This window comes from Saimiri boliviensis, chromosome 2 (assembly GCF_048565385.1).
Source record: "Saimiri boliviensis isolate mSaiBol1 chromosome 2, mSaiBol1.pri, whole genome shotgun sequence".
NCBI lineage: Eukaryota > Metazoa > Chordata > Mammalia > Primates > Cebidae > Saimiri > Saimiri boliviensis.
In genome coordinates, this window is record NC_133450.1 from 152,297,331 (window position 1) to 152,404,032 (window position 106,702).

General features: G+C 36.7%; 1 protein-coding gene across 2 annotated transcripts; it reads right to left on the bottom strand.

The window, feature by feature from the left end:
* Positions 1–204: 204 nt before the first annotated feature.
* SMC5 (structural maintenance of chromosomes 5) lies at positions 205–92,093 on the bottom strand. 2 transcript variants are annotated; one of them, XM_003935630.4, is made up of 25 exons: positions 91,800–92,093; positions 86,796–86,937; positions 83,353–83,405; positions 74,306–74,468; positions 73,214–73,348; positions 70,867–71,007; positions 69,031–69,192; positions 65,315–65,386; positions 51,721–51,976; positions 49,505–49,659; positions 45,953–46,066; positions 41,150–41,244; positions 40,395–40,527; positions 36,979–37,152; positions 36,702–36,871; positions 25,280–25,403; positions 24,439–24,561; positions 11,788–11,913; positions 9,126–9,170; positions 8,615–8,710; positions 8,048–8,152; positions 7,725–7,844; positions 5,472–5,651; positions 5,294–5,389; positions 205–3,231 (listed from the first exon to the last, which is right to left on the bottom strand). In XM_003935630.4, the coding sequence occupies exons 1-25, from the start codon at positions 91,982–91,984 to the stop codon at positions 3,088–3,090; spliced, it is 3,309 nt and encodes a 1,102-aa protein (XP_003935679.2). In that variant the 5' UTR covers positions 91,985–92,093; the 3' UTR covers positions 205–3,087. The 2 variants fall into 2 exon arrangements, with proteins under 2 accessions (XP_003935679.2, XP_074250796.1); XM_074394695.1 differs by lacking the exon at positions 9,126–9,170.
* Positions 92,094–106,702: the final 14,609 nt, after the last annotated feature.

A 106,702-nucleotide genomic window follows, 5' to 3' on the forward strand; every position in this document is an offset into this window, starting at 1 on the left:
CTGAATTGTCAACATAGTCAAATCTCTCAAATGTGTTAACTCTATTAATTACAAATTTTCCAAAGTATGTATCAATATAAAATAATGAGATGGAATATCTTTAGGGAAGATCTATAAAAATAACTATCTGTACTGCTCAGTGCTCAAAGTCTGTAGGTATTTGCGTCCTTTGAACTGACACAATTTATCAAGACTACAAAATAGTTAATCTCTACATTCACTTTATTTAGAATTCTCAGATTTGAATGTATAAAATTCAGAGTACATTTTTCAAGATTTAAAATACAAGAAGGCATGTAAGCATTAATAATATGCTATCACGCTATGTGCCCACATAGGCCCCGATCCCATTTGCTCCTCTCAACCACCCTGTGGTTGGTATGATCCTCATTTCAGTGATGAGACTATCAAGCAACTTTTAAGTGAAAAAGATGGGCTGATTAAAAAATACATTCTAAAAAATTACTTTATATAGTAGCTTAACCATATAAGTAAACTTCTTGTGATTGATTAGTAAGTCAAAATTGGCTACTGGGCATGCTGTTAGCAAAGTTAGTGTTTAAACCCAAAAACAATTAACCTATGTTGCAACCTCTCTGATGAATACTTGGCCTTGTAACTTGGCTTCTTTAACTGGTGTAGGCCCTTTTTCTCCCTAAGTGTTTACTGCTTCTATTAGACTGTGATTTCATTGCAGGCAGACAAGGGACTAAATTTTCTAACCTTTTGAACATTAATAGACTGCTGAACACTATTTTATAAATGGAAGGTACTCAACAGACTTGTTTTTTTAGTAAATCTGAAAACCAAAATGACACTTATAGGTTCAGAGTATAAAAAATAGTTCTCACTTAAAATAACATACACCAAAATATGAAAATAGCGATTTATTACCAACAAAGTATGATTTCCCACAAAGTTTTTCAATTACATAATGCACATACAATAGCAGAATAAAATTACATTTTCACATCTAAAGGTTTATTATCCCAAAGAAAATAAGCATGTGTCCAAAAGACAATTAGAAAACAGCAAGAAATCTTTCCTTTTACTTTGAGTATGAAAAACCTTTTAACAGAGACTCTTCCCAAGCAAACCAATGAAGATTTGGCATCCAAAATGCCTGTCACCTTAAGGTTTTAAATATCACTGTATTTACCAAATCAAGTTTTTACAATTTTTATGTAATTAGAAATCAAGTTTTGCAGAAAATAAAGTTTTAGGTGGCTGAGACTATGTGCTACATAATGTATTCCTCACAGCTCAAAATTCAACGTAAAACCAATATTAATTTTGTCCAGTAGAGAAATTAAATGTTTACAAACAAAGTATGGCATAATTGTTGGCCTATGCAAATTGAAATGTAATTGACCATTTGATTTTCAAACATGCTTACTCTTCATACTTCTTTTTCACATTGATGCTCATTTTGCAGAAATAGGATGACTGGTACTAACTGAGACAATAAACTACACCAAGCACATTTTAGTAAAGATATTTTGGTGGAAAACAATTAACAAAAACATTTAGTAATATCCATTTACTAATATGTTACCAAGTTATTCAATGTTTACATGACTTGCTCAAATTAGTAAAAATGTCATTTTATCCTAGGTATTGTATTCTGTGGCAAAAAAAAAAAAAGGAAAAAAAAAGTCATTTAAAAGTCATTTTCATACTTCATGCATTGGAGTTAGTTTAAGGGAAGGCTCTTTTAACATTTTATAAAGAAGACAACACCTTTTTAAAGAAAAAATGTCTAACTGAGAGGACATAAACGTATGGTTCATTATTTTTTGACCTAATAAGACTATAAATTAAAATAGTTACTTAACAATGTGCAAAACTCAAAGTGAATGCAATTCTTCAATTTATTCAGGCAAGCAAGCCAAAAAAATAATTTTGTAATTACTGGCACAGTCCAATCCACTGTTCAAAGACATGACCTTGGACTGTCCATTTTCTTAAAAGATTTATTTTTTAAAAGAAGATAATTTGTTTGGCTCTATTAATTAGTATAACTTAGAGATAAATTATTTTCCCATTCAATTCTTTTGCACTGAAAGAAAACAGTTTAAACTAGAATTTCTAAGATAATGGGTATATCAACAATGTAAGAAAGGCCCTATAGGCTTAAGTTCTAAAAACATTATGATTTTAAAGAAATCAATGATACCTCACTCTTTACATAACACTAATAAATTTCAAATATAAATTGTAGAAACCAGTATATGAAATTTTAAGAAAAATCTTACTAAAAATAATTATAAAAATGCTTTTAGAAATTTAAGATGTAAAATACAATTGACTTTAAATAAAATTTTAAAAAAAAACCCCGCCCCAACACTTTACAAGGTTATTCTTTAAAAACTCTTGTCACTGGATTTTATTCTCTGTCAATCGTTTGGTTGCATTTTGCATCATCTAGTGGCCACCTTGTAGCATTTCAAAGCAGTCCTGCTACCATTTTTGAACTCCAGTGCTTCTTTCCCTTTGAAATACCAATACAATTACAGCATCAAGTTTCATAAAAGTTTCTTTTAAAGGCCCATAAAACTCCATTTCCTACTGGAGATAAGGTAATCTTTTTAACAGGAAGAAATGAATAGATCTGTCATAAATTATTACTATACATTAGACATTTTCCTATCAATTTTTAAAAATTAAATATAACACTGGGAGAAACTAGGGCTTAGGCTCTAGTGTCATCTTTAGGCTCTAAAAGTAATTAAAGTTACTCTGCAATTAAAGCTCAGGGATACCATATAAGTAAACTTCTTGTGATTGATTAAACCCTCTTCTACTGTACCCTTGATGTGTAATATTAAGTACCTTTTAACATGAGAACTCAATGACTGATGGTCAGAGTTGCTAAGGACTCAAGTTCAACCAAGACTGAAGAAGACTTAACTTTTACTACCAGATGATGTTTTAGAAAGGTCATTATGGTTTCCATTATCAACCTATTTGTATTTAAAAGCAGGTTTCCAAAAATAACTGCTTCCGTTTTAATCTCCTTTTATTCAGTTGAGCCATACTTATAAAGAGAATTTAAAAGAAAAATTCCCAAGTTTCCTCTCTTTACTTTTATTGAGAAGGTTGAGTGAATGTAATACGGCGCCGCCGTCTTTGGAAAGCCTTTAAATTCCATCTGTTTGGTTCCAGCATATGAGGGCCATTGTAGACAAACAATACTGTCATCTTTTCAGAATAAGGAAGATTCTGCAGGAGCTGTCAGTATTAAAACAGACAAACTGTCATATAAGCTCTGTACTGAGAAAAAGTTTTCCAACCTTATACGTATATAGTCAAATTTATTATTTTATTTGTAATATTAATAAAACTTTTTTTTTCCTCACACTCTGTTGCCCAGGATGAAGTACAGTGGTACGATCTTGGCTAGCTGCAACTTCCACCTCCCAGGTTCGAGATTCTCATGTCCCAGCCAGCCTCCACAGTAGCTGGGATTACAGACATGTGCCACCAGGCCCAGATAATTTTTGTAGTTTTAGTAGAGATGGCGTTTTCATCCTATTGGCCAGGCTGGTCTTGAACTCCTGACCTCAGGTGATCTGCCTGTCTCAGCCTCCTAAAGTGCTGGGAATACAGGTGCGAGCCATTATGCCCAGCCAGTAAGACTCTTATGGACCCCTTAAACACCTCAATATAAACCTTGCTGGACTGTAATCCTTACCTACGTTAGTATGCCTGCAGCCTGGCCTAAGGAATAATCGAAATAAGGAACAATTGAGTCCTCTAGATTCACAGGATAACTGGGATTATTTAACTTCCCAGGGAGACCTTGGAAAAGAGTATGTCCTCCATAATTTTCCTAAGACAGATACTTTCACTTTTTATTGACAAATACTTCTCAAGCAACTTTTTGACAGCCTACTATCCTGAAGAATGTGTAACAGGGACGTTTATAGGCTAAGGTATTTGGCAAGCAGTAGGGTATTAACAGATCTGACTGTTCCACAAGAATATCTGCTGAAAAAATAAGACAGATGACACTATTTAATAAAAATTTGAATGTAGGATGGGCAAAAGAAATTTTTTTTTTTTTTTTTTTTTTTTTTTTTTTTTTTAAAGACAAACTCTCATTCCGTCACCCAGGCTGTAGTGCAGTGATGTGATCTTGGCTCAATGAAATCTTCCCCTCCCGGTCTCAAGTGATCCTCCTGTCTCAGCCTCCTGAGTAGCTGGGACTATAGGTGCACGCTGCCACATCCAGCTAATTTTTGCGTATAGAGATGGGGTTTTGCCATGTGTCTCAAGCTGGTCTCAAACTCCTGGGCTCAAGTGATCTACTTGCCTTGGCCTCCCAAAGTACCAGGATTACAGATGTGACCCACTGTACCTGGCCAAAATTTTTCATGAGTACTTAATTAAAAAAGAAGAAATCTGATTACATTAAAACACATTTTGAATATATACACTTTGTAATTTACCCATAACACTAGATTTGACAGAAGAAAATTTCTCATTGCAATGGTTCTAGATTATGGAAAATTCTCTACAAAGATAATTCTGTTTTGATCAAAGTTTAACCTGTGAGTAGAAGATGTTAGGATACTTAAACTTCCCCTGGGCCAGCACAGTGGTAGTGGCAAATAAAGAGGAAGGGTAGTATATGACATGAGAGGCTTTTTTTTTTTTTTTGGGAAAATGAAAAGCCAGAGTTTTAGGGGTTGCATTCCCCAGTCATCTTTTAGTGCTGAAAGAGTGCCTTTTCCAGAAAAGGAATGAGAAAAATCTCAATTCTAGAACATAATGATATGCCTCCTACATTTCATCCTCTGATTAAGTAGGACACTAGAACTTAGCCCTTTAATAATGTAAATATTACTGTTACCTTTTAAATTCCTTTTTGGGAAGTGTTCCTGCTAATATGTACATATTAGGCCAAAAACTGTATGATTAAGCCACAGGGGATTTCTAAGTATATGACCACTTTTTTTTTTTTTTTTTTTTAAGACAACTTGCTCTGTCACCAGGCTGGAGTGCAGTGGTGCCATCTTGGCTCACTGCAACCTCTGCCTCTCTGCCTCACTGGTTCAAGTGATTGTTCTGCCTCAGCTTCCCAAGTAGCTGGGACTATAGGTACGCGCCACCATGCCCACCTAATTTTTGTATTTTTTACTAAAAGAGATGGGGTTTCACCATGTTGGCCAGGATGGTCTCGATCTCTTGACCTTGTGATCTGCCCACCTTAGCCTGCCAAAGTGCTGGAATTACAGGCATGAGCCACTGCGCCCAGCCTGTGACCACTTTGAGGTTACTTTTTACCTACCTTTGGTGTTATGAAAAAGTATTGAGATGTATTTTCTTTACAGGCAGTATTTACAACCATTTCAAACACTCTCCGTTCATTGATTGGGTCCATTCCCTAAACAATGACAATAATAATGATTATATTTATACCTGTTACAGGCTATAGGAAGATCCAAGTAACAGAATAATCACCATACCTGATTGATTTCATCCACTACTCTGAATGGACATCTATTTAGCTCCTGTAGTGCCATCAAGTATAACATGGTAGAAACACTTCTTTCACCTCCACTTTGATGATGAGGAGTTAATTCATGAAGTTGAGTACTACTGCGAAATTTGACTCTAATTCGAATTCCATACTTATCATAATCTTCCTATAAAACATTTAGAAAGTTGATGAAAAATGAGTTTCCTTTGGTAATGTCATTCTATTTGAAAATGGATGGACTTTACTCTTACTCAGTTAAGAACTCAAAATTTAGTGATACTAGTTTAAAAATAAAACAATATATATATTTTACAACACTAAATATTAGGCAAACAGTTACTATCTAAAAGCTTTAAGGGTCTCCGAGAATCTATTTAGATAAGGAAAATATTCAGATTCAATTAACATCTTCCTCCTCCATACCATTCTATTCAACTTTAGTAGGCTTCCCCAAGAGTTTTTAGAAATTTCTGAGTGAGGAACCCTGTCCTGGAAAGGCACTATTTATTCTAATTCCAAAGTGCTAGGTTTTTAAACTATAGGTGAAAGCAATTAGAACATAATGGAGTGTCATGCTCTCTTCTGCTGGAGGAATGGCTGTGTACGGTAACTGCAGAGGGCCAAGAATCCCCCCAACTTCAGTTGGTTAAGGAGAAAAACACAAGGTAGGAATTACACATATACTTTGCAAACTTAAGTCATACATACACACAATACTCACCAAAAAGCAAGTAACATAACAGGTGCTCAATAAATACTTGTTGTAATGAGTACATTAGTGTTTAACACATTGTGTCAAAACTGAGGATGCTCTAAGGTTTATTTACTATTCTCATTGATGGCATTTCTAGGTCAGTCAGGTTCAGATTTACCTTAAAAATGAGATACATAACTTACTAATTAGGCCAGAAGTGGTGGCTCATGCCTGTAACCCCAGCAATTTGGGAGGCCAATGGAGGGGGTGTGGATCATTTGAGGTCAGGAGTTCGAGACCAGCCTGGTCAACGTGGTGAAAGCCCATCTCTACTAAAAATACAAAAATTAGCCAGGTATGCTGGTTGGCATCTGTAATGCCACCTACTCGGGAGTCTGAAGCAGGATAATAGTTTGAACCCAGGAGGTGGAGGTTACAGTGAGCCAAAACCGTGCCACTGCACTGCAGCCTGGGTAACACAGTTTCAAAAGAAAAAAACTTAATAATTAAAGGTTTATCTATTAATTGAACAGAGCTTTAAGGTCTAAGACAGTACTGACCAAGAGAAAGATATAATGCAAGCCACATAGGTAATTTTCAATTTTCTAGTAGCTACTTTATTTTTTATTTATTTATTTATTTTTTGGTGAGACAGAGTGTCTCACTATGCTGCCCGTGCTGGTCTCAAACTCTTGAATTCAAGTGATCCTCGTGCCTTGTCCTCCCAAACTGGGATTAGGCATGAGCCACAGCAACTGGCCTTTGCATGTCCCAATGAAACGTTTATTCTAGCCCAAATTGCAACACACAAACCTATAGTTCAAGAAATTAGTAGAAAATTTCCCAATATTTTAATTCTCATGAATTCTTAAGTTCTTTTTTTTTTTTTTTCTTTTTTTTTCCAAGATAAGGTCTGGCTTTGTTGCTCAGGCTGGAATGCAGTGGCACCATTTTGGCTCACTGGTACCTCCCTACCTTTCAGGCTCAAGCCATCCTTCCATCTCAGCCTCCAGAGTAGCTGGGACCATAAGTACATACCACCACACCCAGCTACTTTTTGTATTTTTATAAAGATGGGGTTTTCTCATGTTTCCAAGGCTGATCTCAAACCCCTGAGCTTAAGCTATCCACCTGCCTTGGCCTCCCAAAGTGCGGGGATTACTGGCATGAGCCACCACACCCAACCATGAATTCTTAAATTCTTGATCAAAAATAAACCACTGATACATATTATATTTCAAACTAATCTGTTTACAAGTCTTCTAACTTCAGCTGTGGTAGCTTTATAAAGCAATATACTTATTCAACACAACTGAATAACCATTACTCAGACTGTATTAAAAGAGTAAGTTATCAGTCACTAATTCCAAACATCACCCAAAAAAAGTGACCCTAATGGAATCCCACAGGTGGTCTTTTCCTTTCAACATTTTGGTAAACAAAACTTTTCTCAGATACAACTCTAAAACAAATAAATCATTTGTATGTGCTTTAAGTATATGATTAAAATTACCTGCCAGAAATATATTTCAAATGCAATTTTACCTCATTTTCTGTATGGAGATCAACTTCACCAGCACACTGCATGGAACTAAAAAAATTGCTGAATTTTTCATTAATTTTTTCTACCAGCTCTTTTAAAGGATTAAGCCACCTTTCTTTTACCTACAAATAAAGGCAATATAAAAACACAATTTAAAAGCAATTTTACCATATTCTGACATAAAATTTTACAAAGGTTTTATATCAGTATCAGTCTGCTCATGATAAAACATTTTTCTTAGAAGCATGTCATTTCATTTTCCATTATTCTACATTCTCATGTCATTAATAAGCACATGATAGAAGATTAAAAACTAAAAAATTACCTGTGAAATGTTTTCCCTGTATTGATCTAGTTCAACTTTCTTTCCCTTTAGTTCCTCAGTTAACTGCTCTATTTCTTTTTCTCTTTTTGTATATTCCTGAACAATCTGGCAGGGGAAAAAAAAAACTTAAGATAAATCTACCAAAGGATAAAACCATATAAAATTTTCTACCAATTAAAACATTAACTGAAAATGCCAATTGTGCTATACTGTTTGTATACAAATAATTTATGTTCTTATTACATACTGAAAGTGATGTTTTTTATCCTTTAAAAAATAGACATTACAATATTTCAGGTTAGCCCAACTATTCTTTTTATAAAGAAAAGGCACAGAACATTGTGTTCCTTAGGAAGAATCTATTTAAAATTCTAATAGATTCAGAATCTGGCATTTAAAGCACATTGTTCCTGCTGTCTAGCTTATTATTACCAAGAGCTCTAGTACAGAGTGGGAGGAAAGTACTGGAGGGAAGTCTGTGTGTGTGTATGTGTGTGTATGGGGAGGGTGGTGGTGGTGGTGGTGGTGGTGGTTGGCTGCAGAATGGGAATAGAGAGAGAGGCATACTGTAGGATTCAGTCCCGTGAAGCAGGAAGCTCTTGATCTTTCTTCAATTAATAAAGCATCAATTTCATCCAAAGTGTTTGGAAGATCCTGGAAAACCTAAAGAAAAAAATTGCCCATCATTACAGATATAATGAAAACAGTTCCATTCAAATAGTTAAAAGAATAATCTGCTGAATAAGTATCTACTATCTGTTCAACAGCATGCTAGCACACAAGGATACAAAGGAATTATAAACGGGGTCATTTGCCTTCTGAAAGCTTGTACTTTAAAGAAAGCAATGCATGTACTGGATAACACCTTAAGGCAATGTATTGATGTAGAGTATTAAAATAAGCAGTACATATCATATAGGCTAAGGAATTTAGAGAAAGGAAGTATCATTTCATGCTATAGGAGAGTTAAGAGAATTCAAAACCTAGAATTCATCTCCCAGCCTTAAAGCAAATGGCTAGGGAGGAGCAAGGCAGAGGGAAGGTAGGAGGTTGGGAAAAAAGAATGAGTACTGCATACCATGGGGAGTGAGGAGTTGTGTCCATTTGGTATGGTGGGTACTTGCTGAATTGGTAGAATGGGTCCAGAATATGTGGGGCATTGAAAGAGAGCAAGAAGTTAGAACTTTATACTGTACTTATGAAGAACTAAAAAAGCATCCTAAGAATCTAATTACTTTGACAGTTGCTTCACCACAGTACTATTTTCCGAGTCCATGCCATGGGGACAAATTAGAACAGATACTTTTTTTTTTGAGGGGAGGCAAACAGTACATTGTTTGGCCCAGCACAACCTGCAAAGGCTATATACTGCACACTACAAAATGAATCCTGAAGCCCTGAAAAAGAGCTTGACATATTAATCTAATATCTTAAACTTATTTTAACCTCTCAGAAAGCAGTTCAACTTCTATAGAACTTCAGGTATTCATTTGTTGAATCTCTGACTTACTGAGATTTAAGCTCACGTGCCCAACATTTATTTACTTGATATCCTCACTTGACTCTAATAGGCATCTTAAATTTAAGATGGTGAAACGGCACCTTCCCTACCGCTTTAAGCAAAGCTGTTTCTCCTTCAATATTCTCCATCCCAGTATATGGCATTGTAATTTGTTCAGGTGAAAAATGTAGGGGTTCTCTCTCTTATCCTTCATGTCAAATCCATCAGCAAGTCTTGCTGGATGTGTCACCAAAAGGTATCTAGGATCTCTCAACTTCTTGTCTCATTCCAGTGCTACCACCCTAATTCATGCCATTATATATCACTTTCGTGGTCCAAAGCAATGACTTTCTAAATGGTCTCATTGATTCCTATCTTGTATCCCTACTTTAGCCTCCATCTAGAAGAACAGAAGTTAGAGTGCTCTTTCATAAATGTAGCAATGTCACTTTTCTGTTTAAGATCCTACACTGGAGTCCATCCCCAAAAGAATAAAACCTTAATTCCCTGTATAGTCTAAAAGTCCTATGTAATCTTGGTTTCTGCCTTCTTCTCTGCTTGGGTAATTTTTAACCCCAATAAGATTCTTATTCTGAAACATCCCAAATATACTTCTCTCTTGGGGCTTTTTCTGAACTGTTTTCTCCATCTGGAATAGTTTTCCCTCACTCACATCTTCACTTGACTGCTCTTTTCTCTTCATTCAGGACTGTTATAAAACGGTATTTTCAAAGGTTTCCCTGACCAAGTTCCCGTCCATGTTACTCCATCTCCTCAACCCCGTTTTCTTTCTTTTTATTTTTTTAAAGAGACAGGGTTTCACCTTGTTGGTCAGGGTGGTTTCAAATTCCTGACCTCAGGTGATACACCCACCTCCGCCTCCCAAAGTGCTGGGATTACAGGGGTGAGCCACCACGCCTGGCCCGTGTTTTTTTTTTTTTTTTTTAAAGCATCTCTTGCTCTCTGACATTATCTGATTTTTGATTTGTGTTTTCGTCTACCCAATCTTCCAGACTAGAAAATAAGTTTCAGCTGAGAAGGAAGTATGTCTATCTTGTTCAATGCCTGACATATAACAGGTAATTAATACATTTTAATGAATATATTAATCATCTTCTAATTTTGCTTCTTTCAAAAACAGTATGACTTATCAAGAATAGAATCATGTTATTTTTTTGAGAGAAAATTAGTACAAATTGTACTTATATTTGTATTTTGTAACAACACAATGTATTCTGAAGATATTCTAGTCTGTTTTTAGAAACAACCTTCTCAATTAGTTTTAAAAATATCTACAGTATTCCAACTATGGATCCAAACAGTCAAATCCATTCTCTGTGATTTCTGTGTCTGATATCATAAAATCATTTGAGGACTTGAAAATTATAATCCGTTATTTTTTTCCAGTTGTTTATATCTTTAGTAGATATTTCATTACTTATTTAAATAGGTAACATTTGAAATTAAGAATTTTAAAAAACACCACTACTGGATACTTTAAAATTCATTTCTAATTTCATTTTGACATTATTCTGAACAGGTATGTAGGCAAAGTATCATCCCCACTTGTCACAGAGACATGTAATTAATGGTAGAGTGTGACTAAAGGGCAGCATCTCCTAATTTTATTCACTGATGTGCCAGCATACAAAATATAATGGAAAAAGACCTCTTTTTTCCTTTCCTTATTGGCCGATGTTGGCCCTAAATATTCAGTTCTCACTGAACCCTAATTAAACACCCCGATTTCCAGGGACACTTAGGCTTTATTTTTAAAATATCCCATTATTTCTTTTCTTTTCTTTTTTTTTGGCCATGAGCAATGCTTACCTATATTATTTCTTATATACCAATTACTGGTACAATGTTTCCATGAAAAACTATATACCGTATGTTCCAATTGTAGCCATTAAAAGCAGTTTGGGGGGAAAAGCCCATTTGTATTGGAAGAATAATTTTACAGTACCAATAATTTTGCAAGGTGATACCCATGTTTTAACTTTAATAGGAAGCAGTAAGACTGGTGGCCAAATTTAAGTATAATAGAGAAAATCTGTTAAGCAAAATTTTATATATACATATGTGTGTGTGTATGTGTGTGTGTTCCACTTAAAAATGTGAAAAATTCCCTATTTTTTATGACACATCGTGTTTTTCATGGACTATTACAATGCCTAAGATCCTATAAGCTAATATGTTAAATATGGCAATTGTAGCATTATATACTTTTTATACTTACTGTCTGGTATTCTTGAGGAAGAGTCTGCTCTGCACCCAGGTTACATACTTGCCTAGCTCTCTTCATAAGTTCCTTGCATTTCTGCAATAATCTTTGTCTATTTTCATCCAATTCAATGAAATGTTGCTATTACCAAAAAAAAAGTTATTTTGAAAATATGAATGTTACTCTTAAGGCAGAGGGCTGTTTATTAAACTACCACATATTAAATATATTGTTGAATTCTGATTATGATAACCAAATTATCTGAAACCATATCTCAAATAAGAACTTTTATTATAAAGGTTAAATCCAAACTTTAAAATACATCAGCATATCAATAACCTGGCATTTCTCTAATCCATAAGAGGTATAAAATTGAAATTTTACTGCCTTTTTCTGAAAGTTTAACCTAGCTGTATGTGATTATATTTATTTATTTATTTATTTTGAGACAGAGTCTTGCTCTGTCACCCAGGCTGGAATGCAGTGACATGATCTCAGCTAACTGCAGCCTCCGCCTCCCAAATTCAAGTGATTCTCATTCCTCAGCCTCCTGAGTAGCCGAGACTACAGATGTGCATGACCATGCCCGGCTAATTTTTGTGTTTTTAGTAGAGACAGAGTTTCACCATGTTGGTCAGGCTGGTCTCGAACTCCTGGTCTCAAGTGATCCATCCACCCTGGCCTCCCAAACTGCTGGGATTATAGGCATGAGCCACCAAGCCTGGCCATGTAATTATATTATAATGAGATTTGAGATACACAGTACATAGGCTTCATAACAGAAAACTCAGTGCTCAAATATAGTCAGAACCTTTAAATCATGTTTCATAGTTTTCCAAGTGCCATCCATGTAATTATTTATTCATGATCTACTCATTCCTTCAACAAACAATTACTGAGAAACTATTAAATGCCTGTATTATAATCTGCATGGGTCACAGAAAGGTGAATAAGGAAAAGAAGACACAGGATTATTAGCCTAACAGAAACAGGTACTCTTTACTGAGTGCTTTTGTGCAAGGCCCTTGGCTAGGTGCTTCACATACACATTATTCCCTTTACTTGTCACAAACACTGCATAGTAATATTATCCTCATTTAGTGCATTAAAAAAAAAAGACTGACAGGAATCAAGTAACTTGCTCAAGCCCACACATTTAGTTAGAGACTGTCATGATTCAGATCCCTGTCTGCTTATAGGACACATGCTCTTTTCATGGCACCTCTCAGCGGGAGCAGAAGGGACAGAGTACGTATGCAGGGAAGGTCAGAGTGGCCACAGAAGCTGTGACAACTGAACAGCCTTAAATGACAAGAAATAAGAAACAGCAGCAGAAGACGTTCCAAAGATAGGTGATTATGACTTTTAAGGCATATACGTCTCAAAGACCTGCTTGTTTAAGAAATACGTAATCTAATGTGGTTGGAGAGGAATTTGTAAGGATGTAAAAGATCAGAGTTGGCAGACAAGAGCCAGACTGCAAACATTTCACATGTAATGGGGAAGGTATCTCATCTACTAAATGTCTTCTGTAGGTCAAGCACTGTTACAATCATTATCCTGTTAATTATCCTAATCCCCATTATAATCTTAAAGAAAAGTGTTATCTCTATTTGTAGATGTGGCTCAGACACATTAAGAAACTTGCCCAAGGTTACGGTACTAGCAGACTTCTAAGAAATAAAACAGTTTGCTCTATTCACTAACTCTCAAACTCTAGTTGGCACAAAAAGCACTTGAGGGTGGGGGCTCTGGAATGGCCTGGACACCTGTTGAATTAAAGGGGCCCTCAAATTATTTTTATGCACACGAGTTTGACAGCAAATAAACTAAACCAAGACAATAATTAAGAAAAGTAAAAGGATATATACTGGACCAAACTGAAAATACAACTAAGCCTTAACGACTTAGTACAATGGTTTCCTTGAATAAATTCCTCAGTCCCTATTGCTTGAGAGAAATAAAATAAAATGGTAAGGACTCCCAATCATGCCTACTCTGCTCTGTAAGGATCACTGTACTCAGGCAAAGGCAAAATAAGGAACAGCTGGATAGAAACTAAACACTCCTAATTTCTTCTATTCCTGATTCTTGTTCCTCTGGACTTTGCTAAAAAATATTAGAACATTTGGCAAAGAAATATCAATGAGTTGATAATATGAAGGTCTGGACTTTGGACACAATCTCATTTAATAGTTTCTTTCCATTTGGTGGCATATGTGTAATAAAATATTTATCTGAGAAAATATTCTTTCTGTACATATGTATGTGTTTGTGACATTAGATCTTCACGTGGCACCTGTTTTGCTTTTTGTTTTTAAAACTATATTGCTGAGCTTTTTACGGGGGTAGTGGGAAAGAATATATAATTATATCAGATAATGCTGTATATCTGAACTAGTGAAAAGGCTTTATCCACATTTCTGCTTAGAGTCTAGCCTTTAATAGTTAATAGAGAATAGAAAATATTCCATCTGTTTAAGATGTAAGAGTGATATAAGATGTAAATGGGTGAAATGTAAAAAATATCCCCCACTAATATCTCAAAAAAGATTACTTTGTAGTTATATATCCTAGAAAGAGTTAGTATTATTTTTTCTAAATTCTTTTTGTGAAAGTTCATTTGTCACAGAAATTGTACAGAAATACATCGGCATTAAACAAGAAAAAGCTTTTCTAAGAAGGCCCTCTTGTGGAAGAAGTACGAATTATTCACAGAAATCTTAGGAAAACTATGTATATATAAACACTGTTATTTTAATACAATTTTATTAGTTGATTTCAAATTCAAATGTTAACCATTTGTTTTAATTAGCAGACAGAATACGTATTTAAAAATATAAAAATCATTTTTTTAAAAAGTCAACTTTAAATTTTAATGTAATTCTTGAGATTCAGAAAATAATTTTAACTGACTTTTCATATACAAGTCCATAAATTCTACCTACATGAATTTAATCATCAACAATAAAATAAAGGGAATAATATTTGCTTGTTAAATGTTTTCTTCAAAATTATATACATCTCATTTGAGTATAAAATGTCTCCTCTGAAATTCTGTTCTTTTTTTGAGGAAGAGCGGCAAGCATGTAGGCAGAAGAGAGGTCACATGAAAAACACAGAACTCCTAAACTTAATGTAAGCAAATAAATTCAACAACTTCCCATTTTTATAACTGATTTTTCTATACTTTTAAAGGAAACACTGGCTTCATGCTAAGCAGCACTCTAGGCATCTTGATGTGTATTATTAAACCAAATATCATAATAACCCTGCAAATTAGGTAGGTATCATACTTACAGCTGCAGATAATGATTAAGCTTGGGGTAGTTAGAAACCTGAATATGGTCAAAAACAAAATAACAGAAATTTTTATCTGTCTACCTCTGTATTTGGATTCACACACAGCTTACTAACTTGTCCTAAACATAGTTCGTAAGTTAGTGGCATTACCAAAGAGAGGCTTCCAATCATTTGCCTTTCTCTGGGGATGTTTCATAAGAATTGTTGCCCTATTTACCTTCCAAAAATCTGAGAAAGTATCAAACTCCATAGTGGTTAGTTACCTCTAAGTCCCCTCATGAATACAATCTCTACTGAAATTTTGTGTCAATCTTCTTTTGTGAATTTATTTTATGACGGAAATGTGGACAAAACCAGAAGTGGTAGCAATAGTTCCTTAGAGCAACCTGTCATGTGTTCAAAGGGACAAGTAGGAAAAACAGTATTTCTCTTTGGTTCAAATGAAGCTGGATAGCAGGAACAACAGATAAGACAGATCAAATCATGTGCAGGTAAATGGCAGCAAACATGAGAAGAAAACGAGTATGTACAAGAGAAAGTGAACTACCATACACCTACTCTACTATATATTTTTACTCATTCTTGACCCTTTCAAATGTGTGGCTAATAACTATGATTAGACAGCAACAAACATTTACTAAGTATGCAGAACAAGAAGTGAAAGAACCTCACAAAAGGTCTAGTAAAGAATCTGTAAATGAAAACATTTAAAAATTTTATTTCTTTATTTTAGAGATAAGGTCTTACAATGTTGCCTCAGCTAGACTCGAACTCCTGGGCTCAAGGGATCCTCCTATCTCAGCCTCCCAAGTAGTTGGGACTATAGGTCCATTCAGATCATTTAAGAACTTTCAAATTAACATATTAATAAGGAAAACAACGTGGTATGAAATATTGCTGAGGAAATGCAAAATAAGGTTGGGTAGTCTTAAGTAAGGTTACTATGGAAAAACTTGCCAACGTGTGTCCATATATGTGTCAAGGAAGAGTTCTGGTTTTAAAAGCAGCAACGGACTCAGAATGACAAAGGTGAAGGAATAATACAGGAAAGATAGAGAGGTTATAAGCAATGGAAAGAACACTGGAACAGCCAAACAAGGTAAAAAAAAAAAAAAAAAAAAAAGGCTAGAAGTTGGAAGTAGACATTAGAAGACTACCGTAAAGCTTTGGATCATGTATAATAAACATTATAAAGCTGTATATTTCTGCAGCACAATATAAAAATGAGTATATTTTCTTTTGGCAGTCAAATAAATGCAAAATTAGTAAAATACAGCTATTAGGACTTAATGCCTAGACAGGGCAGTAAGCCACAGTAGCAGAGGTGAATCAGGAATGTGGTAATAGCAAAATTGGGCAAAGGGCAAGGAAAAGGAACAAGAACAAAAAGACAATCAAAATGTGCTAAGTAAAATTTTTCCAATTAATTTTAAAAGTAAGCAAACGGCCAGGCATGGTGGCACATGTCTGTAATCCAGGACTTTGGGAGGCCAAGGTGGGAGGATTGCTTAAGGTTAGGAGTCTGAGACCAGCCAGGGCAACACAGAACTATCTCTACAAATAAAAAATAGCCAGATGTGTGGCATGCACCTGTAGTCCTAGATACCTGGAAAGGCTGAGGCAGGAGGACTGCTTGAGCCCAGGATTTCCAGGCTGCAGCAAGCTGTTGACTGTGCTACTGCACTTCAGCTTTGGTGACAGAGTAAGACTCCGTTACCCCGTTCTCAAGGAGGAAAAAAAAGAAAAAAACAAATGTGTTGAGAAATTATGCATCATTAAAATATCAAAATAATACATAATGGGTTACTTTGGCTATTTGTGCCTTCTAAACAACCTAGATGCATTCAACTACAGGAATTGTAACTTTAAATTTGAAAGTGGCTTTCTTAAAAAAAAAAAAAAATTAGTAATTCACAGATTGAAAACAAAATGCCCTCCCCAAAAAACTTTTCTACTTTCCAGAAACACAGCAGTCAGCTCTACTCAAAACAGTATTCTTGGCCAGGCGGTGGCTCACACCTGTAATCCCAGCACTTTGGGAGGCCAAGGCAGGTGGATCATTTGACGTCAGGAGTTTGAGACCAGCTTGGCCAACACGATGAAATACCATCTCTACTAAAAATACAAAAATTAGTCAATTAGCCAGGCGTGATGATGGTTGCCTGTTGCCCAGTTCCTCAGGAGGCTGAGGCAGGAGAATTATCTTAACCCAGGAGGTGGAGGTTGCAGTGAGTTGAGATGGCACCACTGCACTTCAGCCTGGGTGACAGGGCAAGACTGTCCCCCCCATTCCCCCCACCAAAAAACCCCCAAAACTCAGTATTTCTCCTATTATTAACAAAATGGGTCAGCAGAGAACACCCTGTCAATCTGTACTAACCTCAAACCATCTATAAAGACTATTAGAGGAGCATCTCTGTGTCAACAGTGGGTTCAAGTTTAGGAGCGCCCAAAGCCACTGATATCATACTTATGTTAACATGACACAAACTCATTTTCTTAAGTTCTCATTAATACTGATTTAAAAGTAAAACTTCAGGCATCAGAATCAAATATTGCATTGCTGATATGGTTTGACTGTGTCCCCACCCAAATCTCCTCTTGAATTCTCATGTGTTGTGAGAGGGATCTGGTGGGAGGCAACTGAATCATGGAGGCAGGTCCTTCCCATGCTGTTCTCATAAATGACTGTAAGTCTACAAGATCTGATGGTTCTAAAAGGGGGAGTTTCCCTGTACAAGCTCTCTTTTTGCCTGCTACCATTTGTGTAAAACGTGGCTTGCTTCTCCTTGTCTTCTGCCATGACTATGAGGCCTCCCCAGCCACATGGAACTGTTACGTCCATTAAACCTCTTTCTTTTGTAAACTGACCAGTCTCAGGTATGTCTTCATCAAGAGCGTGAAAACTAATACAATTGTGTTATTGGATTTAAAGCTATACATATTAACAGTATCTGCCTGATGGGTCAACTTGATGAAATGTCTTTTATAACATTTCCTACTAGAACAACAACATTCATAAGCTCAATCAATGAAGTAACTTCAGCATGGGCTCTACAATTACTTAACAATAGAACAGATGAATAAGTAACAGAAGACCTTACCCACATGCCTAGGAAATAAGCCCTGATGAGGCTCTCCTCTGGTAGCCAGTTCAGTTTCTTCTCTCCCCACTCCCAATTAAGACTTACCTTTGGTTGCTTTTTGCCGGACCCTGACTACCTATTTAGAATGACTATTGCTATTCTTTCTGCCATCTTTCCTTCCTTTGTTCTTGGTGGGGGTGGGGAGTGGGGGAGAAGACTTTCCTGTCTTAGGAAAAGACACCCCTACATAGCTCACATTATGTTACATTTATGCAGTTAAGTGTACAGTGAATCATGTACATAACCCTGCCGGAGAGTGGCAGACTCTGGGGAAGTAGATGAATAGATGGGGAAGGGTATAAAGGGACTCTGAATACATGAAGAAGTCTAAAAATCTACAATATGGCAAGGGTTATCATTTGTTAAAGAGGGGCAGTGAACATATGGATATTATGTTACTCTTCATATTCCTGTATATGTTTAAAATGTCATAATAAAACTAGAAAAAAAGACAAGTGAAATAAATCTTAAATTTCTTTCTGTAATTTGTTTCAGCTTTCTTCTCTAACTTTTGGGGTATAACTAAGGAATCATAAACTGCAATACTTAAAGGAGACAACTTGATGGGTTCTGACAAATATACACACTTGTAAAGCTATTACCATCAAGATTTTATAAAGATATCTAACACCCTCAAAAGCTTTGTGCCAGCCAGGCGCAATGGCTTACGCCTGTAATCCCAGCACTTTTGGGAGGCTGAAGCGGGTGAATCACCTGAGTCGGGAGTCTGAGACTAGCCTGGCCAACAGAGAGAAACCTCATCTCTACTAAAAATACAAAATTAGCCAGGTGTGGTGGCACATGCCTGTAATCTCAGCTACTCTGGAGGCTGAGGCTGAAAATCACCTGAACCTGGGAGGTGGAGGTTGCAGTGAGCCAAGTAGCTGGGATTATAGGTGTGTACCACCATGCTTGGCTAATTTTTGTATCTTTAGTAGAGACAAAGTTTTGCCATGTTGGCCAGGCTAGTCTCGAACTCCTGACCTCTGATTATCTGCCTACCTCGGCCTCCCAAAGCCTGTCTTTTTAATGACAGGGTTTTGGTCTCTTGCCCAGGTTGAAGTGCAGTGGTGTGGTCACAGCTCATGGCAGCCTTGACCTTCCTGGCTCAAGCCATCCTCCAGCCTTGGCCTCCTAAAGTGCTAGGATTACAGGTATGAGCTACCATGCCCAGCCAAGTATGTCATTTTTGCTGCTATTGTAAATAGTACTGTTTTAAAATTGCAACTGCCCATTGTTCGCTTCTAGGGGGAGCCGCAATGAATTTCTATATACTGAATTTATCAGTCTTGCTAAATTTTCATTGATGGTTCTACTGGCATTTTTGCAGATTCCTTAATATTTTCCACAGATGATGGAAAATGATCATGTTTGTCTGAAATAGACAAGTTTTTTTTTTAAGTCGGTAAACATTTAATATTTTAAGCCTTACTGCACTGACTAGAACTTCTAGTACAACATGGACTAGAAGTGGTGAGTGTGGGCATTTTCCTTGTCCCCAGTCACAAGGGGTCAGTTTACAGTCTTTCACCAAGATTGATAGGAGCCATTGGTTTTCAGATATCCTTTATCAGAATGATGACGCCTCCTTTGATTCCTAGTTGCAAGTTTTTATAATGAAGGGATGCTGGATTTTGACAATTTTTTCTGTATATATTGAAGGGTTTTCAGTTTCAGTCTGTTAATATGGTGAATTACGTATGGTGTTGGTCCTGTGGGTGCAGAGAAGGCAAGAGTTGAAGTTTGGGGGAGACTCCGCCTAGGTTTCAAAGGATGTATGGCAATGCCTGGATGTCAAGGCAGAAGTCTGCTTCAAGGGCAGAGCCCTACTAGGGCAGTGTGGAAGGGAAATGTGGTGTTTGAGCCCCCACCTGGAGTCCCCACTGGAGTACTGCCTTGCGGAGCTGTGAGAAGAGGGCTACCGTCCTCCAGACCCCAGAATGGTAGACGCACTGACAGCTTGCACCGTGTGCCTGGAAAAGTTGCAGGCACTCAATGCTAGCCCATGAAAGCAGATGTGGGGGTTGTACCCTGCACCGCCACAGGGGTGGAGCTGCCCAAGACCTTAGGAGCTCACCCCTTGCATCAGTGTGGCCTTGATGTGAGACATGGAATCAAAGGAGATTTTTGGGGGGCATTAAGACTTAAATGATTTTCCCTGCTGGGTTTCAGACATGCATGGTGCCTGTAGCTCCTTTGTTAGGGCAGATTTCTCCGTTTTGGAAAGGAAGTATTTACCCAATGCCTATGCGCCCATTGTACCTTGAAAGTAACTTGCTTGTTTTTGATTTTTCAGGTTCATAGGTGAAAGGGACATGCTTTGTCTCAGATAAAACTTGTACTTGAAATTCTGAGTTAATGCTGGAATGAGTTAAGACTTTAAGGGACTGAGGGGAAGACATGATTGTGTTCTGAAATGTGAGAAGGACATGAGATTTGGGAAAGGCAAGGGGCAGAATGATATGGTTGGCTCTGTGTTCCTACCCAAATCACATGTTGAATTCTAAATCCTAATGTTGAGGGAGGCTCTTGGTCGGAGGTGATTGGATAATGGGGTGGATTTCCCCCTTGCTCTTTTCATGATAGTGAGTGAGTTCTCACAAGATCTGGTTGTTTAAAAGTGTGTAGTATTTCCCCCGATCCTCTCTCCTACTCTGCCATGGTAAGATGTGCCTGCTATTCCTTCACCTTACACCATGATTGTTAAGTTTTCTGAGGCCTCCCCAGCCACGCTTCCTATACAGCCTGTGGAACTGTGAGTCAACTAAACCTCTTTATAAATTACCTGGTCTCAGACAGTTCTTTATAGCAGTGTGAGAAGAGATACCCTATTCCATAGTGGTGATGTGTCCTTTCACTAGGATGCAAATAAATGTCTGGCTATCTTTTTGTGATGCTGGAAACTAATGTAATCCGATTCATCAGCAGCTGCAAAGTAGTAACAGTTGAATTCTTTCCTTGTTTATAGATTACTTCTTTAAAGAAGAACTTCTCATCACGTATTTGTTTATTCTCAGTAACAGTTCATATAGAAAAGGCAGTATAAATGCAAAATTTTCTATTTAAACACTGTTCAAAGTCATGAGCCAGTTCCCCAATATCCTCCAAAGTGACCAATATTATTTTAGCATCATTATAAACTTGTGGGTTTAGACCTTGTGGTAAGTTTCCACCTATTATCCCTTTATGTATGGTCAGTAAAAGATTCTTCATGTAGGCTCCCAGGTACTGTTGATAACCAAGTCATCTTTGATCATTTCTTTGATTTTTCTTATGACAAGACGATCATAGCTAATCTTATACAAATATTTCTTCCTGTGGACCTGAAATCAGCCATTTCTCTAATCGTCATTTTAGTGGAAAATAATATTTAGAATCCATAATGTAGGTCTTTTTAGTAGGCAAAGATAGGTTTCTTTTTTTGAGAAAATACATTGTGAGTTCATTCTGCTAATTACATTCAAATTAAAAGCTTTAAGTTTTTATTACTTCATTTATATCTTTTCTTTCATATCTGAATCCCTTTTCTCTTATGCTGAAAAACTGTATTAACGTAACTACTCATTTGCTTAACTCTATATTTTCAGAGTAACATTACAAATACTATAAACATTATGATTACTGAAAACAGTACAATATTTTTTTTGCAATTCTTTTTGCCCTTAGAATCATATTACAGTGTTTTATAGTCATTTGGAATAATTTTTCTCTTTTAGGCTATGTTGCTAACTCAAAATATAAGGTCTATTTAGATGAGTGTAACTTTTAACCTTGTCTTTTTCCACCTCAGTTTAATTAAAAAAAAAAAAAAAAAGATTCCAGTTTATCATTCTAATTTTTAAATAAGCCAACATAGAGGCACAAGTAATCACTTCCACTGATCCTTTCTTTGATAGTAACATACTATATATAGTTTTCTCTCCTTTCTTTTTTTGACCTAAGAATATATTTATCACTCCATAGCAGTATATTCAGATTTTAGAAATTTGATTTCCAATCGCCTGGTACACCTTTGCACATCCACGTATTTAAGTTTTCCTGAGGTATAATTTATATACCATAAAATTCACTCATTTGAAGTGTACAATGACTGTCAGTAAATTTACAGAGCTGTGTAAACATCACCACAGTCCAATTTTACATTTCTATCACCCAAAAAGATCCCTTGTACCCCAACCATCCTTTTATTTTAAAGCTTTCTCAATCTTTTTAAGATATATCTCTCATATTCTGCAAGTGTTGGAATTTACTTCCAAAAATATTTTAATAAGTAAATTATAGCCATTTACATTTAACTATATGACTGATGTTTGGCCTTAGCTCTGCCACTGTTTTGTGTCCTATTTGTTATGTCTCTTTTATCTGAAAATAAAATATCTAGTCTTTAGTTAACGTGATTTTCTTGCCCTGCCGGTCTCTTGTCTTTGTATATCTTTTTGATATTTAGGAAGGCTTCTATTTTTATTCTAAAGGTCATTATTATGCAAATATCTTATATAATATCCTTAGTAGTTTTGGAGGATACTATCTATTGGCTCCCTACTATAAATAATTTTGATATTCTCCCTTATTTTCCTCTCCCAAAACACCTAATTTGAAGTAGTAACTTTTTATTTCCTGAAAATACCTACAGGACAATCAGTAAATATATTCTATTTTACTTGCATTATTTCTGTTCTTGCATTTTCAAAGAATTGCGCTTTAGTTACACTGTCAGACTTATACCCATAGAATATTTTATTATCTCCTTTATTATGTAGCTCTAGTTCTCTTCAGTAAGAAGTTTTATTCTGCAAAGGAATTTTGCAGTTAGTTTGAGAGTTCACAGGGCGAGATCACTCCAGCACTATCCAACCTTTCTGAAATCTGTAAAGTTGCCTCCCAAGTTTTAGCTGTTCTCATATTGATCTCTAAGCATTCTAAAACTAATGGGACCTCTTCCCTTTAGAGAAAATCAGGATGCTGGCAACCTGATTTTTGGGTTCTCTGAGCCCTCCCTTGCTGATACCATGCTAGTCTTGATGTTGCTGCTGATTTATTTCACCCACTTGTATTTTGGAGTACACAGGTGTTGTATAATAAAGAATTTGGGTTTTGTTGCTGGTTCCTCTTAAGTTCTTGGAATTGAGCAACAGGAAAATCTTTGTTACTCATGAGCCCCTTGGATCCCTCCTGAGTTAATGCTAAGAATATGACTCGGGATGGGTGTACAAAATGCCACAAAGATCAACTGTATGATCTGAACAACATACATGTCTTTGACCCATATGACTTCAGCCCAATTTCCTAAACTCCAGCGAAGGGGGCTGAAGATCAAGCTTAACCACATGGCCAATGATTCAATCAACCATGTCCACATAATGAAACCTCAACAAGAAGCCTGAATACTGAAGCTTTGTAGAGCCTCCTGGTTAGTGAACATGTAGATAGTGTGAGGGGGGTGTGCACTAATTGCACAAGAAAAGAGTAAAGAAACTTTGAGTTTAGGACCCTCTGAGATGTTGCCCTGTGTCTCTTAATTTGGCTAGTCCTGATTGTATCTCTATAATAAAATTATAATCGTTAAGAATATTGTTTTCTTGAATTCTGAGTTGTTTCAGCACATTATAGAACCTGAGTGGGGGTCATAGGAACTCCTGAATTTGCAGCCAGTTGGTCAGAAATACAAGTGACCTGGGGACCCCTAAACATGAAGATAGTGTCTGAAGTAAAGGGGGTCTTCTTGGGAACTGTGCCTCCATGGTGTAAACTACAATAGTGATTCTGGCTGGTTAGTGTCAGAATGGTATGGCAGTACACCCATATGGGTACCCTGAAACTTAGTTTTGTTATACATGTTGTCTGTAGGTTTGTTGTTATATTATTCTAGCTGCCCTTCTATTTTTGGGAAGGGATTTTGGAGATTCAAAAACCAGGCCACTGTCACTACCATCTTGTTGCCAGCTCTCCTTCAGGTTTTAAGTTAATATGGTATATCTCATTTTTCTCCCCTCCACCCACTATTTCTGTGTTTATCATTTCATAGTCAGATATTAACAAAAGATTAAATTGCTGAAGTTATTCAGCCAGTCTTAAGTATCGCTTCATCAATATGATGCATTAGATTTGTAAGTTAAATAGCATAAAACAAACTATATATTGCAAGTGATGACACATGATAGATATTTTCAAAGTAGTTTGAGGTTAGAATCTCAAAAAGTATAGGCAAAATTTTTACCTCTGTAAGACGGAGTTGTGAAGATGCAGCCATATAATCTGATTCTAATTTGTTCTTCTCAGAGATTACTGTAGTATTTTGTAGAATTAAATCTACTTTTTGTATATGCAAAGAAGTACAAATCTAGGAACAAAAACCCCCAAGAGTTAATTTTTGTTACCTGTGTTTTAGAACTAAAAATAATATAGTTTTCTAAAATAAAATTCTAAACCGTGAAAAAATAATTTTGCTTTTCTTTTCTTGAGATAGAGTCTCACTCTGTCACCCAGGCTGGAGTGCAGTGTTGAGATCTTGGTTCACTGCAACTTCTGTTCTGGGGTTCAAGGTATTCTCCTGCCTCAGCATCCTGAGTAGCTGGGACTAAGGGGCGCGTACTACTATGCCCGACTAATTTTTATGCATTTTTTAGTAGAGACGGGGTTTCACCATATTGGTCAGGCTGGTCTTCAACTCCTGACCTCGTGATCCACCAGCCTCATCCTCCCACAGTGCTGGGGTTACAGATGTGAGCCACCACGCCTGGCCAGAAAAAATAATTTTCCTATTGACTGACATCTCTCTCAAACAGTTCTTAAAACAATTTTTTTTAGAAGGTGTCTTCCTTTGTTTTTAAGAAAGTCATCGGAATAAACACATTTAGCCTAATGAGTGCTTCTATCCTATTTATTATCTCTAAAAAAAAATGTCAAACAACTAAGCAAGCTGAAACCGATGATAAAGATCTCTTGCTTATATAATGTCTGAGACCTTAATCAAAACTTTTTCTCCCTCTAAAGATTTTACTATCTTATCTACCCACTATTTTTTTTAAAGAATGACTACAGTTAAGAAAATACCTTACCTTTATTAGGTTTGTTAATTCGGTAACAAGTTTTGCTTTTTGAACATTTATTTCTTTGATTTTGGTACTTGCTTTTCGCTCTTCCTCTTCAAGGTTGCAAGTATCTTGTTCCATGAGCTTTAAACTGTATGACACACATAATAATGAAGAAATCAGGGTTAAACACAAGAATTGAGCCCAAATTCTTAGGTCTCCTGCAGTTTTCTGGGATATATTTAGCAATGCTTTTTAGATATATAAACTGCTGGCTCCTAGATTAAACAATCATTTTATGTGATCAGTCAGGATTGAAAAATATTTGTTGAGATATAGTATGTGCCCCAGCATAGTCCAGGTAATACCTGTGTTAATGGTTTAGAATCAGGAGTCAGAAAGATGGCTTTGTTTCCTCTTTGCCATTCACTAATAAGCAGTTTAACTCTGGACAAGTTACTCTTCTGAGCCTGTTTCCTCATCTATAAATTACAGAAAATAACAGTACTTCCTCCATAGGGCTGTGGTGAGGCTTAGAAAAGGTAATGCATTGTTTCCTTACGGATGGGGGGAAGTAACACATGTAACACACTAAATATAGTGCCAGGCCCATAACTGATCCATCAATAAAGTTGTTTGTTGCTATTAATATAGTTTATAAAATAGTCCCTTCCCTTAAGAAGCTTAAGTGGAGATAGTTAATAGCTAAGAAACAGAAAAAAAAAAAGAACCACAACACAAGAATCCTAAAAGTTAATACTATGCTCTCAATTTTAAAAATGAAGGAACTAAGGCTCAGGGAAGTGAAGTAAAATTGCCTAAAATCACAGATATTAAGTATTAAGATGTGTCTGGTACCAAAGTCCATGTTCTTTCCACTACACCATGTTGCCACGAAGGAAAAAGAACAAATGATGGAAGCAATAATAAATAAGTTCAGTGGGTGCTGTGGAGAGTGGCCTGAATGGTACAAGGTAGGGTATGTTGGGGAGGGGAGGGAGATAAGTTGGAATGAGTAGAGCAAAACAATGTTTTGAATAATCATAAAGCTTGTCTAAAGGACAATAGTGTCTAATTAAATTTCATGTAGTAACTGTAGAAAGTCCTAATTTGTTTTTTTTCCTGTTGTTGTTGTTTTTTGAGATAGAAGTCTTACTCTTTCACCCAGGCTGGAGTGCAGTGGCATCTCAGCTCACTACAACTTCTGCTTCCCAACTCAAGTGACTGTCCTGCTTCAGTCTCTAGAGTAGCTTGGGATTACAGGCACCTGCCACCACGGCTGGCTAATTTTTGTATTTTTAGTAGAGACAGGGTTTCACCATGTTGGCCAGGCTGGTCTCAAACTCCTGACCTCAAGTGATCCACCTGCCTCGGCCTCCCAAAGTGCCGGGATTACAGGCATGAGCCACTGTACCTGGCCTCATAATGAATGGGGTGAGAATATGCAAACAAAATAAATTTTACAACAGTCTTGTGGATGAACTAAATGGAGAAGTGACTAGTCAAGCAGAGACCACTAACTAGGTCACCACTGCAGCAGTCCAAAGTGAACAGAAGTTGGACATAGTGGGCCAGAAACATGCATGAAAAGTCATCTCACTGTGAAAATCAACATTATGAGGAGAGTTTAGTTTTAGACAATGGGTTCAATACAGTAGTTGCACAGTAAAGGTTGAGTGTTTTGCAGATGACTGAATAGGAAATGAAGGAAAGGGTTACAAATTGAAAAAAAAGGTTTAAGGTTGAAACAAATTCTAGAAAGCAAAACTAAATAGATACATCTTGCTTTAAACAACCAAGGCACATTACCAATTTTAAAAACAGACGTTAATAGGCAATTGTTTGCTTTAAAAAAAGATAAACAAGGTAAACATACCTTATTCAAGACAAAGAGCTGTTACTTATTATTAAAGATTGATTATGTCACTCATCTCTAGTCTATAGACAAGAAGACAAAATAACAACAAAAAGCTGTGGGCTGTTACGGTAGGATATGGAAAAAACTTAACTGGAAACCGTGTGCCTTTTCCCCAGACTTGATACCCTAATAGCTTTTATCCTACCTTATATATACTGGTTTCTACAAAATACCTAAATTCAAAATAAAGGTTATAATCAGTTCTGAGAATAGCTGCCTGGGCTTTCACAATAAGCCAGTAGTTTTCCATTTAGAAAGGACTTTTGGCTGGGTGTGGTGGTCATGCCTGTAATCCCAGCACTTTGGGAGGCCAAGGCAGGAGGACTGATTGAGGCCAGGTGTTCAAGACCAGTCCCAGCAACACAGCAAGACCCCATCTCTACAAATAAGCTGGGCATAGTGGTGCACACCTGTGGTCCCAGCTACTCAGGAGGCTGAGGTGAGAGGATCACTTGAGCCCAAGAGTTCGAAGCTGCAGTGAGCCATGATGATGCCACTGCACTCCAGCCTGGGTAACAGAGCAAGACCCTATCTCAAAAAAAAAAAAAAAAAAAAAAAAAAAAACAGACAGACAGACAGAAAACGAAGGATGGAAGACTTTTGACAATATTATATTCATACAAAGTTCTATGGAATATATGACCCATTAAGGCCAAGCAAATATAATTCTAATTGTCACAAGGAAGACTGCAATTGAATGAGTGAGATAAACCCTCAGGTGCCCAATTTAATCTGTTCTGTAAAAATCAGTATAACTTCCTCCGTCCCTACTACTCTCTTTCAGAACTACAGAGAGAAAAGCCTAGTTTGACAATTTCTCTGCCTACACCTTCCCCTCCCCTCTCCTCTCATCATTCAGAACTCAGTGGACATATTGTTTTGGATCATCATGTAGGGCAGTGGTTCTCAAAGTATGGTCCACAGACTCCTGGGGATACCTGAAACCATTTCAGGAATCTGTGAGTTAGAAACTATTTCCATGGTAATAACAGGATATCATTTGCCTTTCTCACCATGCTGACATTTGCACTGATGGTGTAAAAGCAATGGAGAGTAAAAATGCTAGTGCTTTACAATAAATCAAGGTAACAAACCAACACTAGTACACCAAAGTATACTAGCAGTCCTTACATTCTTCACTGCCATGCACTTGAAATTTTTTAAAACGCCAAATTCCCCTAAGAATATGCTTGATGAAGCAGTAAAAATCGTAAACTTTATTAAATCTCAAAATCTTTAAAGAATATGCATTTTTAATATTCTATGTGATGAAATAGGAAGTACATAATATAATTGTCCCCCAGTATCCAACAGGGATTGGTTTTAGGACTCCTCAAGAATTCCAAAATCCACAGATGCTTAAGTCCCTTATATAAAATGGTGTAGTATTTGCATATGACCTATGCACATCCTCCCATGTATTTTATATTATCTCTAGATTACTTAAAATACCTAATACAATGTAAATACTATATAAATAGTTGTTGTATTGCTTAAGGAATAATGACCAAAAAAAAAAGTCTGTAAATGTTCCATACAGACACAACCATCCATTTTTGATCCCCCGAGTATTTTTCTTTCTTCTACCCTCCCCTGCTGTCTAAAGAGATGGGGTCTTGCCATATTGCCCAGACTGGTCTCGAACTCCTGGACTCAAGTGATCCCTCTGTCTTGGCCTTCCAAAGTGTTGGGGTTACAGGTATGAGACATTCTACCAGGCCTCTCAAATATTTTTGATCTGTGGTTGGTTGAATCCATGGATGTGGAACCCACAGATACGGAGGGCAGCCTGTACTTATTAAACACTTGCAGTATATTCAAAAGGATAAAGGTTGTGTCAAGGAAAAGCACTTGTGTGATTGCTTAAGTTTGGAGTTATACTAGACTTTTTTTCCATAGAATACCATTTTTACTTAATAGTTTTTTTTTTTTTTAATCGCACTTGGCTATTTGGCCATTTTTCTTTTTCCAAAAAGGAATAAAGCGACCTTGTCATTTCAAGGAAAATAACTGACAATATTTGTTCCAATGATAAAGTTCAAACTTTTTTTTTTTTTAAGATAGAGTTTCACTCTTTACTCTTGTTGCCCAGGCTGGAGTACAGTGGCATGATCTCAACTGACTGCAATCTCTGCCTCCTGGGTACAAGCGATTCTCCTGCCTCAGCCTCCCTAGTAGCTGGAATTACAGCCATCTGCCACGACGCCCAGCTAATTTTTTGTATTTTTAGTAGAGATAAGAGTTTCACTATGTTGTTCGGGTTGGTCTCGAACCCTTGACCTCAGGTGATCCACCCGCCTTGGCCTCCCAAAGTGCTGGGATTACAGGCATGAGCCACTGTGCCCAGCCAAGTTCAAACTTTCAAATGAAAATTAGAATTTTAAAAAATGTGTATCCACTGCCAAGCTTGACAGCTTCCCAATTCTTAATAGCTTTTCTGATGGAATCAGTGATCAATGTGATCTTTTAAAAATATTATATAGATGGGACTTTCAAGATGGCCGCCTAAGAACAGCTCAGGACTTCAGCTCCCAGTGAAAGTGCAGAGGGTGAGTGGACGCCGCATTTCCAGACGAACTCTTATTGCCCACAGACCAGGAGATACCCAGGCAGAGGGGTCGCCAGCGTCGCAGTCCCAGCCGGTGCGGCTGTTTTGGCCCCCGCGGGGCTGCTGTGACCACTCCCTGTTGCTGCGGTTCTCCGTACAAAAGCCACTGGTCTGGGAGCCCTCTTAGCTGGCGAGCAGAGCCTTGAGACGGCAGAATAGCCCATTCATCTGAAATAGCGAGCCAGGCCAGGAGATTCCTAGGCAAAAAATCCGCCAGGAGCCGGCGCCGCGGTTCGAGCCGACTCCGTGAGTCGCAGCACGGGAGATCCCGGCGCCTTTTCAACAAGCGACCGGAACGCGGGGTCGTTCAACTTAAAAGAAAAGACTCTGAGTCAGGGAGCCAGGTGATCAGGCTCGGTTGGTCCCACCCCTCCACCCCCAACAACAACGAAAACAAAAACAGTAATTGGAAACCCTCTGGGTTGAGCCCTTCAAACCAAGCACAGCTGAACCCGGACGGTCCAGCTCCGTGGGGGAGGGGCTTCCGCCATTACTGAGACTCTCCACCACTACAGCCGAGGCAACCCGCCGTTGCCGAGGCAACCTGCCACAACAGAGAGAGTCCGCCATAACAGAGGCGGGGCCACCATTGCCCAGACAGTTCTAACTACACCCATATAAAAAGGACTACAGGTAAGAGCTCAGGGCAGCTGGGCGGAGCCCACAGCAGCTCAGCAAAGCCCCTGCGGGCAGGCAGAGGCTAGGCGTGCTGCTAGCTGGGCGGGTCCGACCTGAAAAAAAAAAAAAAAAATCAAAAAAGGCAGTAGTGCAACGGAAACTCATAAAGCTCCAACTCCCTGGGACAGAGACAGACAACAGGTGGATAAACCCACAAAAATGGGTAGAAACCAGCGTAAAAAGGAGGAAAACTCCCGAAACCAGAACACCTCTCCTCCTAAAAGTGATCACAACTCCTCACCAGCAAGGGAACCAGACCGGATGGAGAAGGAGGGTGATGAAATGACAGAATCAGACTTCAGAAGATGGGTAGTAAGAAACTACAATGAGCTAAAAGAACATGTTCTAACCCATCGCAAAGAAAATAGGAACCTTGAAAAAAGATTGGACGAACTGCTGACGAGAATGGACAGCACAGAGAGGAGAATAAGTGAATTGATGGAGCTGAAAAACGCAACACGAGAACTTCGTGAAGCATGCACAAGCTTCAACAGCCGAATTGACCAAGCAGAAGAAAGGATATCAGAGGTCGAAGACCAACTCAATGAAATAAAAAGAGAAGGCAAGAACAGAGAAAAAAAGCGCAAAAAGGAGTGAACAAAATCTTCAAGAAATGTGGGACTATGTGAAAAGACCTAATCTACGTCTGATAGGTGTACCTGAATGTGATGAAGAGAATGAATCCAAGCTGGAAAATACTCTTCAGGATATTATCCAGGAAAACTTCCCCAACCTAGCAAGGCAGACCAATATTCAAATCCAGGAAATACAGAGAACACCACAGAGATATTCCTCAAGAAGAGCAACCCCAAGGCACATAATTGTCAGATTCACCAGGGTTGAAATGAAAGAGAAAATGCTAAGGGCAGCCAGAGAGAAAGGTCGGGTTACCCACAAAGGGAAGCCCATTAGACTCACAGCAGATCTCTCAGCAGAAACCCTACAAGCCAGAAGAGACTGGGGGCCAATATTCAACATCCTTAAAGAAAAGAACTTTCAACCCAGAATCTCCTATCCAGCCAAACTCAGCTTCATAAGTGAAGGAAAAATAAAATCCTTTGTGAACAAGCAAGCACTCAGAGATTTCATCACCACCAAACCTGCTCTACAAGAACTCCTGAAAGAGGCTCTACACATATAAAGGAACAACCAGTACCAGCCACTCCAAAAACACACCAAATGGTAAAAAAGCAGCAACACAATCAAGAATCTGCATCAACTAACCAACAAAACAGCCAGGTAGCATCAAAATGACAGCATCAAATTCACACATAACAATACTATCCCTAAATGTCAATGGACTAAATGCCCCAATCAAAAGACACAGACTGGCAAATTGGATAAAAAGCCAAAACCCATCAGTGTGCTGTATCCAGGAAACCCATCTTACATGCAAGGATACACAAAGGCTCAAAATAAAGGGATGGAGGAAGATCTACCAAGCAAATGGAGAGCAAAAAAAGGCAGGAGTTGCAATTCTCATCTCTGATAAAATAGACTTTAAAGCAACAAAGATCAAAAGAGACAAAGAAGGACATTACATAATGGTAAAAGGATCACTGCAACAAGAAGAGCTAACGATCCTAAATATATATGCACCCAATACAGGAGCACCCAGATACATAAGGCAAGTTCTTAATGACTTACAAAGAGACTTAGACTCCCACACAATAATAGCGGGAGACTTTAACACCCCATTGTCAATATTAGACAGATCAACCAGACAGAAAATCAACAAGGATATCCAGGACCTGAACAAAGACCTGGAACGAGCAAACCTAATAGACATTTACAGAACTCTCCACCCCAAATCCACAGAATATACATTCTTCTCAGCACCACATCACACCTACTCTAAAATTGACCACATAATTGGCAATAAATCACTCCTCAGCAAATGCAAAAGAACAGAAATCATAACAAACAGTCTCTCAGACCACAGTGCAATCGAGTTAGAACTCAGAATGCAGAAACTAACTCAGAACCGCACAGCTTCATGGAAACTGAACAACTTGCTCTTGAATGTTGACTGGATAAACAATGAAATGAAGGCACAAATAAAGATGTTCTTAGAAACCAATGAGAACGAAGACACAATATACCAGAATCTCTGGGACACATTTAAAGCAGTCTCTAGAGGAAAATATATAGCAATGAGTGCCCACATGAGAAGAAAGGAGAGATCTAAAACTGACACCCTATCATCAAAATTGAAAGAGCTAGAGGAGCAAGATCAAAAAAACTCAAAACCTAGCAGAAGACAGGAAATAACTAAGATCAGAGCAGAACTGAAGGAAATAGAGACACAAAAAACTCTTCAAAAAATCAATAAATCCAGGAGCTAGTTTTTTGAAAAGATCAACAAAATAGACAGACCACTAGCCAGATTAATGAAAAAGAAAAGAGAGAATAACCAAATTGATGCAATAAAAAACGATAAAGGGGATATCACCACAGATTCCACAGAAATCCAAACCATCATCAGAGATTATTACAAACAACTCTATGCACATAAACTAGTAAACCTGGAAGAAATGGATAAATTCCTGGACACCTGCAACCTCCCAAGCCTAAACCTGGAAGAAGCCGAAACCCTGAATAGACCAATAACATGGTCTGAAGTTGAGGCAGCAATAAAGAGCCTACCACCCAAAAAAAGCCCAGGTCCAGATGGGTTCACAGCTGAATTCTACCAGACATACAAGGAGGAGCTGATACCATTCCTTCTGAAACTATTCCAGACAATCCAAAAAGAGGGAATCCTTCCCAAATCATTTTACGAGACAAACATCATCCTGATACCAAAACCCGGCAGAGACTCAACAAGAAAAGAAAATTTCAGGCCAATATCCATGATGAACATAGATGCAAAAATCTTCAATAAAATACTGGCAAACCGATTGCAACAGCATATCAAAAAGCTCATCCACCATGATCAAGTAGGATTCATCCCGGGGATGCAAGGCTGGTTCAACATACGCAAGTCCATAAACGTAATTCACCACATAAACAGAACCAAAGACAAAAACCACATGATTATCTCGATTGATGCAGAGAAGGCTTTTGACAAAATTCAACAACCCTTTATGCTAAAAACCCTCAATAAACTAGGTATTGACGGAACGTATCTCAAAACAATAAAAGCTATTTACGACAAACCAACAGCCAATATCATACTGAATGGGCAAAAACTGGAAGCATTCCCTTTGAAATCTGGCACTAGACAAGGATGCCCTCTCTCACCACTCCTATTCAATATAGTACTGGAAGTTCTAGCCAGAGCAATCAGGCAAGAAAAATTAATAAAGGGTATCCAAATTGGAAAGGAGGAAATCAAATTGTCTCTATTTGCAGATGACATGATTGTATATCTGGAAGACCCCATCATCTCAGCCCAAAATCTCCTGAAACTGATAAACAACTTCAGCAAAGTCTCAGGATACAAAATCAACGTGCAAAAATCACAAGCATTCCTATACACCAGTAATAGACTTCAAGAGAGCCAAATCAAGAACGAACTGCCATTCACAATTGCTACAAAGAGAATAAAGTACCTAGGAATACAACTAACAAGGAACGTAAAGGACCTCTTCAAGGAGAACTACAAGCCATTGCTCAACGAAATAAGAGAGGATACAAACAGATGGAGAAACATTCCATGTTCATGGTTAGGAAGAATCAACATTGTGAAAATGGCCATACTGCCCAAAGTAATTTACAGATTCAATGCTATTCCCATCAAGCTACCAATGACCTTCTTCACAGAACTGGAAAAAAACACCTTAAACTTCATATGGAACCAAAAGAGAGCCTGCATAGCCAAGTCAATTCTAAGCAAAAAGAACAAAGCGGGAGGCATCACACTACCGGACTTCAAACTATACTACAAGGCTACAGTAATCAAAACAGCATGGTACTGGTACCAAAACAGAGATATAGACCAATGGAACAGAACAGAGGCCTCACAGGAAATACAACATACCCACAACCATCTGATCTTCGACAAACCTGACAAAAACAAGCAATGGGGAAAGGACTCCCTGTTTAATAAATGGTGTTGGGAAAACTGGCTAGCCATGTGCAGAAAGCAGAAACAGGACCCCTTCCTGACACCTTACACCAAAATTAACTCCAGATGGATTAAAGACTTAAACATCAGACCTAATACCATAAAAACCTTAGAAGAAAATCTAGGCAAAACCATTCAGGACATAGGTGTAGGCAAGGACTTCATGACCAAAACGCCAAAAGCAATGGCAACAAAAGACAAAATAGACAAATGGGACCTGATCAAACTCCACAGCTTCTGCACGGCAAAAGAAACAGTCAGTAGAGTGAATCGGCAACCAACAGAATGGGAAAAAATTTTTGCAGTCTACCCATCTGACAAGGGGCTGATATCCAGAATTTACAAAGAACTAAAGCAGATCTACAAGAAAAAAACAAACAAGCCCATTCAAAAATGGGCAAAGGATATGAACAGATACTTTACAAAAGAAGACATACAGGAGGCCAACAAACATATGAAAAAATGCTCATCATCACTGGTCATCAGAGAAATGCAAATCAAAACCACATTGAGATACCATCTCACACCAGTTAGAATGGCGATCATTAAAAAATCGGGAAACAACAGATGCTGGAGAGGATGTGGAGAAATAGGAACACTTTTACACTGTTGGTGGGAATGTAAATTAATTCAACCATTGTGGAAGACAGTGTGGCGATTCCTCAAGGACTTAAAAATAGAAATCCCATTTGACCCAGCAATCCCATTACTGGGTATATATCCAAAGGATTATAAATCATTCTACTACAAGGACACGTGCACACGAATGTTCATTGCAGCACTGTTTACAATAGCAAAGACCTGGAACCAACCCAAATGCCCAACGATGATAGGGAAATGTGGTACATATACACCATGGAATATTATGCAGCCATCAAAAACGATGAGTTCACGTCCTTTATAGGGACATGGATGAACCTGGAAACCATCATTCTCAGCAAACTGACACAAGAGCAGAAAATCAAACACCGTATATTCTCGCTCATAGGCGGGTGTTGAACAATGAGAACACATGGACACAGGGAGGGGAGCACTACACACTGGGGTCTGTTGGGGGGAAATGGGGGAGGGGCGGGGGGTGGGGAGGTGGGAAGAGATAGCATGGGGAGAAATGACAGATACAGGTGAGGGGACGGAAGGCAGCAAAGCACACTGCCATGTGTGTACCTATGCAACAATCTTGCATGTTCATCACATGTACCCCAAAACCTAAAATGCAATAAAAAAAAAAAAGAAAAAAAAAAAAAAAAAGAATATATTTATCTTGTGAAAAAAAAAAAATATTATATAATAAAGTATGTCAACATTTGAAATATCTATGTCACCCGATGAACCAGTATTTTCCAAATCACCAATGCACGCTATAACAACTAAATCATTCATGGGTAAAAGCGCCATCAACAGTGCAATGTATTTTAATGTAATAGAATATACAAGTTCACTGATACGGTTTCAGATTCCATATTGCAATTAATTAAACTTTAATAAACTATACTTTGGCAAGTTTTGATGTCGTATTAAGAACATCCACAATTATCTGAAAAGTCTAAAATATTCCTTTTCCAATTGTGTATTTATGAGAAGCCAGTTTTCTTCATATACTTCAACTCAAACATCTCACAACAAACTCAATACAGAATCAAACAGGAAAAAAAACTACTGATTTCAACTAAAGAAATCTACAGAAATGTAAAGCAATGCCACTCTTCTCACTAAATGTATTTTGTCTGTAAAGTAGTTATTTTTAATGTTTATGTTAACATATAATGAGTTTGTGTTATTTTTAAAATAAATTACTGCCCTATCTCTACCTAAAAAAATAAAAAATAAATCAATGAATACTGTAAACATTCTCAGTTTTAATTTCTAATGTGGTAAATATCAATAAATATAATCCATCTAAACAAAACCTCTTCAAGATCCTCATTAATTTTTAAGCATATAAAGGAGTCCAGAGACTGGAACAGCAGATCAAGGAACAGAACTTGTTAACAGTCAAGGTTCATCTCCTTTTGCCCTATAGACTAAAATTGTGTTTTATGTAGTAACGTTAAAGCTTTACAGAGAAATTACTACAAAGTGTGCTTGTGGAAAAGGTGTTGTTACAACAGTGTAAAATTAATATTCTCCCCTAGAGCACTTTGTGCTCTGTCCCCATGAATAGGCTAAAAGATACCTTCCTAGTTTGGAACTAATTTTTTGTTCCAGTTGTCTTTTCTTCGTTTTTCTCTCAAGAAGCTCCTTCTTCTTTTGTCTAAGTTCATTGTCTTTGTGCTCCAGGTGTTTGCTAGTTTCACGTAAGGCAATCAACCCTGATTCCACTGCTTGCAATTTTCTATTAATTTCCTACAAAATAATTCAAAATTGTTAACATATTTAAAAAAACTGTTCCAGTGAAAGTATTAGAAATCCAGTCAATACTCTTTTCTAACATTCAGATCAAATTAACCAACCTTTAGCTGTTCTTCTAAGTGTCTTCTTTGCTCTAGGTCCACAGTGACTGTGAGAAACTGGGCTACTTTTAGAGATGTGTTACTAGAAATAACTTTGTTTGAATAAAAAGAAGTTTTCACCACATACTTCTCTTCTGCTGTATAAATTTGTTTTAATCGGGTTTCTTGTATTACCTAAAATGTAAAATGTAAAACAAGTATTAGTGCACCTTTAATATTAATAAATTTTTAAAGTACTAAATAATTAGAAATGTAGACCAAGTGAACTTTGGAAGATCAAAATATACTAGATACACATTTTTATTTTTATTTTTGAGACAGGGTCTTGCTCTGTCACCCAGGCTGGAATGCAGTGGCATGATCTCAGCTTACTCTACCCTCAACCTCCCAGGCTCAAGTGATCCTCCCACTTCAGCCTCCTGAGTAGCTGGGACTACAGGCACGTGCCACCAGGCCTGGCTAATTAAAAAAAAATTTTGCAGAGATGGGGTTTTTCCATGCTTCCTATGGGGGCTGGTCTCGAATTCCTGCCTCTGAGATTCTCCCACTAAGGCTTTCCAAAATGCCAGGATTATAGGTGTGAGCCACTGTGTCCAGCAAATTTTTTTTAACCTATCCAACAAAATTTCCGAACAGGTGGCTCGTACAACTAGCTAAGTCAGCTATACTTCTATGCTACAACTCTCCCAAGTAGTTTTGGAGCCTTGTTACATCTAAAGAAGAGATACCAGGAGCAAGAGATACCAGGAGAGAAGGGTGCTCAGTACACTGAACTGTTATCTTGGGTAAGTCATTTACTCTCCCCTCCTCTCAGTTATACTGTTCAAAGATATATAATCTTATATTTAGTTCCTGTGTATTTGGGAAGAATAACCAAGTGAAACATTTTTTCGTAGATTTCAAAGCCTTTTCTTCATTTTTTTTAGAACTTGTCTCTCAAGAATTTATACACAAATTTCATAAACTAAAATATATTATAAATACCATAACCGGACCATTCTTTGATCTATTTTTGTATATTTATAGAGTAGGCTGCTGCAATGCAGAGCATTTTTAGATTAAAGATTTTAGATTTAGAGATTTGTTTCCAATCTCTAAAAACCTTTAGATACTATTATAATACTATTGTGGTTTGTTTCCTTTCAGAAGTTTATAGTCTAAGTGAAGAGGTAAGACATATTTAAGCACACTAGGTCAACAGGATATAAATCTTAAATCCTGACTAATCTGAAATAAGGGGAAAAACTGGATGACTTTAGCCTACTCAAGTTTCCTAAAAATGAGTTTTAAACTGGAGTTGAAATTACAGAGTTAGTGAAGGAAGGACACTTCCCACAAAAGTGACATCTCAAGCTAAAGAAGTCAGCAGACAATTTAACCAAAGGGAGACTCAGAAATTAATGAGAGAACAATTCCGTACATAGGGTATACTGTTAGAGAATCTAAGATGTTAAAACTTAATAATAAAAGCAAAACCTACATAAAGAATGCATTTTTATTCTGAGAAAGAGATACAGCCAATATTGCCGTTATCTAGCCATTACTGCCTTAAACAGAAGGACTGACGACATAAAGGTAGCAAATTTCCTCAATAAAGGTTTGTATCTTCTGAAAGATAGCTAAGATAATATCAAGGGCTTTACCAGGTGTTTGAAATACTTTATAATTTGGTTATCCTGCATATACATGTCTGAAAAGCATAGAATCAAATTATTTATATACAACACAGAACTGAGTTAGGCACTGGGACGACAAAGTATCTGATGTGTTTGAGAATTTAAAAAATGCAGCATATAAAACCAAAGAGATTAAGATTAGTGAAAACACCTGAAAAAGAAATGGGGATAATTAATTTCGCTTTTAATATCAATTATATGAATTCCAAAGCTATTTCTCTAGTACAAACAGCAGTGCCAAAGCTCCCTAAGTGACTTAAACATGTCAACAGTAAAAGTACATGGAAACAACTCAATTTGAAGCAATGTTCAAAAAGGAAAAGAAATTTCCAAGTAAAGAAATTGCTCCTTTCTGCCCCAAAGTTAAGTTTAAAAGTCCTTATCAACTTTTCTATTGTCTTTCTGCATTAGTAAAGAAGTCCCACTTACCTTACTTTCAGAGATAGGCCTGCCTACCCCTCCTCCACATGGAGAGGTCTACTTTTGGTTTTCGCAAATGAGTACCATAATAAGGTATAATTCCAATCAAAGGCAGGCAACTTATTATAAGTAACCTGTTTTTGCAAAACGGGTTGATAATGAGCTCTCAATTTTCTACTTTCTGTTACTGAAGTATAGAGCAGCCCCAAATGAATCATCTTAGGAATATTTATATACTGGTTGTTAGAAATTTAAAACATATTTTCTAATAAATTCAATGTTATAAGTAGCAGTTAGGTCTGTAATTAGTTACCAGATGTTTATAAGCAGTATTAATACAGAAATGTGGTATTTATACTGGAAAAACCTGTTCCAGGAGAGATTTCTTTTTTTTTTTTTTTTTTTTTTTTTTGAGACGGAGTTTCGCTCTTGTTACCCAGGCTGGAGTGCAATGGCGCGATCTCGGCTCACCGCAACCTCTGCCTCCTGGGCTCAGACAATTCTCCTGCCTCAGCCTCCTAAGTAGCTGGGATTACAGGCACGCACCACCATGCCCAGCTAACTTTTTGTATTTTTAGTAGAGACGGGGTTTCACCTTGTTGACCAGGATGGTCTCGATCTCTCGACCTCGTGATCCACCCGCCTCGGCCTCCCAAAGTGCTGGGATTACAGGCTTGAGCCACCGCGCCCGGCCTGAGAGATTTCTTTTCTGTTTCTGCCTGTGATAAAAGTGCATATGATTTGGAGTCATGAAAATTGCTTGTAAGAATAAAATTCCAAAGAGCGTTAGCAGAACAGGGAAACTAGGAGTTTCTGTGCCTGTATGTACTAGCCAAAAAAATCCTATGATGAGTGGTCATTCATAGGTGAGATAATCTTAAGTGCAAGTTTTAAGTAAAGGACAGTTGACAAAAAACAGTTTTATACCCCAGCCTAGCATTCTAAAGTACAATTTGTCTTAAAGATAATCTCACATATAATAATTTAAAAGACGAAACTATTATTAATACAATGTTTGAACATAGGCTTACCAAGTAAAGCAGAATTAGGTTAGGTTACCAAGTATTTCTTTTCAGGTTTTAACTTTACTAAATTACCTTAAATGTAATTATTATTTATTCTAGTTAATTCCACATCACTCCTCTCATAATGTATTAGTTAACAGTTACTGTTTTATGTCATATGGAAAATAAATACAAAGTTTCTCCATCGTTGAAAACAACAGACTTACTTAAATTCGGACACATTTTGCTTGCCTTAGCTAAGTTTTAACAAAACTGCATTTTTGGTACATGATTCAGTACATGATTCACTACTTACCCGTTCAATTCTTTCTCTGGTCTTTTCAGTTCCTACAGGAACTTCATGAATATGATACTGACAGCAAAGGTAACTCATTACAGGATCAGGTGCATCAAATAACTCTCTCAAATAAGAAAAAAATCCGTATTGTCTGAAAGGAAAAGTATTGATTAGATTTCCTTCTGAAAATATTGCTAAAAAAATCAGAGTTTATAAGTCATCAGTAAACAGTAAGTAAAACATACATTATTTCATCAATGACACAGCAACATTTTTTATTTTAAAATCACTTATGACTTACTCACTTGCCACAAAAGTTTAAGCTTTTTTATGATTACAAACTACTTTTTAAATTTCATCTATTATGTTTCGAATGTTTAGTTATATTCTGAATTAAGATATTTACTTATAATTACTTTATAGTGACAATTTTTACATTTAATCCTTCTGGAAATTATTTTCATATTATAAGTGATAGTTTATCATTTCATTTTCCCAATAACTAACCAACTAGTATCTTTTTTTTGTAAAAACTGTAAGACAAGGCATTAATAGTATCTTTTATTAAATAGTGCAATATTGTTCTACAGATTTGAAACATCATACCACATCACACTCACTGTATGCTAACTGTATCATAGTCCTGTGCCTAAATTTTTCCTAACATTTGACTTAAGTAGAGATCCTACAAGGAATACAGCTTGTAACAGCTTATTTATGTGACAATGAATGTTAATTCAATATTTAAATAAGTCAATATTTTCAAGACTTACTTAAGTTCATTCAAAGATCTTGACGGTGCTCTGTCTGCATATGAACTCTTGGGAGCAATAACAGCATTTACTCTTAATTTTTTATTGTCACGAACCTGAATATAGGGAAAAGAAAATATTATTTTAATTACCATATATTCTCTTTTAATTTATATATATATATATAAAGAGAATATATGGTCATTAAATATATTTTAATTACCATATATTTACAAAGTTACCATATTCCTACTGGCATTCATGGGATGGATAAAAAATTTGAACACTGCATATTAGATGTTACTTAGAATAAATTTTTTTACTGTGATATTAAAAACAGTCCACTTCTTATATAGATACATATCAAAATATTTTCAGGTGAAACAGACTATCTGGGAATTACTTCAAAATAATACAGAAGGGAGATAGTTATGCTTACTTTATTTGGCAGATTATCTTGTATTGAACTAACTTTTCTACTAACAGTGATTATAAACTCTGGCCAAAATTTTAGAAACAATTATTTTAAGGCACTGGAGATGGACAAAAGGAAGGAGCTGGAAGGGAGTTGACATCTGAAAGCTAAGAATAGCAGTAGGTGAGATTTTTGTTTATGTGGCTTGTGGCTTGGGGACATTCTCCAATTTGGAATATCAGAAGTGGAGACAGAATTCTGGTAGAAAGCTGCAGTCTTTGTGGCTGGAGAAATCATAAGATGGAAGGATGGAGTTTGGGGTGACTAGAATTACTGTAAACTGAGAGGGTAAATTCTTGGAAGAAGGAGACTGCAAAGTGAGAAGCCTCAAAATCTGCATAAAACACCCATCTAAATCCTTGGCTGCCCCACAAACTATGAATGCATGGGAAATTTCCAGGGAAATGGAGGAAAGCAGCAAGTGGAAGGCTAAAACAACAACAACAACAAAAACCCACTGAATGGAGACTTCAGTTGCTGTCCATTGCTCGAGAGACAGAGTTGCAGTTTAAGTTCAGCTAAGTTAACTGCCTTCTTCTAGTCTCTTTGGAAGACAACTGAATCCAGTCTCTACAGTATTACCCAGAATTCCAGAAGATAATAAAAAATTACTGGCTGGGTGTGATGGCTCATGCCTGTAATCCCAGCACTTTGGGAGACCGAGGTGGGGAGATCACCTGAGGTCAGGAGATCGAGACCAGACTGGCCAACATGGCAAAACCCTGTCTCTACTAAAAACACACAAAAAATTAGCTAGCTAGGTGTGGTGGTGGGTGCCTATAATCCCAGCTACTTGAGAGGCTGAGGCAGGAGATCACTTGAACCTAGGAGGCGGAGGTTACAATGAGTCGAGATTGTGCCACTGCACTCCAGCCTGGGTGATAAGAGTGAAATTCCATCTCAAAAAAAAAAAAAGATTTTAATTGCTTAATTAATTGCTTTAATCACAACACACTAACCCACAAGCTGAACAAGTCATCCAATGTCCACTTCCACAAGCCGACTTCAGGTCTTTTCAAAATAAAGCATCATACTTACTGTATTTATATATTACTTAACAATTTAACATGTAAAACCATGACATCATTTTTCATAGGTTTATCTTTCTGTGTGTGTGACTGATGAAATTGTTTTCTTTTGTTTGTTTTTTTAAGAGAGAGTCTCACTCTCTTGCCCAGGGTGAAATGCAGTGGCACGATTTCAGCTCACTGAAACTTCCATCTCCTGGGTTCAAGTGATTCTCATGCCTCAGGCCTCCGAGTAGCTGGGATTACAGGTGTGTGCCACCACGCCTGGCTAATTTTTGTATTTTTAGTAAAGATGGGGTTTCACCATGTTGGCCAGGCTGGTCTCGAACTCCAGGCCTCAAGTGATCCACTTCCCTAGGCCTCCCAAAGTGTTGTAATTACAGGCATTAACCAACATGCCCAGCCGAAAATTTTGTTTATTGTACTTTACCCTCATTTTCTTCTAAGTCTTGTGTGTTTTTATTGCACATATTTGCACAACACAGTGATTTTTAAGAATGCCTATGTTGTCTTATAGCAGAACTTACTTTGCAATGGAGAAACAATAGGCAAATAGGACTAAATGTAGATAATCAGTGACTCTGGGACATAGGATACAGAAGTTTCATGTATTACTCTTAAAACTTTTCTGTTAGTTTGAAACAGTATCAAAATAAGTTAAGAAAAAAATAGAGTGGTGGTATAGATGAAACAATATTGGCCATTAATCAATATATCACTCATATTAGTATATGGGGTACATTAAGTTATTAAAATTTATTGTTTGAAATAAAACAATTACATAGTGAGACAGTAATTTTCTCTTCAATTCCTTTTCAGTATTTCAAATTATACCAAGGAGAGAAGTTGCAGTATGAGGTTAGCATGTCCTCAACTCGTTATCTTTTTTTTACTGTTACCTGCTTTCAGTAAGCAATGATAAAGAATTTACTAACACTGCTTTTGTTGTCTTATTGTTATGTATATTATTTCTTTTCTTTCTTTTTTTTTTTTTTTGAGATGGAGTCTCGCTCTGTCCCCCAGGCTGCAGTGTAGTGGCACAATCTCGGTTCATGCCAGCCTCCACCTCCCAGGTTCAAGTAATTCTTTCCTGCCTCAGCCTCCCAAGTGGGTGGGACTACAGGTGCACACCTCACCTGGTTAGTTTTTGTATTTTTTTGTATTCATAGCAGAGATGGGGTTTTGTCACGTTGGCCAGGCTGGTCTCAAACTCCTGATCTCAAGTGATCCACCCACCTCAGCCACCCAAAGTGCTGGGATTAGAGGCATGAGCTACTGTACCTGGCCTATTACTCGTTTTCTAACTTTGTAATAATGTATTTCCTTTCAGAAGATTTTGTTTGAGTAACAAAAAGTTAGGTGACTGAAAGAGAAACAAGAAATAATACCACAGGTAGTACTCAGATTTGGCAAAAATTATGATGGTTGCACATGATAGTACGCAGAAATGGCAAAAATTGTGAAGATGATTTGTGAGTTACTGAAGGATGGGAAATGGTATTCTAATAGATATTACAGGAAAAGGTTATATAGAATAAATCTTAAAGCTTAAAATATACACACAAAAAGTCATAGATAAGAAAGTTCTGGTTCTATCTGATGAGCAGTTATGGAAAGTTGTTACAACACAAGAAAAAAAAATACAGGTCAAATTATTAGGAATCTATTTTGTATCATCAACATATGGTTTAAATCCTCAGTGCAGAGGCGCAGTGAGTTTCCGACACAAGGAAAAGTACTCCGTACAGGCTAGGCTGGCCATTTGCTAAATAGAAATCATTTAATTACACCTGGCTGCATGCCCTTTACCCCACATATCATGTCTTAAAGACATGTAACCCAAGCAAAGCAACTGAGCTCTGACATCAGATGGATGAATCACTGGTTAGGCTTAAATAGCTCTAACATACACAAATTTTTAACTTTCTGGGTCCATTTTATAATTTTATATATCCAACCTTTTTATCCAGTCACCTTTATGTTCATATACCTTGCCAACTCCCAAACCAGAAGTAGGGCAATATAAGAGCCAAAGCAAGTTAAGAATCCTTCCAGGCCGGGCGCGGTGGCTCAAGCCTGTAATCCCAGCACTTTGGGAGGCTGAGGCGGGTGGATCACGAGGTCAAGAGATCGAAACCATCCTGGTCAACATGGTGAAACCCCGTTTCTACTAAAAATACAAAAAATCAGCTGGGCATGGTGGTGCGTGCCTGTAATCCCAGCTACTCAGGAGGCTGAGGCAGGAGAATTGCCTGAACCCAGGAGGCGGAGGTTGCAGTGAGCCGAGATCGTGCCATTGCACTCCAGCCTGGGTAACAAGAGCGAAACTCCGTCTCAAAAAAAAAAAAAAAAAAAAAAAAAGAATCCTTCCAAGTACTTGTGCACCAGAGAAACAGAGGACCACTTGAGCTGATTCAGAATCCTCTCCTCACTTAGACCAATTAACAAAGTTGTTTAAATAAGGCATACACAAAACAAATCTAAACGTAACCTTTATAAGCTTTTTAAAGAAACAGAAGACATATGCAAAAGGAGTAAGAAGTCTTACAGACAATACAACATATAGCTAACCATATATTTAAGAATATCATATATAGCTAACAATATTATACTACATGTTATGTAGGTATATAACAATAATAATAGCTAATAAGCACTGTTATAAGCACCTTTACATTTATTAACTGACTTAATCCTTATAACCATCTTTTGAAGTAGATAATGCTACCCTCCATTTTATAGACAAAAAACACTTAGGCAACTTGCCCAAGTTAGAAATAAAGCCAGATTTCAAATCTTGGTAGCCCAGCTACAAAGTATACATTCTTAACTACTAAGTCATATTGTCTTTCAGTGGTTAGATTCTTGGACACTGGCTTTTCTCTGGCTAAATACAGGGTTCTCATTCTTTTTAAAGAATTTTTATTTGTATTAATAAGCAACATCGTACTGATTTTCCTTTCAAGGGAAAACTGAGTTCATTCCAATACATTTTCAAAATAAGGATGTCCAAGACCAAAGGTCCATCATTGTTTTTTTTTTTCCTTAAAACATGATAGAATTACTCTTCATATTAATTTCAAATGATAATTTCAAAATATGTTCCAAATGGAATATTATGGGCTGGTTTACTTTAACCAAGTAAGTAAATTGCCCCACAATGCCATAAATAGGAAATAAATGAACAAAACTGAGTGACTTTGCATGAGAGTGAACTGGCAGTAAAATTAGCTATCATTTTTTGCTCTCGTGAAGTTAAAACTTCAAGCACTAAAAGATAAGTGATAAGTAAATCAAAGCGTTACATTGTTTAGTACTTGCCTCTTTGAGGAAAACCTCCATATCTTCTTGACTTTCAAATACAAAGGCTCTCAAGTCATTTGATGGAATATGATTTTCAATATATTTGGCATTTTTATTATCTTTCATATTGATCTAAACAAACAAAAGCAGAATTTCATGAAACCCAACTGATTATTAAAACATGTTTATATTAAAATTGGATTTATTTAATTAGATTGTAATACTTGAGAAAAGGGAAGAACAACCTGGAATCAGAGTTACTTTAAAACATCTAATCCATTACCCAGAAACAACCAATACAGTACATAGTTTAAAAAAAAAGCTAAGATTTGAACAGTACTTGATGCGTACTGATTTTTATACTACCCTAAGAAATAACTTTAGTTCCTTTCTAGTCAATTCATTGAAAATATTTCAGTCTCAGATTGTGACTTGAGTATAAACATTTCTTATCTTTCCCTCAACTTTTCATATTTTTCTTAATCTTCCAGAGAATTTCATAGATGGAATAACTGATAGGTACCAAAACACAAAGAAGTGAATAAAACTTTAAAAACTAATGGAAAAAACCCACTATGGCTTAATTTCGCCTTCAAGAGAAATCTGAAGTTTGCATCAGCAGAACATAATCTTATTGATCTATTTTACTTAATTTTTTTATTTTTTATATTTTGAGACAGAGACTCTGTCACTGAGGCTGGAGTACAATGGCACGATCTCAGCTCACTGCAACCTCTGCCTCCTGGGTTCAAGCAATTCTCACGCCTCAGCCTCCCAAGTAGCTGCAACTACAGGCATCTGTCATCACACCCAGCTAATTTTCATATTTTTAGTAGAGACAGGGTTTCATCACGTTGGCCAGGCTGGTCTCGAACTCCTAACATCCAACGATCCACACACCATGGCCTCCCAAAGTGCCAGGATTACAGGTGTGAGCCACTGTTCCCAACTATTGATCTATTTTAAAAAAAAAACATTAACTGGGCCCAGCATGGTAGCACTGATAACCCCAACACTTTGGGAGGCCAAGACAGGACGGTAACGCTTGAAACCAGAAGTTCGAGAGCAGCCCGGGAAACAAAGTGTGACCCTGTCGCTACAAAAAACAAAAATAAAAAAAATTAGCCAGGTGTGATGGTGCTACTCAGGGAGATTGAGGTGGGAAGATTGCTTAAGCCCAGGAGTTTCAGGCTACAGTATGCTATGATTGTGACACTGCACTCCATCCTGGGTGACAAAGTGAAATTGTCTCTAAAAAGTAAGATAAAGTAAAAATATGAATTAGACAATCCTGCATGTGAGGCTCAACGTTATGGAAAATACTAAGATAGGTTAGGGAAAAAGCTACTTCAGGAAGTGTATAATCTATTATTTATTGTACATGAATAAGTATGTTCAAAGCAGAGCATGATAAAACTCCCACTAACAAAAGTGTATAAATATAAAAAGTACTATCTATGGAATTTTAGAGGAGAGACTGATAATTTCCAAAACATGGGAATCAGTTTTCTTGAAAAAATAATGAAAGGAGAGGTATTTATGTACTATAATCTATTACAAAGCAAACTAGCTAAGAGCTAGGGCTCTGAAGTCAGACAGATGTCCTTTCAAATCATATGCTTGATCTTGCTCATATACTACTTAAATCTCAGAAAGTTTTCATTACTTTAATCTGTAAGACAGAGTAAAACAGTTTATACCTCATAGAACTAAATGTGCATTAAGAGACAATACAATTAAAATAGCATAGTTCTTGTTACATAAATGTTGGCCAATATTCCTCTCTATTTTAAATTATAGAATATCAATCGGTATAGAAAAATGAGGAAACAGATACACACACACAAAAATTAAAACTACATGAAACCATCATCCAGGTATAAACACTATAAACACTGAGTCTAATGTTTCACAATTTTTTGGGGGTAGGGGGACAGATACTAAATTACATTATTGGAAGAAATGATAGGAATAAAAGAAAATGTATGTGGATATTTACTATAACTTACAGAAAAGGTAAAAGTAACCCCAAAATTACCACAGAAAGTCATCATTTAAAAAAATATATAGTTATATATAAGCCAGTCAAGGACTTAGCTCTCATGATCACATTCTCCCAGGGTGGTTTTTTGTTTGTTTTTTTTGAGACAGGTCTCACTCTGTGTTGCCCAGGCTGAGTGCAGTGGTGTTATCATGGTTCACTGCAGCCTCAACCTCCCAGGCTCAAGCAATCCTCTCACGTCAGCATCCTGAGTTGCTAGGACTACAGGTGCATGCCACCATGACCAGCTAATTAATTTTTTTTTTTTTTTTTTTTTGGTAGAAACAGGATTTCACTATGTTGCCTAGGCTGGTATCAAACCCCTGGACTCAAGTGATCCTCCTGCCTCGGCCTCCCAAAGTGTTGGAATTATAGACATAAGCCACCACTCCTGGCCCCAAGGTGTTTATATCAGAAATACTCTGCCATGTCAGATTCCAAGGCTCCCAGCTTATATAAACGGGTTTACATGGCATTTCAATTATTTTATGGACTTCACCTGCTCAACAGGTAATGAGTCTCAAGGAAGTCACACAAGTAGGGGTCATTTTGGTCACTGGCCAGTTTCTGTGGTTCCAGTAGTGACTTATTTACATTTTTTTCCAAGTGTAACACACACTCTATTGCATTCACAGTTTGGAGGTTTCCCTAATATCCTTAGGGAAGATTTGTTTATTTCCTTATTTATTTTTTTTAAGATGGAATCTCGTTCTATTATCCAAACTGGAGTGCAGTGGCATGATCTCAGATCACTGCAGCCTCCACCTCCCAGTTCAAGCAATTCCCCTGCCTCAGCCTCCCAAGTAGCTGGGACTTCAGGTACATGCCACCATGCACAGCTAATTTTTATATTTTAAATGATATGAGGTTTCACCATGTTATTACCAAAGAATGTTAATTTTTTACTCTTTCATCCTTTTATGCAGCCAAACTTACTATTTTAAATAGTTTAAATGGCAATCATCCTAGTAAATCCATGGCTACACTTCACTAGATGATTTACTGAATACAGCTTCACCTATTCTTGATGACCTGCAATCAATAAAAGCTATCAAATATTTTATGATGTCAATAAAGTATTGTTTTCATTTTCAAAATCCTCAGAATGCCCTTTCTTTGTAGCAGGTGATTTTCTTGCCTATCCTCTTAGATTTGCTCCTTTAATTAACATATTCACAGCAGTTTTCTACCTCTTCAGCAGGTTTTAATCGAATGCCTGTTATAATCTAGTAACACGTGCCAAAAGAAACCAGCTAACCAAACTAATTTTCTACATGATTCTAAGTCAGTAAGTTGCCATTTTATACCTCTTTCTAGAAAAAAAAAAAAAACCCAGGTTTTATGACAGTTATCACCCTCATTGATTAGGGGACCTTTAAAAAGCTCATGTATGGATTCAGCAGTATGCCAGATCCAGCAAGTCTGATAATGTAAATCCAGGGTATTACTGGGACTAAAAAGTCTTAAAACAAAAATCTATAATGATTACAATAATAAAACAAATACTACTAACATGAACAGTTTCTTACCGTGAGCATTATGGGTTCACAGACTCTTTGTTTAAATTTGTCTCTGTTATTTCTTAGCCATAAAACGGCATCATATGTGTCACGAAATCTCTGTCTTAACTTATCTTCCTTCTGATTCATAAGATTGTCAAAACGTACAATATGATCGTCCACACCTAAAATTGGAAAAGAAAACAAAGTCTTATTTCTCTGAAAATTTTAAATAGTGAAATAAACTAATAATAATACAAAAGAATACCCTAGATCTAAAGGTTACAAACACTACTCAGCAAGTACTCCACATAATGGAAAAGATGTGACCTGAATAAATCATTCTAAAATGTCCAAACACCTGGGAAAAATATGATCCTGAAACTATCCAACAGGTAACCTACCAAAAAAAAAAAAACCCCTAAGAAAAACACTAGATTTCTTATCAGAAGACAAATGGCAATACGCCTTCAAAATTCTGGGAGAAAAATTAGTATTTTCGTCCTAGAATTGCATATACAACAAAACTAAAAAAAAGTGGGGGAGGATGAAATAAGGATATTTTCAAGGGTGCAAAGACTCTGAAATTAATTCCCAAATATCTCTTCTTGAGGTTACCTGAAAATGTACTCCAACAAAATAACGGCATGATGTAAGAAAATGAGACATGGAATTCGGGAATAGGTTTATAACATGGAAAGGGCATGACAGAAATTACAAATGGTAACCATGCAGGCCTCAAGAAGAACCAATTTAGATGGAAGGAGGACAGAATGCTATGCAATTCAAGAGAATGCCTGATAAGACAGCTTTTTTTTTCCTCTTCAATTTAAGGAAATGCTAAAGTAAATTTAAAAAATCAATGAAGAGAAATTTAATTATAACGCACTACTTGGTTCAGCTATAAGGAAGTTTAATAAACAATAAGTAGTATTTCTATACTTCTAGAATTAACCCATAAAAAGAGCACATAAAACGCAAATACAAATGTATTCAGCCTTGCAAAAATAAAAACCAGAGTATAAATGAGAAAATTTAGAATGTGAGAAGGGAGGAAAGTAACAAGCAAGGATGGGAGGAATACTAGTATTTAGAGCTTACTAAGTGTAGAGTCAAGCAATACTGACAAATTGTTAAATGACCAAAAAAAGATATGTATCTTATTTATAATAATAAAAATCAATATTAATCTTATTTGAAGAATTATAATAGGGATGTCTAAGGTAAAATCTACATCTAGAGTAAATATGAAAAGATAATGTTCAAGCAACAGTGAAATAAGAATATGATAAATATATATGAAAGACTACTAGAAAAATATCTGCTGAGAGGGCATGGTGGCTCACACCTCTAATCTCAGCACTTCGGAAGGCCGAGGAGGGCGAATCACCTGAGGTCAGGAGTTCGAGACCAGCCTGGCTAACATGGTGAAACCCCGTCTCTACTAAAAATAAAAAATTAGCCGAGTGTGGTGGCGCATGCCTATAATCTCAGCTACTCGAGAGGCTGAGGCAGGAGAATTGCTTGAACCCAGCTGAGGCGGAGGTTGCCGTGAGCTGAGATCACACCATTGCACTCCAGCCTGGGTAACAGAGCGAGACTTCATCTCAGGAAAAAGAAAAGAAAAGAAAAGAAAAATATCCACTAAAAGAGTATAAAGTGCTTATTCTTGATTGGCTCTGGGGGTTAAAAAAAAGGGGGGGGTTGTGCCACCCTTCTAGTTTTTTTTTTTTTTTTTTTTTGCCATACACATCTAGTACTTTGATAAACACATATTTTTTTTTTTCTGATTTTAGTCATCTACAGTGAGCAGACAGAATATAAAATCCCTTTCCAAAAAATACTAAAGATCTATCCACATGGTCTACAAAAAAGAAAACCAAAGCTGAAATTGAACAGGTTTAAGGAACTCAGCTAACAGAAGGTTATGAAGGTTAGAATAAACAGCTTAAATTTGATATGAGTAATAATGAGTGACTTTGTAAAGAAAATAAAGCTAAGCATTTACAGAGAATTAAATCAACTGCTATAATCTGACAGAAGACAGTGGTCAGTTATCACGGCAAATTACAGTACACAATAGATGTGGGTAATTAGGGTATGAAATTGGAAGAACTGAGTTGAGCTTCCTCAACAAGGCAACTTGAACATTTTATAGAAACAATTACCATGGGAAGAAAGCAGCCCATCAATAGAAATATATGTCCATTTTATAAACATTTCATTCTAACTTTATGAAAACTTACTCTTTTTCTCCTTCTCTAGAGTTTCCCTCTCTCTTCGCTTATCAATTATCTCGCCTTCACATAATGCCTTTTCATCCTGAATCCGTCTCAGATCATTTGTAATGGCATCAATCTGGGGCTGAAGATTCTCGCAGTTTTCTGTGGACTTCAGTTCGTTTTGTAAATCCTCTATCATTTTGCGGGTATTACTTATTCTCCTCTGTCGGTCATGCTCTTCATTTTGCTTTACTGTTAAAGCCTGCTGAAGTTCTTCAATCTAATAAAACAAAAGCAGGTTAGTACTTGAGATTGTTTTTCTGCTGATAAGACTTTCACAGTAATCTAGTTTTTAAAATGCAAACAATCAAACTAACATAGGTGTTTTCTTCACTAAAAGGTGCCCTGTTAGTGAATTGGACTAGCACATTACCGGTTCTACCAGACTATCTGTATCTTTGTTTTACACATTCACTAATGTATCTCAAATACTTTAAGTGGTGCTCAGTATATAATTAACACTAATTAAATATTTCCTTAATAAACAAAATACTTAAAAAGCCAAACAGATTTCTAAGTATTTATAGGAAGGAAGACCAAAATTAAAACAGTCATGTGGCATATGTGATACAGTTTCCATAAATAATAAAGATTACAAGTCACCCTGTTACAGGTTGAATATCCCTAATCCAAAAATCACAAATCCAAAATTCTCCAAAATCTGAAAATTTTTTAGTGCTGACATGACACCACAAGTTACCCAGAACACATTATTTTTTCACTGTATTAGTTGTATGTCACTTTGTACTGCTAAGTATTTATGTGCAAGTATTTAAAAATGATTGTTTATGAATAGCATATAAATTCAGAGTCAGGAATGATGGTGATGTCATCAAACACAGATCATCCACATGGGTGGCTGAGATGTTGACACCTTTATTTCCTGACATTTAACATATACAAACTTCGGTTCATACACAAAATTATTAAAAACATCATTTAAAATTACCTTCAGACTATGTGTATAAGGTGTATATGAAACATAAATGAATTTTGTGTTTAGACTTGGGTCGTATTCTCAAGATATCTCATTATGTATATGCAAACATTCCAAACTGAAAATATCTGAGATCCAAACACTTTCGGTCCCAAGTATTTTGAATAAGAGATACTCAACCTGTAATTTGAAACAGAAATAGACTATTTTCTTCCAATGGAAATAGTTTCTACCAATACTTCAGATTAATATGGTGAGATTTTAATTATCAATCTATATGCTTAGATTTCTTGACTTATATTCAAGGTAAATTATGTTTTTAAAACCAGCTATTTGATGTCAGTGAAATTTTTATCAAAACCATGGTCTACCTAAGACAGAGTTAATATTTTAACTCACACACATATAAACAATATACACTTATATATCCAATTTATTTTTTCAATTAGAGTTTTGTATTAAAATAGATAAATTTAACACATCACATAGTATGTTTATTAGCTGGCTTTATTCCCACGTCAGATTTACTCCCTCTCCTTCCTCATTATAAAAGTTATAATGTATTCATTATGGAAAATACAGAGACTTATAACTAAAAAAATAACTTATAATCTTAATGTCCTTAAACTTTTACTTTTTTTTTTTGAGACAGAGTCTCGCTCTATAGCCCAGGTTGGAGTGCAGTGGTGCCATTTTGGTTCACTGCAATCTGGGTTCAAATGATTCTTGTGCCTCGGGCTCCCGAGTAGCTACCACAGGTGTATACCACCACGCCCGGCTAGTTTTTGTATTTTTAGTAGAGCTGGGTTTTCACCATATTGGCCAGGCTGGTCTCAAACTCCTGGCCTCAAGTGATCTGCCTGCCTCAGTAAACTATTACATTTTAATGCCTACCTATATCTCCTGTAGAATATATATTCTTTTTACTAAATGGCATCACTAAAAATACATTGAGAGCAGTTTCTCATTTTCCCTCATGTTCTGACAAAACGGGATTTTAACATCTTGTGTATCATGTCCTGTGATATGGATATCCCACATTTTATCCCATCTTCTGTTGAAATATGGGTACTGATTTTTTCTTTCTAAAAATTCAGCTTTGGCAGTAACAAAATGCACATATCCCCAAATCTTCTCTACTATAACCAAACATACAGAAGCAAGAGAAAATATATCTGAAAAAATTAAGATACGTGTCTGTCACTGAACATTAACAACGTTCAACGGGCATAAAAGAAAGTAGATAATAGGAAGTCCAAGGGATTCAGGAAAATAAATGGGCATATCACAGATGACAATATAGAATTAAGAATTGCTAAACACATGAGGATGTCCAAGTTCATGAAAAAGGGACAAGAAATTTAACAAACAGAACCTTTGCAATCCCAGCAAAAGAGAGACCACCAAACTACTGAAAATCACTGGCCTACCATATAAAGTTGTATCAAGAGGAGGTCTTTGTCTGATACTGACCTGAAGAACTGAAAAGCAGCCCTATGATCCCTTACCTTTCAGTTAAGTTTTCTGAACACTAACTCATTTGTCACCTTCATCCAAGAAATTACCATGACTAATCCCATTAGTCCTACCATGACTAATACCCATGTTTAGCTCAGGTAAAGTAGGTCTAAACCTCTTAGATCACCCACCTTCACTAGGATACTGTCCCCATACTGCTCTATATCTGCAATTTCTCTGAATGATCCCTCTTCTTGCTCTAGTGGAAACTTGGCTATTTCTAGAAGACACTTGTTCTCCCTAGATCCCTCTCAAGCGGTGACCTTTTCCTGACATAACCCATTATTTCAGGACACAGAGGTGAGGAGGGTGTCCTCATTAATTGCCACTGTACTCCTTCCTCCTTTAATTGAGTCCCACTTTGGTTCCTCTATAGACTATGGGATCAGGCTTTGTCACCCATTACCCTTGTTGCTATGTTAACCAGCTCGCTGAAAATCCTCCCCAACCTCATCCATTCAGGGATGACTTTGGCACCTGATTAATTGTCTTCCTTTCTCCATCATTAGGCCTGTCATCATGTGACTTCAACATATCTATGGAAAATCAATGTAACTCTTTGGCCTCTGTGTTCCCTTACTTCAACTTCAATCATCTTTTCCTTAACCTTTCCTCAGCCATCTGCCTACTGAACAGAAAAAGGGGGCTGAGGAGGGTTATGTTATAGATCATAAAGCTCCCCAAATCATACCACTTCTGAAAAACGTTATTTCTATAATTCTGGTCACCATTTCCTTTTCTTCCATTTTACTTATTCTGGTATTCCTACTCTAATTATCCTCTGACCCCACCAGGCTGTGCAATCCACTAACCCCACTAACCTTTTCACAATCCCTTCCTTTCTTTCCTTAATCAGCTGGGATTCAACAATGCAGCACTATAACCACTCCCTTGCTAAGATCCCTTGACCTTCCTTCTTATGTCACACTGGCCAGGAAAAACCCCAGTTCTAATTAAACCTATCTACATACCTTGTAACTATCCGTATCTAAGCAACTGAACTAATGAAAGAAACCCTCAAAAACTGGTCTCACTTTAAATCTATGGCCACAAAACTTAAACAGGCACTCAAAACTACAACATAAACCTGTAACACTTTTTCAGTAAACCTGTGCTCTCTTTCTGAGACAAGTTCATACCTTTTGCTCCTTCTTCAATCCTTTATTGCTGCCTTCCCTCTACTTACTCAGCTAATGACCTTGCCTCATATTCCATTAACAGAAGTTATAATTAAGAGTACTCCCTCCTGCTATTGCTTTTAAATTTACCACTTTACCTACATCCTTACTCTGCTTTACCTTGTACGATGTAAGGGGAATGCCAGTAGCTACCCAAATCTCACTCCTCCGAGGCTACTACAGAGCAGTGTTTCTCAAATTACATCGTAAGGTGTAATTTCTCATAAAGGACCATTAAAAACAAAAATTCCAAGCCATCACAAGTCAACTTTTATTAATTACAATTAAACTACCCAAATTCTGGAAAACATGTTGGCAATTCCTTAAAAAGCTGAATGCACACCTATGATATTCTTCTCCTAGAAAATTATCCAAGAGAAATAAAAGCATACATCCATATAAAAAGTAGTAGAAAAACAGGCAGCTCTACTGGTAGTAGCCCAAAACTAGAAACAATCTAAATGTGTAATACCAAATTAGTGAATAAACAATTTGTGTGATCTCAAGAAAAATAAAAAGAAAAATACAATAAACTGAATGAAGATAAAAATACATCAAAATGTTTGGGGCACAGCTAATGCAGTGATGACAGGAAAATGTATAACACTAAGTGCATACGTAAGAAAAAAAGTATGTAATGAATAATCTATGCTTCCACCTCAAGAATCTATAAAAAAAAAATGAGCAAATCTACAACAAGCAGAAGAAAGAGAAAATAAAGATAAGAATGGACATCAAAGTAACTGGAAACAAAGAGAAAAATCAATAAAACAAACTGCTGCCTCTTTGGAAAAAATCAATAAAATTAGCAAACCTTTGGCAAGATTAACTAAAAAAAAGGAGGGAGGGATAAAAATTGCCAGTATCAGGAATGAAATACGGGTATCACTACAGATTCTATACATATCAAAGAATAAGAGAATTTATATATACATGAATTTGACAAGTTAGACAAGAGGACCAATTCCTCAAGAAACACAAGTATCACAATTCACCTAATATGAAACATATTTGACTAGTCCTATAGCTATTAATGAAGTTGAAGACATAATTTAAAAATTCCTCCAAAAAGAAATCTCTAAGCCCACAGAATTTCACTTGAGAATTACACAAAGTGTTCAAAGTATACAAACACCAATTCTGTACAATCTCTTTCAGAAAGCAGAAGAGGAAGGATCACTTCCCAATTCATTTTATGAAGCTAGTTATCCTAATACCAAAAGCAGGCAGAGAATACAAAAACACTATAAAACAGTATCACTCACGAACACAGACACAATAATCCTTTAACACAGAATTCAGCAATATGTAAAAAGAATTATACACTTAGACACCACAACCAAGTGGGGTTTATTTTAGGGATGCAAAACTGATTTGTTAGTCAAAAATCAGTCAATATAATCCGTCACTTATTAACAGCCATCAATAGAGAAAAGCATTTGACAAAACTGAGTATGTACTCATCATAAAAATTCTCAGAAACACAGGAATATGCATAAAAACTTTCTGAATCTGACAGAGCATATATATATTTTTAAAGCCTGCCATTATTACATACTGAATAACGAAAAACTGAATGCTTTCCTCCTAAGATCAGGAATAGCGTGAGGATTTCACTGCTCACCACTCTTAGTCAACAGAGTGCTGAAGTTCTAGCCAAGGCAAGAAAACTAAATGCATACAAATCAGAAAGGAATAAAGCTGTCCCTATTTGCAGCTGACATGACTGCCTACGTACATAGTCCCAAAATATTTACCAAAGAAGAAAAAAACAAAACTAAGTCAGAGGTATAAATCTAACAAAACACACAAAGGACTTGTTGCTAAAACTACATAATGCTGATGAAAGAAATAAAAAATCTAAATAAATAGAGACATATCACGTTTATAGATCAGAAGACTCAACATAGTAAAGATTTCAATTCTTCCCAAATCTTTAATGAAATTCCTATTAAAATCCCAGCAATATTTTTCTGTAGATATAGAGAAGATTTTGATGTTATCGGAATGGTGAAGTAAGGAATTCCAGAAATCTCCTCAATAAAAGCAATGAGGACACTGACAAAAATTGTCAAAATTAACTCTTGCAGAACTCTGGAATTTACCCAAATGCTTGTAACAATGAGGGAAGCTCTTATTAAAAAACAAAATGGCTGAATATCAGTAAAAATAGCAAGTTCTGTAGAATTCTGAACTTGCTTCATTCCTAAACCCCTTGTTCCATTCATGTAGTATTCTTGAAAAGCAATAGCCAACAATCACAGTGAAAACCTGCAGTCTAGCAGCCACTGGAGAGATGCGAACAGGTTTGGAGCTCTTTTCTAATGGCAAAAAAAATGCAATTACTTTTGCACCAACCTGGCAAAAAAAAAATGCAATTACTTTTGCAACAACCTAATAAATCCTCATTCTCAGAGAAATGTCATGATCTGATCTAACTGGCAGTTTCCTGGGAAAACTTACTTGTATAAGGCTTGTCTGTATTTGACCTGACTGACTCATAGCTCACTACTGCAAAACAGCCTTTTCCTTGGATGCATTTGTCAAAAACAATCAGAAACAACTGTTTAATATCACAGCTGCCTAAAACAGATTAATAGTTACAGCAAACAATAAGCTAACCAAAAATCTTAGAAGAAAAAACTGGGGAATGATCTTCTCCCCAAACCATATGAGGTTTTAGAAGCTCCAGTGATTCTAGAAAGTCATATGCATTAGTAGGACTGTGTGTATGCCCACGGCTGCATACATGCTCCAGAAAGACCTAAGAAGACCCTACGTTCTCACCTCTGTTTCACTTTGATATGTGCAAATAGGAAGTAAAGATTGAGACAGAGTTAACCAAAGTTTTCAACAATCTTAGGAGCATTTATTCAAGAAAAATGACTGAATCTCAGTAAAGTGTGAATACTGCCTGGCTGAATGTTGAAGGCATGACCCAACATACAACAGAGATCCTCAACAAAGACTGGGAAACATATGGGTTTCAGGCATTTAAGGAAATATATATTCAATCACTAGCTAACCACTAAACTAACCTAGCAGTGACTCTGGTAGCCACATATGACCAAAGATACAGACCTTACAGAACTAGCAAAGTCACTAAGCAAACAAACACCAACAACATATTCAATGAAACAGGAACATTGAGTCCTGGAGAAGGGAACGGGATTGACTTCCAGAGTTGCTAGAGTATGCAACTTAAACTTTTCAGTTTCAACAAAAACACATTGAAAGAAATGAGAAAGTATGGCCCATACTCTGGAAAAGAGCAGTCAATAGAAATGGACTTATAAGACAAAGGGGCTTTAACCCTTTTCCCATTTGCCCTGAGAGTATCTGCTGGCTGTGCTTGCGGCTGCAGCATTTACCTCAAGATAACGTTGACACAAAATATCTTGCTTTTATTATTTTCACATTGTTCTAGTATATTGACTTTGGAAACAAAAGACATCAATCATTCTATTTATAGCATTTGGTTTTTAGTATAGCATTCCTATGCATGATGTTAGTATCATTCTAGAACAGTTGTTGGCCAAAGGTTCATTTGATGAATCCAATTTTTCCAAAATAGGTAATTTTAATGATTCTGAAGATTATGATGTTAGTTCTGTTGAAAAATAACTCCAAGAACAGTTTTTACATTTTATTTTCACATTGAAAACTGGTCAGATTTGCTTAAGCCTCAAAGAGTGTGTTTATGTAAAATTAAATGAGTGCTGGCAGTGAGCTGCACGTACTTTTTTTCTGAACAGGAAAAGCATTAAAACAGCTATTTTAAATATGTTCAATAAATTAAAAGAAACCATGTCAAAAAACGAAAGGAAGAGAACGTCTCACTGAATACAAAATATCAATAGAAGCATAGAAATTACAAAAAAACAGCCAACTAGAAAAATCTAGAGTTGAAAAATGCAGAACTAAAATAAAAGATCAGAGACTCTTTAATAGCAAATCCAAACAGGCAGAAGAAAGAATAAATGTACTTGAAGATAGGATGATTGAGATTGTCCAGCATGAGGAACAGAAAGAAAAAAACAATCAAGAAAAATAAACAGATGGCCAGGTGTGGTGGCTCATGCCTGTAATCCCAGCATTTTGGGAGGCTGAGGTGGGTAGATCACCTGAAGTCAGGAGTTCCAGATCAGCCTCGCAAACCCCATCTCTACTACAAATAAAAAAAATTAGGTGGGTGTGGTGGTGGGCGCCTGTAATCCCAGCTATTCAGGAGGCTGAGGCAGGAGAATTGCTTGAACCTGGGAGGTGGAGATTGCAGTAAGCTTGGCCAACATGGTGAAATGCCATCTCTACTAAAAATAAACAAAATTAGCCAGGTGTGGTGGTGGGTGCCTGTAATCCCAGCTACTTGGGAGCCTGAGGCAGGAGAATCATTTGAACCAAAGAGGCAGAGGTTGCAGTGAGCCAAGATCACACCATTGCACTCCAGCCTGGGCAACAAGAACAAAACTCCATCTCAGAAAAACAAACAAACAAACAAACAAAAAAAAAAAAAAAAAAAAAACAGTCTCTGAGATTTGTGGGATACCATCAAGCATATCAAATATGTAAGTCTCAAGAAAGAAAAGAAACAGGCAGAAAGAATATATGACAAAAGACTTCCTAACTTTGATGAAAAACATTAATCTGCACATTTAAGAAGCTCGATGAATTCCAAACAGGATAAACTTGAGAAAATTTTCATCTAGAAATATGATTAGCTACTGAAAACCAAAGGCAAAGAGAAAACTTTAAAAGCAAGAAAAAGTGATTCATCATGTACCAGGATCCTCAATAAGATTAACAACTGACTCCTCATCAGAAACATGGAGGCCAGAGGGCAGATGCATGACATATTCAAAGTGCTGGAAAAATAATTTAAAAACTCATAAAGAATTCTATATCCAGCAAAACTATCCTTCAAAACCAAACAAAAACTTAAGGTATTCTTAGATTAAAAAAAAAAAATTATCACTAGCAGACCTCCCCTATAAGAAATACTAAAAGGCATCTTTAAGGTTGAAATGAAGAGATCCTAGACAGTACTCTGAAACTACACAAAGCAAGAGCCAGTAAAGGTAATTATATAGGTAAATGTAAAATATAACAAATGTATTTTGGTGTTTATAACTCTTTTTTCTTCCTATCCAATATAAAAAACTGTTGTGATATAAATATATATATTTAGTCTTTGTCCTAGGTTCCTGGCACAGAGTTCAAAACTGTTGGAGTTTTCTGAGTGACAAGAATGTCTTTTATTATTCATAACGATCCCCTTTCTACAATATCTGGTTTTATGTTAATGAAGACAAAAAATCATGATCCAACTATCTACTGTTTGTAAGAGACAGCTTTTAGATTCCAAGACACAAATAAGCTCAAAGTAAAAGGATGTAACTTTATATAGTCAAAAGAGAACTCTTTATTTATCCTTCCCTAGCAAGCCAGAGGGAGTATAATGCAACAGCAACACAAACAAACAAACCAACTAAACATATTACTAAATCTAAACACAGGCTGATTATCCTTTATCCAAAATGCTTGGGACCAGAAGTGCTTTGGATTTCAATTTTTTTTTTTTTTTTTTTTTTTTTGAGACGGGGTTTCGCTCTTGTTACCCAGGCTGGAGTGCAATGGCGCGATCTCGGCTCACCGCAACCTCCGCCTCCTGGGTTCAGGCAATTCTCCTGCCTCAGCCTCCTGAGTAGCTGGGATTACAGGCACGCACCACCATGCCCAGCTAATTTTTTGTATTTTTAGTAGAGACGGGGTTTCACCATGTTGGCCAGGATAGTCTTGATCTCTTGACCTCGTGATCCACCCGCCTCAGCCTCCCAAAGTGCTGGGATTACAGGCTTGAGCCACCGCGCCCGGCTCAAATTGTTAAGACCTTTGAATATTTGCATTATACTTACAGGTTCAGCTTCCCTAATCCAGAAATCCAAAATGCTCTAAAGCACATTTCCTTTGAGCATCAAGTCAGTTTTGGGTTTTGGAACATTTTAGATTTCATATTAGAGCTACTCAACATGTAAATAATGACAGTTAAAAAAAACACAAACATTTTAAGTAACCACAAGTCAAATTTCTGATGATACTGACATGGGAGTAAAGTAAGAGAAAATAGAAGCTGACTAGTATTTTTTTTTTACTTAACTAAGTGAGAGAATAAAGATACTGATAAACTCTTCTATGAGAAATGCGCCACTTAAAATTTTAAGATAATCACTAGAATAGGACTAAATATAACTTTCAACCTATAGAATAAAAAACAGAATGAGAAAACCTTGGTTAACAGCGACAGAAAATAGAGGAGGAAGAATCAAGTAAAAAGTATAATAATAGAAAACATAACAGTAAATGTGAACTGCTTAAACTTCATCTGTTTACACTCCTTTATTTCATATCGAATTGAAAACAATATTAAACAAAAACATGGTACAGATCGAAAAACAAAATAAGAAAGCTTTAAAATCTATTAAGAAAAAACTGATATAATTACAAGAAAAATAGACAAATCTATACTCTAATAAGGAGATACTGACATCTTAAAAATAACTAAATCAGGCATGGTGCTGTGGCTAACATTTGTAATTCTAGCACTTTGGGAGGCCAAGGCAGGTGAATTACTTGAGGTCAGGTATTTGAGACCAGCACGGCCAACACGGTGAAACCTAGTCTCTACTAAAAATACAAAAACTAGCCAGACGTGGTGATGCACACCTGTGGTTCCAGCTACTTGGGAGGCTGAGGCAGGGGAATTGCTTCAACCCAGGAGGCAGAAGCGGCAGTGAGCTGAGACTGCGCCACTGCACTCCAGCCTGGGAGACAGAGCAAGACTCCATCTTAAAACAGTAACAACAACAAAAACTAAATCAAGTAGGTTAACAAAAAAAGTAGAACATTTTAGTAATATAATTATAGTAAGCATGTTCTAACGTATGTACATAAGTATGTGGATATATATATATCTCCATACCTGAAGACAGAATGTACGTTCTTTTCAAATACATGAAGAATAGGTACAAAAATCAAATATACAATAAAAGCAAAAAAAAGTCTCAAAATTCTTTATAAAAGTCCTAAGGCCAAATTTATTGATCATAAAGCAGTGTAAGTAGAATCTGATATTTTTTTCATAAGCCTAAAAAATTCCACATCCACAGAAATTAAAACAATAAGAAATGCTAGGCAACCTCAAATGAATGAAAACATTTAAATGAGAATTATATCTTAAACTGAAAAAAAAAAAAAAGCCTACTTATCAACACAAATGACATATAGCCAAAAGATACCCAGAAAAAAATTTATATCCTATGATGCATTTATTAAAAATTGGGAAAGGTTGGCCGGGTGCGGTGGCTCAAGCCTGTAATCCCAGCACTTTGGGAGGCCGAGGCGGGTAGATCACGAGGTCAAGAGATCGAGACCATCCTGGTCAACATGGTAAAACCCCGTCTTTACTAAAAATACAAAAAATTAGCTGGGCATGGTGGCGCGTGCCTGTAATCCCAGCTACTCAGGAGGCTGAGGCAGGAGAATTGCCTGAACCCAGGAGACGGAGGTGGTGGTGAGCCGAGATTGTGCCATTGCACTCCAGCCTGGGTAACAAGAGCGAAACTCCGTCTCAAAAAAAAAAAAAAAAAAAAAAAATTAGGAAAGGTTAAAAACAAAAGAAACACACTTTTTATAATTCAAGAATGTTAAAAAAAAATCCTCAAAGCAGAAAAAAATGAATTAAGAAAGTTAAAGAAGAAATTAAATAGCCAACGAGTAAAGTTGATTTTAAAAAGATTAGTTGAAAAGACTTCCAAAACCATGGCAAATATGATAATGGAGAAAAAAATGGATACACAAATATCAGTGATAGGAAGAGAAGAAATATAAATGACGGAAACTGATCCAACAAGTATTAAATTACTTACCAAGCCTGCATAAGCCTGAAAACAAAACCAGTTAAGAATAGAATAAAAAATAAAATTACAGGTCAATCTCACACAGTTCAAAAAATCCTAAATACAAAATTTTCTAGTTGAATACAGCAATATATTAAAACATTAAGTAAAATTTATGACAATAATGCAAGAGAATCTATCAACTTTGTATTCGTGTCTGGGGATGTAGGATGAGTCTTTATGTCTTTTTCTGCCTAACCTTAATAAAATAATAGAAATGGAGTAAAAAGGGTACCATCCCATGAGGACAAAAGACAGAGAAAACAGATCAGTAAATGTAAAGTTTAATAAATACGTTTAAGATGAAAAAACAAATAACTAGTTTAGCAGTTTATAGGAACCATAGTGTAAAGAATGAGTGAAAAAGAAAGGGATGTGAAAAACTGATTATTCCCTTTAAAAAATATAAACAAATAAAAAACACAAAGATTCTTAGGACTAGGAAATGCCAAGTACAAACGACATCACATAGAATGCAATTATTCCTACCATCCTTCTTATCCCAATCCCCTCTTACCCCAACATACACAACCCTACGCACATAACACTGACAACCAATCTTCTTCTGTGAACATTTGTGGTTCTTTGGAGAAATTAAATGAGATGCCTGGGACTTAAAATAAAGAGATAGAAAAAGGGTGAGGCTAAAAACTAGGAGATTAACATAATGCTTCAACCACGAGAAATGTGTGAAGTTACATGTCTACCTACAAGCCAGGTAATTTCAAAATTTAGTTTCAGAAGGGTCCTGGAGAATAGAAACACACATATATTTGGGCATAGCAAAAAAAGCCCACTTTCTTACCTAATCATCCTAACATAATTTTGTCATTAGACCCCACTTATGCACAAAAAATTTGTAATCAGCCTTTTAATGCCTTACTCTTAAACATAAAGAAACAACCAAAGATGCCCAGATAAACAAGGAAAAACTCCAGGAAGAAAGCAAGAAACCAAAATGAGAAAAGAAAAAAAATCTACTAAGAAAAAAAGATATTACAAAGGAAGAAAAAAACTTCAAAAACTTTTAGTTTATATTCTCAGATTAAGAAGCTGCATACATCAAAAACAGGATATTACAAATTAAAAGATTCTTCCTTATCGATAAATTACCTGCAGTAAGCTAAGTTTCACAAAGTTAACTATTTTCATTTCTAGAAATTGGAGCTATAAACCAAGTTTACATCAAAACAGATTAAAACTCAACAACAAAAATATAATAAAGATGAAAAGTTCCAGTCAGGGGCAATGGCTCATGCCTGTAATTCCAGCACTTTGGAAAGCCCAGGTAGGTGGATAGCTTGAGCTCAGGAGTTTGAGGCAAGGCTGGGCAACACAGCAAAAACTCATCTCTATAAAAATTCAAAAAAGCTGGGTGTGGTGGCACGCACTGTGATCCCAGCTACTCAGAAGGCTGAGGTGGGAGGAGCCTGCAAGGTGGAGGCTGCAGTGAACCAAGATTACGCCACTGTATTCCAACCTGGGTTAACAGAGTAAGACTCCGTGTCAGAAAAAAATAAAAAGGAAAAAAAAAGAAAAGCTCCATAGTTTAAGTATACTTTGTCTCATTAATTTCAATCATGCATAAAGGTATATAATTTTCTATATAAATGTCATCATTCATTGTTCAAAATGAAAGATTTCTGTGTTTAAAAAAATAAGAATATATCCCTTAGAGTTTAATTTTTACTAATAAGGTAACTAAATCCATCATTATCCTATTAAAAAACTATAGTCACTCAGCTACGAAGTTAAGGCATAGCTATTAGTCTACTAGCAGTTTTTGGAAATTTTTCCCACTTGTCCTCTGGCCAACTACTGTACTTCCAAATCTTACTCTCCCTCAAATTAAGAAATAGAGAATGCAGTGGATCCTGGCCATTCTCCAACATGAATCTGTCCCATAATTCAGATTTAAAAACAAAAGTTACAGCAAATTTTGATGTAATAAAAATTTTAGTATGAAATCTTACATGTTTATCTTTCCTTTCTATAACGTCTTGCTTCTGTTTGCATTTTTGAGATGCCTCCTTAATGTCTGTTGCCTGTAAAATTAAACCAGAGGGGGAGGAGATAGTTAGTTAAAAACTCATGCAAGCATGTTATATGGCGCTGCCCATTCAAATACTGAGTTAACCCACAACAATTTATTTCAAACAAAATCCGTAATTATCAACAAAATACCAAGTTATTTGCAAATCGATGAAGTTATTCCTATTGATACTAATAAACATTTGCAGTAATATGCATGCATGTTTTTCTCTTTACATTTATTTTCCTGTCTTATTTTATCTGATCCTAAAAACAACCCTACAGGATAATCAGGACAAATATTACTAACTGATAGGGCTCAAAAGAGGCCAACTAACTTGTACATATAGCTAAAAAATGATAACTAATATCCAAAATCAGGTCTTATTTCAAATATAGAGTTCTCTCTAACATACCAAGTATGTTACCTCCTTGATGTTTTTCATTAACACATAAAACACATACATGACATATTATGGACACTTATTACACATCATTAACACCTACAATATGTAACACCTACAATATAATATATAATTCCAACAGTAGAGAACAGGGCTGTACAAAAAAGAATTAACATTACGGGCTAAGACTACTATTCCTAGAAAGGCTTGTTTGCAAGGTTGGTCCTTGGTTGTTATCTGGAAACTTGGATTTTGGGAGTATTTCTACTATTTCCTAACTGGTAAGAGTGGCTCACTGTGCATGTCTGTACAAACAATTTGGCTGATGTGGAACATCTGCTTTCCTTGGATTCTGGAAGTTGAGTACGTGCTGCTAGAATGCCTAGTTGCCCAAAGCCTATAAAACTCTCGGGTTCTGAGTCTGTAATGCACTTCCCTGCAAAAAGGACTTTAAAAGTGTTGTCCCAATTTGATGACAGTGGAATTATGCACATTCTGTGTGACTTCTCTAGGTGAGGACCCTTGGAAGCTTGTGCCCGGTTTCTTCTGGACTTTCTCCCCAGGGCATTTTTCCTTTACTGACTGTTTTATATCCTTTCACTGTAATAAATCTTAGCTGTGAGCCCTCCTAGCAAATCACCAAACCCATGGTAGATCTCTGATGCCAAGAGACAACAGTTTCTTCCCAGAGGGGAAAACTAATTCTCTGATGCTAGTAATACTGATAGATGTATGCTTAAATCATACATGCTAATCATGTAAGATAAAGATTACTATTACTGTCCTCACCTGACTGAGGAGGAGGGTAAAGCTCAGAGAGACTAAACGATTTGCTTAAGGTCAGACAGCTGAGCTATGATTTAAAATATAGGTCTGTGTGACTCAAAAGCCTATGCCCCATCTGTAACACTGTATCATCTGCCTGGAATTAAAAAATAACAACAACAACAACAACAACAACAACAACAAAACAACTACAAGTGCTGGAAAAAGTTTTCTGCTGGAATAGAACAAGCAGGAACAAGAACAGCATGAATACTGAACAAAACTAACCACTGTGTTCTTGTTTCGAGGCTATGGGTGCTAATAACTACTTTTACTAAAGACTGACATAAGTACCACTTCAGAATCCAGAATCACTTCTTTAGGAAAATAATTCTAAAACATCTTAGGCCATGTAGATTTTCACATAAATAAATGAAGGCTCATGGATGGCTGACAATGCCGTAATAGCTGGGCTTCTGTTATAAACAGACAAAACGAAGGGTTTTAAATGTTTCCTTAAGAGATTTGAAATTTATTATGTACGTTTTTTTCTATCACAAAAGTAATTTTGTAGTAATAGAGGGTTCAAGAACCAAAAAAGCAATCCACAATTTAACTACAAGGAATCTTCATTAACATAACAATGACTGCCACCTGTTAGTTCTATAGTCTTGAGGAAGTCATGTTATCACTGGAATTCAGTATCTTTAACAATGAGAGAACGTTTCTAGATAATACCTACAATCTCTTCTTCCCCTAACATTTAAAATGACCAATGGCAACTCTATCAGAATCAGATCTAATCAAGTCCTAAAATCTTTATCTGATCTTGATAACTGCTTAATCTTCTGGACTTGAGCACAATAATTTTAACTCACTTTAACCTGTACTAGAACTAAGATACAGTGGAGCTTTTCTGACATGATAGAAGCAAAGTAAAAACTGTTGATTCACTTCCTCTGTTATAAAGTTTTCTTTGTATTCCTAAATATGGCCTTTCTCACTCAGTAAGCATTGGTCAACACATACCATCTAGCTCAAGAAATCATTTTTTTGACTTTCAGGTACCTAAAAAGTACAAGCACACCTCGAAATCAAAGAGCTCCACGTAACTTCTTTTTTACAAACAGAAGATAAAAGTTACATTAATCAAACCTATATAGTGAAGGTCCTTTATGATATGGCAATCTTAAATTCAGTAACAAAAAACCTGAAGTAGCATATTTTCATGAGAATAAAACACAATCTTTAAAAATAGAGAAGATGCCTACAAGAAAAACAATACCGCTAAGTTTGTAACACACTACCTCCTAATCTTTCAATTGCAGAAATCATGTTTCACACAATTTTTTTCCCAATAGCAGTGCCAGGACAAAATCCACCTTTTATGTTCATTGACACCCATCTTCGAGGACAGGGGCCAACATCAGGGGTATACAGTACACACAGATTGTGAATGGTTTTCTGGTTTCATAAAATTTATATACATAGCATAAACTCCACTGGTCTAATCACAAAGCATTCTACTTATTTAAGCCAAATGATAATTTATATCACAAATTCTTTATTTTTAAATTTTGATTTATTTTTAATTTATTATTATTATATATATTGCTTGAGACAGGGTCTCGCTCTGTCAACCAGGTTGGAGTGCAGTGGCACGATCTCAGCTCACTGAAACCTCGCAGGCTCAAGTGATCCTTCTGCCTCAGCCTCACCAGTAGCAGGGACTTAGAGGCTCGCACCACCATGCCTGGCTAACTTCTTTGTATTTTTCGTAGAGATGGGGTTTCACCATGCTGGTCAAGCTTGTCTTGAACTCCTAAGCTCAACTGTTCTGCCTGCCTCAGCCTCTCAAAGTGCTGGGATTATAGGTATGAGCCACCGTGCCCAGTCATATCAGAAGTAGGGGTCAATACCTTGACATCTGTGCATCCATGAATCTCCAAAATCTCATGTACAATTTTGGATCTCCTGTACTGCATTATTTTAGAAGCAGGAATTTAAACAATTCTCAAATAATCTTTAACTTCAAAATCCACCAAAGGTTAGAAGCCATAATTATAAAAAATTTCTAGGTATACTTTTAAAATGCAGGATTATTATATTATCCATCTCCAAAACATCAAGATTTCCTATATTGCCCTCCTTCAAAAGGGTGTATAATTTACAAAGCAACTATAATACATTCAAAAAAGAGCTCAGTGTTTCCATGAATACTACTATGAATCCTCTTGTAATTAAAAAAAAAAAAAAAGAATCACATTTCACTTCTCTCTCTTTGTATCTTGGAAGTCCTAAAAAGTAGCAACACTTCAACAGTAATGAGCAGTCCTTGAAAGCCCTATGGTGGCAGAATTCCTGGTTACAAAACTTAAGAAATGAAAGACACAAGCAAACCCTTGAAAATATTTTCAAACACCTGCAAAATATTTTTTATATTTGCTAAAATAAAATTCAGATAATCCAAAATCGAACCCAAAAAGTACCTTTTCTTTGATTCGAGCCTCCAAATTGTGACGCTCCCTTTCCATTTCTTCAATTTGATGTGTCATAGGAATCTGCCCTTCTTTAAGTTTTCTGACCTCTTCCTTCACTCGGTCACGAACAAGTTTTACTTCTTCATATTCCTGACGAACATTTTCATATTCCTTGCAAATAATTCAACAACTGAAGTTAATGAACTAGCTTAAACTAACACATATACTAAAATCAAAGTCAAGGCAGCAACCAAATCTAAGAAAAGATTGTTTGGATATCCTTTTGGGAGTTCTATTAATGTAAAATTTGTTCTCTGAGACAACTTCAGAAATAGTAAATACCACTGTAACGGTTTAATAACAGTCTTGATAATCACTGAGCATTTACTTTTATCACTAGTTCACATTCTTGAACTTCCACCTTGTTCTCTGAAACATATCCTAATGGCTATGAAAATGTGACTTACCTCTAATCCGTCAATAAAGAAGAGATACAGGGATGTATGAAGAAGCAAAAGAAACTCAAGTATAAAGGGTAAAAATGAAAAAAAAAAAAAAAAAAAAAAGAACAAAAGGAAAATGGGTCAAAACAAAAAGAAAAAGCAGCATGTAGATGAAAGTGATGTCTGTCATGTCACAGGAATATTTGCTACACAAAAATTAAGTGGCACACTAAGACAACATATAATAAGAGTGAATGGGAAGATGGTAAGAAAAGAAAAAATGAATAAACATGAGAGTAAATCAAAAAAGAAGAAAAATATAAAAGGTAAATCAATCTTAGAAAAAAATAGGAAAAATCAAAAGACAAAGTGAGTGAAGCAGTAATAATGGACATAGACAAAATGAGTTAGAAAAGCTGAGGAAAGGAAAATTTAAGAATCATGAAATGATGGAACACGGTAGGGAGGAGCGGGGAAGACAGAACAAGAATGCCACAAATATAGCCACTTCAAGCTGTAACAATTATTTTCATTTTAACTTTGGAACAAATACTACAAAACTTTCTTACCTATCTTGTTCTACCTATTATAAAGTAATGCAATGAGGAAAGTGAATCTTTAATCTGAACTATAGCCTTAAATTATAAAATAACATCACAGAGTGATTAGAAACAACAAATTAGCCTCAGGAAAATTATAAAACATGTGAGTAGAAGATTATAGTTAAGACACATCAGCTACATCTGTAACTGAGGCTGATACTAGTGGCAAACCCCAAATAAATTCTTAGTGACATGACTGAGGACACTCAGAGATTTAATTTTCTGATCATTAACATCTTCAAAAAACAATCAAAGAACTATCTGTTGAGGACTAAAATCTGAAAGAAAAGCACTGCGTTAACTATTAATTATTATACAGTAATACTAGCACGCAGCTAATGTAATAAACTAGTAAAAGAGTCTGGTGTGGTGGCTAATGCCTGTAATCCCAGCACTTTGGGGGGCAGAAGTGGGCAGATCACCTGAGGTCACGAGTTCGAGATGAGCCTGACCAACATGGTGTCACCCCATCTCGACTAAAAATACAAAAATAAAATTAGCCAGGCATGGTGGCACACACCTATAATACCAACTACTGGGAGGCTGAGGCAGGAGAATCACTTGAACCCGGGAAGCAGAGGATGCAGTGAGCCAACATGGCACTATTGTACTCCAGCCTGGGTGACAGAGCAAGACACCGTCTCAAAAATAAAAGACGTATGAATTTTATTATGTATAACATATAAAGCCAAAAATGAAAAAGCAGCACCTAATTTGAATACACAGTAATTAATGCTTTCATTACAATTACTCTGCTACTTAAAGAAATATCTATTTTGCCTCTAAAAATTATGACTTACCACCCATGGCCTTTTTGCTTCAAGCATCTCAATCAAATCTAAATGTCGCTTCCGTTCGTAGAACCTCTCCACATCCTGTTTATATCGTTCATTCCTCTGAACCATTTTCTGTAGATATTCAGTTTTCTCTCTGCATGAGGTCTACAATAAATACATATTGAACAATCAGTTTAACGGAAAAAAGACAACAGGTCAAATCTTTTAACAATGAAAAATAAACAATGATAGCAAAATTTCACAATAAAGAATTCACAGTTCTTAAGAACTATGTACACTCCAGCCTGGGCAACCGTGAAACCCTGTCTCAAAAAAAACCCCAAAACCTGTGTAAAAGTAATATTCATATCCAAGTTTTGCTCTAGAGTCTACTATTTTTTTAATACTAACTGTAAAGAAGCCCTGCCACATCTGAGTCCAAGGTGTTCTTGTCCAAAGATAAGCGAAGTATTTGCTCCATCCACTTGAAGGGTAGAAGCAATTCATTTAATATACATGAAAGCTAAACGAAAGCTGTAAAAGTGATACATAAATGAAAAGTAGTATTACTAGGATTAGTATGTTAAACAAACACTCATGACTGAAAGGTCTAAGAAACTAGATGAAAGCAAGCTAAGAATTAGCCTTTATGTTGTGAATTAATAAATACAAAGATGTATTCAAAACCTAGAATATATGCTTGCATGCTTGTTTTCTTTCAGAGGATGGTCGAGAGTGTAGGTAAGTGTTTCAAGTGAAAGTATTAGATTGTTTGATGTAGAGAAAGATCGAAGAACACAATATCTGAATTAGGATTAAATAATTATAAAAAGCTCAGAACAACTCCTTTGATTATTCACGACGAATATGTATAACAACAACATTCTGATAAAAGAACACAATATCTGAAGAAGGATAAAATAATTATAAAAAGCTCATAACAACTCCTTTGATTATTTACTTTGAGTAAGTATAATAACAACATTCTCTTCACTGTCTGGTGGACAAAGGTAAAATACTAACATTTAACTACAGTAAAATACATATTAAGTATAGAAAAAGCAATTGGTTCCAAGATTTCTATGCTTACTAACTGACACACCAAATCCCTGTGACACAACATATCTTTATAACAAACTTGCACATGTACCCCTGAACCTACAATTTAAAATAAATAAATAAATAATTTTTTTTTTTTTAAAGATTTCCTTTTTTTTTTTTTTTGCGACAGAGTTTCACTCTTGTTGCCCAGGCTGAAGTGAAATGCCATGATCTTGGCTCACTGCAACCTCTGCCTCCCAGGTTCAAGTGATTCTTCTGCCTCAGCCTCCCAAGCAGCTGGGATTACAGGTGCCCACCACCATGCCTGGGTAATTTTTGTGGTTTTAGTAGAGACAGGGTTTCACCATGTTGGCCAGGCTGGTCTAGAACTCCTGACCTCAGGTGATCCATCTGCCTCGGCTTCCTAAAGTGCTGTGATTTCAGGTGTAGGCCACAACTCCCGGCCAGATTTCCCTTTTTCTGAGACAGGGTCTTACTCTGTCACCCAGGCTAGAATACAGTGGTACAATCATAGCTCACTGCAGCCTTGACCTCCTTGGCCCAAGCAATCCTTTGACCTCAGCCTCCCAAGTGCTAGAAGTACAGCCATGCCTAATTTCTGTTATTTATTTTTTTGTAGAGACAGGGTCTCCCTATGTTGCCCAGGCTAGTCTTGAACTCCTGGACTCAAGCGACTGTACTGGGATTGGAGGTCTGGGCCACAAAACTCAAATTAAAAGATTTATTATGAAAATTTACTGTATTTATTTTAGTTGCTGGGATATAGAAAAAAAAACCTTTACAAAGGATACGCTGTAAAAGTATATTTTTATATTTATTAAAGGTGAAAATAAACAACAACATTCCAATTAAATGTATAATTCTCTTGCAAAGTCTACATTCTCTTGCAATGTGTACAGTGTTCTTACACATAGCAGGTGTTTGTGCCAGGCACTATGTAGACAATGAATGAATGAAAAACACTAGAACTTACTGAGATAAAAAAAATTTTTTATAATACTATTATTGGTTCCTTAAAAATTCAATTAACATTGCTTGTAGCCATTACTGGGGGGAAAATAAATAAATAAATAATTCAATTAACAGTATGTATTTGTTGAAATAGTCAACCTTTTTAAACGTCACATTATCAGATCCATTCTCACTCTGTCACTTTAACCAATGATATTAGCAGTACAACCCTTAGGTGAAAAAAAAAAATCACAAATATAAATTCTCTCAATGAATAAATACTACTATTCACTCTCTCACATTTTGAGACACAGAAATCAGTAAAAACAATACAAATGAGTTGCCTATTTTAAAGTACCTCAAGCTGTTTTTCTTTTTCCCTGAAGTTTTTCAGTTCACAGTGATATCTGTGCATTTCTGGGGGACCAATGGACTTTTCAGTGGCTTCAAGTAGTTCAATTTTGCTGAGTTTAGCAAATTCTCCAACTTTGTCCTAAAGCACAAAAATTAAATATCGGCAACTATCATTTATCTACAAATATCTTAAAAATGTAATTCACTCAATGCTTACACTTGTTAAGGTAAAATTCATTTAACAAAACCTTTGATATATAAACCTTTTGAACCTTATTCTTTAGGATAATGAGGATAAACTTACACTATAAATTGTTACCTTTTTGATCATCTTTAAAAATTTTTCTATGCCAGTATTTCAAGGTTGAAATGTTTATATATGTGTAATAAAAATTTGGGAATGAAAGAATACATAGTCCCAATATGAAAATGATCACAGTTTATTACATATCAGTTGAAATGTTAGAGGGTTTAAAAAGAAAAAAAGGCAATTTCAAACATCTGCTTCTGAGTGATAATCTGACATCAGCTGATGAGTGTTAAATAAAATGCTTTAAAATGTTTGTTTTATTTAATTTGCACATTACAAAATCATCACTGTGTTTCTGAACAAAAAGAAATTAACTAATAGTCACTAGACAGCATTGAAAGTCAAATTTAAGAGGTAAGATGACTTCAACATACATTATCAGCATTTTTATTTTTAATAAACAAAGTATAACAAGATTTTAGAAGGTATACTTATAAGAGTTTTAGTGTATCCAATATTTTACACAAACAAATACACTGACTAAAAAGCTGTTTATTAACAACATTTTAAGGGTCTACAAATAGAAGCACATAGCTGAGCTACTCTCTGAACTTAAAAATAATACAAGTTTATTTCAAAATACTCTAATTTAGACTTTTTTACTAATTGCAATTTTCCAAATTACTACCAATTATTAACATTATACTCTAAGTGATGAAATGCTACCTTTACAAAGAATTGTAAGAGTGCTATGTTCAATTTAGTCATTAAGATAGCCCTGCTATGGCATAAAAAGGAAACACTATATACAAAATTTTCCCATCTTTGCATTTATCTCTCTCATACCTGAGGTAGAAACTGGCAAAGATTCCCCACTTGAATATTTAAGGCTGCAACTTGCTCTTCCACTACTTTCTGCGTGGTAGATTTTTTGTTGATGAACCAAAAGGACTGATTTTTTGCCACATCAATCTCACGGGTGATTACAAGATTTCCAGAAGCCCTGAACCTAAGTAAAAAATAATTTAAGAATCTTTATATTCAATATACACAAATTAGCTTAGAGACAAAATTTCCAAAATTGTCTTGCACCAAAGGTGCCAGATAGATTATTCTTATAATTTTTATTCCTTTTGATATTCTGGCCCTTCCCAAGAAAACCTTGGCATTTTGTAAGTAATACCATAAGTGACCACATTAGTTACTTACTCAGCATTCAAAATTATTTAAACTATTAAAACAGATGTCAATACTAATTCACAAACACTACTTGAGAAGTCACATATCTGGAGTTGTTTATCCTTTAATTATGATGCTGTTCTTCAATTACGTGTGTTGACTGCAACCCAAAATGTGTTGGTATATTAAAGGGTAGAGCAGTTAAACCTTGAAACTCCCCCTGCTCAGAAAATGTATGAATGAAAACTGACTCTTAGACATGTCCAGAAATCAAAACTACCCATACAGGTAGCCCATGGATTCCTCACCATGTCCTCCAATCTGAATTCAGAGAGGATTACATCACATGGATATAAAGGAACATTAAGCAATACAGAATCTGAAAGAAGGGTATTTACTTATTTCTTGATTTTAGAAGTACCACTGCTCCACACCTCCCATCTATTCATCCATCTTCTTCACTGGGATTCAGCAGCATGTGGTAGAAAGATAAATTATTGGTATCTAATCGCTAAATGACAATAACTTATAAATGTTGTATACACAGATTACATTGTAATCAGGCCACTTGAAACAGTAAGATTTTAGGAATTTAAACTTTCATTTCCAGGAGAATGACTAATAAAGTACCCCTATTGATCCTCCTGCTGTAAACAACTAAAAACAATAAAATACTAAAATATCTGAATAAATAAATTCATCCATTAGCATCAAAGTAAGGAATTCTGGCTAACATCCTAGTACAGGTGGAAACCCAGAGTAGAAAAATAAAACTGGCTTTCATCTTGAGGGGATTTGCCCAATCAGGTGATCTTGAGAATTCATTTTCATGATCTGCTGGTAGAGGACAAAAATAGACAAAGCCCATAGCCATGAAAGAGGGAGACTCCAAGTGAAAGCCATACCTAAGGGACATACCCTCAGTGCAAGGGTAAATTAGGAATACTTCATTGCTACCACCATAAGCTGAGAATTCTATACACTGTGATTCTGAACTGAAAGGATTCAATGGTCTCTGGCAGAAATTAGTAATTTCCTCTTCCAGAATCTATGTTATCTTCAAAGAATTAACACAGATAAAGTTCAAAGGAGAAGAGTAGCTCACTAGAAACATGCACACAAGAAAACAAAGCCTCATGAACACTAGCAGAAATAACAATACAAAATACGAAAGATATCTGGGTGACTAAGAAGGCTTAAAATGTTTAATAAGAATTCTAGGACAGGAGACAGAGAATGGGTAAATAGCAGTATTTAAAGAGATCATAAATAAGAACTTTGCAAAACTGATGAAAGACAACAAATCACAAGTTTAAGAGTGTCATTAAACACCAACAAAAATAAATAAAAAATAAATCCATGCCTAAATATGTATGAAACTAAAACACTCAAAAAAAAAAAAAAAAGAAAAAGAAAAGAAAAGAAAATGAGTTTATAAGCATCTTGAGAAAAAGAGAATGATTACTATCAAATAAACTCAGATCAGATTCACATCAGATGAAAACAATGGGGCCAGACGTGGTGGCTCTTGCCTGTAATCTCAGTATTCTGGAAGGCCAAGGTGGAAGGATCACCTGAGCCCAGGAGTTCAAGACCTGTCTGAGTAACATGGTGAGACTCCATTCTCTATAAAAAAAAAAAAAAGAAGAAGAAAAGCTGGGCATGGTGGTGAGTTGCCTGTAGGCTGAGGCAGGAGGATCACTTGAACCAAGGAAGTCGAGGATGCAGTGAGTCATGATCGTGGCCACTACGCTCTACCTGGGTGACAGAGTAAGACCCTGTTGCCAAAACAAAACAAAACAGGAAGACAACGACGGCATTATACTATTATATTTTGAGTATTCGAGAAGAGACCTGTCAATATAGAATTTGATATCCATGAAACACATCTTTTCAAGATTTAGAGCAAAATAACATCATTTTCCAATTAAAAACTGAGTGTTCCAACAGAAAACTCTCATAAAAGGAAACTTTAAAGACTGTCCTTTTGGCAGAAAGTGACCCCACAGAGAAAATCAGAAATAGAAGAAGGAATGAAAAGCAAAACAAACGGAACAAACACTGACAACATAATTAATATAACTATATTATTAATAATGTCTTGAGGAGTTTTTAAAAGATAGAAATTTAAGAGCATGTAAGTTCAGGGAAGTTATTAAGAACAAAGTTATAGCACTTTGTTAGTGCTATAGTCCAAATATTCAGTCTGGACTTCAATAAGGATTCCTGCTAAAATTCCAGTAACCACTAAAACAAAAGAATGCAAGACGACAAGGAAAAATGAAAGAAATATCTGACAAAAACAAGCAAGAAAAGAAATGCTGAAGAGTGTGAAAAACAAAAAGCAGAGAATAAGATAGTAAAAATAAGTTTGAACATAAAATTATATTTGTAAATTGGTTATATGCTTTACTTAAATGACTACAGAAAAAAATAACACAGCTATATTAGTTTAAATGAGATAACAAAAGATATTAAAAACGTGAAATGAATGAAAAAAGAATGTCCCCTAGAAAAATCCTAGGGTGAAAAAAAAAAGATGCTAACTACATTAATGGCAAACTAAATGGACTTTAAGGCAAAAGAAAGATCAAGGTCAGTAACTAACAATACAAAGTTAAAATCACCAGAAAGATAAACAATTTGAATTTTAGATGCAACTAATAATGTCCTAGAAATACATAAAGCAAAAATTGACAGGATAAGGATAATTAACAAATCTGCATAGAGAAACAGTGCAACCTTTATCGGTAATTAAGGAATCAATCTGACAACTGAAATCAACAAAAATATAGAAGACTGACAATGTAACTAATAAACTTGAACTAATGGCCAAATACCGAACACTGCAGATATCTACAAGAGAAAACTTATTCTTTCAGCCAAAGAACAATTACAAAAGTTCACTACAAAAAAGAAAGAAATTTCAAAGGATTAGTAACATAAAACCAGTACTCTATATATTTAACTGCAATACAATCAAAGCAGAAACTAATATTAAAAAATAAAAAAATCACTACATTAGAATTAGAAACAACTTCTAATTACAAACTCATAAAGAAAATACTCAGAACTGAAAAACAGTAAATACTATACACTAACACTGGAGAGAGAGAGCTAAGGCAATACTAAGGGGGACATTTTTAACCTTAACTGTTCACATTAGGGTAAACAAAAGACTGAAATTATTGCAATAAATATCCATTTCAAAAAATGATTATCAGTCAAGGTAAGAATAGAAATTAATGAAACAGAAAATCATGATATAAAACAAATGCAAAAGTTAGTTCATTGAAAAAAAACTACTAAAATTGACAAATCAATTTTTAGAAGACACTTAAATACTGTCATATGTAAGACAATATACATATATTAAAAACTCATATAAGAGGATGGTGTTCATGTCAATAAAATTTAAAACTAAGAAAAATGGGAGAATTCTTTAGAAAATATAAATAATCAGTGATCCAATAAGAAACAGAAAAATATAAGCAACCCATTTACTACAAATAAATGAAATCAGTAGTTAGAAAAAAAATTAAATTAGTAGTTAGGAAAAAAAGAGCCAGATTTTTTTTTTTTTTTTTTTTTTTTTGCAAGGCACCCTAATACACATCAGATTATTTTTAGCAGTAAGTTTAACCAAACATTCAAACCACAAGTATCTTTCACAAACAAAATACAGATGTAAAGATCCTAAATAAAATATTAGAAAACCAATCTAGCAATGCATCAAAAAACTATGACCAAACTGGGTTATTCTAAGAATGCAAAATTGAGCAAACATTACAGAATTAATTAATTCTTCAACTTAAATGATATGGCCAACTCAATAAATACTGATGATGAACTCTTTGTTCTCAATTTACTTGACATCACCAGTATCAGACACAGCTGATGGACAACTGACTCCTGAAGTTGTTCCAAGTACTGGTTTCCAGGTACTGTATTCTTCCAACTCACTAGCTAATTCTCTCAGTTTCCTTTCCTAGTTTTCCCTATGTTTAATCTCTAAAAGGTACATTGTAGCAGATAAGTTCTTAGAACTCTTCTTTATGTATCTCTGAATCATTGGTGATTTAACCCATCATAATACTAATGACTTCCCAAATGTGTTATCTTTTGCCCAGACTTCTCCCAGAATCACAGGTTTATCTATTATCTAACTGCCTGTTAAACCTGAAATTCAGGCGCGTGCGTGCGTGTGTGTGTGTGTGTGTGTGTGTGTTTGAGTGTGTTTTAAAATCCTGAGTTCAAGCAATCCTCTCACCTCTGCCTCCCTAAGTGCTGGGTTTATAGGCACAAGCCACTATGCCCAGCTCTGACTAAATATCTACTAGGCATCTCAAATTTAATCATGTTTGATTCTGAAAAGTATCTTTTTTTAAAAAAAAACATATTAACATCTCTGAAATCGGGATGCACATTTCAAACTATCTGTGCTAGTTTAATTTTAATTGGATGCTACATGATCCAAGTGGTGGCATCTTAGTTCAATGATGTATGATCTACTCTAAAATGATCTACTGATCATCTTACTCCCAAAACCTTCTGCAGTAGGTCTGTCTGCCTCAGTTAATAGATACTCTACCCTTAATCATGCCAGACACCTTAAGAGTCCTCCCTGATGTCTTGCTCCTTCTCCCACACTCTACATATGATTTATAAGCAAATCATAAGCTACTATCATCTCTCATAGGGTTGTTCTATTAATCACTTAACTGACATTCTTGCTTTTGTCTTTGCTCTCTTAAAGTCTACTTTCCACACAGCAACCCAATCTAGTTAAACTTTTAATTTACATCACATCATTCCTCTGCTAAAAACCTGGTGGCTTCACAGCTTACACAAAATAAATGCCAAGCCTTACACTGAAAATCGCCTTGACTCCCTGATATTTTCACTGCTTACCTTTTACTATTCTCCTTCAATTCGATCCAGTCACTGTGAGTACCACTGCAGAGCCTTAGCACTTGCAGATCCCTATAGGTGAAATAATATCCCCCCAATTATCTCCATTCTCATTACCTGCCTTCCTTCTGGTCTTTGCTTAAATGCTATCTTCTCAGTGAGATCTTTTCTGATCAGCCTATTTAGAACTGTAAAACTCTACTCTGTCACTCTTATCTTATTTCCTGTTTTATTTTTCTAGGTAGCACTTTTCACAACCTAACATAATATATAGTTTACTTATCTAAGTGTCCCCCACTTATTCCACCAACTATAAATTCCATGAGGGAAGAGTACTATATCCCCAATATATAGGTGCTCAATAAATATCTGGAAAATGACTACGTAAATATACGCCAGAGATTATTCTACCCACCATTCTATTCAAGGAATACATGGCCATTTTGTACTCTCAAGGCCATGTGAACCTTCATGGAAAAAGTGCTCAACATTGATACGCTTAAATTTTATTTATGTGTAAGGTGTTAGGTAAAGCTCTGAATTTATCTTTAAAAAATTAACAATGACCTCCACTCAACTGAAATAATTTATACTATCATACTGTGATATACAGGTTGAGTATCCCTAGTCCAAAAATCTGAAATGCTCTGAAATCCAAAAGTTCTTTCATGCCAACATGACACTCAATAGTAATGCTCATTGAGGTGTTTTGTATTCAGATTTTCATATTGGGGATACTGAACTGATAAGTATAATGCAAATATTCTAAACTCAAATCCAAAACACTTCGGTCCCAAGCACTGCATTTAAGGAATATTCAACCTGTAATAAGAAATACGTGGGCTGGGCATGGTGGCTCACGCCTGTAATCCCAGCCCTTTGAAAGACTAAGGCGGGTGCGTCACTTGAGGTCAGAAGTTCAAGACTAGCCTGGCCAACGTGGCAAAACCCCATCTTTACTAAAAATACAAAAATGAGCAGGGCGCAGTGGTGGGCGCCTGTAATCCCAGCTATTTGGGAGGCTGAGGCGGACGAATTGCTTGAGCCTGGGAGATGGAGGTTACAGTGAGCCGACACGACACAGCGCCACTGCACTCCAGCCTGGGCAACAGTGACACTCCGTCTTTAAAAAAAAAAAAAAAGAAAAAAAAAAAAATACATATTTAGTCTATGCCCTCAACTCCTGACACAGAACTCTCAATCCCTTGGAATTCCCTAGGTGACAACTGTGTCTTTTTCTAATGAGGCAACTCTTGATGGGGTCCTGGATGTGGGCTGGTCACCAAAAAGATAAAGTCATGAAGAGAAGCTTAGAACCTTTAGCCCCACCAACCTGCCCCTCATGCTCTGGGAAGGACAGCAGGACTAGAGATTGAGTTTCTCATACCCATGTGATGAAGCCTCCATAACATTCCCTGAACCATGGGTTTGAGAGAGCTCCCAGGTTGAGGAACACCTCCACATGCTGGGAAAGTGGTGCACCCCAAATCCATGGGGACAGAAGCTCCTGCACTCTGGACCCTTCCAGACCTCGCCCTGTATTTTGCTAATCATCTGCCTCTGTGCTATCAATCTATAATATATGGGTAAACCTAAGTGTTTCCCTGAATTTCAAGAGCCATCCTAGCAAATAACTGAACCAAGAAAGGGGTCCTGGGAACCTCAATTTACAGCTGGTTGGTCAGAAGTACAGGGTACAACCTAAGACTTGAAATGGCATATAAAGTGGAGGGCAGTCCTGCGTGACTAAGCCTCTAAACTATGGGTCCTGTACTGATTTTGGTTAGTGTCAGAACTGAACTGAATTGCAGGGTGTGGAGGAAAAAACTCACACATCTGGTGCAGAAGTGTTCTGTGCTGTGTTGAATTTGAGAGTAGCAAAACAAGTTTGGTTTTTCCTACCTCTTACAATATCCCACACTTAAACTGACGCTTTTACATTAAGTTCTCATGCACATTTAGATCTGCTCCTGGTTTCTCTATTCTGCTCCTCTCACCTTCTATACTAGTATCACACTATTTTACATCAACAACTTAGAGTGTACTTCAACATTTGGTAGACAAAAATGTTATTCACAACTGGGCTTTTTCGAAATCTTGAGTTTTCTGGCTCATTTATTCTTCAAGATGAAGTTTAGAATCAACTTATAAACTTACCTGTTGAGACTCTCTTTGGAATGGTATCAAATGTATTAATTTAGAAAGGATTGACTTTTCTGTTTCTGTTTTTTTGCAGACAGTCTCACTCTGTCACTCAGGTGATTCTCTCACCTCAGCCTCCTGAGTAGACGGGACTACAGGTGCGCACCACCATGCCTGGCTAATTTTTGTATTTTTGGGGAGAGACGGAGTTTTGCCATGTTGCTCAGGCTGGTCTCCAACTGCTGAACTCAAGCAATCACTTGCCTTGGACTCCCACAGTGCTGGGATTATAGGCATGAGCCACTGCACCTGGTCTGACATGTTAATAATGACATTAACTTTATGATTTTAGGAATATATCATGCTTCACCATTTCTTCAGGTATTGATTTTATATTCTTCAGTAAAATTCTATCATATTTTAATATGTTGGGCATTTTAAATTTTATTTTCTTTTTACTTACATGTGTATCTTTCTCATCTCTACAAAAATAAAAACTTTTCTAGTTATTTTTTTATAAAAGATCATTTCCTCATCTCATATCAAATGGTAGGGCTATCAGATAATCTTTAAAAGCTTTTCAGCTAAAAAACGCCACAACTTTCTACTAATATTCCAAAAGCAACGGTCTCTAAAAATCACCTAAACAATGTGTGTATTTATGTGTCAAAGATTAAAATTATATACACCAAGGCTGGTCAACTGGTTTCATCGTAACATCAACTCTAATCCACCAGAAACAGCTGCCAGGAATGGTCAATTGAGAATATCCATGCTCAAGGGAAAATAATATCATGATGAATTATTGGTGTCATAAGGAAGGAAATAAAAAATGGTGACAGAAGTACCAAGTTCTTGTCATATATGAGATTCACTAAACTATTAACAGTAGTTATTTATAGAATTAAGAATGACGGCAAGAAGGCTTTTATTTTCAACATTATACACTTCTACATAGTTTGCATTTTTAAAAAACAAGTATCACTTTGAAGATCAGCACTAAAAAAACCCAGATACTTTAAATTTGTGAAAAATGTTGTAACTTTACCACGACTATTTAACAGTACTATAGTTCTATTTCATTACCTGCTACAAACTTATCATTTCCTTGATGATTTTTTTAAAAATAAAATTCTCACAAGTTTTTATTTTTTTTTTAAGGCAGAGTCTTGCTCTGTACCCCAAGTGGATTTTTTTTTTAGGCAGAGCCTTGCTCTGTTCCCTAGGCTGGAGTGCAATGGTGCCATCTCGGCTCACTCCAACCTTCGCCTCCCTGGTTCCAGCTCTTCTCCTGCCTCAGACTCCCCAGTAGCTGGGATTACAGGCTTGCGCCACCAAGCCCAGTTAATTTTTGTATTTTTAGTAGAGACAGGTTTCCCCATGTTGGCCAGGTTGGTCTCTGACTCCTGACCCCCGGTGATCTGCCTGCCTTGACCTCCCCAAAGTGCTCAGATTACAGGCGTGAGCTACCATGCCTGGCCTACAATTTAAGTTTTTGAAAATACATTTTAAAAACCCCTTACATTAAGTATTCTTTAAATATTTTTTCCAATATTTATGCCATAATCTATATTAATACTCATTTCTAATCATCAGGAAAGCATGAATATAAACTAAGAATTTATACAGGAAAAAGGAGTTTTAGCACTTTTACCACTTACAATTCAATTTCAACCATGCCTCTGGAACATCCTCTCTTCACAAAAAACCCAACCTAAGACATGAAAAAGAAGAAGTGAGCTGTGTAATGACATTCCCAGGTTAACAATCAGAAATTCAGCAGTCATTATTATTTGTCAAATCAAGATTTTTTCAGTTACCACTTGCATGTCCTCTATTGTCACTTTCTAAGTATCCCTCCCAGGTTATTCCATTGTTCCCTCCCACGAATAACAACAATAATATCAGGTAAAATTTATTGAACTCATATGCACTATATAGCTTCTTACAAAGCTAGTAAGTGCCAGAAAAAGGATCTGAACCCAGGAAATCTGGTTTCAGAGCCTGTGTACTTGGCCACTATTTTAAACACTCAGAGAGAAGAGAAAATGCCTGTGGGAAAACAGGTCCTATAGTATAACCACTAAGCACTCAAACCTTCTTACTACCACTGAAGACTTCCTACAGTCATACAGGTTAAATATTAACAACCATGCTAATATTACCTACCCTGCTAATGATATAACTGCCACCAAGCCTTGTTTTAAAAAGAGCAATATTAAGTGAAATTTACATGATAAAACAGACTTATCTGTGCTAGTTTCTATATGCTTATGAGTCTAAGCACAAAAAGACTGAGCCTTTAAAAAAAAATCAAACTGGATCTTAAATTAGGTTATAAATAAGTAATAAATACTAAAAAAGGTAGAAAATATACCACACAAATGATAATCTTTTTAATAATGATAATGACAGTGATGACAACAGCTAACATTTGTCAAGTATTTACTATATACTGTTGTGCTAAGCACTATACAGGTATTTTCTCATTTAGTATACTCATAAGCAACCTTGAAGTATATATTCATTTTATAGACGATGAAGCTGAGTCTCAGAAAGATGGAAAAGAAAAAGCCTTATCTTGTAACCACCAAGTATAGCCTAACGCTTAAAAGTACAGGTTTTAACATCTACTATCTAGGTTCAAATCTCAACTCAACGATATACAAGTTGTTAGACATTGGCCAGGTTACTTAACCTCTCTGTTTTCTCACAGGGAAACCAAGGACATCTTTGTAGGAATGCTATCTACTTGTTAGCTTGCAAGAATTAAAATACTTGGTACCAATGAGGAGGAAAAAAAAAAATCAGGAGGCAGTTCTTAAAGTATCTATACAGATGATACAAAATATGTTTTTAAAAAATTTTTATATTAGCATTTAAACAAAAATACATTAAATATTCTTGCTGAGAACTTGGGCATCCCATAAATACATCTGTGTATACCCCAAGGGCTACAATCTGTCATCTAGGAAACACTGCACTCCACAGCCTCCCTTAAAAATCTTATCACTCAAGGATGAGGAGACGTGTTTTCATGACAAAAATAAACACGAGAAAGCAAAAGTTGTTATAGCCAATTCACTCCTACTGTACAGTTCCTGGAGTACAATCCAACAGACCATTACAAAGAGACAGGGATTAAATGATCTGACAATTTAAAAACTATACATCAATATTCATAAAAATCTCAGTTGGTTCTGGGATTCTATCTGTTCCAACTCTCTTATTTTTGAAATGAAGAAAAACTGAAGTCCAGATAATTGTTCAAGGTCACAAGGCTAGTTATTAACAGAGAAAAGTATCTATTCTATCTGATGTTTCCCACATAGCGCTAAACACACACACACACACACACACACACACACTTTAAATAATTTATAATGTTAAGGGGCATTTGCTCTCATTTTGTAACCCTCCATTAAATTTAAATTTTTTATTTCTGTCTTAATAGCATTGTCTCCAGGATATGACTATGTTGCGTCCATTTTTTGACACTTGCTTTATGACTCAGTATACAATTAACTTTTAGAAATGTTCACTTGTGCTTGAAAAGAATGCCTACTCTCTAGTTGAGTGCGTTTTTAAAAATATGTCCATTAGTTCAACCTTACCTTCACTATTAAAATCTTCTGTAGTCTGATTTTTTATTTGATTATTGATAGCTCTCCCAGTATGATTATTGATACATTAAGTGCTTGTTAGCATTCTGCAGATTTTGCCTACATATTTTGGAGCTAGATTATAATGTGAATTCAAGTTAAGAACTGAATTATTGTCTAGTGAACTGAAACTTTCATCAGTGTTTTATGACCACTACTATCTCTAAAAATACTCTTTGCTCTAACGTCTGTTTGTCTAGTATTAATCCAGCTACACCTACTTTCTTTTGTATATTTGCCAGGCATGTATTTTTTTCACTCTTTTACTCTTAACTTTTCTGTAGCACTTTGGATATGTTTACTAAAAACAAAAGAGAACTGAACCTTGTTTTATTTCTCCATTCTAACCGACTTTTTCATTTAATGAGGGTTTAGATCATTTATAATTATTGTGATTATATCTGTACATATTTCTGCCATCTTATTTTGTAATTTTTATTTATTTATTTTTGAGACAGTCTCGCTCTTGTCACCCAGGCTGGAATGCAATAGTGTGATCTTGGCTCACTGCAATCTCTGCCTCTAAGGTTCAAGAAATTCTCCTGCCTCAGCCTCCCAAGTAGCTGGGTTTACAGGCGCCCGCCATCATGCCTGGCTAATTTTTGCATTTTTAGCAGAGTCAGGGTTTCACCACCATGTTGGCCAGGCTGGTCTGGAACTCCTGACCTCGGCCTCCCAAAGTGCTGGGATTACAGGCATGAGCCACCACACCCAACCAATATTTTGTCATTTTTAATGATCTCATGTTTTGTATTTCTCATCTCCTCCTCCTCCTCCTCTATCAAGACTCCCTCTGGATTGTTCAGGCAGTGTTTTTCTGCCCCCTGTTCTCATGAATATGGTAAGTGCCCTATACAGGTATACCATTTTTATCTTTCATACTGTATTTTTACTGTACCTTTTCTATATTTAGATGTTTACAAACGTACAATGTAGGCCACTGTGTTACAACTGCCAACAGTATTCACTACAGTAACGTGCTCTACAGGGATGTAGTCTAGGAGCAATAGGCTATACCACCTAGGTTTGTGTAAGTACTCTCTCTGAGTGCATACAATGACAAAATTGTCTTATAATGTATTTTCTCAGAATATGTCCCCATCATCAAGCAATATATGACTGTATTTTGTTTCTGCCTTTTCTAATTTTACTTCACTGTTCCACAAGTCAATCGATGCAATTAAAAAAAAAAAAAAAAAAAAGACATATTACATTATTTCTAGCATTTCAGGTGTAAGGGACTTGGAGAATCCTCTATTATTATAGTCCAAAATACTTCTAGAAATGAAAGTCTCCTTCCAGCTTCTCTACCTGCCAAATTTATTCTTCATATTCACGCACGGTAAGCTTGCTATACCCAAGCAACTGGGGTGTAGAAAGTGATGTTACTAAAAGCAATTAGGAGTTTTGAATTTTCTTAAAAAGTACTTATGTTAACTCACTTTATCCGCTCGTCCCATGAAAGCAGGTTTCCCAGCTAAACCAAGGCAAATGGCACACACGATGCTCGACTTCCCTGTTCCATTGGCTCCAATGATCATATTCAAGTGGGGTCCAGGAGATACTTCACAAATATCATATGTTCTGAATTATAAAGAGATGAAATTATTACGGAGAGATACAAAACTACTTTTCCTTGCTTTACATTATCTATGAGTTTCCTCAAATTCCTTTAAAAACTAGTTAATTTACAAATTTAATGTTTTTTATAGGTTTTTAATAAACAACTTTAGACAGAAAATCTACCAACAGAAAAAATGAAAAGGCAGTAATGCACAACTAAAGTAACACTATAATTTCATATACTGTTTTCAAAAGTCTGCTGAAAAAAATGAAGTTTGATACTTTGTTCTTTTTTTAATAATTAAAAAACACTGGATGCTATATCAAAGACACCATACAAATAAAATAACTTTAAAACAAATTTTATAGGAGAGGCCATGGCTTACCTTAAATCTGTGAATTTTACATTCATATTTCTTTTAAATTAAAATGCTTAATGGTTATTCATATTTTAATATTTGAAACAATTCAAGCAAATTTTAAATTACAAAACTGAAGATATATCAACCCAAAGATTTCATTTTATTAATTTTTAAAACTTATTTTTCAAGCCAGGCACTGTGGTATGCGGGAGGGTGAGGCCATAGAACCACTTGAACCTAGGAGGTCAAGGCCAGCCTAGGCATCATAGAAAGACACCACCCAACAGAACAAACAAAAGTTGAAGGCTATCTAGCACTCTAAACACAGCATTTTTTCTTTATTAGTTGCTAGGGACAGTTATGACAAAATATGAAGCAAACTCTCACTCAGACGTTCCTCTAACTTGCCTTTGAATACTCTGAATTTGAACCCCAAAATAATGTCCTTTGCCTATAGCATTTCAGTTAGCTCTCAGGCAGCTGCCAACTAATTCCTTACCAATAAATGCTTAGTCTGCTATTTACCTGCTAAGTATATAAACAACCAACCACATGTTAATATTTTAAGAAATTAATGATTTTGAAATGTCAGGTGGTAATAAAAATAACTACAGGTGGCAAAGAAGCATTTTCTGGCAGGTTTGCTAATCTCACACCTCTATACAGCATCTACTACTTTTATCTTCTTAGATGTTTTGTTCTGCTAGCAGCTGGGTCTCAAAAGAACCCTTTATAATGGTTACAGTAAAACTAGCCTGGGAACTTCAGACATGTAGGAAATTACCTGACATGGAACTTCTTACTCTCAACACATGAAGCCTCACTCTTTTAACACTTGGATTTCTTGTTGTGAAATCTCTGTGTGAATGTTATATTAAAACAATGATGCAACTGGTATTTAAGAAAACAGTAACAGGAAAAAGCATGATAGTTTCTGGCCTATAAAATACACCTCGATATTATAAATAGGGAGAGTTGCCAAAAACAAAGCCTCTGCATTTTAAAAAATTTTTTTCTTGCCTTTACCCAAATCAAGACTCTGCACTGTTTAAAATCACTCTTCTGACTCTATGATGTATTTATTGGGAATTCCCTTATTGTGAGTTTCCTTTCCTCTGAGCTCCCTCTCAAAGAGCTAATTGGTAAAGACTCACCCTTTTATCATTCTATATACTTTACAAGGTATCTCATGTATTCTCTATGGCCTCAATGATTTCTTCTTTCTTCAAGTCTTTGCATACGATCTACATGCTAAAAGTCAGTCCAGATGACCTCAATAAGCAATAATCACCTCAATAACGCTATTTGGATGTCTCACAAGAGTCACTTTAAATTTAACACATTTAAAACTAGGTACCCACCATCTTTCCCATCCAAAACCACTCTTGTGGTCTCTTAGTGAACAGTATTGTCATTCATTCCATTGCCCAAATCAGAAACCTAGGCATTAGTTTTGCATCATTTTTAGTTCTTTCATCTCTTTTGACTCTACCCAAACCACCACTCCATCATCCAGTCACTATGTAATGTTGGTAGAATTGCAAATCTGATGTCACTTGTCAAAAAAGAAAAATTAAGGAAAAAGGAGAACCCATCACAGTCAAGTTTCATCTTTTTCTACTTTGTATCTCCTTTCCCTATTCTGTCCTCAGACCTCTAAATTCTACCTCTAATGTACTTCTTTCAATTTTTTGACTACAAATCCTTCTTTCTCTTAAGCCTTTGCATGTGTTATTCCTTCAGCCCCCAAGTCTCTTCCTTCATGCCCAACTCCATTTGACTTGGTTCAGTCACTACTCTTTTCCAGGCTATTTAAATTCTTTGATTACCCCTCCCTATTTCCTTGCTAATTCTCTAAACCTACCTTTTTCTACCTCACGCCTAAAACTCCAAGTCCGCTCATTAAAATAAACAGTATCTCACCAGCATCTACACTTCCAGCTACCTTTTCTTTCTTCTCTTTGCAACCAAGTTTTACTTTCTCACCCTCGTTCATTCTTCATATATGACCTGCAAAATTTTCTGCTTCCACTGCGCTTCATTAAAGGGTCAAAGATTTCCCAATTGCTAAATGCAATGGGCTCTTTTCTGTTCCATTATCTGACTTCAATGTACCAGGTGATATTTTTGAAACATTTTTTTCCTTGGCTTCTTTGATAATTATCTCCCAATGTTTTCATCTTACTTCCCTGAATAGTTCCTTCTGACTTTGAGTTCTTCTTCAGCTCCCCCTTAAAAGTAGGCATTCTCCCAAGACTCTATATATGGTCTTCTAGTCCTTCAATTTACAATTCCTAATGGGCAATCATAATCAGTTCTGCAACTTCATCAATCACCGGTCTGCATGACTTCCAAATCTCTCATCTGTTCACATTTTCCTATAATCTCCAAACTCTCACATTCTACCTATAGAACATCACTCTTAGATGCCCCAAAGGAAACTGCCTATAGAACATCTCTCTTTGTGCCCAAAAGCCACGGTATCTAACAGGCATTTATTATTATTCTCCTCAAACTACTCCCTCTTCTGAATAGCAGCTGACCAATTAGCTAAGGCAGAGACTTGGGAAAAACACTGCATTCCTTCCTTTCTCTGCCTCACAATTATTCTGTAGCTGAATCCTGTCAAATCTCATTCCTTCACGCTCTGATCATCTCTTGCCTTCATATTGTAAGTCTTCTTGCCTCCAATCTTGCACACTTTCTAAACATCCTTCACTGTGCTTCCATATTAACACAAAACACATGTCATTCCTGTTGAAAACACACCATGGCTGCCTACAGGATGATGCTGGAACTTCTTAGCATAGTAAAGGTACAGGCTCCTCAATGGTTGCCTACCCTCTGTCCACATATTCACTCACATCCTATATTCTTGCCATACTAAAATACCTGACACTTTCTAAATATACCAAACTATTTCAGACAGTTCCTTCTGTCTTCAATACTCTTCACTTCTTTTAAGACTTTCCTATCTTCTTAGGCGGGTGCAGTGGCTCATGCCTGTAATCCCAGCACTTTGGGAAGCCGAGGTGAGATGCTCGAGCCCAGAAGTTCGAGAAAAGCCCGAGCAACATGTGAAACCTTATCTCTACAAAAAATTTTTAAAAACATTAGCCAGGTGTGGTATGCGCCTGTACTCCCCAGCTACTTGAAAGGCTGAGGGTAGGAGAATTACTTGAGAAGGGGAGGTCCCAGGCTGCACTGAGCCCTGATCATGCCACTGCACTCCAGCATGGGCAACAGGGCAAGACCAGAGACTTTCATATCTTCTTTACAAAGCCCTTTCTCATACTTATGGACAAAATTAACCAGTTCATCCTCTGTGAAGGATCCTGATACATATGTTGTTATAAGACTGGGAAAAATAACCTATTGAGCTTCTTTCGGCAACGGACATTATCAAGATGGAATTGTTACGAAGAAAGAATGAGTACATTGTGTAAATAAAGCACCTAGTTCTGTACCTGGCACAAAACAAGCTCTTGAAAACAAGTAGTATTGTTATTTCAATTCTGTTATCTTTATTCCAGTATGTGCAAGCTTAAAAAAGACTTTCAGCCGGACGTGTTGGCTCATGCTTTTGGGAGGCCGAGGCGGGCAGATCACCTGAGGTCAGGAGTTCCAGACCTGCCTGGCCAACATGGTGAAAGCCCGTGTCTACTAAAAACAAAAAAATTAGCCTGGCGTGGTGGCGCGCGCTTGTAGTCCCAGCTACTCGGGAGGCTGAGGCAGGAGAATCACTTGAAATCGGAAGGCGAAGTTGCAGTGAGCCGAGACAGCGCCACTGCAATCCAACCTGGGGGATAGAGCGACACTCCGTCTCAAAAACAAACAAAAACAAGACGACCTTGAACAAATGAACTGTGAGGTGCTAGACAAATACATGATATATTTTAAATACTAAATTCTAAAGTTTTAACTAGTTTTCTGAAGGGGATAGGGAGGAACCAGCGAAGAAAGCTGGATTTAGAGGGGTCAAGCGTTTGTTTGTAGCAAGGTCCAACAATTGCCACTAAGGTTTAATTTTTTTGTACACTCTAACCTCCCATCCTGAACAACCTTTACCGTCTTATCTACTCCTTTCTAGCAAATGCCTACTCTGAGAATCTGCCACAGCATCCCCATTACTCCGAAATAACTGTGCCTAACTGTGCCTCCTCTGAGGCTCCAGGGACCAATACTTTTGTGAATTACGGACCAGTGACCCTATGGACCGCGAGTACTAGGAAGTGGTTGTACTCCCTAGTGCAACCACTACCTGCTGCATGACGCCTTTGGAAACGTTAGCAGACTACATTTAAAAACCACATCACACAAGGCACACGTATCCGACACCATACACGTCAATCTCCACAGCCTACATAGAAAAATCCTTAAGGAAACCCCGGCACGAATTCACAGCCAGACCCACAAGCCAGGTACACACACACACACACACACCCACCGCCCCGCGCAGCACCCCCGCGCCTGCGGGCCCCCACGCCTCCACAGCCCCGGCGGGGCCTCGAGGCCACTCACAGGAAGTTCTCCATCGAGATGCGGACGATAGAGCCTTCCACGAAGGGCCTGGACGACTGCAGCAGCGGCAACTGCGGAGCCGAATTCTTCCTCTTGCTCGGGACCTCTGACGAAGGGTCTCTTGGGAGAGCTCTCTTAGAAGCCTGGGGGCTTGCGGCGGACGTCTTTCTGCTCGGAGTCGCCATTCTGGCTTCCTCTGCGCCCCGCAGCGGCTTCCGTTCCCCCCGTCCTGCAGCCCAGGCGCCCAAGCGCCCCAGCGCCCGGCTCCCGCGCTAACTGCCGCGAACTGCTCCCGCGCGCTCGCGCCCGCGATCCCGAGCCGCGCCGCGCCGCGCCGCGCCTGCGCAGTTCAGGTCCGGCGGCGTCAGCAGGCCCGCCGGCAACACTTCCCCCAGTGCCCTGGGACTCAAGCCGAGGCCCAGAGGGAGGGCGGAGACCCTGGCGGGACTAGAGGGAGGCCTGGGGGATGTGGCAACAGGAGTGCTAGTATGTACATTTCGGCATTTTTTTCAGTTTTGGTTTTTTTTTTTTTGGTTTTTTTTTTTAACTCAGGAAAAGAAGTCAATAGCATTTAGTATTTTGAAAGCCACTTTTTTGCTTCCCGAACCTCCGTCATGTGTGGTGGGAGGTGGCGGCGGGGGGCTGCTGAGGGTGGCCCCTGAGGCGCCCAGTGCCGCCAAGGCGGGGGCGAAGTCAGGCTCTGCTTGCCCCCACCCCTTCCAGGGTTCCGCCGGAGAGCTCCCGGGCATGCCTGTCCTTGGCCCTTCGACTTCCCCGTTGCTTCCAATCAGGTCCCCTTCTCAAAAACCCGAAAAAGAAACCCTCCCAAATGGCTCTGTGCCCGAGGCTTCGTTAAGACATGGTGCCAGGCGTTCTCAAACTCGTGGAAAGACGACACTGCACAGATCACCCTCGTGGCTTCTCTTACCCCTGCCTCCCCATTCTCTGGTTAAACTTCCGCCCCCGAGGTTTCTAGAAATCCCTGAGCTAGAATGCGCTACCTTCATTAGGAGGGTGGTTCTGCTTCCGTTTGCTCACATTCATCTCATCTTCATCTAGTGAGCGCCCTCATTAAAGAGGAGGCGTTCGGAGGCCCGCATACATCTTCATTCAACTAGCAAGGAATGTCTCATCTGCTAGAAACTGGAGCCCTGGCAGTTTAGGAGCCTGCCAAGGTTGCATCCCTGGGAGCTTCATTTCTAGTGGGAGAGAGAGGAAAAGAACGAGTGAATCAACAATCAACAAGTGAACTGTGAAATTAAATAATTCAAACTTAAAGCTGTTAGAACTTTAAATTATTCTGAGCCTTGCGTAGAATGCGGCTATGGGGCCTGTGTCCCATGACATACAGCTGCAACTGCTTGTTTTTTTCCTGTAAATAATTAGGAAGACCAGAGACACAGATAAGACCCCCTCTTCATAAATTAATTATCTTCCTTGGAATGTACCTATATATAACTGATCTTTGTAATTTATGCACTAGTCTTGTATGGAAAATGTACTCCTGCTGAACCTTCTTTGTCTCTGCCTATGTAAATGAAACCTTAACTTCACCTTGAAACATTGACCCTATTTGTTTGGCAGCAGTGTTTCCAGCTGGCTGTCCTCAAGCTTTTCATTAGAATAAATGCTATACTTAATGACGTTCTGAATTCCACCATTTAAGGTCGACAGAACAAATGACCAGGATAATTTAAGACTGTGATAGGTGCTAGGAAGAAAACAAAATGAACCTGATGGGTGGGAGGCACGGAAGGCCTGTCAGAGGTGGTGATGTTTCTGCTTGAAGGACAAGAAGCAGCTGTGTGAGATCTGAGAAAAGAGCATCCTAGGCAAAAGAATTTTGCTGGAATATTCCAGTGAGGACAAAAGCTCTGAGGTGGGAAGCTCAATGTGGCTGCAGAGCAGTGAACAAAGGTTGCATGGCAGAACCTTGTCCATCGTGAAAAAGTCTGAATTTTATTTTTAAAGCAATGGGAAGTCATTGCATAGTTTTAAGGAGGGGGCCATGATCTAATTAAAGCTTTTATTTTTTAAGATTATTTTAATCTTTTGAGACAGAGTCTCCCTCAGTCACCCAGGCTAGAGTGCAGTGGTGCCATCTCGGCTCACTGCAACCTCCGCCTCCCCAGTTCAAGCAATTCTCCTGCCTCAGCCTCCCAAGTAGCTGGGATTGCAGGCACTCGACACCATGCCCAGCTAATTGTTGTATTTAAGTGGGGACAGTGTTTCACCATTTTGGCCAGGCTGGTCTGGAACTCCTGACCTCAGCTGATCGACCCACCTCGGCCTCCCAAAGTGCTGGGATTACAGGCATGAGCCAAAGTGCCTGCCCTTAAAGTTTTTTAAAAAAAATGCATTCTGGTTACTATGTGGAAAATGGTTAGGAAGGGATCAAATGTGGAAGTGGAAGGACACTTAGAAAGCTATTACAGTAGAACCCTGATTCCTGACTCCTCAACCAGACCTCCTTTCCCAGGTCCCTGCTTCTTCTCACACAAGAACTCTGCTCTTTCTAAAAGTTATAACCAGAGAAAATAAAGTAAAAAGCATGTGAACTTTATTATAGTTACTGAAATTTTCTTTAATGCAAATGAAAATGAGGGAGAAGGAAAGGAAAAATCAGTGGAAAGATTCAGACTGCAGAAGTAGCCTGCCTGAAAAGTCACAGTAACAGGCAAAAAAATAAAACGACCTTGGGAAAACCTCAGGCTGCACCTGGGCAGATAAAAAGACAGCTTTAAGCACAAATAAGTACGGAGGAGTGAGGGAGTCCCTGGGGCAATCACCCCGGAGACTTCATACTCATACAATGAGACCCAGTAAAAACAGTGGGTCTTAATAAGTACATTCCTTTCTTTTTAGGCACACTAAGATAGGGAAGCTAAAGTATGCAGGGAGGTTCAGAGGATGCCTGCAGCTGCAAGAAAATGTCTGGAAACAGACACAAACTTAAGCGACACAAAGCAGCACAGAGCAACACAAACTAAAAGTCTGCTTATGTAACAGCTGATAGAAACTCTGCGCTATGCGATAGCACACCTGATCCTAAAAAATAAATCTTCAGGCCCTAGGAAGATAAGACACCCACTCCTCACTAGTTTATGAAAACCCTGACGTTTTTACTACAACCTGGCAGTCCACTCCAACTCCCCTCTCCACTGCAGAGAGCTTTTTTCTTTTTCACTTATTAAACTTTTGCTTCAACCCCACCTTTGTGTCCTTAATTTTCTTGGATGTCAAGACAAAGAACCCGGGGTACTAGTTCAAACAAGGAAAAACGGCTACATTTATTGGTGAGATCGCAACAAAAATAAAGAATAATTTTTTTAGCTGTTCAAATGGAGGGCAATAATGAAAAAATTCAGTGCTCAGGAGGGTATAATACTGTCCTTCTCTGCATTGCTAGCATGAATTTTTTGAAAAGTGAAGGCTCTGCTTCAAGAGCTTTAGAAAAGTCAGGTTGTTTGATGAATTAATTACTTTTAGGGGAATCTAGCCTGATGAACAAATCAGTGCAGACATTAGTGGTGGGAGTTGAGGGCAGTCATCATTTTTGTACCATGATCAGCCCTTTTTCTTCCCTCCCTTTTTTTGGCAATCAGTAGCAACATGTACTTCCTGGATCCCCCAGGAGAGGGGCAAGGAGCCAAGGAACCCCACATTTTAAGACTTGCAGCCTCTGGAGAAATTGCATGAAGTCTAGAGCTATAGGGAGAAGTAGCTCTGTGAAGAGCACGGTTAAATAATTTCGGATTTTCTATGTCTTCTTGAGTCAGTTTTAATAGGTTGTGCTTTTCAAGTAATTTGTCCATTTCATCTAAGTTGTCAAATTTATTGCATGAAGTTATATGTTAATATCCATTAATGTCTGCAGCATCTGTAGTGATGCATCCTCTTTCACACCTGGTCCTGGTAAATTGTTCCTTTCTTCCTCTCATTTCTTTATTAATCTAGTAGGGGTTATGTATGTTTTATTAATCTTTTTAAAGAAACAACTTATTGATTTTTGCTATTGTTAGCTTTTGATTCCATAATTTCTACTTACCTTTGTAATTAACTTTCTGTTAAAGTTTAATTTGTTCTTTCCCCACAGCTTTTTAAAATTTGTTCTTTCCCTCTCAGCTTTTTAAAAATCATTTTTTTGAATATGTTTGTACATATTAACGGCATACGTGTGAAATTTTGTTTCATGCATAGGATATGTAATGATTAAGTTAGGTTATTTATAATGTCTATGTGATGGGTCCAAGAAAAGGATCTATTTCTTTGGGCTATTTTGAAAAATACAATAGATAACTGTTAACTATAGTCACTCTACTGTGCTATAAAACATTAGAACATTTTCCTTCTATGTGATCAGTCTTTAGTGAACTAATCAAATTGTGCTTCTAAACTTGAAAGTTGAGAATGAGTCACTGAACTTGTGATGACTCCACACATGCAGACACAGTACAAGTTCTAAAAAGCTAGTCAGTCAAGCTGTAACACAATTATTTTAAAAAGGAGGTGTTTGCAATACAACTGATTTGATAATTGAAAAAAAAAAGAAAAGAAAAGGGAAATGTTATTGGTTTTAGCTCCAATTACCAAAGCAACACGTTAAATGCAGAAAATACGGGAAAACACACAGAAAAACAAACACATGCAAAGGAAAAACTTACTCATAATTTCTCTACCCAGACTAGTCATTTTTAAAATTTTGTGCATGTTTTGGCATCTCTTTTTCTTGTATACTTGTACGTATGTATGCACCTTTTGTTTAAAAAAAAAAGGATACTGCACAAATTGTACCATATATACTGTTAACTCCCTTTCCCCCACTTATTATGAATAACTTTCCATGCCATTAACTATTTTTCTGTGATATAGTTTTAAGTAATTACATAGTATTCCATTAAACAGATGTACCATTCTTGATTTAAATAGTTATCTTTTGTTGGATTCTGTATGACTGGAAGTTAGCATGAACAAAAGATACTCTGGCAGACTATACTAGCTCAATACTTTCTAACACTTTGACAATTTCATGCACCTGTAAAAGTATACACATTGTCTTGCCACATTTCTATTATCTAATTCCACTTTGCAAATCACCTTGAAAGAGGTAATTTTAAAAAGGCAGAGAGAGAGAGATCTTTGGAAATAGAGTATCAATTAACCAGAATTTCATGCTAATTAATGAGTGAGCCACCACAGCCCATGCTATGCTTTTCAGGGCCTAAAGTCAGTCAACAGCTAATAGACATGGCAAAGCAATTGTATTTAACTTCCTACTGACCAAGGACTAAGTGACCAGGCCCATTTTGAGTGACAGCCTTCCAATTCTGCAGGAACTTTAAAATCTGACACAAATAAAAAGTTGACAGAAATGGGCGGGTTCAAGGATTATACATATATTTCACCTCACTATCACAATACCACTGTTTTAATATATTTGGGTTGGGCTGCTCTAAGAAAATACCATAGACTGGGTAGCTTATAAAAATAGAAATTTATTTCTTGCAATTCTAGAGCCTGAGAAGTCCTAGGTCAAGGAACCGGTAGATTTGGTGTCTGATGAGGGCTTACATCCTCACAGTGCCTTCTCACATATGTCCTCCCATGATGGAGAAGAATAACGCTTCTCTCTATAGCCTCTTATAAGGGCACTGATCCAATTTATGGGGGCTCTGCCCTCATGACCTAATCACTTTCCAAAGCCTTCGTCTCCTAGTACCATCATAGTGGCGGTTAAGTTTCACCATATAAATTTTGAAGGGACACAAACATTCAGACCATAATAACTATCATCTATCTTCTCTTTTTTGGCTTCACTCAAGCTCTTGATAATGGTGCCACAAGAAAGGGGATGCATGTAATAGAACCCTGTGAGACCGCCTCTAACTGAGGGCATATTACTTTTGCTTTTGGCAAATTCATAAAGTAGAAAAGTGAACCATCGTGCCCTGAAAGGGAAGGAAGAAGTCAGATGCTAAAACCCAAGTCCTTGGTACCCAGGAACAAGTCCCATTCCATTCCCCCGACTGTACCTCCCAAACACTGAGCAAACCCACACACGTTGTAATCAACCTTGTTAAAGATCTAGGCAGGGATTAGGGGTTCTGAGGAAAATCAATGCCCCTCCCATGGGGAACTAAAACCCTATACAGCAGGCTTCTGCTGGAGATATGAATAGCTTACTTCTAAAGTTTTTCATTTTTAATCATTTGTTTCAAACAGCATACAAAAGTTTAAAATGATCATAATGTCTGCTGCTTTTTACTCTAGTAGTATTAACATTGGAACTGGTTGTAGTAATACCTGTAGAATTGGTAGTAATGGCTAATACTAACAGCATTTACCACACACCAGCTATGGTTCTAAGCACCTTTATTTATTTTTTTTCTATATGCTGGATCAATGTGACTGGCCTCTTTCTAAAATTTCCATTTATTAGGTGTAAAAACCGATGGAAAGACTAAAAAAAAATCATCAGAATTAATGTAACATTTCAAGTGTTCTTTGTGATGGCTTATAATAGAAAGCCTAAAGACAGGGTTTTGTTCATCCCTAAAGAGATGAATGGGCCTTCATCTCTTTCAAGGACATAAAATGAGAAAACAGTATTAAATTGTTCCGGAAGAAATGACCTTCAGTTTCAGAAAGATCACGAATGAGATGCGAAAGCACGGTGTAATCTCCTTTTCTGGAAGTGCGTGCAAATTGAATTCACAGTCCTTCTTGCCCAGAGAAGGCCAGGAGCGTAAGCAGAGCCCTGGGAGGATGTCGGGATGGGCAAGTATTTCCCCTCCCACCCTGTTATTTCCCAAAGGAAAGAAAATCAGTAGTTGTCAGAACTGTGGTAAAACTTCAGAAACCAGCTACCTAAATTATAAAATGACTTTTTTGGTATCAGTCTCCTAGAGTGACACTTTCATCCCAGCATTATTCTAACAAGCTGGGATGCTGCTGAACTCCCACAGAAATGGGCTGGTTTTAAGTTCTCATTTCCACAGCTTTCATTAGTAGACATAATTTTTTTTAGAATTGAAATTATTTTTGTATTTTTGTTACTATTTTAGGAAATTTGAAAATTCAGAAAGTGCGGAGCAGACATCAATCACTGTTCATCCATATTCCTATAATCAAAAAATATTAATACATGGCAATTTGACATTTCTTCTAGTTTTTTTTCCCTATTATCTACTTTTTAAAAAATTACATGTGGTGCCAGGCACGGTGGCTCATCCCTGTAATCCCAGAACTTTGGGAGGCAGGCAGATCACTTGAGGCCAGGAGTTCAAGACCAGCCTGACCAACATGGCAAAACCCTGTCTCTATTAAAAGTACAAAAAAATTAGCTGGGCATGGTGATATGTACCTATGGTCCTAGCTACTCAGGAAACTGAGGCATGAGAATTACTTGAACCCAGGAGGCAGAGGTTGTAGTGAGCCGAAATTGTGCCACTGCACTCCAGCCTCAGCAACAGAACAAGACTCTGCTTGAAAATAAAAAATAAAAAAATTACATGTGAAACATATGACTACATTCCCCTTTCTAAAACAAGAATAATACAAATAAAGTTAGTGTGCATTCAACTTTTTTCTCTCTCAGTCTTGTTCCTTTGTCCTTTATCCTCCAGAGTTAACTACTCTTATGCACTTGTGCAGTGTATAATGTAATGTCCTTTCAGGCTTTTTTTTTTGAGGTAGAGTTTTGCTCCTGATGCCCAGGCTGGAGTGCAATGGCATGATCTCAGTTCACCGCAACCTCCACCTTCTGGGTTCAAACGATTCTTCTGCCTCAGCCTCCCAAATAGCTGGGATTATCCCAAATAGCTGGGATTACAGACATGAGCCACCACACCCAGCTAATTTTATATTTTTAGTAGATATGGGGTTTCTCCATGTTGATCAGGCTGGTCTTGAACTCCCGACCACAGGTGATATGCCCGCTTTGGCCTCCCAAAATGCTGGGATTGCAGGCATGAGCCACTGCGCCCAGCCCTTTCAGCCCATTTTTATATTTTATTTGCATTTTATCTATAGAGAATATGCAATATTTTGAGTGCAAATATATTACATAAACAATATATTAAATAAATACATACATAAATGTATTAATATACAAAACACTAAGAATAGTTATATAGTTTGATTTAATGTTAAAAAGTACACGTTATGAAATGTGTCCATGGTGACACATATAAATCTGTTTCCCTTTTATTGCTGTAGAGTTTTTATATGAGTGTATGATACTTTATCCATTACTCTACTGATTTGACATATAGATTGCTTCCAGTTTTTCATTTTTACAAACAGTGTTTCAGGGATATGTCTTCATGTACACGTGCAAGCATTTCTCTGGAGTAGATACCAAGGCTTAGAATTGCTAGACTGTATACCACACTTATTATTCTCCTTCAGTTTCTTGGTATTGTGGGTATTATTGCTTGTGGCAAATTTCTTGGTAACTGTGATAATTTGAAAATTATATCAGAACAGGTCAGGCTCAGTGGCTCATGCCTATAATTTTAGCACTTTGGGAGGCCAAGGCAGGTAAATCGCTTGAGCCCAGGAGTTGGAGTCCAGCCTGGGCAACATGGCAAAACCTTGTCTCTACTAAAAATACAAAAACTGCAGCTGGGCCCGGTGGTTCACACCTGTAACCCCAGCTCTTAGGGAGGCAGAGGCAGGAGGACAGGCTGAGCCCAGGAGTTTGAGATCTGCCACAGCAAGACCCATTCTCCACAAAAAGGAAAAAAAAAAAAAAGACAAAAACTGAGGTGGAAGGATCACCTGAGCCTGGGGAGATCGAGGTTGCAGTGGGCTGTGATGGCACCACTACATTCCAGCCTGGCGACAGAGCTATACCTGGTTAAAAAAAAAAATTATATTAGAACAAAATCTCTCTCATTTCCTCTTTCTACTATTGCCTTTAGTTCATCTCTGTGTGTGTGTGTGTCTCTCTCGCTTCCTATCTCTACCATTGTCTTTAGTTGGTCTCTCTCTCTCTCTCTCTCTCTCTCTCTGCTTGCATGTGTGTCTCTGTCCCTCCCACGCACCTGCACATACACCTACAGACACTCATCTCTCTCTCCTCCACAGTGTCCTCTCTTTCCTCCACAGTACTTTGGTTCTATGAGGCCTAAAGTTTATATAATTTTTGAAGCCTCCTCTGAAAAAATACAAAATTACAAATACTAATTCTGATTATTCAGAATGGGAGAAGAACTCACACCATCAGCACTATTGACATTTGGGGTTAGGTAGAGTTCTTTGTTGGGGGAGGTGGGGCCCTGCCCTGTGCATTGGAGGATGTTCAGCAGCATCCCTGACCTCTACTCACTAGATGTCAGTAGCATCTCCATTATTTTGACAACCCAAAATGTCCCAGGTATTTCCAAATGTCCCTTAAATGGCAAAATTGCCCGCAGTTGAGAACCATTGCTCTAATTCTACCTACTCTTTCAGAGTATAGAAAAAGAACACTCTGCAGTTCCTCTACTAACTTTATCTAATATCAGATAAGGAAATTAAAAGAAATAAAAATTTCCTGTTAATCTTATTTAATGAACATACATGAAAACATCTAGCAATGTCCAAAAAAGTAAAGTTAACATGACCTAATTGAGTTCACTGAAGGAATTCAAGGTTGATTAAATACAAGTAAGTCAAATCAATTAATGTAATTCTTCATAGTAAAAGATTAAGGAAGAATGATTAAAGCAGAAAAAGCATTCAATAATTTCCTTTTTTAAAATCAAGGCCATTATATATAATATATACATGTATAATAACATGCATTATTATTATGTATATTATAAATATATATTATTTCAATAGCTTTTCAGGTACAAGTAGCTTTTTGTTACATGCATGAACTGTATAGTGGTGACATCTGAGATTTTAGGGCACTCATCACCTGAGTAGTGTACATTGTACCCAATATGCAGTTTGTAACTAGGCTGGAGTGCAGTGGCACAATCTCAGCTCACTGTAGCCTCGACCTGCTGGGCTTAAGCAATCCTCCCACCTCAGCCCCCCAAGTAGCTGGGACTACAAGCTTCTGCCACCATGCCCAGCTAATTTTTTTGTATTTTTTGTAGAGACAGGGTTTTGCCATGTTGCCCAGGCTGGTCTCCAGTTCCTGAGCTCAAGCAATCTGCCTGCCTTGGCCTCCCAAAATGCTAGGATTACAGGCATGAGCCACTGTGCCCAGCCAATATGCAGCTTTTTATTCCTCACTCCTCTCCCACTCTCCTCTTTCAGAGTCTCCTAAGTTTATTTTACCACTCTGCATGCTTTTGCATGCCCATAGCTTAGCTTCCACTCATAAGTGAGAACACTCAGTATTTGATTTTCCATTCCTGAGTTACTCCATTTAAAATAATGGCATTCATCTCCATCCAAGTTGCTGCAAAAGACATTATTTTGTTCTTTCTTATGCTAAATAGTATTCCATGGTGTATATATACCACATTTTCTTTTTCCATTCATTGATTGACGGGCACTTAGGTTGGTTTCATATCTTTGCAACAGTGAACACACAATAATTTTCAACACACATTCATGATTAATATTTCTAGGAGACTGTGAGTAAAAGAAAACTTTCTTTCACCAATAAAAGGCAACTTAAAAAACATTCAGTAAACTCATATTCAATGATGAATTTTTTAGAAATGTTCTCTTTAGTTCAAGAAAGTTAAGGATGATACTATCACTACTTCTGTTAAGCACTGCCTTGAATATCTTAGCCTGCTAAAGAAATGAAGAACACAGAGTGGATAGAGGAGTTGAAAAGGAAAACTCAGGCCTTTGATGGCTCACGCCTATAATGCCAGTAGTTTGGGAGGCCGAGGTGGGCGGATCACCTAAAGTCAGGAGTTTGAGACCAGCCTGGCCAACATGGCAGAACCCTGCCTCTACTAAAAATACAAAAATTAGCCGGGTGCAGTGGCACATACCTGTAATCCCAGCTACTTGGGAGGCTTAGGCAGGAGAATTGCTTGAACCAGGGAGGCAGAGGTTGCAGAGAGCCAAGATTGCGCCACTGCACTCCAGCCTGGGTGATCAGGTGTGACTCCAACTCAAAAAAAAAAAAAAAAAAAAAAAAAGGAAAAAGGAAAACCCAAAACTTGTCTTGCTAAGAAGTCTGTCCTAATAGCAAAAGAAAATTGTGGTAAGCAGAATAATGCTTCCCTCAAAGTTGTCCACATTCTAATCCTCTAAACTTATGAATTTTCAGATTAATCTGCAACATTGAAAACAAACAGAAGCATAGTATATGGAATATTAGATTATTCCTATAAATCTGTAAAAAAAAAAGGAAAAGAAAGAAAGAAATAACTCAGTAGAGAAATAGATAAAATAGGCATTTTTGCCCAAGGTGAAATGTGAATGGTCATGGAAAATATGAAAAGATGCTCAATTTCATTAATACATAAATTAAAATCTATATATTAATGAAATACATGCAAATTAAAATCTCCATGAAATACATTTCCACAATGATCATGTAGGCAAAAATTAACAAGTTAAACACTAGCAAGTTTTGGCACTTAAGTATATTGGTAAGGGTAGCATAGATTAGTGCAGCCACTGGGAAATGGTTTTTTATCATTTGGTAAAGTGGACATATCTTACAAACCAGCAATGTATATACTAGACATAGAACCTAAAGAAATTCTTTCACATGGGTACCTGGGTATCTATGAAAGAATATTTTAGCACCATGATTCACAGTAGTAAAAAACTAGAAACAACTTAAATATTCATCAACAGTAGAATGGATTCACAAATTGCAGTATAATCATTTGATAAAATACCATAACATAGTGAAAATTAACTACATCTAGAAATCAACATTACTGAATCTCAAAAACATAATCTTGAGCAAAAAAGTTGAGTTATAGATGAATATATATATACAATGATTTTATCTGAACATTTTTAAAAAACCAGCAAAACTAAACAATGTATTGTTAGGGTGCATATATAAGAGTTAGGGCTACATAAGAAAAAGTAAATAAGAAAAAAAGATTAACATGAATTTTAAGAACACACTTGCCTCTCTGGCAGTGGAAAGGATATGTGATTTAGAGTAGTACACAGCTTCTAAGCTGTTGGTAATGTTTTGTTTTTCATGCTGTATGAATGTTACATGAGTGCCCATTTGATTACCATTCCTTAAAATATACATACATTTTATCTACACATTTTTACGGTTGTTTCACATAAAAAGTTAAAAGATTTTCAATGAGAAAAAAGGACAAAATTTTTAATATATCTATATAATTTACCGTATTAATGGATTAAAGTGAATTATCTCAATACATGCAATAAAGCATCTGATAAAGTTCAACGTCTATTTGTAATAAACTCTTAGAAAACTAGGAATGAGACTGAAGTTTCTTAACTTGATAAGTGCTTATATATCAAAAACTTAGAGCGCACATTGTAATTAATGAAGATACTTTGAATTCATTCTAATTAAGATCAAAAGAAAGATATCATAATCCCCACTAGTGCAGATCCTAGATAATACTCTAAGATGCAAAAAAATCACTAAGAGATTTAAAGATTCTGTGCTGGTTTTTCTCTGCTTGCACCTATATGTCCCTTGTTTGTCCCTCAACCTGCTCTATGCCCTGGGAGCCTGAGGGTTAATGGCATCTAGGCTTGCTTGCCCCTTTGACTCTGATTGGCTGGTGAAAGGCTCTAGCAGGACACTGGAGGGTAACTGCCTTTTGGTAGTGGCTGAGTTCCACCTCCTATGGCCACAGTCCCCTTTACACAACATTGTTTCATGGCTACAACTCTTGCTGAGCTTGGTAACAGCTCCCTTGACCTTTCAGGCCTACCTTCTAACTGTCACATAAAATGCAAATAAAGAACAAGACATGAGAATAGCCTGATATTCTCAACTCACATGAGAAACAGCGTGCTCATGGAATGTCTGAAGTCCCACAGGCTCTTAGGGTAGAGGTCCCCTTTGCATACTATCTAATGCCTGAGATGCTTGCACAAATTATTCTTTTCCTATTAGATGTTTGGTTTTTTATTTCATTAATTCATGTTCTTTATATTTTCCTTCCTTTTTACTTTCTTTAGCTTTTATGTTCTTTTTCTAATGTTTTGAGTTGGATGCTTGTCTGAATAACATTCTTTTTTCTGTTTAAATTTCATTTTTTAAGGTAATAAAATTCTCTATGTATTAATTTAGCTACACCACACAAATTTTGATATGTCCTTTTACTATCATATATCTGTATATATATACATATTGTCATACATTTACACACATGTATAAAATATGTGATTTCTTTCTTATCCGAAAATGACATTATTTCCTCTCAACATTTTAAAGTTTTTATTTCACTGTCTTCTCCCTTACTTCATTATTGATGAATTAGATTTTGTTTAATTGTCATGCATTTGTACTCATCTGTGTTTTCATTTTGGTTGCATTTTTTCTCTTTTATCTTGGTATTTCATAATTGCATAATGTGTTTAGGTATGGATTTATTTGTATTTATATTGTCCAAAATTTACTGAACTTCATGATTTTGAACACTTTTATAAATAACCAATTCTGAAACAGTCTCAAATAGTCTCCCCTTGAGCATTACCTCTCCCACTTTCTCTTTTTCTGTAACTCTGGTTTCAATATGTTGACTCTTGTTCCTGTTCTTCTTCATAGTTTCCATTTTTTTCTCTCTCTGTGCTGCACTCTGCTTTACTATCTTGTATTCCAGTTCATAATTTCTCTATTAAATATGCCTAACAGCTTGTTTGCCTTTCCCACTGAATTTTTCATTTTATAACTTTATTTTTTATATACAGATTTTTTTTTTTAATTTACCTGCTTTTTGCTGGGTGCAGTGGCTTGCCCCTTTAGTTCCAGCTACTTGAAAGGCTGAGGCAGGAGGATCACTTGAGCCCAGAGTTTCAGGCTATAGTGCACCATGATCGTGCCTGTGGATAACCACTGTATTCCAGTTTGAGTAACAAACTAAGACTCTGAGCACAAAACGAAAACAAAAACTATCTGCATTTTCATGGAGTATTGACTTTGTTATATCTTTTTCTGTAATCATTAAAAAAATATTGCTACTTGTTGACAGCTGATTTTTGCGCTTAGAGGGTTTTTCACTAAATGTTCGGTAGTTTTGGATTGTGAGTCCTTCTTTAGTGCAGTTTTATATGTGTGAACTGTCTAAGGCCTAGGTTGAGTGCATGGTCCCCTAAATAATTTTTATATTACTTTCAACCAAGTGCCTAGCTAGGGACATATTCTCACATTAAACTTTGAGCTTGTGGATTTTCAGATCATGTAGGCAGGGTAATTTTGAACTCTAAATTTGTGTAATGTAATTAGAAATTCTCAAGGAAGAACTCTTATCCTCATCCCACAGTCTAGAAGGAGAAGGAGATCCTGACGATCTCCCTGTGCTGAAGGAAGATTTTTATTTTTATTTTCATTTCCTGATTTACCCTTTTAGTGAAAATGTAGCTCTTGAGCTTATTTGGAATTCTCTGTTCTATCCTCCCCACTCTTGGCAGGCTCTTTTCTGATCCCTTTATGGGTTTAAGAGCCTAAGCCCCCAGGTTACCAAGACCGACAGCCTCCCTCCAGGTAGCTATAGCATCAGCTTATGTAGTTATATATCTGCTTTTCAATTTTCTTTTTCAAAGGAGAGGAGGGGTTGCAGAGGGTGGCTGGACATTTCCCTTTCTTTTCTTTCTTTTGAGAAAGAGTCTAGCTCTGTTGCCAGGTACCAGGCTGGAGTGCAGTGGCGTGATCTTGGCTCACTGCTACCTCTGCCTCCCAGATTCAAGCAATTCTCCTGCCTCAGCCTCCCAAATAGCTGGGACGACAGGCACATGCCACCATGCCCAGCTAATTTTTGTAGTTTAGT

Excerpts from the sequence above, each read along its gene's own strand:
- SMC5 (XM_003935630.4), bottom strand. The coding sequence starts at position 91,984 with ATGGCGACTCCGAGCAGAAAGACGTCCGCCGCAAGCCCCCAGGCTTCT. Across the intron at positions 36,872-36,978 it reads ACTTAGAAGAACAGCTAAAG|GAAATTAATAGAAAATTGCA; the intron begins GTTGGTTAATTT and ends ATTATTTTGTAG. Across the intron at positions 5,652-7,724 it reads ATCTCCATACAGAAAATGAG|GAAGATTATGATAAGTATGG; the intron begins GTAAAATTGCAT and ends AATGTTTTATAG.